General features: G+C 64.2%; 11 protein-coding genes across 28 annotated transcripts; 6 read left to right on the forward strand and 5 right to left on the reverse strand.

Moving 5' to 3' along the window:
- Positions 1–11359: 11359 nt before the first annotated feature.
- On the forward strand, positions 11360–15804 carry MXRA8 (matrix remodeling associated 8). Its single transcript, XM_046025916.1, has 10 exons — positions 11360–11496; positions 12771–12794; positions 12910–13215; positions 13309–13410; positions 13495–13965; positions 14145–14303; positions 14446–14485; positions 14572–14645; positions 14757–14837; positions 14998–15804. The coding sequence occupies exons 1-10, from the start codon at positions 11448–11450 to the stop codon at positions 15021–15023; spliced, it is 1332 nt and encodes a 443-aa protein (XP_045881872.1). The 5' UTR covers positions 11360–11447; the 3' UTR covers positions 15024–15804.
- A 2800-nt stretch (positions 15805–18604) lies between these two features.
- Positions 18605–29912, forward strand: DVL1 (dishevelled segment polarity protein 1). Of its 3 annotated transcripts, XM_046002123.1 has the most exons (16): positions 18608–18894; positions 23381–23450; positions 23578–23699; positions 23928–24031; positions 24261–24399; positions 24986–25079; positions 25164–25233; positions 25326–25465; positions 25542–25618; positions 25694–25761; positions 25909–26061; positions 26676–26807; positions 26887–27054; positions 27132–27338; positions 28025–28064; positions 28584–28711. In XM_046002123.1, exons 1-15 carry the CDS (start codon positions 18725–18727, stop codon positions 28033–28035), a joined length of 1725 nt encoding a protein of 574 aa, XP_045858079.1. In that variant the 5' UTR covers positions 18608–18724; the 3' UTR covers positions 28036–28064; positions 28584–28711. The 3 variants fall into 3 exon arrangements, with proteins under 3 accessions (XP_045858069.1, XP_045858060.1, XP_045858079.1); XM_046002113.1 differs by lacking the exon at positions 28025–28064 and having other exon boundaries at positions 18605–18894; positions 25909–25986; positions 28584–29912; XM_046002104.1 differs by lacking the exon at positions 28025–28064 and having other exon boundaries at positions 18606–18894; positions 28584–29912.
- Positions 29913–30030: 118 nt separating this feature from the next.
- On the reverse strand, positions 30031–35441 carry TAS1R3 (taste 1 receptor member 3). The gene is made up of 6 exons (XM_046002090.1): positions 33793–35441; positions 33382–33682; positions 32507–33289; positions 32183–32386; positions 31941–32061; positions 30031–31775 (listed from the first exon to the last, which is right to left on the reverse strand). Exons 1-6 carry the CDS (start codon positions 33975–33977, stop codon positions 30775–30777), a joined length of 2595 nt encoding a protein of 864 aa, XP_045858046.1. The 5' UTR covers positions 33978–35441; the 3' UTR covers positions 30031–30774.
- Positions 35442–35563: 122 nt separating this feature from the next.
- On the reverse strand, positions 35564–39306 carry LOC123939958 (ceramide-1-phosphate transfer protein). Of its 3 annotated transcripts, none has more exons than XM_046002154.1 (3): positions 39243–39306; positions 37341–37540; positions 35564–37136 (listed from the first exon to the last, which is right to left on the reverse strand). In XM_046002154.1, exons 2-3 carry the CDS (start codon positions 37460–37462, stop codon positions 36614–36616), a joined length of 645 nt encoding a protein of 214 aa, XP_045858110.1. In that variant the 5' UTR covers positions 37463–37540; positions 39243–39306; the 3' UTR covers positions 35564–36613. The 3 variants fall into 3 exon arrangements, with proteins under 3 accessions (XP_045858110.1, XP_045858101.1, XP_045858091.1); XM_046002145.1 differs by having other exon boundaries at positions 39180–39292; XM_046002135.1 differs by lacking the exon at positions 39243–39306 and adding an exon at positions 37818–39236.
- Positions 39307–39421: 115 nt separating this feature from the next.
- On the forward strand, positions 39422–50558 carry INTS11 (integrator complex subunit 11). 3 transcript variants are annotated; one of them, XM_045997550.1, is made up of 17 exons: positions 39422–39578; positions 42306–42403; positions 42872–42945; positions 43737–43965; positions 46431–46529; positions 46613–46647; positions 46903–47086; positions 47531–47595; positions 47992–48181; positions 48503–48586; positions 48952–49041; positions 49148–49310; positions 49440–49547; positions 49632–49693; positions 49766–49908; positions 49989–50118; positions 50209–50558. In XM_045997550.1, exons 1-17 carry the CDS (start codon positions 39551–39553, stop codon positions 50272–50274), a joined length of 1848 nt encoding a protein of 615 aa, XP_045853506.1. In that variant the 5' UTR covers positions 39422–39550; the 3' UTR covers positions 50275–50558. The 3 variants fall into 3 exon arrangements, 2 of the variants coding, with proteins under 2 accessions (XP_045853506.1, XP_045853513.1); XM_045997557.1 differs by having other exon boundaries at positions 46948–47086; XR_006817407.1 differs by lacking the exon at positions 50209–50558 and having other exon boundaries at positions 49655–49693.
- Positions 50559–50696: 138 nt separating this feature from the next.
- PUSL1 (pseudouridine synthase like 1) lies at positions 50697–53782 on the reverse strand. Of its 4 annotated transcripts, XM_045997582.1 has the most exons (8): positions 53280–53781; positions 53117–53174; positions 52821–53008; positions 52525–52674; positions 52266–52436; positions 51425–51476; positions 51180–51342; positions 50925–51067 (listed from the first exon to the last, which is right to left on the reverse strand). In XM_045997582.1, the coding sequence occupies exons 1-8, from the start codon at positions 53579–53581 to the stop codon at positions 51057–51059; spliced, it is 1095 nt and encodes a 364-aa protein (XP_045853538.1). In that variant the 5' UTR covers positions 53582–53781; the 3' UTR covers positions 50925–51056. The 4 variants fall into 4 exon arrangements, with proteins under 4 accessions (XP_045853547.1, XP_045853538.1, XP_045853530.1 ...); XM_045997591.1 differs by lacking the exon at positions 51180–51342 and having other exon boundaries at positions 50697–51067; positions 53280–53782; XM_045997574.1 differs by having other exon boundaries at positions 50928–51342; positions 53280–53780.
- Positions 53783–54144: 362 nt separating this feature from the next.
- Positions 54145–68812, forward strand: ACAP3 (ArfGAP with coiled-coil, ankyrin repeat and PH domains 3). 3 transcript variants are annotated; one of them, XM_045997521.1, is made up of 24 exons: positions 54145–54345; positions 57769–57826; positions 58450–58569; positions 58758–58811; positions 59977–60035; positions 60901–61084; positions 61551–61595; positions 61720–61815; positions 61900–61974; positions 62394–62405; positions 63090–63202; positions 63290–63341; positions 63536–63636; positions 63715–63826; positions 64081–64289; positions 64367–64436; positions 64542–64636; positions 64715–64917; positions 65109–65213; positions 66360–66458; positions 66564–66784; positions 66945–67054; positions 67156–67266; positions 67378–68812. In XM_045997521.1, exons 1-24 carry the CDS (start codon positions 54299–54301, stop codon positions 67523–67525), a joined length of 2499 nt encoding a protein of 832 aa, XP_045853477.1. In that variant the 5' UTR covers positions 54145–54298; the 3' UTR covers positions 67526–68812. The 3 variants fall into 3 exon arrangements, with proteins under 3 accessions (XP_045853477.1, XP_045853485.1, XP_045853494.1); XM_045997529.1 differs by having other exon boundaries at positions 58770–58811; XM_045997538.1 differs by lacking the exon at positions 54145–54345 and adding an exon at positions 54371–55234.
- A 432-nt stretch (positions 68813–69244) lies between these two features.
- Positions 69245–80239, reverse strand: SCNN1D (sodium channel epithelial 1 subunit delta). Of its 2 annotated transcripts, none has more exons than XM_046006204.1 (15): positions 80133–80239; positions 77719–78451; positions 75286–75361; positions 73108–73484; positions 72401–72608; positions 72098–72288; positions 71851–71939; positions 71613–71776; positions 71484–71489; positions 70917–71034; positions 70707–70785; positions 70564–70621; positions 70332–70396; positions 70138–70213; positions 69245–70047 (listed from the first exon to the last, which is right to left on the reverse strand). In XM_046006204.1, exons 3-15 carry the CDS (start codon positions 75319–75321, stop codon positions 69745–69747), a joined length of 1770 nt encoding a protein of 589 aa, XP_045862160.1. In that variant the 5' UTR covers positions 75322–75361; positions 77719–78451; positions 80133–80239; the 3' UTR covers positions 69245–69744. The 2 variants fall into 2 exon arrangements, with proteins under 2 accessions (XP_045862160.1, XP_045862083.1); XM_046006127.1 differs by having other exon boundaries at positions 71391–71489.
- A 266-nt stretch (positions 80240–80505) lies between these two features.
- UBE2J2 (ubiquitin conjugating enzyme E2 J2) lies at positions 80506–95198 on the forward strand. Of its 3 annotated transcripts, XM_046006731.1 has the most exons (8): positions 80506–80671; positions 81787–82476; positions 85013–85143; positions 87836–87876; positions 92672–92774; positions 92854–92992; positions 93848–93928; positions 94540–95198. In XM_046006731.1, the coding sequence occupies exons 3-8, from the start codon at positions 85013–85015 to the stop codon at positions 94822–94824; spliced, it is 780 nt and encodes a 259-aa protein (XP_045862687.1). In that variant the 5' UTR covers positions 80506–80671; positions 81787–82476; the 3' UTR covers positions 94825–95198. The 3 variants fall into 3 exon arrangements, with proteins under 3 accessions (XP_045862687.1, XP_045862615.1, XP_045862764.1); XM_046006659.1 differs by lacking the exon at positions 81787–82476 and having other exon boundaries at positions 80512–80671; XM_046006808.1 differs by lacking the exons at positions 80506–80671; positions 81787–82476 and adding an exon at positions 85654–85724 and having other exon boundaries at positions 85011–85143.
- On the reverse strand, positions 80684–81779 carry LOC123942748 (translation initiation factor IF-2-like). The gene is made up of 2 exons (XM_046006933.1): positions 81544–81779; positions 80684–81513 (listed from the first exon to the last, which is right to left on the reverse strand). Exon 2 carries the CDS (start codon positions 81425–81427, stop codon positions 80834–80836), a length of 594 nt encoding a protein of 197 aa, XP_045862889.1. The 5' UTR covers positions 81428–81513; positions 81544–81779; the 3' UTR covers positions 80684–80833.
- A 2672-nt stretch (positions 95199–97870) lies between the features above and the next one.
- C1QTNF12 (C1q and TNF related 12) lies at positions 97871–103844 on the forward strand. 4 transcript variants are annotated; one of them, XM_046006539.1, is made up of 8 exons: positions 97871–99561; positions 101733–101849; positions 101930–102041; positions 102129–102277; positions 102782–102890; positions 103103–103199; positions 103389–103467; positions 103661–103844. In XM_046006539.1, the coding sequence occupies exons 1-8, from the start codon at positions 99394–99396 to the stop codon at positions 103757–103759; spliced, it is 930 nt and encodes a 309-aa protein (XP_045862495.1). In that variant the 5' UTR covers positions 97871–99393; the 3' UTR covers positions 103760–103844. The 4 variants fall into 4 exon arrangements, with proteins under 4 accessions (XP_045862495.1, XP_045862275.1, XP_045862421.1 ...); XM_046006319.1 differs by having other exon boundaries at positions 103389–103844; XM_046006465.1 differs by having other exon boundaries at positions 99422–101020; positions 103389–103844.
- The last annotated feature ends 3346 nt before the right edge of the window (positions 103845–107190 follow it).

The raw sequence follows: 107190 nt of genomic DNA on the forward strand, positions 1-107190 counted from the left end.
GCACCCAAGAAGGGGCCAGGCAGGGGAGGGTGCTGAGGCCGGATGCTGGGTCCTGAGGGGGGCTGACCGTGGCCTGCTTAAGGCAGATCACCTGCAGGCGCCCTGGGCACGAGCGGCAGCGCTCCCTGCTGTCCAGGGAGCATGCGGCTGGGGCGGGTGACAGCCTCAGAGGGGGACAGAGGCTGCAGAAGGAAGCCACTCGCTGGGCCTGGCCACGGCCAGCTGAGCTCATGGAGAAAGGTTGCTGGAACCTGGGTGGGCAGGGGCGAGAGGGAACCATCCTGTCTAGGGCTGAGTTGTGGGAAAAGCCCTTGAAGGGTTCTCGAGCTGTGGTGTCTGGGATGGGGCTGAGGAGTCCAGAGCTGGGTCTGGAGTTCGTCTCACGGTGGGGGCCGGCAGGTGACAGGTGCCACCTGGCTGGGCACCTAGAGGCCAGCCCATGCTCCTGTCAAATTCTGTCTCCTGATGACCTCAGCTTCATAGGGCCATTTGGAGGAGAAAACCGATCCAGGGCGTTGGGTCACACGACAGCTGAGTGTTAAGGCAGGGACTAGAGTCCAGGCCCAGACTTGGAGGCTTCCAGCGGGGTTGGGGGGTGTCGGAACAGCGTCTGGAGGCTGGGGATTCTCTGTAGGACGTGGGATGGCCTGTGTGTGTCCGCTTATGCTGAGGGACACTCCTGGTTGCACGGGAGCAGGAAGCACTGAACATTCCCAGGTGACCCGTGGGGGGGTGGGGGGCGGGGTGGGCAACAGCAAGGCCGGCAGGACTCCCTGAGGCCAAGGTGCAGGGAGACCTCGGGCCAGGCACAAGCTTGGGCCAACTCCTGGAGAACCTCCAAAACGTGGCTGACGCCAGGGCTGAGCTGGGTCACCAGGTGGCACGGATAGCATCTTGCAGAGTGTGACATTGTGGGGCACACTTGTCCCAGCGATTCGGGAACGCAGGGCAGCTCCAACGGCACACGGGAGCGCCCTGTGTGCCCGACGTGGCCTGCCCTGAGTTGGCCTCACGCTGGTGTGGACAGTCTGGTCCAGGAGGAGACTGATCCTGCCCAGAGTCCTCCTGAGCAGAGCTGGGGTTTCCTGTCCCTCCCACACCTGTTCTCCCGGAGGTGGGTCAGGTAAGCACAGGGTCCTCTGGGCTCAGATGGTTGTGAGGGGTGGTGCTGGGTACTCTGGGCCTCCGAGAGGCACCCATTCATTTGGTCCTGTTGGTTTCATTACTTTGTACTTACAGTTAAGTCTTTATTTTCTAACGTTCTAGCCAGGTAAGACCGTAGCTCCCCGTGAAGGTCTGCAAAGCTCATAAAAAAGCAGCAGCTTGTGCTGCGGTGTCCGGGGTCCGTCACAGGGCGGTTCCCTGCGGCCTTCCTTTCTTGGACACTGTTGCTTTTCCTGTTTCCTTCTGCGCGTTTGTTTATTGATGTATCAAAATTCAGCCCCAGACTTGCTGACAGAATTTAGAAAGTCACGGTTTGGTCCAATTTCTCAAATGATTCTCCCGGTGCCTCCTGTCTGGGCTGCCCCGGGCCCCACCCACCGGGTCCTGTTTCTGGGTCACCACGTTCCCCTCTTGCGCGTCTTCTCCCTTCGTTCCATGGAGTATAGTTTTCTTTTCTTTTTTTTTTAAAGATGTATTTATTGCAGAGCCGGGGGGGGGGCAGAAGGAGAGGATCTCAAGGAGACTCGAGCCCATGATCCAGTGGTCAGGACCTAAGCGGAAACCAAGAGTCAGATGCTCAACTGACTGAGCCATCCAGCGGCCCCCAGGGAATATGTTTTCCGGAGGAGGGATGCTCGGGATCGAAAGAGGACTGGCCCACGCCAGTGAGTGGATTCCAGGCACGAAAGGTATGCTGGGCTCCTGCAGGAGGGCGTCGTTGCCCAGCCAGTCTGTGGTCAGCCCACAGAGGGGACTTTGCCTGCCGTCACGTGGCTAAAAGGCATTCATGATTCAGCTACAAGTCTGGCTGGTTTCAGAACTTGATTTAAAAAATTATTTTAATAGAAGATATGCCTGTGTGTGCCTAACTAGGTCAGTAGTTCAGTGGTGCTTGGGAAAGAGAACCACCCCACTTATCCCACAGGCAGTTTAAGGTCTCTTAGACGATTCTTCCGGTATTTAGTTAGTTAGTTTTTATTTATTTATTTGACAGACAGAGATCACAAGTAGGCAGAGAGACAGGCAGAGAGAGAGGAGGAAGCAGGCTCCCCGCCAAGTGGAAAGCCCAATGTGGGATGCGATCCCAGGACCCTGAGATCATGATCTGAGCCGAAGGCAGAGGCTTTAACCCACTGAGCCACCCAGGCACCCCCATTTAATGAAGTAAAAAAAAAAAAAAAATCTGTTCTGCTGTTTTTAATTCCTAGGAGACTTTTTGTTTGGAGGTATGCGGGGTATTTTAACAGCACTCGCCCTGTGTCCCCGGCTGCGACGTCCCTCCTCTGTGAATGATGCTCTCCCAGGCTCGCTGCTTCCTTGCCCCCGTCTAGTGTCTGCTTCCGAGGTGGTTCTTCCCACTTGTTGACTTTGGTCTCTGGTCTCCATGTTACTGGCTTTGCCGTGGTAGAACGTGGTTGTCTACTTACGAGAAATGGCCGAGGCCCAGAAGGGGTCTCGTAGCTTCTTTCCACTTCTCATGGGAGCCAGGACGCTTCAGAGACAGGGCTGGTTCCAGGCACAGCTGGCGGCTTGAGGAATAAAAATACGGGCCCCTCGTTCAACTGGAATTTCGGATGTGCAATAAGTGATTTTCATTATAAGTATGTCCTGTGCACTATTTAATCTGGATCCGCAAGGCCGGGTCCGTGGCGGGAAGCGGGGGGGGCTCGTGTATCGTTCCGTAGCCGCCAGCGCGGCAGCTGCTGTGCTCGGGGCCAGGGGCCGGGCCCCGTGGGAAAGGCTCTCCGCGGCGGTCAAGAGGTCTCAAGGCACCAAGCGCTCCTGACACCGATTAGGTTATTGATTGTATGACCAGAAACATTTTATGAGCATACTAGTATAATTTTCCATCTTAGTGGGAACCAAATATGTACACGATCATGAAGTCTCTGAAGTTTGATGCTTAAGTGGGCTAATACAGGCTTGCTGGATTTAAAACAGAGAACATGACAGTTCCAGAGGAGAAAAAAAAAGAAAGAAATCGAGCTTCTAATCCTTTAGGAAAGTTCACCCTTTAAGAAAGGTCATTTTCTTGCGGAATCCACAGCTTAAAAATAAAAACAAACAAACAACACAACCGCATCCCCCTCACCAAAAAAAAAAATGGGAGATAATGGTTGGTTGTTGCATAGGAAGCAAAGAGGTAAATTCATACAGGGAGCAAGTAACACAAATAACGCCAAGGAGACTTGACTTCATGGAAACATTAATTCAATGTTGTTTTAATGTTAGGCTGAAAATGTGGGTTTAACTTTCTATTAGGAAAAAGTTCAGATCAAACTTATTTTTTCTTAAGATTTCGTCAGAGAGAGCATAAGCAGGGGGAGCAGCAGGCAGAGGGAGGAGCAGACCCCCCACTGAGCAGGCATTCCCTCAGGTCATATTTTTAATCAAGGTGAACCCTTGGACAAATTAGACGGGTTTTATAATTTTGATTTAAAACAACTATGTGGAGGGACGCCTGGGTGGCTCAGTGGGTTAAACCTCTGCCTTCTGCTCATGTCGCGATCCCAGGGTCCTGGGATCCAGCCCCGCATCGGGCTCTCTGCTCAGTGGGGAGCCTGCTTCCTCCTCTCTCTGCCTGCCTCTGTGTCCACTTGTGATCTCTGTCTGTCAAATAAATAAATAAAATCTTTAAAAAAAAAACAACTATGTGGGTATAAGATAATAGGAAGTTATAGCTTCTGGAAAAATTAAGTTATTTACTAATGATGCAAAGTTCATTTAAACTTTACTAGATTTCTTAGTCTGGTTTTACAGATCAGGTAAGTCATTTTTCTTGCACTCTTTTTTTTTCTTTTTTTTTTTTTTTTAAGTAGTCTGTGTAGCCAGCATGGGGACTGACGTGGGACTTGAACTCACGACCCTGGGATCCTGACCTGAGCTGAAATCAAGAGTCAGATGCTTAACTGAATGAACCACCCAGGTGCCCCAGGTAAGTTATTTTTCCAAAAAATATTTAAGGTCGTGTAAATGCACACACGTATGCTTAACTCTATTAAGTCGGGGCTCTCTCTCGTAAACCGCAGTGCCCGAGTTACCGCATTTCATCACATCACTTACTTCTCACCTCCATCTCTGAAGGCGCCGTCATTGCCTCCCCTTCCCTGGGCACATGCTGCTTGGCAGTGTGACTTTGCTGCTGCTCCTGGTGAAAGCTGGGGTCGCCCTCCCCTCCGCTTGAGGGCTGGGTCTGCTCTGACCCACTGAGTGTGGTGGAAGCCAAGCCCTGCCAAGCCGAGGGCTGAGGGGCCTCGCGGCTCCCACCAGTGGAAGGGAGCTTGGGCTAGACTCCTGCATACCAGCGGTTGTGCAGAGAGAAGAGGCCCATGGACGGAGAGGGAGTGGGTCACGTGGACAGAGGTGCCAGTGGAGAGAGAAAGGGCCGTGTGGACTGGGGGGGGCCAGTGGCCAGAGAGGGAGGGCCCCGGGGAGACAGGACCCACCTGATAGCTGCGCTGAGGCCCAGGTGCCAGAGCGAAGCTGGCTGGGTCCCAGCCCCAGCTGAGCCGTCCCGGCCCCCACCACTGCGTGGGACACAGACGAGCGGTCCTGGCAGAATTCCTGACCCCCAGAGTCCCGAGTGGAAGGTCATGGACACAGGTGCGCTCTGCACTGCAGTGGGGGTTGGGGCGCTGCCCGCAGCGATTCTGCTCTCTCTGACCCTGATCGGGGACTCTGCTGCGGTCATTAATCAGTTGGAACCATGATGCTCACTTCTGTCGGGTCATGATCCAAAGCCCCTGTGCTGACTCTGTCCCCGGAGGCCGCTGGCTGGCCCCTTCGCTCTCCGGCTCGTCCCATCACTCTCCTGTCAGTCATTTCTCAGCACCGCGGGTTCGCCAGGCGGGTGGTGCCGGGCTCTTCAGCCGGTCCTAAGATTGGCCACTTCTCCAAGGAGCCCCGGTCCTTTTGTCGGAAACTGGCCTTAGAAACCAGGATCCGGTGCTGGTGAGCCTGTTGCTTCCCGGACGACAGAGCTAGAAAATGCTCGTGCGGGCTCTCCCGCGGGTGTGTGCGCCGGTGTCTACCCCACCCGAACACAAGCTGGTGCTGGTGTGTCCCGCTGTCACCCCTGACACACAGGTCATTCTAGCCGCCTCTCCTTGCTTTACTCCAAGTCGTGAGACACGTGGCTGTCACCGGCGGCCACCCACTTGCTGAGCTGGTTGATGCCGGCAAACACGGCAGAATCGATAAACCAGAGCCTGTGGGACGCGGCGCTCCCGGCCAGCGAGGAGGGCTGCGCACAGTTCCTCGACCCCCGTCCTTGCAGACGCTTCTCACCCCTGAAGTGACCTGGGTCAGCACTGCGCCACCCTCTTCACTAAGGTCATCTCATTCGCATTCTGATTCACTCTGATTCTCCCAACTTCCTAAAATAGCTTCTAAGACTCTGTGTGCATTGAGGTTCACACCGAGCTGCGCTCTTCCTTGAATCTTGACACGCACACGGGGCCACTCACCCACCAGCACAGCTCCGTACAGAATGGCTTCTGTGCTCACGCCTCACCCCAGTTTGTACTTGTAAAGCCAGTTCCTTTCAAGGTGGTTTGTCTGGATCAAAGGCTACAGGAAATAGTGGGTAATTTTTAGAGATACTGAAATTCCCGAAGACGGACTACAGAGCTAGTGAACTATATAAAAACGTTGGTTCTTTTTTCAGATCCTCTTTCGTTTGGCTGGTCAAGGCGCTGTGACATGCATGTTGTGTCCTGTCCAGGTGCATGTAGATGAACTAAAGTGTCCGGAACACGGACGCCGGTGCGCGGAGAGGCAGACGGCTGCTGTTAAACTGAGCAGGAGTATCGGCAATAATAGAGAGAGGGAAACCAGTTGCTTCCTGCTTGGATCAGGAAGAGCATCTCCCTCACCCAGCCTCAGCCTCCTTGGGGTCTCCCTGTGGGTCTCGGGCTGATCCCATCATAGCTCGAAGCGGGCGGCCTGGGAGCATTCAGCTCAGCCTGAGATCCACATGATGAGGCAGAGTGAGTGAGGGTCCAGGGAGGAGCACTGGGCACGTGAGGTGATGGGAACTCTCCAGGCTGCACCACCCGGGGCTCACTGCAGGGGGGCAGGGTGCTGGTTTCCCTGTTGAGAGCCCTGGGGGAAGGTTACGGTGGCCGGGTCAGGCCTTTGAGATGGGCCAGGGGCAGTGTGTTGTGGCACGACACCAATGACCCACCTGGTCCAGCCGGTCACAGAGGAGAACTCCGTCTTCATGCAGCTCTCCTCCTGGGAGAGCTCAGCTCCACACTCTGTAAAGCCGGGATGCTCGAGAGAATCACATGCACGGGGCGCTGGGGGGTCAGGCGGTGAAGCCTCAGCCTTCAGCCCAGGTCATGATCCCAGGATCCTAGGATCGAGCCCCGCATCAGGCTCCCTGCTCAGTGGGGAGCCTGCTTCTCCTTCTCCCTCTGCTGCTCCCCCTGCTTATGCTCTCTCACTCTCTCTGTCAAACAAATAAATAAAATCTTTAGAAAAGGGGGGAGGGCGCCTGGGTGGCTCAGTGGGTTAAAGCCTCTGCCTTCGTCTCAGGTCATGATCTCAGGGTCCTGGGACCGAGCCCCGCATCGGGCTCTCTGCTCAGCAGGGAGCCTGCTTCCTCCTCTCTCTCTGCCTGCCTCTCTGCCTGCTTGTGATCTCTGTCAAATAAAATCTAGAAATTTTTTTAAAAATTAAAAAAAAAAAAAGGAAAGATTGTCTGGTTCATGATACAATGTCTCCATATTTTCATTTTCTTGTCTATTTTTTTTAAAGATTGTATTTATTTATTTACTTGTCAGAGAGAGAGCGTGCACGCACACAAGCCTGAGCAGGGGGAGGGGCAGAAGAAGAGGCAGGCTCCCCGCTGAGCAGGGAGCTCCATCAGGGACTCGACCCCAGCATCCTGGGATCAGGAACCCAGCCGAAGGCAGACACTTAACTGACTGAGCCCCCAGGTGTCCCTTTCGTTTGTTTGTTTTTTTAAGGTTTTTTTTTTTTTTTTTGGCAGAGAGAGATCACAAGTAGAGCAGCAGGCAGAGAGAGAGGAGGAAGCAGGCTCCCCGCGGAGCAGAGAGCCCGATGCGGGGCTTGATCCCAGGACCCCGGGATCATGACCTGAGCCGAAGGCAGAGGCTTAACCCAGTGAGCCACCCAGGCGCCCCAAGATTTCTTTTTTTTAGAGAGATCAAGAACACGAGCTTGGGGGGGGGGGGCAGAAGGAGAGAGAATCTCAAGCAGACTCGCCAGTGAGCACGGAGCCCTCCACCCTGAGACCATGACCTGAGCCGAAACCTAGAGTTGGACATGAAACCAACTGAGTCACCCAGGTGCCTTGTTTTTGTTTTTAAGATTTATTTATTTATTTGACAGACAGAGATCACAAGCAGGCAGAGAGGCAGGCAGAGACAGAGGAGGAAGCAGGCTCCCCGCTGAGCAGAGAGCCCGATGTGGGGCTCGATCCCAGGACCCTGAGACCATGACCCGAGCCGAAGGCAGAGGCTTTAACCCACTGAGCCCCACAGGCGCCCCCCAGGTGCTCTGTTTTATGTTGTCTTCCCTACAGCAAACTCAAGGCTCAAACTTACAACCCTAACATGGAGAGCCACGCTCTCCATCGACCGAGTCAGCCGGGGTGCCGTCCTCTCTGTCTTCTCGAATCACAGTACCTGGATACCACGACCGTATCTCAGGTCATCGACCCTTCTGGTTCTCACCAGAAGGTGGCCAGAGCTCTCACAGTCAACGGCTCTCCTGAGGGACACTGGGCTCTGCAGACCCAGGATGTGCGGGATATCCCTGCCTCATGGTGCGAGAGGCCAGCGGGTGGCAAGCCACGGGGGCCCCAGAAGCAGGGCCAATGCATACGCAAGAGGCCCTTCCCAGAACTGGCCACACGTGGCAGGAAGTCTGCTCGCGACCTTGGGAGCGCCTGTGGTCTGTGACGCGGCTCTCCCCGTGGCCTCGACCTCGGCTGCTGACGGGCCAGTGTCCCTCAGGAGCCTCCGCAGCCGTCGGGGCGCGCCCCACCACGAGCGCTGCCCGCGGCCAGCCCCACCCTGGAAACCAGCCCCTTCTCCTTGCGGTGTAAGCCCTGGCCTCGCTCTGTTCCGGAGGCAGTTCGGTTTGTCTTCTGTTGCTGTGCCGCAGACTGCCACAAACTAAGCGGCTCAATGCAACACATTCGCGGGGACGCGGCTTCCCTGGTCGCACACGTGGCTGCGAGTTTTCTGGGCCCTCCGCCGAGGTCCCAGGTGAAACCGGCGTCTGCTGGGGCTGCGTCCGGACCCGGGCACACGCCGTCCCCCGCGCTCAGACCTCGGTCCTTGTCCTTGCAGGCCTGAGGTCCGTTCGCGTCTCGGCTGGTGGCCCGGGGCTGCCCCCAGGGTCCCCTCCAGGGGCCGTCTCACGGAGTGGCCGGCGGGAGAAGCCGCAGTCAGCACGACCAGGGTCTGTTGGAGAGGGACGTCCGGCACCTGGTCATGAGGGTGCCCAGGCTCTTCCGGCATTGTTCTGGCTCCTGCCCACACTGAAGGGGACGACACGGGGTGTGCCCCCGTGTGCCCGGATGGCACGCCACCTGGGCCCTTGGAGGACTGTGTTCCCTTTTGTTCACAGAAACCCTTGGTGCTCTAAGCCACCGCACGTTCCCGCATCCCCAGACCACGTCCTCCTCACTGAGACCCTCTGAGCCCTGACTGGCTCAGCACATTAGCCAGACGGCGGCCGCACAACGCTCTCCGCGCACCCAGCTCTGCTCTCCCATCCTGGAGGCAGCTCCCCCCGCACCGGCCTGGACATTCGCCTGGGAGGCCGTCCTGGCCCGTCCTGTGGAGGGAGAGCTGCCCTGTTCTCATCTGGTGACAACACTCCTCCCAGGCATGAGAACCACCTTAGCCGTCCGTGGGCTGGCCTGCTGTCTGTCTGCCTCCCTGCAGCAGCTTCTGCCCCCCCGGCACACAGTAGGTGCTCAGCACATATCTGCCGAGTGACAGGACAGTGGGCATGAGCACGCGTCTCCGGCTGGTGGTGACGTGGCGGCTCGGAATGCCTGTGGTTTCTCCTCCCAGTGAGCTTGGCTGCCTGGACCATCTGAGTCCCCGGGAGCGGGAGCCAGTACCTGATTCTCAGCGGGGCTGGCCGACCCCTGCCTCGTGCAGTCACGCCTCCTGGAAGAGGGGAGGTGGGTACAGGGCTCTGGTCTGGCAGGGGGCTTGGCCCGAGCTCCGGGCGGCCCTGCTGATGTCAGTGGTTTTGTCCTGGTGTGCGCGACTCCGACTAGTGGAGGTGCCGGCGAGACTGGAAATGAGCCACCCACGGGCACCTGGGAAGGGGCAGGAGGCCCGCCGGACGCCACTCTCATCCGTGGCTGATAACTGCGGCCAGTGGGGGTTTTGCTGGCCTCGGGTAGAGCGGGCCAGGAAAGAGGGGGTCGGAGCCCTCTACTGCCTCCGTCCTTTCTCTCCCAGAGGTGCCGGGGGGTCAGCTTCCCCACAGTGGTGGTCCCCTCAGATTTACGCATTTGGGCCCAGGTGAGGGCTGAGTTTCTGCTGGGAAGGCCCCACAGGGCTCGAGGCCAGGGACCCTGCTGGGAGAGGGAGGACGCCCAAAGGCTCCTGGCTCAGGGCTGGGAGCTGACCTGGGGCCCCTTCCAGACAGAGGGGCCGGCGCTGGGCCATTTCTGCCTCCCTCCAGCATGGCCTGGACATTTTCCCTCCATGGGGGAGAGACAGCCCAGCAGATAGAGGCGGGAACAGAGGACAGAGATGGAGAGACATGGGCGGGCGCAGAGAAGGGAGGTCACCCGCTAATATAAACCAGTTAAACAAACAGGAGGAGAGGCCAGGCCTCAAGGCCAGGCGGGGCTTGTTTTTCCAGAATGAAAGGCCCAGGGAGGTGCTGGGACCAGGACGAGCTCTCATTCCAGTTTGAAGAGGGGCTCCAACCCCCAGGGCCCGAGTCTTGCTGAGGAAATGGGTCCCTTGTCGGGGGGGCTCCTCACACCCTCAAAATCTCATTCCCTCTGCTGTAGCCCTGAGTCCCCCCACCTTGCCTGAAGCTGGACAGTCCAGCTGAACTGGAGTCGCTGCTTGTCTGAGGAAATGGGGACCAGAACAAGGTTCCAGGGTGAGACCCCTGCCCACCAGGGACTGGGGCCTGTGACCACAGTTCTGTGCAAATGGATAGTCTAAAACATGCACTGTGGGTTTTAGTGGTTGTTTGGATTTTTTTTCTTTTTCTTTTTTTTTCCTTTTGAGGTTTGCTTAACTACAAAGAGTGGGTTTGGAACAGTGTGTGATCTGCTATTTTGCATTTGTTTATGTGACTCTGTAAATTTTCCCAGAGCTCAAATTTGTACCTTCCATGGGGGAGGCTCCCATACCCGCCGTTCCCCTCCACCCTGGAAGGGGAGCATCCTAGCCAGGGTTTGGTTTCAGGGACACCAAGCTCCCTCCTTAATGGTGGGCAGATGGAGGTCCAGGCCAGGGGGCAGGGGCTGGTCAAACGCTGCCCCTCGGTGCTCAGCGTCCCCACCCTCATGCCCTGGCAGGCTCCTCCGGGTGGTAAAGAGTGCTGATGGACAGCAGAGCCCATCACACTGTCCTAGGGGACCCCCCCCGCCCCCCACCCAGGGTGGGTGTGACTGTTCTTTTCCTTTCAGAGATGAAGAAATGCGCCCCCGGAGGAGGCTGAGGAGAAGAGGGGAAGAGGGTAGGTCTGGCACCCTGGGCTCCTTGGCGGTACCAGTCCCAGGATGCCTTTTTGCTAGGAGGGACATCTCGGGCTCCACAGTGTGCACAGAAGGGAGTACCTGCCTGCGCTGTCCATACAGGGGAGCACCCTGGGCCGGTTCCCCTGACAGAGGCGCACGTGAGATGATGTGCACCCCGGAGCCCCGCTCTGCAGCAGCCCCAAAGGGCCTCATAAGCCACAGCCACGCCCACAGCATCTGAGACCGAGTACTCAACCCTCCTGCCCCTTCCAGGGCTGGACAACTGTCCCCTTCTCCGGGACCTGGGCCAGAGGAGGGACAGGGTCTCCACTCCGATTTCCCCTCACTTTGTTGGACGCAGGCCGCAGGCCTCTGTGTCCCCCCGCCCCTTCACCAGGCCAGCCAAAGATTCGGGGAGGACTAGGGACCAGCAGGAGCCAAAGGGGGCGGTCTGCAGACTGTCGACCCCGCCCAGGGCTCCGTGATGTCATGGTGGGTGCTAAGGAGGGGGAGGGGGCCGGGCTGTTTTTCTGGAGAGTTGGAACAGAAGTGAGACAAAGCGAGGCAGTCGGGCCAGGCAGGCGCCATGGAGCTGCGGCCCCCCGTTATGATCTGGGAACTCGTGCTTCTACAGAGTGAGTGCGGGGTGGGTGGGGGTCCGGAGTCTTGGGGAGTCTGTGTTCTGGGCAAAGCTGCCCGTCTGAGCTTGAGTGCAGAGGAGTGGGACGCTCCCACTGCCGGGAAGGGGCTGGGTCTCGGGCGGGGGTCAAGGTGGCAGCTCACCAGGATAAGGGCCCCCAGGACCCAGGAGGGGGTGAGGTTTTATGTGAGATCTCCAGCAGAACTTCCTCTCACACGGATTCCATGGATTCGGGAGCCAGAGGGCCAAGAAGGGCAGGGAGGTGCCTCTCACTGGGGTCCCTCCCCCACCCCAGTCTTCCTGAAAGCCCCTCAGGTCTGCACTTCTTCCTGTGGTCAGAGAGGAGTGGGTTGGGGGATAGAGAGGGCCTGGGAATGGTGGGGCTCGCAGGGTCTGTTCTGGTCCCCCCTTGGCTCCCAGGCCTCCTGAGCCCGCCTGCTGGCCCAGCCTGCTGACCCGGCACATTCCTCCTGGTCCTGGGCGCTCAGCCCATCTCTGGAGCAGGAACTTGCCTGTGGGGTGTGGACGTCCAGCGCTCCTGCTTCAGACTTCTGCCCTTCAGGACGGCTGGGGGGCTCCGACCCTGAGCACTGGGTGTGGGGCAGGCTGCCCAGCCGTCGGAGGAGTCTGGAGGGCTTGTGTGGCAGCGTCCTTGGCAGGTGCATATACCTCACTGGACACGAATGTGCAGGAGCCCCCGAAACAGCCTTGAGCACCATGCTTTGGTCCTCTGGGGGCCTCGCTGCAGCGGTGGGGACAAGCACACTCCAGAGCTGGCTCCACCATTCACCCCCAAAAGGGCAAGAGCTGCCCCACAGTCCAGGCCGGTGGCTGTGAGGGTCAGGTGGGGCCGTGGGGATCGTGCCTGCGCCATGGGGGGCTAAAGGAGCCCCCTCCCCGCTCTTACCTGCCTGGCTTCTCTGACTTTGTCCCCACTTGTTAAAATGGTGTCATTCTGGGGGGCTCAGATGGTTAAGCATCTGCCTTTGGCTCTGGTCAGGATCTCAGATTCCTGGGGTCAAACCCTGCCTTGGGCTCTCTGCTCAAGGGGAAGACTGCTTCTCCCTCTCCCTCTCCCCTTCCCCCATTTGTATGCTCTCTAAGAAATAAAACCTACTTAAAAAAAAAAAAGAGTATCATTAACACCCACCTCAGCAAGGGCTGTAATGGAACCCGGGCAGCCAAGTGGGGGGCCTGGGGCTGGGTGGGTGACCTGGGTGCAAAGGGTCAGGTCATCCCCTCCCCAGTGCGACTCTCTGCTTTTTCCAGGCTCTGCTGTCCTTCTGTCCTCAGGTTAGTGACTCCCCTCCCCTGGAAACCACAGCACTAACCCCCCTGTCTTGCCAGACCCACCCGACCCCTTCCCCTCGGGTCCTGCCCTCCCCCAGTGACCCCTCCTCCCCACCAGTGCCCCCAGGGCCCGCGCAGGCCGCCAGCTCCGTGGTGTCCGAGTCCACAGTGAGCTGGGCGGCCGGCGCCCTGGCGGTGCTGCGCTGCCAGAGCCCGAGAATGGTGTGGACCCAGGACCGGCTGCACGACCGCCAGCGCGTGGTCCACTGGGACCTCAGCGGCCGCGCGGACGGCGGCCCGGCCCGCAGGCTCGTGGACATGTACTCGGCGGGCGAGCAGCGCGTGTACGAGCCGCGCGACCGCGGCCGCCTCCTGCTGCCGCCCTCCGCCTTCCAGGACGGCAACTTCTCGCTGCTCATCCGCGGTAAGGGGCCGGGGCGCCGTGGCGGGGGCGGGCGGGGGCGCGGGGCGCGGGCCGCTCGCGCTCCTCACCGCGGGCCTTTCTGCCGGCCCGTAGCGGTGGACGAGGCCGACGCGGGGCTGTACACCTGCAGCCTGCATCACCATTACTGCCACCTGTACGAGAGCCTGGCCGTCCGCCTGGAGGTCACGGACGACCGTGAGTGCGCCCCGCCCCCCCGCCCGGGACGCGCCCCCGCGGGCCCCTCCCCGCCCGCCCGCGCTGACCCGCCCGCACCCGCAGCCCGGGAGGCCGGCGCGCACTGGGACGGCGAGAAGGAGGTGCGGGTGGTGCGGCGCGGCGCGCCCGCCCTGCTCACCTGCGTGAACCGCGCGCACGTGTGGACCGACCGGCACCTGGAGGAGGCGCAGCAGGTGGTGCACTGGGACCGCCAGCCGCCCGGGGTGCCGCACGACCGCGCCGACCGCCTGCTGGACCTGTACGCGTCGGGGGAGCGCCGGGCCTACGGGCCGCCCTTCCTGCGCGACCGCGTGGCGGTGGGGGCGGACGCCTTCGCGCGCGGCGACTTCTCGCTGCGCATCGACCCGCTGGAGCGCGCCGACGAGGGCACGTACTCCTGCCACCTGCACCATCACTACTGCGGCCTGCACGAGCGCCGCACCTTCCACCTGACCGTCACCGAGCCCGTCGCCGAGCCGCCCCCGCGAGACTCGCCGGGCAACGGCTCCAGCCACAGCGGCGCCCCCGGCCCAGGTGCCGCGGCCTCCCCCCCCCGCCCCGTCCCCCACGGGGACCTGGGTGTTCTTCGAGGGGAGGGCCCCTCGGGCCGCGGCCGTGCATCCCTTCCCGAGCCCCCGCGCAGCAGCGGGGCCGGTGCACGCTCCGCGGGGCCGCGGCGCACTCCCTGACACCGCCCCGCACGACCCGTGCAGATCCCACCCTGGCGCGCGGCCACAGTGTCATCAACGTCATCGTCCCCGAGGGCCGGGCGCACTTCTTCCAGCAGCTGGGCTACGTGCTGGCCACCCTGCTTCTGTTCATCCTGCTGCTCATCACCGTCGTCCTGGCCGCCCGCCAGCGCCGCCGCGGAGGTGAGCTGGGGCCCCCCGCAGTTGGGGGTGGGGCGTGGGGCGAGTGCTCTGCGCACAGGGCAAGCTGGGATGGGAGGGTTCCTGTGGGCCAGGGAGCTGGGGAGGGGCCGACGCTGCCCCCAACACGAGTCTTCCTCCCCAGGGTACGAGTACTCCGACAAGAAATCGGGGAAGTCCAAGGGGTGAGTGTCCGCTCCAAGCTCTCCCGGGGACCAGACGCCCCCACCATCCCGCCCTGATCTAACCCTGCCACCCTCTCCGCCACCAGGAAGGATGTGAACCAGGCAGTGGCTGTGGCCACCGGAGACCAGGCTCTTTACAGGAGTGAGGACACCCAGCTAGGTGAGGGAGGGCCCCAGAACCCAGCTGCAGACTGTGGCTCCCAGGCCTGAGCTAGGTAGGGGAGGCACATCTCTGGGGCCGGGGCCTCACCCCACCCTCCTCCTGCACCAGATTACAAGAACAACATCCTGAAGGAGAGGGCCGAGCTGGGCCGCGGCGCACTTCCCACAAAGAACGTTGACTTGGACAGAGGTGAGCAACCAGGAGGGCTGGGCCCATGCCTCACCCCATCCACACTCACTAGCCCCCAGGGGGAGGAGTCCCTGGGCAGTCCTGCCAGAGGTCTGCCTTGTGTTTACCCCTGCGACAGAGGAGCAGAGGGCAGACACCCACCTGTTCCCTTGGCTTCCAGAGTTCAGAAAGGAGTACTGCAAGTGAGGGGCTCCTGAGCTCCTGGCTGGGCCAGCAGCCCTGCCAGCTCCTGTCTGTCCGTCCTGGAGGATGGCCTCCTGACCCTCATGTGGCTCACCCGACCCCCTTCCAGCGGCTGGTCCCGCTGGCCTGGAACTTGGCCTGGACTGGCACAGAGCAAGGCTGCCTCCAGCCCCTCTCCCAGGAGCCGTCCCAATCCTTACCAGCAACAGCGGGCTCTCTGGGATTCTGCTGAGCTGCAGCGGCCCCTTCGTCAGCCCTCAGCAGGGGCCCGCTGGCTCCCACACTCCCTGGTGGTCCTGCCCCACCCCCCCCACCCCAGGCACAGCCCCCACCCCACTGATGTTCACCAATCCTTCCGGCTCTCCTGGCTCCTGCCACTATGGGCTGGAGCTCGGGTCAACCTCAGGGTAGCACCCTGACCCCTTTCTAGGGGGAGCCTGCAGCTGGGACCTGAGGATTGCATACTCCAGCCCCGGGCCAGTTCCCCTCTGCTCCGTGTTGGGCTACCTGGGGCTGCCCTGGGGCTTCTCTGCCTTCTGCCCTATTCCAGCTTTGCTTCCAGCAAGCGCCTTGACAGTCACTGGGCTCCATGTGACTTTGACTCTGACTCCCCCCACCCCAGCAGCCCCTCCTTGGGCTGGGACCTCATTTGGGTTCTCTTTTGGCTGAGGACGGGAGAGGAGTAAAGATGGTTCTAGAGCGGTTTGTGCTGCACCCCGACACCCCACATTTGCTCCTCCTGGGAAACGGCCACCATCACAATAAAGACCACGTGATTTTTAGACTTGGCCCCGGGTAGGCCTCTGTGGCTCCCACTTCATGTCCTGGGGGGTGGAGTCTGGGCCTTGGGAACTTCAAGACGCTTTCCTTCCCCACCCACTTCTTTGAATGGGAGGCCTGAGTCCAGGTATCCTGAGAAGAGCGATATCGGGTCCAAGCCTGTGTCACTGTGTCACTGTTCCTGGTTGGGTTGTAAAGGAGTTCCAGATCCTCTTCTGAGGGCTTATTCTGAGGGCAAGGAGGAGGGGAGCCTGGGCATGATCAGAGGACAGCCCTCTAGGCAGCAGGATGGGATTAGATGTGTGAGGACAAAAACGGGGAAGCAGGACACTGGTGAGGGCAACAGGAGGGGGCTGCAGGAGGAAGAAGCCGGTTGTGTTTCCCCAGCCCTGACCTCAACCCCCAAAACTCTCCCAGGGCAGCGGGAAGTGGGAAAGGATGTCTGTCACCCCATGCTGGAACCTGGAGGTGGTGTGTTGAGACTGCAGGCAATGTCTGGCTGAACTGTCTGGCTGAATTAGGGGCACAAGTCAGCCACACAGGGTCAGCAGGTAACCTGGCATCTAAGCTCCCACTCTGGGGAAGTGAAAACCCCAGGGCCGCTGTGAGGAAGGCACAGTTTCAGGACACGAAGGAAGGAACGTCAAAAGATTAGTTACAGATCCCAGAACGGGGGTGTGCTGAACAAGGCTTGGGAAGGGCAGTCCTGCATTCCAGATCAGGAGAGAGACGGCAGGGGGGCACACACCTATTACGTATAAGGTGATCACCGATTTTTTTGGTAGGCTCAGTTCTGAGTGGTCAGTCTTAAAAGGTACCGAGGGAGACACAAGGCGGGAGTGTGCGGCCCGAGTCCTAGGCTCAGGCTCTTGCCCGAACGTGCGGACTCGATGTGAGCAGGGTTGTCTGCGGTGCGGTGCTAGGACAGCACCTCAGAGTGGCTGTCCTCTCACCACACACCTGCGAGGATCCCACAGTGGCAAAGGCTGGGAGGGAGGCTGGTCCGGGGAGCTGTGGCTTGCTTGCCTGCCTCCCAGCCTGGTGACCTCTGGGCCCATAGTGGCTGCACTGCTCTGACCACAGACTCACTCCTCCTTGCACTGGACCAGCCTGACCACATCAGAGAGCGCTGGTACTGGTCTCTAGCCTCTGGCTACCAGCCTCTCTCATATGACTTGTGCAGCAACGTGAGAGAGGTTTGGGGGGCGGGCAGCAGAGCGCAGAGGGGGCGTCAGACCCTGCATCTGTGAGACCAGCAGTCGCTGGCGTCCGGCCTGGGGGGTGCTGATCCCCTGGGAGCTCTCAGAGTGGGGACTGTCTCCCCTAAACACCCAGCAGAAGGCCACGGCAGACCTTCCTCCAAGGCCATGCTACCCGGCTTCCTCCGATTACCTCTGTGGAAACCGAGACCCGAGGGGAGACGCTGCATGCTTTGCTGATTGAGTGTCCACCACACAGAGCCCTGTCCTCGCTCCCCACCAGAGCCTAGGGGGATGGAGGTCAGTGCCCTTGGCCTAGGCTGACCTGGGGGTGGTCTCTAGCCCCAGCTCAGGGGCTCTCCTTCAAAGTCTGGCTCCTCCCATCAGTGGGGGACGGATGGGCTATTTCCTGTGCTGATCCACTGCCCAGGGATGGTCATGACGAGGCATCTGGGACAGCTCCAGGCTCCAGCCAGCTTCAGGGGGGTGCGGGGGACGGGCTGCAAGGGGCGTCAGTCATCCTCCACCATGATCACTCTTGGGTCCTATCGGCCTTCACCCTCACCGTGTGGGACTTACTGGCCTCAAGTCTTCCTCGTGGGTGGGGGAGACCCTCTACCTCCAGCGGGGTCCGCGTGTGGTTGGAGCCTGCTCTGGGTCTCCCGTGGTCCCCCGAGGACCCCAGATGGCTGGGTCGGCAGAGGCGGTGATGGGGGGCATCCCGGCGCGCGTCTGGCGGAGCCTCTGTGGGGCCGGCAGTGGGCGTCCGGGCGCGGGACCGGGCCGTGTCTGGCTCCCGCCCGCACACAAGTGACCTCGGCTTCCCGTGCTGCCCCCGCTGCCCGCCGACGCGACCGGGACGGCCCCGACTCTGAGCACCCACGGGCCCCGGGGCGCTCGCGAAGGGGGTGGAGAACAGGAAGCCTCCTCCGGGGTGGTGCGGTCGACCCCCGGGGGCCCCGGCGGGGGACCTGCCGTCGCCTCGGGCGGGGTCTCCCTTCTGACCGCAGGGCTGCTTCCGGGGGGTCCCCAGCGCTCTCCCTCCGGGGGACGCGCGCCCGCCCGCCCGCGGGCCGACACCGGAGGCCGAGCAGGGCTCACGGCCCGAACGCACTGCGGGCGTCCCGCGTGCCGGGCCGGGGACCCGGGTGGGAGAAGGGGGGCGGGGGCGGGCACGGGAGCGCGGCGGGAGCTCTGCGCAGGCGCCGCCGCCGCCTACGCGCCCCCACCCCCACCCCGGCCCTTCCGCGCGTGCGCAGCTCCGCCCCGCGCCGCGCCGCCAGCGGCCCAGTGACGTCAGGCCCCGCCCGCTCTCGGGCGCCCCCCGGCGGGCGCGCTCAGCCCGGGGCCGGCGGTCCCTTTAACTGCGCGGCCCGAGGGGGCGGCGGCGGCGGCGGCGGCGGCGGCGGCGGCGGCGGCGGCGGCGGCGGCGGCGGGGCGCGCGCGGACGCGGCCGGGCCTCGCGCGCCCTCCCTGCCTGCGTCCCCGGGCCGGGGCGGATGGGCGGCCGCGGGCCGCGGGGCAGCAGCCGGGGCGCGAGCGGAGCCGGGGCCGGCGGGGCGGGTGGGGCCGGGGCGGCCGGGCGGGGCGCCGGGGGCCTGGGAGCGGCCGGGCCGGGAGCGGCGGGCGGGCGGGCGGGGCGCAGGCCGGCAGCGGGGAGGCGCCGGCGTTCGAGCCCCGGGCCGGGCCGGGAGCGCCGCGCGGGCCCCGCGCCGCCGCCGCGCCATGGCGGAGACCAAGATCATCTACCACATGGACGAGGAGGAGACGCCGTACCTGGTCAAGCTGCCCGTGGCGCCCGAGCGCGTCACGCTGGCCGACTTCAAGAATGTGCTCAGCAACCGGCCGGTGCACGCTTACAAATTCTTCTTCAAGTCCATGGACCAGGACTTCGGGTCAGTGGGCCGGGCCGTGCGCGGGGACGGGTGTCCGCACCTGTCCGCGCCGGGCGGGGCCTCGGGGCGTCTTGGGCCTGTGACCGGCGCAGTGCCTCCGCGCCCCGGGGGTGCCGCGCGCCCAGCCTGGCTGTGCCCCGAGCTGGGGACGCCTGGGGCCCTGGCTGCCTGCCCGGGAGCCTGCGAGCGCTGGGCGGTGGGGAGGCGAGGGTCCTCGTTTCTCCACCCACTCTGGGCGGGGGCCTGTGTGGCTGAGTGTGTTGACTTGCTGGTGGTCGAGGTCCGTGGCCCAGGGTGAGCTTGGCGCTTGTCAGAGTCAGGGTCCCCCTGCCCCACTTCTGTGGAGGGCAGGTGCTTATAGGGCTGACCTGAAGGGCGTGTGATTCATGGGGCCTGGGGTCAGAGGAATGTCGGGGGGAGGGAAGGGATGAGGGCAGGTCCTAGCTGCCCAGTGGGTCCGCTGTAATTAGCATGGGGGAAAAGAGGGGATCTCCAGCCGGCACAGATTTGTCTGTAGTGGTCTGCGGAAGTTTCCAGAGGCTCAAGAGACCCTCCCTCTGGATCCCTCCTCAGGGTCCTGAGGGTGGAGCAAGGTCGAGGATCACTAGGGGCCACGGTTCTCGTCCCCCCCCCCCCCACGCTCCTGCCTGAAGGGCGCTCTCTGTCGGGTCTGTGCTTGTTGAACCACATAGTACTTGGGTTCCCGGGAGCAGCCTGGACCATCTGCTGCGGCTGGGCCAGTGTCCCCATGTCCAGCCTTAGTGGTGGCTGTCTTGGCGGAGGGGACTTCCCGCTTGCACTGGGCAGGGCCTCTGGGACCGTGAGCAGGAGGCCGGCTGTACGCCTGAAGCTCTGTCTGAGGCCTGACCCGGCACAGCCGTGGGTAACTTGAGTCCCCAGCTCAGCAGTGCTGGGGGGGTGGGGTACTTAGAGGCCTCATGGGCTGAGCAGGTGTGCCTGGCCGCCCTCAGGCAGCCTGTGTCCTTGTGTGTGACTGTGTCTCAGGACTTTGACATTGAGGCCATTTCCTGGATTCTCTGGTTTGCGTGGACCCTGGGCAGCCCCAGGTCAGGTCAATCAGGGGCCATTCAGCAGTTCCCTGGGGGGCCTGAGGGAAGTTTGGACAATTAGACTTTCTTGTTATCCACCACTACTAGGGAGGGGCAGAGAGGAAGCGTGCATTCTCGGCAACCCTGGGTGGGCTGGGCAGTGACCCCTCTGTGAGAGGGGTAGCCTCAGATCAGGGGCTGTGAGGACCACCCTGGCGAGCCTGGGCCTCCTGCCCCAGCCCGCCATCCCACTGTAGGCCAGGCCTTGAGTTCCCCCGTTCCCAGCCATGGTTGGCCACTTAGTAAGGGAAAGGGGAGTCTGAGGTGTGGCCCCGGTCACCCGCTCTGCGCCGGGTCCCACTCCCGTCTTTGGCCGAGTCGGGGGGGTCCTGTGCCTCCCTCCCACTTTTCCCGTGCAGGTCACAGCAAAGCTGGGGAAGGTCCCTGGGGCTGTGGTGGGCTGGCCCAGAGGTGCCAAGCTTTGGCTCTGCTGATCGGTGGCATGGGGAGGAGTCTGGGGCCGGCTTTTAGACTGTGAGGCAGGGGTTGGAGTCCCTTGCTACCGGGGCTGCCTTGCTGACTGCAGGCCTGGATGGACTTGGTACTTAGCTCATCTGCCCGGCAGCGGCCCGGGTACCTCCATCTCTGGGCCAGGAGCTCTGGTCTCTGAAGTCCTCTGCCTGTGGGCCAGTGAGGGCGGCGGGGCAGGGGGGTGGGGGCTGGGCGAGTGCCCACTCTGCCCTCCACAGCCGGTCCATCTGGGCTCAGGGCCCCCAGTGGTGTTGGGAGGGTCCAGAGAGGTACCCTCGGCACGTATGGCAGGGTGTAGAGGACCGTAACCTCCTTGTCCTGGAGCTGGCAGGGCCACGGCCTGGGGGAGCTCTAGGGTCAGGAGGCGGGGGGCTTTGGGGGGAAGGGGCAGCCAGAGGCACGGTGGGAGCTGAGGATCCCTGACTTGGGGCATGGGGGGCTGTCTGCGAGTCTCTGTCACATCCGAGCTGGTTCTGCCATCTTCCTGCTCTGTGCCAGGAGTCTCGTGGGGGGACCCTGCGTCTCTGAAAATAGGCAGGGTTGGCCTGTGGCATGCTGTGGCCTCTGGGAGCCCTGGGGGTCCCCCTGTGGCTGTGCTTGGCTCTAAGGGCCCTGCTCTGGGCAGATTCCTTGCCAGGGCGAGTCTGCGGGGGCGGCGGGCGGGGCCGGACAGCCGCAGTTTGAGGCTAACTGGGATCTTGCCAGGAATTTTGAGGTTGGGGGCAAGGTGCCGGGGGGCGGGGATGCCCTGGGCGGGCACCCTTCAGGGTCTGCAGAGACTGTTTCTGAGGTCTGCTTTTCCCCCTGGTGAGGCCTGGCCTGGGAGGGAGCCCCAGAGCTCTGCAGAGGCATTTCCCCCAGGCTCCACTGAGGCCTCCCCAGCCCTTGGCTCTGCCTGGAGCTCCCAGAGATTCTGCTGGGCAGTGGTGGGCAGCATCGTGCATCCTGAGGAAGGCACCTGTGCCCTTGTCCTGGAGGCTCTGGCACCCCCCCCACCTGCTGGCTGTTTTGGCCTGACTGGGTGGGGGCCTTGGTGCCCGGCGCTGCTCCAGGCCTCGGGTGGAAGGCGGGATGTCCTATCACGCTGGGCTGGGGGACTCGGGCTCCTCCGGCAGGGGAGCAGGGACTCTGGGCCCTGGGGGCTCGTTGATGCAGGGGTAGGGGGCACAGAGGCTCGGGCAGCCCTGGGTGATTGGTCACCTGGAGGCCCTGGCCAGGCGGGAGCCAGGCAGGCTCTGTGCAGCGAGGGCTGGGAGCTCGTCTGCCGGCCGGGGTGAGTCAGAAAGGGCGGGGGCTTGGCAGTGGCGGGGAAGTGGGGCCACCTGGGCCGTGGAACAGGAACCAGGTCCTTCCCGAGTCTGGGCTGCTGCTTTCCCTCGCAGCCCGTGCTCTCAGCCCACCAGGCCCCCAGGAAGGCCGGCTGCACGGCTCTCTGTTGGCGGCAGCTGGCAGAGGCCCCGGGGGTGCTGGGTCCCCTTAGGTCGTCTTCTGGTGGCCCCTCTTGGGGAACCTCAGCTGAGTCACGCGCTGGGTCCCAGGCTCCTCGGGGAGCTTGTTCTGTTCAGCTGTGGTGTCTGCACTGGTTGGAGCACCAGGTACAGGGTCTTCTCTTCCTGTTCGTTGCCCACCTCTCTGCTCCCTGCGTGGCTGGCACACAGAGCGCTGCTGCGGGATGCTGGCAGGGTGCCCCCTCCAGTCCTGGCCGGCTCTGTCTCTCCTGTCTTCGGAGGCCTGAGCAGTGGGTGGTGGACCTGGGCCTTGCTCCCTTGGAGGAGTGCGGCGTGCTCGCCCCGTGGAGGCCTCCTGCCACCTGGTGTTGCCCAGGGCTGCCGGAGTCCCGGTGTCCAGGCTCAACAGGTCACAAGGCTGCTTCCTGCCCGTTCTCCCGGCTCCTGTTTTTCTGCTGGGCCCGAGTTGCCAGTGTGGAAGTCCCACGGTGTTGGGCTCAAGGAGGGTAGGGCGTCGGTTGCCTCCTGCTGCAGGCCTGGCCCTGCCTGCCCTGATCTCTGGGCCTCAAGGAGGCCACAGTGTGGGGTGCAACTGGGCCATACCCCTTGCCTGTCCCTCTGCACGGCCCTTGTGAACCATGCTGGCTGCTTCTTCCTCGGCCCTTTGGACCTGACAGCTGACCCTGTGGCCAGACCCAGCTGTGTCTGGCCACACTGTCGCTGGCTGACCACCCCGTTAGCATTGCTTTGGCTTTCTGTGTCCTGCCTGGGCACCGTTCCCACCGCCCACCACCAGGCCGGGGCTGGTTGCTGGCCTCTGAGGCTGGGACTTCTCAGGGGGCCCAGCAGCCTGTGCCTGGCTGTCCTTTCAGGCCTTGAGTTGGGCTGTTGCAGAGAGTGGGGTCTGCTGCTGTCTCCACGGCCAGGTGGACAGGCCAGGCGGGCAGTGGCCTGCCCTCCGTGTGCGCCTACAGGTCTGCGTGCCCTCCCATCGCAGCCTGCGTGTGCTCGTGTGGTCTGCTTATCCTCACATCTGTATTGAGGCCTGTTGTGAGTCAGGCCCTGTTCTGGGTTGGGGCTGGGTCTGGGGGCGGGGGGAGGTGCAGAGAAGAAGCCAGACAGAGCCCCGCTGTCGTGGAGCCACACTCCGTGGGGCACAGAGACACAGAGCGGGGCAGACGCTTGCATTATAGGGGTGACGAGGTGACCCTCGAGGGTCGGGAGTTTGGACCTCCTCCTGACCTGGGCCCTGGGAGGTGTCTGCAGAAGGATGACAAGGGTCCCCAGACGGGATTGCTGCAGGCAGGGGCATCCACACAGACTGATGTCTGGGCACGTGGCTGGACAGCCTGGGCTGGCGTGCACCCTGGATGAGAGTGTGGGGGCATCTTCCCTCCAGAGCCCGCTGCTGGGAGTCAGCCCTCCTGCAGGTGGTCTCACGGCACTGTCTGCCCACAGGGTGGTGAAGGAGGAGATCTCCGATGATAACGCCAAGCTGCCCTGCTTCAACGGCCGTGTGGTCTCCTGGGTGAGTCCATGGGATGTTGGCCGAAGGGTACTTGGCTAGGGAAGGGGCTGGGCTCGGCTGAACTCGTGTGGGTGGGGGTAGGCCTGCAGGCCGGCGGGTGGCCCTGAGCCATTGCTGTCCTCCGCAGCTGGTCCTGGCCGAGGGCGTACACTCAGATGCCGGGTCTCAGAGCACCGATGGTCACACAGACCTGCCCCCACCTCTTGAGAGAACGGGCGGCATCGGGGACTCCCGGCCACCCTCTTTCCAGTAAGCATGGTGGGGGGTGGGGCGAGCCTGGTGCTCCGGAGGGGCCTGCTGCCGGCCAGGCCTGTCAGGGGCAGGGGCAGCTAACCCGGGACCCACGGCCAGTGGAGGTGGGCTGGGCAAGGAGGCCCAGGCGGGGCAGGCGTGTGGTGGGGGAGGAGGGCAGGAGCCGGGCGGTGGGGCAGCGTAGGCGGCGCAGACTGCCCAGCCCACCCTCTCCCATGGGCACAGCCCCAACGTAGCCAGCAGCCGCGACGGGATGGACAATGAGACTGGCACGGAGTCTCTGGTCAGCCACCGGCGCGAGCGAGCCCGACGGCGGAACCGTGAAGAAGGTAATGAAGCCGCACCCTAGACATGCCCAGGACCCCGTGGTGCACTCTACGACCTGCCTCCTCCCAGTAGTGCCCCCACACCGACGGGAGTCCAAGAGTGCAGGGCCTAGGCCTGTCTGCCAAGGACCCCAGGGACACTCCCCCCACCCACAGTGGGCTCCCAGGTCGTTGGTGCTTGAGGCCACACGGGGAACTCCACGGCCAGCTCCCCTACCTGCTGTCCCCACAGTTGCCCGGACCAATGGGCACCCAAGGGGGGACCGGCGGCGAGACCTGGGGCTGCCCCCCGACAGTGCCTCTGCGGTTCTGAGCAGCGAACTCGAGTCCAGTAGCTTCATCGACTCCGATGAGGATGACAACACAAGCCGGTGCGTGGGGGTGTGCATGCGGGTGTGTGTGGGGGGTGTTGCAGGTGTGCGCGGGTGTTACGGGCGTGCGTGGGTGTGTGAGCACATGGACGCTGTGTGGGTGTGTGTGCATGCAGGTGTGTGCGCGGGTGTTACAGGTGTGTGGGGGTGGGCACGTCCAGATGTGTGCGAGCATATACCAAGTGTGCCCGCAGGGCATGTGTGTGCACATGGGGGTGTGAGCAGGTGTGTGCACAGTCCTGTCCCACATGGGATGCAGATATGTGCACACGCGTGGGGGTGTGTGATTCCAGGAACGTGTATATACATGGGTGGGTGTGTGCACGCGCAGGCTGGTTTCCACATGTTTGTGTGTCTGTCTTGCCTGAGTGGTGCTGCACGGAGGTGCGGCGCTGGTACGTGTCGTGTGGGTCAGGCCGTGTCCGCGCCAGAGCTGAGCCTAATCCTGGGCAGACTCTACCCCAGCTCGTCCCAGGCGGACCCGGTTAGGGGTGTCCTGGGAGCCGGCGCGTGGGTGCCCTGTCCTCCGCCCTGCCCCTGCCTTGCAGCCCTGGGCCAGGCTCCTAACCTCGCCGCCCTCCCCCAGCCTGAGCAGCTCCACGGAGCAGAGCACGTCCTCGCGGCTCATCCGGAAGCACAGGCGGAGGCGACGGAAGCAGCGCCTGCGGCAGGCGGACCGGGTAGGTGGCGGCGGGGCAGGCGGTGGGGCGGGGGCGCCCCGTGAAGCCCCTGCCCCCCGGCCCTCACTGGGGTTTGCTCTGCAGGCTTCTTCCTTCAGTAGTATCACGGACTCCACCATGTCCCTGAACATCATCACCGTCACTCTCAACATGGGTGAGGCCTCCTTGGGGTCCCCCGCGGGGTGCCGGGTCACCTGGCTGGGCCGCACCCCTCGGCGGGCGCCTGCTCACCCCTCACCCCCGCAGAGAGGCACCACTTCCTGGGTATCAGCATCGTGGGCCAGAGCAACGAGCGGGGTGACGGCGGCATCTACATCGGCTCCATCATGAAGGGTGGGGCCGTGGCGGCCGACGGGCGCATCGAGCCGGGGGACATGCTGCTGCAGGTGTGGGGCCGCGGGGGGGGCCGGGTGCCCTGAGGCCAGCTCCCCGAGCCGCCGCGCTGAACCCCTCTCCCCCCAGGTAAACGACATCAACTTCGAGAACATGAGCAACGACGACGCTGTGCGGGTGCTGCGGGAGATCGTGTCCCAGACGGGGTGAGGTGTGGGGGCGGGCGGGGGCGTGTCGGGGGCCCCTGCGGCTTCGCCCGTGTGACCTGCTGCGCCCCACAGGCCCATCAGCCTCACGGTGGCCAAGTGCTGGGACCCGACCCCCCGGAGCTACTTCACCATTCCGAGGGGTGAGTGACCCTGCAGGGCTGCCACGGGAGGGGGGGTGAGGGCGCCTGCCCAGCCTGAAGGTCCTTTCCTCTGTGCCTCTGTGCTCCACCGTGCGGTGCCGCCCGCCCGTCCGTCCGTCCGTCCGTTACCACACGGCGGCCACCCAGCTGACCCGGTACGGCCCATCGACCCCGCCGCCTGGCTGTCCCACACGGCGGCGCTGACCGGAGCCCTGCCCCGCTACGGTACGAGCCCCTGCTCCAGTGCCGTCACGCGCACCAGCTCCTCCTCACTAACCAGCTCTGTGCCCGGCGCCCCACGTAAGTGGCAGCTCAGGGGAGCAGGGACCTGGGGCCCCAGGCCGCCCACCCAGCTCTGTTGCAGCAGACGGCCTGCACGTGGACGGATGTGGCCGACGCGTGTGTCTGCCCTCACGCACGCCCTCCTTCCAGCCGGCCGAATGGTGGGGTTGAGAGATGCCTGGAGGGGCCGGGCCAGCCCGGGGGTCCCTCTCCCCCAGAGCGGAGAGGCAGGGCTTGCGCCTGGCCCGCACCCGGCTTCGCTGCAGCTAACCCGACTAACAGCCCTGAGCGAGCGGAGTGGGGCAGGGGAGGAGGCCTCTCCCTGTGGGGCTCTGGTCTGCGGGGCTGGGGGTGCAGTGGGGGGGTGGCCTCACCTGGGTCTGGGCCCGAGATCCTGACGGAGCATCTGCAGGGGTAGGGGACAAAGACCCGACCCACCTTGCTCCCCGCCGCCGTGAGGGTCTGGGCTGTGGTGGGATCGGAGCCCACAGTCACTGGAGAGCCTCCTGGCCTGGGCTCTGTGACCGCAGACCGGACTCGGAGCGGGGTCCCCACGGTGGCCCCGCGGCCCATCCCAGCCCTCCCTGCCCTTGGCTGCTCAGGGCTGAGGCGGGGCGGCCCGTGCCTTGCAGAACTGGAGGAGACGCCTCTGACGGTGAAGAGTGACATGGGCGCGGTGGTGCGTGTCATGCAGCTGCCGGACTCGGGCCTGGAGATCCGAGACCGGATGTGGCTCAAGATCACCATCGCTAACGCCGTCATCGGTGAGGGGGGCCGCGGGGCTGGCTCCCGGCGGGCGGGCTGGGGCCCAGGCTCTGGGCGCTGACGCGCGCTCCGGGGCAGGGGCGGACGTGGTGGACTGGCTGTACGCGCACGTGGAGGGCTTCAAGGAGCGGCGCGAGGCTCGAAAGTACGCCAGCAGCATGCTGAAGCGGGGCTTCCTGCGGCACACGGTCAACAAGATCACCTTCTCCGAGCAGTGCTACTACGTCTTCGGGGACTTATGCAGCAGTGAGTGGGGCGCTGCGGGGCGGGGGGCCCCCGAGGGCTGACCCACACCACCCTCACCCGCCCGCCCCGCCCGCCAGATCTCGCAGCCCTGAACCTCAACAGCGGCTCCAGCGGGGCCTCGGATCAGGACACGCTGGCCCCCCTGCCCCATCCGGCCGCCCCGTGGCCCCTGGGTCAGGGCTACCCCTACCAGTACCCGGGCCCCCCGCCCTGCTTCCCACCTGCGTACCAGGACCCTGGCTTCAGCTACGGTAGCGGCAGCGCAGGGAGTCAGCAGAGCGAAGGTGAGAGCCTGCTGGGTGCCCAGCTCCGCACTGTCCCTGCCGCCTGGCTCTGCCGTGTGTGCCGCCCCCCCCCGCCCCATGTGCTCCTCCCTGCTCTGTGCTGAGGCCCTGGGTGAGCTCCTTCTGGAAGGGGTGAGTGGTTCAGGGGGACGGGGAGAACTCTGCAGACTTGAGGCTGTGTGTCGTCGGGGTGCTGACGTTCCAGGTGCAGCAGAAGCAAAAGGCCAGGAGATGGGCTGGGGAAGGACGCTGAGAGGTCCCAGGACACGGTGGAGGACAGACACCTGCCCCCAGCACCTGCAGCCTGGCCTGGAGCCAGAGGTGGACAGTCCCACAGACAACCGGGGACCCACCCTAGGATGCACGGAGAGCAGGAACCCTCAAGGGTGTCCCCGAGGAGGGACTTGTTGGAGGAGGGGCCTGAGGCTGTTGGTGTCACTGAGGCCAGGGGACAGAGGTCAGGCAGCCAGCCTGGTAGAGGCAGACAGGGATGGGGGAGAGAGGAGAGCAGGTCAGAGGGCAGCGGTGGCCCAGAGGAAGCTGGTGCTGGGCTCCTGCAGAACCTGGGCAGGCCCGGCTGGCGGCGGCGTGTGCCGCAGGCGGGAGCGGGTGCCGCAGGCGGGAGCGGGTGCCCGGGCCGGGCCTGCTGTGTAATTTGTGCTATTCCTTGCTTTGTGCTGAGCAAGCCTTAGACTGAAGGACTAGCGGAGCGGACCCTCCGGGCCGGTAAGCCAGGGTCCCGCCCGGCGTCCCTCTCGGCATGTTCCCGGCCAGCTGGCCTTCTCAGGGTCCCCGCTCTTCCTGGGAGCCCAGGACGGGGGCTGAGCTGAGTAGCTGGCCAGGGCCTTGGGGCTGGACGGAAGGTGGGTCTTGGGGGTGGGGGGCCCAGAGATGGCCGACGGGAGCACCGGGCACACGGGGCCTCACTTGGGCCTCAGGCTCTCAGCTGCAAGGTCAGGCATCGGGGTGAGAGGGGGGCACCGAGCTGGCCCCAGAGTGTCCCTGCCTGCCTGCCTGCCTCTGCTCGTCCTGCCTCCCTCCTCCCCCCAGCCTGCTGCTGCTGCTCTTGCTTCTCTGAGTGGGGCCAGCCCTGCTCTCCTGTCTGCATGGCTGCCCCCTCCCACAGCCACCCTGCTTGAGACCACCAGGTTCTGTCCCTGGTGTCCCTGGCAGTGGCCGGTCATCCTGGCAGTGACATGGCGTGACACTGAGCATCTCATTCCTGTCCCCTGTCCTCGACTCCAGGAAGCAAAAGCAGCGGGTCCACCCGGAGCACCGGCGGGAGCAGCCGGCGGGCACTGGGCCGTGAGAAGGAGCGCCGGGCGGCTGGAGCCGGGGGCAGTGGCAGCGAGTCGGACCACACGGCGCCTAGCGGGGTGGGTGGCGGCAGCTGGCGGGAGCGTCCGGCTAGCCAGCTCAGCCGGGGCAGCAGCCCACACAGCCAGGCCTCGGCTGCTGCCCCGGGGCTACCCCCGCTGTATCCCTTAACAAAGGCTTACTCAGTGGTGGGGGGGCCGCCGGGGGGGCCGCCTGTCCGGGAGCTGGCTGCTGTTCCCCCAGAGCTGACGGGCAGCCGCCAGTCCTTCCAGAAGGCGATGGGAAACCCCTGTGAGTTTTTTGTTGACATCATGTGACTGAGGGGAGAGTGCCTTCCGCTCGGCCCCGAGGTGGGGGAGCTGGTAGTCCTGCCCGCTCCTGCAGGAGGGCATCGTCTCTGGGGCTCGTGTGAGCTTGCCTTACTGGTGGCTGTCCTGGGTCAGGCCAGCCTGCGCTTCCATGCACGCAAGGGGCCATGTCAGGGGGCCCAGGCCTGGACAGAGTGGGCGCAGGCTGGGCAAGGGCCTAAGGGCAGCCCAGACCACCATGATCTGAGTTCAGCAGTCCGTCCATTCCTGTTTGGAGCAGCTTGTGTCTGTGCAGACCCTGTGCCCTTGGGGTGTGCCTCAGGGACCCCCCCACTTGCCTAAAGAGCGGCGCACAGAGCCCCAGACTAAGCTGAGGAGTGGCTAGTGGGCCTGCACCGCCCCCCCCTTTGCTCGAATCACAGGCCCCACCACTCTTGCCTGGGCTGGGTTGGCCTTTCTTGAAGGTGGAATCAGAGCCCCCAGGCCCCTCTGTGGATGCCCAGGGTAGGGATCTAATTTATTTATTTATTGCCTGGCCTGTGTGCTCTGGGGGAGGTGGTGGCCAGCACCCCCCACACACACCGGGTCTCAGACTGAACGCAGGGACACACGTCCCATCTGAAAGTGGGAGGGATGGCGAGGGGTCGATGGGAGGGGGACGTGTTTCAGCTGGTGGTGGTGGGATGTGACCCTGAGGGGCAAGGGGCCCAGATGCACACAGCTGCTGCAGGGGCAGGGTGCGGGGAGGAGGGCGTAGCCAGCCTCCTCCTCCTTGCTGCCCTTGGGTGGCTGCCCACCCTCTCACGCCGCTTCCTTCCTGGCGTTTCTGGCCTGCACACATCTGCGCTGTAGATACCGTATCAAGTCAGAGTGTCTGTCCAGATAGTTAATAGAGCTGCTTCTGTGTAAATGCTATTTTAAAGACTAAAAAGCATTTAATTTTATGGGACTGATGTGTGGTCTGTGTCTCTTCTCTTCTCCGGGGTACCTTAGAAGGCTGGAGTGTCGGGGCTTGTCCAGCCTCCCCAGGGCCTGTCTGAGAGCTGACCGAGGACTGGCCAGGTGCTGTCCTCTGGGTCCCTGGTCCGCACCAGGGCTCCATCCCCGGTCCTGGCTTCTGACAGGGTCCTGGTGGCTGGTCTTCTGTCCGTGGTGCTAGCGCCTGGCTCCAGGGGTCTTGGCTGTGGGTACTGGCCTTGGTGCTGACCCCGGGCTCTGTCCACGGTGCTGGTGGCCACCTGACCCCCTTTTACCAACTCGGGCCGGGCCACGGAGAAAAGAGGAGGTGGGGTGTGCTCCCCATCCTCCCCCAAGTGGGGCCCCAACCTGCTTACCATTCCTGTCCCACTCTGGGGGCCCATGGTCAATCGAATGCCCCTGCAGAGGGGTCAGAGCGGCTCCAGCCCACCCACTAGCCTCCCATCCCCGGTAATGCTTGGACGGGGTGCTGGCTGGAGGCTCCAGGCTGAGCCTGGCCCGGCAGGTAATGCCCAGCTTGGACTTCAGGGGATCTGGTTGGGGCCTCTCCTGAGCTCTTGGCATGAGCTACAGGAGCCCTGAGGAATCTTTCTGTGGGCCTCTTTTTTGGACCAGTGGGACTGGGTCCCATGGGTAGACCCTGGCCAGGGCTTGTCTAAAACATGCAGACCTGCTCTGGGGCCCCAAGCGGGTGCGTCAGGTCCGAGGATCGCTGGGGCGTCAAGGTCAGCAGTCAGCCTGCAGTCAGGATCTAGGGCTGCGGGTGGTCGGTCTCAGCAGCGGGGGTACAGCCTGGGGTTGCCTCATGGGAACTTGGTTTGGGGGCATCGCAACTAAGTCTGGGTTCGCTGGGGTGAGGTCCCTGGGTCGGGCGTCACTTGTGTTTGCCCCGAGTCTCCTGCCCCCCCAGGGCCACTGCTGCACTGCCCTCCTGCAGCGTCTCCCAGGAAGAATGCAGGGGTGTTGAGCTCCGGCCGCCACAGCAGCAGGTAGCACTTGGGCAGGTGGAAGGTGGCCAGGACGCCCAGGGCACAGAGGAGGACGGCACCCATCTGCACCGTGGGCTGGTAGGCCACGTGCACATTGGCAAAGAGGGGCACGAAGGAGATCCAGGTGATGAAGTAGGTCAGCATGGCAAAAGTGAGGCCGCGGGCGCCGTTGTAGCGGCCCGGCCGGCTCTGCACCAGGAAGGTGCCCAGGAAACAGAGGAAGGCCAGCACAGCATTGGCGGCGTGCACCAGGCCGAAGCTGACCCAGGAGCGCACGCGGCAGTGCACCAGCGCCTCCGTGGGCAGCACCCCCCAGTCCGTCACCACCTCCGGCGGGAAAGCCAGCAGGTACCAGGCGCACAGCGCCGCTTCTGCCAGCAGAGCCGGCAGCACCACCAGCCAGGCCCAGGGCCCCTGCAGGCGGCCACACAGCTGCTCTGCCCAGCTGGGGGGCAGCTCCGAGCGCACAAATATCTGGGCCGCTTGCAGGAAAAGTGTGCTCAGGCAGCCAGTAAGTGGAACGTGGAGCAGTGGCTGCTGGGCCAGGCAGCTGGCAGGGCCCGGCCGGCCAGGGAACAGGAGGACGCTGAGGCAGACGAGGCCCAGGCAGGCCAGGCCAAAGCAGGCCCATGGCCCACCTGAGGCCTGAACCAGTGGGCTGTCCCAGTGCCGGAGGAAGAGCCCCAGGGCTGCCAGCACCAGGCCGAGCACCAGGCCCAGCAGGATAAGCAAACCCAGCACGGCTGGCTCCCCCCATGCCAGGAATGTGGGCCTGCGGGGGAAGCAGCGTGTGCTCCGGTCCGGGGACCACTGGTCCTGCTCACACCGGGTGCAGAGGAGGGCATCTGTGGGAGGAAAGAAGGGGCACTGGGGGGGGGGCACTGGGCCCTCAGCCTCACTCCCACCCACTGGCTCTGGCCTCAGAGTTGGCCTTGGAGCCAGGACCCAGACCGCACGTGTCCTGCTCCCCGCTTGTCCTCAGCTCATGCAGGCCTGGGGGAGCCGCTCACCTGGGCTGCGCTGGTAGCTGCCGGCCTTGCAGTCTATGCAGTCGTAACAGCAGGAGTGGAAGCCTTTCACTCGGCGCACCTGGCCCTCCGTGCACTGCCGGGAGCACTGGGACACAGGCAGCTGGCACGGGGCCTTGGGGCTCAGGTTGTGTTTGGCTGGGTGTGCCCCCAGACTACGGATGGTCCCCCCAACCCGTCCGCCCGACAGAGCTCGAGCTTGATCCGGGGTGAGGGGGGCTCACCTGGTTCCCTGGGGTGTGCCAGGACAGCTGGGAGCGCCAGAGCTTCAGGCGGCCGTCAAAGACTCCGACAGTGCGCAACTCGGGCCTCGGGTCCTGCCACACCCACAATTTTAGGTCATAATCCATGTTCACGTTCCCGTTGGCATCGAACTGCAGCGCCAGGCCACGTGCGTGGAAGGTCATGTTGTACATGTTCTCGAGGAGCTGGTGGGCGGGTTGGAGCAGGTGGACGGAGAGCTGGGCCGGCCGCCGGCTCCAGCCCTAACTCCACACGGAAACTCCTCCTCGGGAGCATGGGCCGGGGGGAGGGGCTCCCGCCCTTACCTGCCAGGGCCGCACAGGCTCCCGCGGGGGGCAGCCTGAGGCCGTGCAGAGCAGTGTGTTGTGGAGGGCCTGGGCCACGCCGTACACGGCCGCGTAGGCGGCGAAGGTCTGGTGGTGCAGCAGCCCCGCAGACACGTCCTCCAGCGTGATGTGGTCGCACTGTGGGCAGCGCGGCCCCACGACGTGCTCCTCTAGGCCTGGCTGCTCGGCGTCCAGCGAGGCACAGTAGGCGGGGTTGGCCGCCAGGGCCAGGCGGGTGCGCACGTAGGACGGAAACTCGGGCATCGGGGCGCCCTGCTGGAGGAAGCCGAGCACGGTGCCCACCGTGGCCAAGCCGGGCAGCGTCATGACCAGGTCCGAGGTCAGCCAGGCCTCGCTGGCCACCCACACCTTGGGCGAGAGCCTGCAGCGGATGCTGTAGCCGAGGAGGGTGTGGGCCGCGCGGGCGGAGGAGAAGAGCACCAGCACCTGCACGAGGCTCTGGTTCACCTGGCGCAGCAGGTCCGGCACGGAGCCCAGCTGCAGGCTGCCCGCGTGCGGCAGCGGCACCAGGCCCTCGTGCGCGACGCAGATGCCCCTCGCGTTGGCCAAGCTGGAGAAGAGGCTCAGGCCCTGCCGGCCGTACTCGTCGTCGCTGCCCACTGCAGCCACCCAGTTCCAGCCGAGCTCCTGCAGCAGCTGCACCATGGCCTCGGCCTGCACGCGGTCACTGGGCACCGTGCGGAAGAAGGACGGGAAGGTTTCCCGGTTGCTCAGCCGGTCGGTGCTGGCCCCGTAGCTGACCTGTGGGGACGCGAGGCAGCTCCTGAGGTGGGGGCTCCTGCGGGCAGGGCTGGCGGGGGGGGGCGGGGGCTCCCGGGGGTGGGGGGCCGCACCTGAGGCATGAGGAAGAAGCTGAAGAACTTGCCGGTGACGAGGGCGAGCTCGGACGAGTGGGGGCCGATGACAGCCAGCACGCGCGGCTGGTACTGCGTGTAGTTACAGTAGGCAGCGATGTCGCGGCTGCCCGCCTTGGCCATGAACACGAGGCTGGGCTTCATGGCCACCACAGGCTCTGAACACGTGTCGAAGAGGTCGCAGCCCAGACGCAGCCCCGGCAGCAGGGCGGACCCGTTGTTGATCTCCTCCACGGCCATCTTCACGGCCAGCGCCCAGAGCAGCCCGAGGGACGAGAACCTGGGACCACACAGGGCTGTGGGTGGCCAACACCCTGTCCCCACTCAGGAGCACCCCAGACCTGAGCCAGCCCCACCCTCGTCACCCTTGCTCCCCACCCCGCCCCCTACCTGGTGCACACGGTGGCATTGGGTTGTGTCCTGCCGCCCAGACCTGCATCCTCGGCTGTGCCCAGGGGGAAGAGCCCGCCCAGCACGTAGTCCCCCTGCATCCTGAGCTGCTGGGATAAGCACAGTGGGGCGCCTGCCCCGAGGCCTGAGAGAGCCACGAGGCCCAGGAGAGTCCAGCCTAGCATGGCAGGCAGCAGCTTCCAGCAGGGACCGTGAATGAGAGAGCAGGATGGGGAGTCCCCCCTGTGATGACTTGGGGCGGGGAGAGCAGAGGATTTGCTTAGCAAAATCCTCACTGGTCCTCACCTGCCAAGCCTAGGGGCCCCTGGGGACACCCTTGCTTTCCTGGGCCCGGTAGGTTTGTGCTCCTGCTGCCACCCACCAGGCTCTCTGGCTGATAGTGACCTGGGCAGGCAGGCTTTGAGCAACCACGGACCATGATCTTGTTACCTGGCTGTGTCCAAGCCCCTCTGCACCCTCCCCTTTCCTGGAAAAGAGGGACACTCAGGGCTTCTCTGCCAGAGGATCCTGGGGTCTTCAGCTGCCTGGAGGTGGGATCGGTGTCCCTAGTAGTAGGGACAGAGACACATCTTCCAGCCCTGGGCAGGACTGTTAGCCAGGGGGACTGCGGGGGAGGGGGAGGATGCAGCAGGACTCCACCTGCAGGCTCGGGCAGACCAGCCAGGAGGGCAGCCGCTGACTCTCCATCCTGTGGCTGGGCTGGGGCGGGGGAGGGGGCTTTCCCAGGATGGGGACTGTGGGAGGACAGTGCAACTTGAAGGTCTGGGCTGTCGCTCTGTTCAGGATCTGAGGACAGAAACTTCAGGGATCCTGAGCCTGGACCTGCCCACACCCTGCCTGGGCTCTTGACACAGCAGGTGCGGGGGGGACAGAGGGCACCGCAGGGACCGCAGGGCTGCGCATGCAAACAAGGCAGGAAAGGCTGTAGCCAAATGGGCCTTTGCAGCTGGGTCAGCACCAGGTGTGTGCAGGTGAGCCCAGCAGTTCCTCCCTAGCCTCTGGGTGCCCCACGGATGTGACACGAGGCTCAGGTGTGGGGGTGCCCATGAGGAACCCAGAACGGGGGGAGGCTACGACACCCCTGCAGTGGAGTGGGAGCTCTGGGTGGTCTCAACCCTGCGGACGTTTCCTGGAGATGGTCTGGGATGGGATCTTTGCTGCCCGTGGGGAGGAACCAAGCTACGTGGCGCGCTCGGGGCACGCACGTACGTGTGCAGAAGCCAGGCTCGCACCGCACCTGCGCACACAGCACACACATGCAGCACACACACGCTGTGCGCGGCTCCTGCACGCCTGTATGCACATGGAGCACACAGCAGCCCTCAGTCACCTGCCTTTGTGGGCAGCTCACGGCGCTGGGGTCCGTGCGGGACAGGCCCGAACAGCAGGCCTGGAGGTGGCGGAGGGGGCCCAGCCCTGGACACCGTTGGGTCTGACGCTGGGGGTCCAAGAGCTGCCCAATATGTATCTCCTTCTGTCGCAACCACTGCTGAGGCTCAGGACAGCTCCCCTGCACGGGCCGCAGGCTGGGAAGGTCTTTCTTCTCCCTACAGGCTGTGCAACTGGCCTCAGACCTGCCCTTCCAGCCCAGCCCCAAATTGTGGATAATGACATGGACCTTGGTGGGGGCTCGGGGGACACAAGCACAGACAGGTGGCATCCCCCTGCCCCATGGTGGCCAGGATAGGCCTCACGTCCCCGTGGCTGACGCATGCGGTCACATCCCCCCTCCCAGCCGCACGACACTGCCTGCTCTGTAGGGGCATTTATTGATGTTGGAAAAACCTGATTACACTCTCCCAGGGTCTCCGCCAGACGTGCGCGTGTCTGCTGCGTGGTGGATACGTTCCCTTGGCTTCGAGGGGCCTGAGCTCAGTGAAGAGCCCGTAGAAGAGACCAGGTCCCCAAGTGCTGGGTGACGGCTGGCCTGTTGGCAAGGCTTCTAGTCCAGGCTCCCTCCGCACCATCTCTGTCTGTCTCTCCTGAGCTCTGAGGGGCAGGGAGGAGGGAACACAGCCTCTTGCCGGATGACGGGGAGGGAGAGGCTAGCCCCTGACCAGCAGAGCTGTGGGCTGTGCTGTGCAGACTCACAGGCAGCTGCCTGGGGGAGGACCTGACGGACTGGATGGCCGCAGGGGGCGGCTGATGAGAGTGCAGAGAGAGAGGCAGGGCAGGCCTCCACTCAGGGCTTCAGCTCCTGGCTCTTGCTGCCAATGACACGTGGGTCCCTGGCTAATGAGATGGGCGACTGGGAGAGAGCCTGCGTTGCCAATGGCTGCCCAGGGGTTCTATTCCTGTCCTGGGGACGGCCAGACCCTCGTGGAGGGGCCCAGGAGTACCTGGGTGTGGACACTGAGGGGGGCCAGGGGTGGACAAGCACCTGCTGAGTGTGTTTGCCGGCAAGCAGGATGAAGTCTCTGTGCCACGGGGCCCTGGGACTTTGCCCCATTCCACGACTCGGCTCACGGGCAGGGGCAGCTTCTCTGGGTTTCCCATGAATGCTGATCCTGCCCCTTACATGCCCTGCCTTCTGCACCTCGCCATCTGGGTGAGGCCCGACTGGACACATGTGTATCTCAGCAGAGGGTCAAGCAGAGATGCTCCTGGCAGAGCAAGGTGACAAGGAGGAGCAGCCTGCCAGGGCCCGCGGCCTCTGGGTGGGCCACGCTGGGCCCGGGGTTCCAATCAAGCTCAGCGAGCAGAGGACAGTGTTCTTCCCATTCCTGGGGCACCCACACATCTCTGTGGGGGCACTGATGGGTGCCGGCTGCCCCCCTCCCCCGCCCCGGCCCGCTGGCCCTCAGGGCAGATCCAGCAGGGAATGCTTGGCATAAAGCTCCTGGGAGACGCTGTAGACTCGCTCAATGAATGGCAGGGCCTCGCCCAGCATCTCCACAGCCTGCTGTGGGGACCCCACGTTCATGGCCTCCAGGAAGACCTTGCGTGTGGGCAACGTACAGAAGGCCACGGTGACAGCCCGGCGGATGATCCAGGGGTGGTAGGCCGCCAGCGAGGCGTTGTAGGAGTCGGTGCAGAGCGCGGCCGTGCGGGCGTCCTCGGGGCTGGTGCGCAGGCCTTCCAGGAAGAGCTGCAGCCAGCGCAGGGCACGGTGCAGCCGAAGCACTGTCCGGCAGCCCGAGTCCGGGTGGCGGGAGCGCCGCGCCAGGTCCACCAGCTGGTTGCCCACCTCGTAGGCTACCATGGCCTGCAGGCTGCTGTAGTGCTCCCGCTGGGGGCCGCCGCACAGACGCTCCATGATCTGCAGCTTTGCTGTGACATCCTTTGAGATGAAGGAGAAGATGGCACCCAGACTGTTCAGGAACCTGCTCAAGGGGAAGCAGGAGTTCAGCCTGGGTGTGGGGGAGACCCCCCCCCGCCTCCTGGAGCACACGCGCCCCTGCAGGAGCTGCCGGCCAAGGGGTGAGTGAGAACGGCTGACCGGCCCCAGGCAGGTGGGAGCCGGCTGTGCCCAGCGCCCAGCACAACACATGGGGGGGTGGGCCCCCCAAGGCAGGGCCCCCCAGCACCTGACGAGCCCCCTCCAGCCGGCGAGGTAGTGGTCCAGCAGCACTTCCTCCTGCTCGTTGAGACACTGCTTGAAACTGACCAACACGACCCTCAGGTTGAAGTCCGAGTCCACGCCGTCCATTTCTCGATCCGCGCCGAAACACGTGGGAGGTCAGGCTGCTGGGCTGTCTCCCTGCGAGTCAGCTCACGCCTTGGGTCACTGTTTTTCGGGGGAGGGGGCGAGAGCAGTCAGAAAACAACTGCTGGGATCCAGCTGCCCCCCACTGAAAGCCCACACTGGGCCCCGTGCCTGGTCAGTGCCCTTCTCCCCAGAAGCCTACTTCCCTCTGCCTGGGCCACAAGATTGGACACAAGGATCCGATGCTGCCCTGGGCCTGGAACACGAGCCCACAGACCTTAGCACTTGTCACTCCTTGTCACTCAGCCTTGTCAAACCACTCTGCTATATCTTATCGATGGCAAACATCTTCACTCACGGTTTTTGGTTCGTTTGTTGGTTGTTTCTGTCACCAGAGTCACACACCAGAGCCGCATCTCTGCCCAGAGCCAAGCACCCTTCCGGGGTGGGTGGCCCATGAGATAAACAGCCAGCCCTGCCTGTCAGGGCGATATTCTTGGAGAAAGCCGGTAAAGTCCAACATGGTAGGTAAAAACGAGGTAAGGACTATGGAAGGTGGAGGGCCGGGAAGGGTGGCCAGGTGGGCTGGGCCCTTCCTGGCTTTTCTGCTGCACCCTGGGCCGGAGCAGAGGTTGCAAAGTCAGCATGGCCTGACAGACACCGATCTTTCACTCCTGCTGGAGTGGTGCAGGTGCCACACAGAAGGGCAGCTGGGCCAAAGGTCTGAAGACAGCCACAAGGCCCTCCCCCAGCCCCAAGGAACCTTCCGGAAGTGCCCGGGGCCAGAGTCCCATCCTGGATTCTGCTCACATTCATACAGTCGCTCCATAAACATGCAAGTGCCCACAAACTGAATGGGTGCCGTTGGGCAACCCAGCCTTGTCCTCCTGGGCGCCTAGGGCTAGCACTGGGGTTGGGCTCTGACAGTCCCTGAGGACTCAGCTGCGTCTCGCCCCCCAGGATGCCAGGGGCATCTGATGGGGCCTAGTGGCTGCTGAGGCCCTGGAGGCTCCTGGCTTTGGGCGGAGCCCCCAGAGGTGAGCTCACCCTGTCGTCAGGTGTGGGGGACAGTCGTGCCTGGGCCTCAGGAAGACCGGGAGCTCCAGAGACTTCCGGCACGCCCCTCCCCTGTCTCAGGGCCTGTCTTCGGTCCCTGAGGCCTTCAGGGCTACCTTCCTGGACACCAGACATCCTGTGCGCCTGGCCTTCCTGTCTAGAACCTGAGCCAGCAGCGCAGAGGAGCTGCTGGGAGCTTTTCTGAACTTGCAAACAACAGGAAGGACACGGGCTGTGTAGCCGGGGCCAGGCAGCCCGCCAACTCTGGGGAGGTGATGCAGGGCACCACCAAGGCTCCCCCAGGGTCAGCCCACAACCCCAAGGTCAAGTCTGGGCAGGAGGGCTGCCTGAGCGCCCCGCCTCCGTGGCTGTCAGCAGGCTGAAGGCCCCCGGAGAAGGGGGCACCCACCCTGCCCCACACCCTCCAGGCCCAGCGGGTTGGACTGAGGCCCTGCCCAGGAAGCCCTGCAAGTCCTGCTCCGGAAGGGAGCTCCGGGTGGCGCCGGGCTCGGACCCCGCGCTCGGGTAGAGCCTAGTCCTGGGCAGGTCCCGCTCCAGCCGAGGCCCAGGGATTAAGCAGGGGTCCGGCGACCGGGGCGGCGTGGAAGCCAGGCCTTCGGCCGCCCCCTCCCACGCCTGGCCCCTTGGCGATGCCCAGGCCCACCTGCCGAGTTCGGTTGAGCTCTGCTCCCCGCCCCGGGCCCGAGCCCGCCGCCCTCCAGCTCACCTGCTCCGCCGCCGCCGCCGCAGCCTCCCCCCGCCGCGGCTGCCGCTGGACCCGCTGCCCCGCCCCCGGCCGCCTCCCTGACGCCCGGATTGGTTACCGGCTGCCCAATCCGGAGGCTCGACGCTGGGGCCGGCGTTTCCGGCGGGCGCACCGGAAGCTGGCGCCGTTGGGGCTGCGCCTGCGCGATACGTCGCGGCGGTCGGGGTACGGCGCGCCGGAGTCTCGGGTCTGGGGTGTCGTGCGGCCGCGGTGGTTCTGCCGGCTCGGTGGGGGCGGAGACGACGGGGCGTGGGAGCGCGCCCGGCAGCATGCCCGAGATCAGGGTCACTCCCCTGGGTGAGTGAGGCGCGCTCGGCCGGCGTCGCGGGCGCGGGGCGGGCGGTGGTCCGGGGACGAGCCGCGCGGGCGCCGAGGGCTGGCCGGGGTCGCGGACCCGCGGCTGCCGTCCGCGGAGGTCTCGGGCCGGCTCCGCCTCCCGAGGGTCGGCGCGGGGTCGGCCGCTGCGGTGCTGCTGCGTCCCCCGCTCTTCTCGCCGTGAGAGGAGGGTGGGTCCGCGCTCCGGACGCCGACCCCGAGAGCCCCGGCCTGCGTCCTCGCCGCGCCGGCGTCTGTCCACGTGCATGGATGCCTGAGGTGGCCCTCGCTGCCCTCCTGCATCGGCCTCGCGCCCGGTACCTGCGGCTTCCCGTTACCCAGTGCAGCCGTCCACGCGCCGCTCAGCCTTGTCTCCCTGGGGCTCTGCGGCGGCCTTCGTTCTGTTTTGTTTCCGAGGAAGGGGGTCAAAGCCCAGAGAGTGCAGAGCCCCGCAGGGGGGAAGGCCCCTGAGAGCCCAGGGCCCCAGGAACAACGGGGTTATCAGGTTGCATTCGGGAGGCCGTCTGGAGCTCTCGGGCATTCTTCCTGGGCTCGCGCTCGGTGCTGCCCCGGACCCTGCCTCCTACACTGGGCCGGCGGGGGGGCATTTTCCTGTGCAGATGCTCGCACCGCTCTGCGTGCTTCCTGCTGTGAGCTCCTCCTCACGCCGCTCCCGGGCCGTGGGACACTGACTGTTGAACATCCCTGCTCCACGGTGCCGGACAGATCCCTCCCTCAACAGCCTCTCGTGGCTTTTGGCACGGGTTCCCCTCTGGCTGCTGTGACCCCACACTCGCCTGCCTTTGGCCCCGTCCAGGGGCCTCCTGCGATCACGCTTTCCAGCAGTTCTTTCTGCTGCTTCTCTTACCCCAGTGCGCGCCTGGGTGTGCTCCCCAGGCCGTAGCACCGTCAAAGCAGAACTCCTTCTCTTGCCTTCCTCTGCCAGCTTCTGCCTCCTGGCTCGCTGCTCCTGTGGGCCAGGTGCAGAGCGGCCTGGGTCACTGCTGCCCGCAGGCTTTGCACGGCCGCCCCTCCCATCTCCTGGCTGTCCCTCTCCACCCTGCTCAGAAGTCATTTTACAGAGGACGTCCCCTGGTGTGGATCTGGAAGTTTCTGTGTCCCTCCCCTGCCCTAATCTTCTCCAGGGCCTAAACTCTACCTGATGGGCTCAGTGTGTGTCTCATCTACGTGGTCATTGTCTCCTTTCCCTGAGACACCGACTCCGCAGAGGTGAAGTCATCTTTGTTTTCTTCTGAGTTCTGCCTGTTTGTGTGTGCTCTAGACTCTGTTCCCCACATCTGCGGCCCTGTTTGGACCACTCTCCTTGCTCCCTGGGATGGTTGTGATTCCTGTTGGGAGTAGAGGCCAGTGCCTAAGAACTGAGCTCTGGAGTCCAGAAAACCATTCCTGGCCCCATGCTTAGGATCCACGTGTCCATGGGGTGATCCCATGACTTCTGTGCCTTCACATCCTCTGTAAAGAGGGGCAGCCCTCCCCTTACCCCATCACAAACGTCTGGAGGGCCTCTGCGCTGGGCACAGCTCTAGGGCTAAAGGTGCAGCAGGGAGCAGACAGCTGAGACCCTGACGTTGTCCTGCTGGGGTAGGAGCAGGCTTATGAGAGATCTCCAGGCCTTTGGCTGGGCGGCCTGAAGCATGCAGACGAAGCTCTTGGCTGGGGTCACCTGCTGTTGTCACGGGTGACTGAAGCTTCTCAAGGACCAGTCTGGGTCCTGCTCTGGGCCACCTTGATGTGTGTGGCGCTAACAGAAGGCGCTGATTCTGGCTGGCAGACGGAAGGTTGTAGGATCAAGATGGAAAGCGGGTCATTTGCTATTATCAGGCCCTGCAAGGCCTGATGCCTTTCTTCTTGGGCCTGCAGACCCCAGAGGAGGTGGCAAATGGCTACCGGAGGTGGCTGGAGTGTGGCCTGCGGGGGCTGGAGCAGATGGGTAGGGCTTGAAGTCAGGAATGTGGATAGGACTCAGGCTAAGTTCTGGGCTCAGGGTGCCCTGCGGGGGTGTGGTGGTGAGCCATCTGCGTTGTGGCCCCTGTAACGTCATTGCCGGACAGCTCGGGCCAGGTCTCCCCATGGCGAGGCTAAAGCCACACAGGTGTCCCTCTGCAGGGACACCACCTGGAGGTGCTTGGTGCCTTCTGCGAGTAGGTCCTGGGGGAGAGGTCTCCATGGCCCAGGTGTGACCCCAGTTGAGTTGTCAAGAGGGGCAGCGACGCCCTCTGGGGCGCCGGCCTACCCCTGTGAAGTGCCGGGACCTCAGTCCAGCGGCGCCTGCTGCCCAGCCGCAGCCTTTGAAGGTTGCTGTCGGCCGCAGCGGGTGGGCTGCCCCCCCAAGAAGTGGGGGTCTTGTTCCATCCGACCTGGGCGGTGGCGGCAGGGCCTGAGGCGGGAGGTGTGGGGGGGGAGGGCATGTGGTCTGGAACTCCCCTGGCACGTTGCCCCAACCTGCACGTTTCCGTGGCCTGCGTGTAGAGACGGTGGTGCTGCTGCTCGCCTCCCACGTCATCAGAACAACAGCCATGGGCTTTCCCAGGCCACGGAGCGTTCTGCAGGGTCAGGGACCCAGAGTTCCCAGTGGGGTTGTGAGGCAGGTGGCTGGACCTTGTTCGTGGGGTGGGGGGGGGACGTTGCTTACAGCGGCAGGCAGAGGGCTGTGGGCGTGGCAGCAGCCCATCCCATCTTGCTTCTCAGGGGCTGGCCAGGATGTGGGCCGGAGCTGCATCCTGGTCTCCATCGCGGGCAAGAACGTCATGCTGGACTGCGGAATGCACATGGGCTTCAATGACGACGTGAGTCCTGAGGGAAGGCAGCCTGGAGGGGCCTCGTTCAGCTGCTCCTTGTTGCTGTTCTCAGCAGGGTCGCAGGCTTCTGAGCCTCGGGGTCGGGACTCTGGGAAAGGGGGCAGTGGCAGGAGGCGGTGGGCCTGGGATCCCTGCAGTCCCCGGCAGGCTCCCCACCGTCACTTGACAGATGCGGTGCCCTGCGTGGAAGGCTCGATTTGTGCCAGAGCAGGGTCTCTCGGGCTCCCGTGGAGTTACGGGGCAGCCCAGTGGTCCCCAGGCAGGCCTTCTGGCTGGGTGATGGGTTCTGGCAGTTTGTTCCCTCCCTGTGTTCTTGGAGGCTGCGAGCGGTCAGTGGTCATGCTGTGGCTGGCCAGGCTCAGCCTCTGCCCTCGCTCCCCACTCCTGGGAGCCACTCTCTAGAGTGCTGGCAGACCCAGGGCAACCGTGTTCTGATCCTCTCTCTTGGTTTGCCAGAGGCGCTTCCCTGACTTCTCCTACATCACCCGCAACGGCCGGCTGACTGACTTCCTGGACTGTGTGATCATCAGGTGAGCACCGCTCCGCTGTCAGTGTTGTGCGGGTTTGCATCTGGCCCCGCCTTGAGGACTCGGGAGCCCAGGATAGCCACTCGGGGCCTGGGAAGGCGGCAGGCTGTGGGGTGTCACAGGCCCGGGTTCTGCTCTAGGTTGTCTATGTGGCACGCCCCCGGGGCTGCCCCTCTCTGACTCTGGATGGTTTGCCTGAGACCTAAGTGCCACAGTTGCTCCTTGGTGGGCTTTGGTCGGCATGGTGGAGCAAGGGGCACACTGGGCCGTGTGTGCCTGTTGGCTCTGGCTCGAGTGTCACGGATGAGAGCCCCGAGCCCTAGCTGCCCCAGGAAGATGGGGCTGTGCTTGGGCAACCGGCCCTCCGCAGGGAGACCATCCCCACCCCGCTCTGCTCCATTCGTGGACTCGCAGCTTTCCCTTCCCCCGGTGTCTTCTTGCTGCGGTTCACATGCCGTGGCGTCGTCCTGCCCATCCGCCAGAGATGCTAACTGTCCGATGCCCTGTCCCCTTCTTAGCTATTTGTCATTACTGTATAGAACATGTGTCTGTCCGGCGTGAGCATTATCTCGTCAGTGCCCACGGATTTATTGGACATTTAGACTCCAAGTTCCAGGAAGGTAGTAGTTTCTGTCACCAGTACTGAGGACGGCATCTGATCGCACTAGGGAGTCAGTGTGCAAATGAATGAGTGGGCGGAATGGCCACGAGGCTGTGCTGGTGTGGAGGCCTGTGGAGGGGGGCGGGCTCGGTTCGGAGCAGTGGCCCTGGGCTGACCTGTGTTGCACCCGCAGCCATTTCCACCTGGACCACTGCGGGGCACTGCCCTACTTCAGCGAGATGGTGGGCTACGACGGGCCCATCTACATGACTCACCCCACCCAGGCCATCTGCCCCATCCTGCTGGAGGACTACCGCAAGATTGCCGTGGACAAGAAGGGCGAGGCCAACTTCTTCACCTCCCAGATGATCAAAGACTGTATGAAGAAGGTGGTGGCTGTTCACCTGCACCAGACGGTCCAGGTCAGGGTCCTCACAGGGTCCTCACTCTGTGTCGGGTACTGTCCACTGGGAGGCAGCAGTGGGCAAGCGCATGCCGTCCTGCCCGAGATTCGGGTACACACAGGGCAGCGCGCCAAGCACCCGTCAAGCTTGTGGGACCTCTGCTGCCCTCCCGGCTCTGTGCCTGACTGCGTCCGAGAGGGTGTGCCGGCTGGGGCAGTGGGGGGCAGAGACTGGACATTGAGTGGGCAAAGGCCCTGAAGGGCAGCCGGTACTGGGCTGTGGGGTTTGGGTTTTGCCTCAGTAACTGTTGTGTGTGGGTCAGCAAGGAAGTGAAGGGTTTAAGCAGGCAAACACAATCAAGTTGGGTGAAATGTATCACAGAGATGGTGGGTTTGTTTCTCCTTAGAGTCAGTAGGTTTTGGGTTTGTTTCTCCTTAGAGTCAGTAGGTTTTGCTTGTTAGTAGGTATCTATGTATTTTCAGGTATTTCTGGTTGGACTTCTTGTCAGCACGATGTGTATTTATCTTTAATAATACTTTAACCTCAAAGTCTGTGTTCTGGTTATACCACACCCCCCTCACCTTCCCATCTTCGACTGTTGGCGTAGTCTTTTTCCATTGCTTTACTTTCAATTTGACTGCATTGCGGTGTTTTTTTTTTTTTTAAGATTTCATTGATTTATTTGACAGAGATCACAAGTAGGCAGGCAGAGAGAGAGAGGAGGAAGCAGGCTCCCTGCCAAGCAGAGAGCCCGATGCGGGGCTCAATCCCAGGACCCTGGGATCATGACCTGAGCTGAAGGCAGAGGCTTCACCCACTGAGCCGCGCAGGTGCCCCCTGCGTCGTGTTCTAAATGTAGCTCTTTTAAGTGGCACCTAATTTGTTTGCTTGTTTTTGTGGGCGTCTTGGCGTATGAAGATTTCTTACTGTCGCGCTATCACGTTGTCACCATCAAACTCAGGATCTGGGTTTTCCCTTCTGCCTTTGTATAAGGCCGAAGAGAGACATTGGGTATTTTGACAATTTTCAGTGTCACTGATGGGCGCCTGAGTGGCTCAGTGGGTGAAGCCTCTGCCTTCGGCTCAGGTCATGATCTCAGGGTCCTGGGATCAGGCCCTGCATCGTGCTCTCTGCTCGGTTGGGAGCCTGCTTCCCCCTCTCTGCCTGCCTTTCTCTCTGTCGAATATGTAATAAAATAAATAAAATCTTTAAAACAATGTCACTAACAGCATGACCTTTGTGACCAAATCCAGCACCTACATCCTTTTCCGTGACAAAACTCAGACAGCCGTCCTTGGCTTTGTTTTTGCCGTTCTGGGTCAGCTGGACCCTGTCGCACTTCTGACGGCAGAATTCGACTGTTTGGCTTCAACTCCTGCGTCTTCCAGCGCGATTCCCTGTGCATGGGAAGTGTCTCCACAAGGGCCGGCCCTAGGGCTGTTCCCGGGTTTTCTCCTACTGTTGATCATGTCGCTTCTGAGCTCATCGGTGGCCGCGGAACTTCCTGGCCGTATGGAGTCGGGCCCGTGCCCATCCCGCTGGTGCCGTGGGCCAGTGCGGAAGACGGTTTGTTGGTGTTAATCTTTTCCTGATAACTTCTCCAGATGGAGCATTTGGACCCTGCATTTAATAAGAAAACTTTGAGTTTAGCTCTGCTCTTACCATTTGCTTCCTATTTGTCTTGCCTGGCCTGTGTTTTTTCTTTCTCTTACTGCTTTCTTTGGATTGGTTTTTAAAAATTTCTATTTTTCTTCTTTTTAAGAGTTTATTTAGAGGGAGTGAGCAAACAAGCGAGAGCAAACACAAACGGGGGGAGGGGCAGAGGGAGAGGGCGCAGCAGACTCCACTCCTGATCGGGGCTCCATCTCAGGACCTCAGAATCCTGACCAGATCCGGAGGCAGATGTTTTTTTGTTTGTTTGTTTTTAATTTTCAGAATTGCAACTTTGCAAGAACATTTTTTTTCTTTTAAAGATTTTATTTATTTATTTGACAGAGAGATCACAAGTAGTCAGAGAGGCAGGCAGAGAGAGAGGAGGAAGCAGACTCCCTGCTGAGCAGAGAGCCCGATGCGGGGCTCGATCCCAGGACCCTGGGATCATGACCTGAGCTGAAGGCAGAGGCTTTAACCCACTGAGCCACCCAGGCGCCCCTTTGGTCAACATTCTTAATTTTATCTTTTATTTTCCTGAATATGTTAATCATAGCCCTCAAACTCGGGTCTGAAGACTCCGGGGGTCCTGAGTCTGCTTCTCTAGACGTCGTTTCTCTTGTTCTCTGCGGCATCAGCTCCTCCCTGGTGTCTTGTTGCTGTTGGTTGAGACCTGGACACTGTGTGAGAACAGGAGATGATGAAAGGCTTGGAACCACGTTCTCCTCTTCCACCCCACCAGTGTCCCCCTCCTTGGTCCCTCTGCCATCCTCTTCAGCTGACCACCTGCCCAGCGTATCCTGAAGACCTGACTTGAGTCCTCTCCTCTGTAGGTGGACGACGAACTTGAAATCAAGGCCTACTATGCAGGTCACGTGCTGGGGGCAGCCATGTTCCAGATCAAAGTGGGCTCAGAGTCTGTGGTCTACACGGTCAGTGGAAGCACGTGGGGGACAGGGGCGACCGCTTGCCTGGGGAGAGGGGACACCCGTTTCACTGCCACATTCTTTGCCAGGGTGATTATAATATGACCCCGGACCGGCATTTGGGGTGAGTAAGCTGATGTGCTTGTTCCGTCCTGTGGGGACTGTCAGGAGTGCGGTGAGGCTTGTGGGGTGCCGGGGGCTTGGGCAGTCCGTGCGTTGGTTTCTGCCGCGTGTCCTCTGTGCTCGGCAGAGTCTCTTCCTCCTGTCTCCCCCAGTGTGCTGCTTGCCCCGGGGTCCAGGGAAGCCGTGGGTGGGGTCCACTGTGTTGCTCCTAGCCATGTGGGTTGTCCACCTCTGGCCACACCCACCCCTATGATAGAGCTGCCTGGATTGACAGGTGCCGCCCCACCCACCTCTGTTACAGAGCTGCCTGGATTGACAGGTGCCGCCCCAACCTGCTCATCACAGAATCAACGTATGCCACCACGATCCGGGACTCCAAACGCTGCCGGGAGCGAGACTTTCTGAAGAAAGTCCACGAAGCTGTGGAACGTGGCGGGAAGGTAGCTGGTGCAGGCCAGGTGCCCACCCTGACCATGCTGCACAGTCCTTAGGCCACGTCTGGCATGTCAGGAGACGAGTGCTGTGCGTTCTGGGCATGCGGGGAGGGAGACTTGCTCCGAGGAAAACTTCTCTGAAGACTAGTGGGCTGTTTATTCACCTGTCATCTCAGATCCCAGACCGGGACTGGCTAGACTCTCTGGCAGAGTGTGGGGGCCTTGCCTATAGTTCACAAAGGGCCTCTGGCTCTCGGGGGTGCCTGTCTATGAGCTCTCAGTGGACGGAGCCTCTGACCATCCGGGCTCCCAGCGGGGCCGGTCTGTAGCGCAGCTGCTCCCTGAGAAGGCAGCCATGGGGCACGGCCGACTGTGGTCAGGTGTGGCTGAACTTGGGTGGGCAGTGCGGCCAGGGACTCCTGCCTGAGCCCTCCCGCCCTCCCCCTGCAGGTGCTCATCCCTGTGTTTGCCCTGGGCCGCGCTCAGGAGCTGTGCATCCTGCTGGAGACCTTCTGGTAGGTGCGGCCGGACTGGGTTCTGGGACCCCTGGCCTAAGTGGGCATTTGTAGGATGCCTGTGTCCATTCTGGGAGGGTCCTCAGTCCGGCTCTCGGCAGAACACAGCCTGTATCCCCGGCAGCTATCAGGTCGGGATGTCTGATCCCTGCGGGGGCGCCCGCCCAAGCCAGGAGGCCTGTGTTGTGCTTTTCCACACCAGGCACCCCCACTGAACCATGTGCTCTGGGCCCCCTTCATCAGAACCAGCGTTTTCTAGAAGGAAGTGGGCCGAGGTGAGGGACGTCAGGGAGTTGTTCCTCCGCCAGACACAGCCCAAGCTGCAGGTGTGATGGGTGACGTGGGCTGCTCCTTCCCTGGCAGCCTCCTCCACTGTGGTCCCTGCCCTGTCCACAGGGAGCGCATGAACCTAAAGGCCCCCATTTACTTCTCCACGGGCTTGACGGAGAAGGCCAACCACTACTACAAGCTCTTCATAACCTGGACCAACCAGAAGATCCGTAAGACCTTTGTCCAGAGGAACATGTTTGAATTTAAGCACATCAAAGCCTTCGACCGAGCATTTGCTGACAACCCGGGTCCGATGGTGAGGCCCTGGCCAGGAGGGGCTGGGGATGTCCGGCTGGTGCCTGTGGTAGCCGAGGCCTGCTTGCCCCGGGCTGGGGCAAGTGCTGACTGTCCACACACGGTCCCTCCTCCATGCCTGGGACATGGGAAGGGACTCTGCCTGCAGGTCTCCCTCAGGAAGTGGGGTGCACGGTGCTGGGAGGAAGACGAGGTGGGGGTCAGAAGGTAGGGCCTGTGGCAGGTGCAGGGTCAGAAGGCTCTGGGTCAGAGGAGCTGGCCCGTGGCCAGTGCTGGTTCTTTGACAGGCGGCTACTGTCCTGCCGCTGCCCGCACCCCACAGGTGGTGTTCGCCACACCAGGCATGCTGCATGCTGGCCAGTCGCTGCAGATCTTCCGGAAGTGGGCAGGGAACGAGAAGAACATGGTAAGAGGTCCACCTCCCAGGAGGGCCGGCCAGTGAGGTCGGGCAGAGAGGTGGGGGAACGGGCTGTGTTTGGCTTGGGGACACTTGGTTGTCAGGACAGGGCTCAGTAACCTGGGGCCCAGTGTCTTCACCCGGCGGCTCAGACCCTTGCTTTGGGTCAGCCTGTTGCATCAGGCAGTGATGCGTCCTGAGCCGCTGTGGTGCTCGGGCCTGGGTGGGCTTGTGCGGAGACCCCGAGCCCCCCACCCCGGGTGCAGTGGGGTCTGGGATAGGGAGCCCTGGCAAAGGAAAGTGGCCCTTAAGGGTACAGGTTCAGATAGGCAGGGAGGAAGCCCCGAGGCAGGACTTGGCCGCCCTCCCCGCAGGTCATCATGCCTGGCTACTGCGTGCAAGGCACCGTGGGCCATAAGATCCTCAGCGGGCAGCGCAAGCTGGAGATGGAGGGGCGGCAGGTGGTGAGTCCCCGCTTCCCCGGCAGCTGCACGGGCCCCCTCGGGGGTTGGTGGGGAGCCCCTGGCACCCGCTGCTCGTGCTCATGGCCCGTGTGTCCTGACGCCACAGCTGGAGGTCAAGATGCAGGTGGAGTACATGTCCTTCAGCGCCCACGCGGATGCCAAGGGCATCATGCAGCTGGTGGGCCAGGCAGAGCCCGAGAGCGTGCTGCTCGTGCACGGGGAAGCCAAGAAGATGGAGTTCCTGAAGCAGAAGATTGAGCAGGAATTCCGTAGGCAGCCCAGGCACGGGGGGGCTTGGGCCGATACAGGGGATGTGGGCAGGGTCCACCCCTGAGGTCAGCACAGGCAGCGCCGGACGGTCTGGACTGAGGCTCTCTGCCGCTCCCTCTCTTGCCCAGGGGTCAACTGCTACATGCCGGCCAACGGTGAGACGGTGACGCTGCCCACGAGCCCCAGCATCCCCGTGGGCATCTCGCTGGGGCTGCTGAAGCGGGAGATGGCGCAGGGTACGCAAGGCAGGGCGCACCGGGCAGGGGCAGGGCCGTGGCGCGGCGGGTGGCCAGCTCCCATCCCTGCCCCTTTCTCCACAGGGCTGCTTCCTGACCCCAAAAAGCCCCGGCTCCTGCATGGCACCCTGATCATGAAGGACGGCGTGAGTGTGCACGTGCTGGGGGGGGGGGCTGAGGCGTGCCCCCGTGCCCCCTGACCTGCCCTTGCCCCGCAGAACTTCCGGCTCGTGTCCTCGGAGCAGGCCCTCAAGGAGCTGGGCCTGGCTGAGCACCAGCTGCGCTTCACCTGCCGCGTGCACCTGCACGACCCTCGGAAGGAGCAGGAGACGGCCCTGCGGGTCTACAGCCACCTGAAGAGGTGGGCGCCCCGCTCCTTCTGGCTCGGAGGCTGGGAGGGAGTGGGGCACGAGGTGCGGGTCTCACTGTGCCTCCTGGCAGCATCCTCAAGGACCACTGCGTGCAGCACCTTCCCGACGGGTCCGTGACTGTGGAGTCCATCCTCATCCAGGCCGCTGCCCACTCAGAGGACCCAGGCACCAAGGTGCTGCTGGTGTCCTGGACCTACCAGGTGAGGGCTGCGCCCCGGGGAGCCCCACTGCGAGCCGCAGGTGTGCTCAGGGAGGGTGTGCTGACGGTGTCCTCTTGCATCCGGCTCTAGGATGAAGAGCTGGGCAGTTACCTCACGTCGCTGCTCAAGAAGGGCCTCCCCCAGGCCCCCAGCTGAAGTCAGCGGGTCACCGACGGGACCTAGGCTTTTGTCCTGGGCTGTGTCTGTGCCTCAGCTCTTCCCTCTTAGTCCCTGGACGCGGAGCCCCCGGCTGCTCACGGCCCTTGTCTGTGAGGGCAAGACCACAGTGTCCTGTGCCTGCCCAACCGGCCGCTCTTGGCTGAGGAAAGAAACGGACCTGGGGACTTGATTTCTATTCTTTATTTCTATTCCCAAGCCCCCAGCGGGCGGAGGGACGCTCCTGAGGTGTTCATTTCCAGTAAAAACGGAACCAGCGGCTGCGTGGCTGTGCCCTTCTTGATGCGCAGACCTTTTGCCCGCAGTTCACCCGTAGCAGCCCGGGGTGCCCAGGAAGGTGGGAATGCCGGGCAGGGACTGGCCAGGGGAGGCAAGAGGCCCATGTGGCATCCAGAGCTGGGCAGGGTCTGGCAGCAGGGCTGTGTGTCCTGGCCGCCCTGACCTCAGCCGCGGAATCTGCAGGTTGTCTGAGGCTTCTGTGCAGCAAGCCCTGCAGGGCACAGGGGGTTTTCTGCAGAGGCTGGGCCTGGCCCGAAGTCCGCAGCTTCATCCGGGCTGCAGAGTTCCTGCCTTTCAGGCCCCTCCCTCCTCGCTGAGGAAACTTGCTTTTCCTCTACTGGAAACTTGGTCCTAGGGCCCCGGTCAGGGCTCCAGGGGAAGGAGGCACCTTACTCCAAGCCTCTTGCTTTTGGGCTGCCGGTCTCCAGGTGGGGATTCTTTGGCCAACCTGGGGCTTCCTCGCTTTCCTGCTGAACGGAGGCTCAATGCCCACCTGCCAGCAGGACGGATGCGGGCTGCAGCCGTGCTGACACCAAGAGCCCCGCCCGCACCAAGCACCCAACGTCAGGAGGGGTCCGGCAGTGGGACGCGTGCAGGCACCTTACCAAGGCTCCCGTATAGCACAGACTTGAGGAATAAGCCATGGGCCGGGGCCACACGTGCCTGGTGCCTGCCCAGGGGGTCCCGGCTTTCCAGGATCACCTTCACCTGAGCAGGCATCAAAGTCCCCAGCCCCACAGCCACCAACACAGCTGTCATTCTCCGCACCTGCAACCCAAAGCCAAGATTGCCACGGGTGCCCAGCCCCTCAGGCCACCCCTGCCCCCAGGAGGCCCAGGGCAGAGCCTACCTGCTTGTACAGGAAGGACTGGCTCTCAAACTCCAGGTTCCAGAACTGCAACCTAGAAATACAGGCAGCCCAAGTCCACACTGTGGCCCCAGACGAGGAGGTGGCCAGGGGGAGGGATCTGGGGGAGATTGGCTCTGACTCTCTTCCACCCCAGGGGCTTCCACTGACCACCCCACCCTCAAGTGAAGCTGGTGGGAGGGACGGTGTGAGTGGGAGGGGCAGCAGAGCCTTCTGGGGGCCTTGGCAGTGGGAACAGGACCCTCAGGCGGAGGTGCTGCTGGGGCGGGGGTCCTGGGGCAGGCTCGGGGGCATCTGAGGGAGGCGAGCACGGCCAGCTTATCTAGCAGAGGCCCGAGCCCCGGGCTAGGTTCCTCCTCCCTTCGGTGTTGGCTCACACTGGGAAGGTTCTGGAAGTCAATAGCTGACAACTGGCCAGAAGCCCCAGGGACAGTGCTGGGGGCGGTGGAAACAACTCCCTGCCAGGTAGGGCTAGAACCACTGGCCTGGTGCTTCTCCTTCAGCAAAGCCTTTTCAGTAGCTGCCAAGATCCATCTACTAGACAACGAACACTGAGCTGGGCAGGGCAGGGCAGGGAGCCCTTGGAGAAAGAGCATTTTCTGTTCTCTGCCCCCCCCGCATGGCAGGAACCCACCCCGGGGGGCGGGCAGGGGCGGGCACGGCTGTTGGGGCCATGTCACTCAGCTGACTAGTATCCCTCCATGAGGACGAGCAGGGGGTCCCCAGCCCCCACTGTGTCCTGCCTCTATACCACCCTTGCCAGGGAAAGCGCTAAGCCCAGCTCCCTCAGCCTCTGACCTGTGTGCGGGGTGTCCTTCCTTACCTGTTCTCCTGGGGCAGGATGAAGGGGCTGCCTGGGTCAGGGGCCACGGAGGCTCGGCGCAGTGTGCGCACTGAGCTCGTGGCGGGGCTGCCGGCTGACTGGAAGGCACTGAAGTCATGTGTCCCCAGGAGGTGCTGGGCAGCCTCCTGCATGGCGTCCACGTCCAAGCGGCTGCAGGGAGCCAGGGGACTGGTCGGGAGGGAGTAGCCAGCCAGGTGGGTCTGACACCCCCTCCCCCCCGCCTCCCATCCACACTCACTCTGCCTGCAGTGCCCAGCACCGGTTTCGCTCAAACACTGACAAGTGGTCATGCCGGTGGCAGCCAGTGACCAGACGGTACAGGTAGGTCCTGGATGTGGCTGCATGGCGGGCATGGAAGTCACTGGGTACTCGGAAAGCTTGCAGTACCCTGTGGGGGCAAGAGTAGCTACACCAGAAGGCGCCTGCCACCCACCCAAGGGACCCCTTGGTGCTCTCTCACTCCCAGAGAGTCCTTCCTGACTCGCGGCCTCCACCCACCGTGGACCAGGCTGGAGGCAGCAGACGGGTGCTCACCGTATGGCCGGGTGCCTCAGGTGGGCGTTGAGAGCCTCTGCCAGGACCTCTGGGGAGAAGGGGGGTTGGCCTGAGCGGCGCTGCACATCCAGGTGAGCCGCGTTGCACAGGGCGTGGACCCCGGCATCCGTGCGGCTGGAGATGGTGAACTTGACCGGCACCACCGAATTCAGCCGCTTTGCAGCCTCCTGCGGGGACAGAGCAGCCTGGGGCGGGTGGGCAGCGCGGGGGCTCCCATCTGCCTCTCCCTCAGCTCTCCCTCTTTCCCCTCCGGGCGGCCGGCCGGCCGAGCTCACCTCCAGGTAGTTCTGGACCCCGACGGCGCGCTGGGCGCCCCTGACGGCCGCGACCCCGCTGCGGGCGGAGGCGGGCTCGGGTCAGAGGCCGGAGTTCGGGCCGCGCCCCGCCCTCTGCGGCCCTCCACGCCTGTTCCCTCCCCGGGGCGTCCCGCCGGCTGACCCGAGGCGCGGCTCCTCGTTTAGCTCCCCCCAACCACCACGTCGGGGCCGCGGGCACGGGTGGGAGGTCCGGCAGACGTACTTAAAGTCCGTGCCCAAGTACTGGAAGTACACGAGGTAGCGCGCCATCCCGGAGCCCGCTGCAGGGCCCATGGCGGGAGCCGGCGCAGCGCGGCCAGACTCAGCGGGTCCGGGCTCCGCGGGGCCGCGCGTGCGCCCTGAGCTCGCGCGTGCGCGCGCGGGGAAGCAGTGTGGCCACGCCCCCGGCTGCGTCCGCGCCCGCGCCTGCGCCTTAGCGTTCATCCGCCTCTGCCGGCCGGCCCTCACCCGCCCTCTGGCCTCTCGGGGCGGGGGCAGGGGCGGGGCCGAACTAAGGGAGTGGGTGCAAAGTGCGGAGTCGCGGAAGAGCGCGTGGGCCGGGTTCTGAGCGCGGCGCCCAGGAGGGGCTCCCGTGGGCGCGCGCTCATTCGTCCGCCCGCTCCCCCGCTCCCCCACGCCCTCCTGCCCCGCAGGGGTCCGACCCCACGTTCCGCGCAGGCGGGTTTTGGCCAATGCCCCGAGTTGCGCAACGGCCGCAGCGCTGGCGCGAGCGGTCCCGCCCTCCCCGCGCCCCGCGGACGGTCCTGCTGTAGCTGGGTCCGACTCCCGTCCCAGCCCGCGGTGGCCTGGGAACTAAAGGGCGGGACGACGAGGCGTCCGGGTCGGAGCCAGGCGTGGCCGAGCCGCAGGAAGAGGCGTTTGGCGACGCTCCCCGGCCGTGACAGCGGGAGGCGCGCGCGGGCGGTGAACATGGGCGACGCTCCCCGGCCGTGACAGCCGGCGGCGCGCGCGGGCGGCGGACTTTGGCGACATTCCCCGGCGGTGACAGGCGGGGCGGGGCGGCGGCGCCGCGGCCTCAATCCGGGGCGGGCGGGCGCCGAGCGCGGCGCGGGCGGGCCGGCGGCCGGACGAGCGGGCCGGCCGGGGATGCTGCTCGGAGCGCCGCGGTCCTCGTGCCAGTGAGCGCCGCGCGCCGCAGCCATGACGGTGGAGTTCGAGGAGTGCATCAAGGACTCGCCGCGCTTCAGGTGCGCCCCCGCCGGCGGCGCGGCCCTTTGTGGTCGGCGGGGGTCGCCACCCCCTCGGGGCGCCCGGGGCCGCCGTGGGTGGGCGCAGAGAGGGGGGTGTCGCTGCTGCCTTTGCGGCGGGCGCGGGAGCCGGTGACGGGAGCTGGCGGACCCCGCCTCGGACAAAGCCCGCAGCCCGGGGCCCCAAGGCCTTGAACAAAAGATGCCCCTTGTGCTGGTCACCTCGCGCGGAGGTTGTTCGCGGGGGGGCGGGGTGTCCGCCGGCATAGACACGTCTCCGTGGGAGTGTCCGCCCAGCTTTGTGTCTGCACCTTCGCGCTGGCCACCTGCACGGGGCTGAGAGCCTCCTGGCCCTGCAGTCCAGCTCTGGCCGGGCTGTGTGGGTGCGAGGGTGTCCCGGGGAGAAGTGCGCGGGGGTCAGGCAAGCGGAGCCACGTTTTCAGCCTGGGGCCAGCTGCTTGGCGGGGGTGACCTAGGGGCCTGGAGGGGTGGGGGTTTTGGGTAGGGGTTCTGCACTGTGCCCAGCACCGGGCTGGAGTCTTTGGTCCTTCCCGGGAGTGCAGGCATGTTCCCCCCTGGGCCCCGGGAGCCCTTTCTGTGTGGCAGGTGCGTGTGTGGGAGCTCCGCTCCTCCGGACCCCCCGCGGTGCAGACCCTGGACGTGAGCGTGTGGGTGGGCTGCGCCCCGGCTGCGTGCACGTGCGCCTGCCCTCCCTGGTGCTCGCGGGGCACCCCACTGGTGTGTTTCTCCTGCACACGCGGGCTTTGGCGCACGACACACGTTAGTCTGGTCCCGTGTATTCCAGCACTAGGCCTGCGTGTGCTGGCACCTGTGTGTGTCCTGCCCGTGGGCACACATGTCAGTGAGTACCCTCTGTCACTGCGTCCAGGTACGTGTGCTTGCACGTGAGCACTTGCTCATCCGTGTGTGTGCCTGCTGAGTCCTGGGTGTGCCAGCAGGAGGACCTGTGTGTGCGTGCACTGCTGAGCCTCAGCACTGGTGCCCTCAGCCCTGCGCCCCGTGCCTTGCACAGCCATCACGCAGGGGAGCAAAGGCTTGGGGAGGCTAGGGCGGAGGGGCCAGAGGTTGGCCCAGGGAGGGGCCCCAGCGCAGAGGGCTTGGGGGTGATTCTCTGCATTGTCCCATCTGCTGACTGACTGACTGAGGAGGGGGTGAGCAACCCCGGCACCCACAATCCTGCGCTGGCGCCACTGCCCACTGTCCTCCAGGACCGGGCTGGGGGGAGGGTGTAGCCGGGGCCTCAGCTGTGGCCTTGGTCCTGACTGACGCACCCCGGTCTCACCTTGACCCGTTGCTCAGACACCCCGTGGTCCTTCTTCCCGAGTGGTCAGACTGGGGGCCCTGGCACCCTACTTGCCTCCAGGCCTTCTCTGCTATACTAGCCTGGTCTGTCTGTGGCCCACGGGGCGCAGTGCCTGCCTGTGGTTTGCCTCGCTCCCTGTGGCGGGAGGTGCTGCCCCAGGAAAGTGCCCGTCTGGGCCCGGGACAGGGGCCGAGGAGATCCGTCTGAATGACTCTTGGGCCACAGAAGCCGCACTGTGTGGGTTTCGGGGTTGGGCTGAGATTCAGCAGGGGTTTGAGGTTCTCCTGGGGTCCCACTGGTCTCCTCACCCTCACCCTGACACTGCAGGGTAACCTGGGACTTCCTGGGGGCAGGCCTGGAGAGAGCCACCGTGGGGCTGGGGGGGAGGCTGTGCTCAGTGATCTGGAGCCAGGTGGCCCCAGCTCTGGGAAGAGGGACCATGCCCGCATGCCTGTGGCCTAGGGAGAGCCCCACAGCCCTGGGGTGCATGGAGGAGAGTCCAGACCCTTCCAGACAGGCCTGGAGGTGCCCCCTCCCCTGGGTGGGGCTTCAGGCGCTGAGTCATGGCTTTGGTGGGGAAGCCTGCCTCACCCTCCTCCTCGTCATCCAAGCTGCTGGAGAAATCCTGGAGGGAGGGCGGGAGAGGAGGCCTTGGGTCCTCGGAGGCTGGGGCTCCCCCGACGGGGTGCGGGTTCTTGGCTCTCTGCAGAGCACCCTCCTTGCCCCTGTGAGCACATTCATCAGCATCCGGTGCGGCCCCACCCTCGTCGGTGGGGGGGGCCCTCCTTGCCCGAGTGCAGCAGCTCTCTGCAGCTGCTGGGTGGGGGGGGCTGGGGTGGCCCGGGGTCAGGCAGCGTCTGCTCCCAGGGGGTGGTCTATCCCTTCTCTGGAGCTCAGAGCTCCCTTACCCCCGCTGCAAGGACCCTGTGTCCTGTCGGGGAGAGTGGTAGGAACGTCCAGTCCCTGGCTGGAGCGCCTGCTCTCCTCCCAACAGCTCGCAGAACGATATGCCCTCCGCGAGGGACAGTCCCAGACCAGAACCCTGACCGGGTTCCCAGCCTGGAACGCAGCGCCCCCCTGCGGGCCATGGGGGCAGTGAGGGCCGCTGTACCTGGATGGCCTTGCCTCTGCCCTGCCCCCACCCAAGACCTGTCCCTCGAGGCCTGACTCTAACTCCTGGGCCCCCATTGTCTCCCCTGGCCCTGGTGCCCTGTTGTCCTTCATCCCCAGGAAGCCAGATGGGCTCAGTTCACCAGCTGATCGGGTTGGGGGGGGCGGTGGGGTGGGTGGTGCTGGGATCCTGGCCCTCTTTCCCTGTTTCCTGTTCCCAGAGCAGGGGAGGAGGGTCACGTGCCTGATCCCTCTGCCTCGCCTTCCGGGGATTCTCCCGTCTGTGGCTTCTCTGGTGACGTCATACGTTAACTCTTCCTTCCCTGCGGCAGCCCCATTATCCGGCTGCTGCCCGGGGGAGGGGGCTCCCCTGAAGCTTGTCCCTCTGCTCCCTTTGGGCAAACCGTGCTGTTTGGTGTTCTCAGGCGGAGGAGCCAGGGGGCACCCGTTCTGCGGCTGCCGGAACTGGCGAGAGCAGCTGGCTGCTGCGTATGGGCCCTGAGACTGGTCTGCCCCAGGGTCCGCGGGCCCAAGGTGGGGCTGAGGTGCCCGCGGAGAAGGGCAGTGGCCAGGCTAGGAGACTGGCCAGCGGGTGGCATCCCCTCCCTCTATCCCCGGGGACTTGTCTGACTTCTCCCTGGGGCCGCAGCAGCCAGACCCCAGATGGGGGCATCACAGCTGGCCAGGCCCCATCCTGCCTGGGGTGGTGGTGGGCGCTGGGTGGCTTTGGAGTCAGTTGGGCCTGGGTCCAGACTCACCCTCTGCCCAGGGACGCATCTGCCTTTCCCAGCTTCTGTTTCCTCCACGTCTGGGGAGCATGGGACAGCGGGCGGGTGGACGGGAGCGGGTAGCGGAAGCTAAGCAGTCCCTTCCTACCGCACGTTGTCACAAGGAGGTGAGGGGCATAGGGCACAGAAGCGCCCGCCTGACCTGAGCCTTGGGCCCTGCGTCGGTGGCCGGGCCTGCAGCCACGCTCGTTCCCGTTGCAGGGCTACCGTTGACGAGGTGGAGACGGATGTGGCGGAGATGGAGGGCAAACTGGACAAGGTGAAGGTCCCGGGCTGCCTCTCCGCCCCCGCGCCGGGCCCCGACTCGTTCCTGCACAGACATGCATGTGTGCGAGAGTGTGTGTGCGTGTGTGCGCGGGGCGTGCCCCCTCTGTGTGCGGTGTGCAGGGCCTGGGGCTGTCCCTGTTTCTCCCATGTGGCCTCCCGTACCTTTCCCAGGGCACCCATGCTGCTTGCCTGTGTGAGTCTCCCACGACGTGGGGGTAGGCCTTGGTGCGCCCCTCCCACCATCTGTGGGGCGAGGGGGTGCTGAGGGTGCTTCCCAGGGACGGGGCTGGGGGAGGAGAAGCGGGAGAATGGCGGGGGGGGGCAGCATCTCTGAGCTCCTTCGCTGGCTGACCCTGCCAGCCCCCAACTCCCGCCCTGGGTTCCCCTGTTCTGGTCTTCTGCTCTGGAGCCCCTCACTGTCCGCCCAGCTACAGTGGGTCAGAGGGAGGGCTGGCTCCTCAGGCACAGCTGTGTCCCAGGCACGGACGGGCCCTGAGCAGAATTCTGGCCGCCCCGGGCGGTTCCCACCTCTGTGCCTGGCATCTTAGAGGAGGAGAGCGTTGCCCCGGGAGGCAGCGCGAACGTGGTCCCTTCCGTCCCCCCCGTGCCCCGTAGCTGGTCAAACTGTGCAGCGGCATGATCGAGGCCGGCAAGGCCTACGTCACCACCAACAGGCTCTTCCTGAGTGGCGTTCGGGACCTGTCCCAGCAGTGCCAGGGCGACGCCGTCATCTCGGTGAGGGGCAGCTGAGCTCTGACCCCTGGACGGGTGGGCACAAGCTGGCAGCTGCTTGCCTGGGAGCCCTGGGTGTCAGCACGGGGCCGCGGGGGCGCGCAGCTCCGAGACCCGGGGGCGAGGGTGCCGGCCGCCCCGGGAACACTGTCTCATCTGAGCTGGGGCCTCCCCTCCCCCATTGCCCCCAGGAATGCCTGCAGAGGTTTGGAGACAGCCTCCAGGAGATGGTCAACTACCACATGGTAAGCCAGCAGGAGGGGGGGCTGCCCAAGGCAGGTCCCTCTGGCTCCTGACGCAGGCAGCCCCCCCACCGGCTCCCCGCAGGCCCCGCCCAGCCTGGAACAGCTCTCAGCTGGCTCACGGGGAGCTGAGCTGGCCACTGCTGGGAAGCCACATTCCTGTTCCTGCAGTCTCCGGGGGTGGGGGGTGTCCCCGAGGGGCTCTGCTGTGTCCCAGGTTAGGGCCAGACAAAGGGGAGGTACTTGGATTCTGGGGGTGGAAGCAGGGAGCGACAGAGCCCGGGTCTGAGGCCAGTGGGGTCTTCGGGTGGGGGATGCTCAGAGGCTCATCCCGGACCCCCCAGTTGTTCTGGCCGTACAAGTGCCTCCCTGGCTGACCCCAGGGCCCCTGGATGACTGCCAGCCTCACTGTGGCCCAGGCTGGGGCTGGGTGACCTCGAGCCCCTCAGGGCCCCTAGCAGGGACACACAGAGTAGGGCCTGAGGCCCATGTGGGTGGTCAGACCCTGGCTTGGGAAGCAGAACCTCAGACTAAACAAGGAGCCCCACCCCCGCAGGGGAAGTTTAGAAATAAACCAGCTCGGGATAGCTCATTCTCTCCAGTCCGTCTGTCTGTCTGCTCCTAGTTAGGGCCCAGCCCTCCTCCCGTAATGGGGCCATCTGATTCCGGGCCCAATCTGTGCTTAGGAATGCCCTTCCGGCTCCTGACAGACATTGCCCTCCCCTGTTCCCTGGGTCAAGTCCGGTTGAGAGCGCCGGGCTCTGACCCGATCCTTTCTCCTGTGGGCCTGGCTATGCTTGAGGTGGCCTCCAGGGCTGGGAGGCGGTGGGTGTCACCCAGCAGCCTGTGTGTGCTTGCCGTGTCCAAGTCGGCATGGGGTGGTGCCATAGGAGGGCCCCGTCTGGGAGAGCTTCGGTCTCTAGCCTGGCTGCGAGCCAGGAGGGGAGATGGGCAGGTGGTCACGGCTGTGGCCTCCGGGCACCAACCCAGGCCTGGGGCCACAGCCACTCCCCTGGACCCTGGGAGGCTGGCTCCATGGGGGCAACCAGCTGGGGCCCAGGCAGGGCCGGTTGTCTTTCCCTGGTCCTCACTCGGAGGGACCGGGGATTGGCCCCTGGAGCTGTGGAGGAGCAGACCCCTAATGCCGCCTTCCTCCCTCGGCCCCCAGATCCTGTTCGACCAGGCCCAGAGGTCTGTGCGGCAGCAGCTTCACAACTTTGTCAAAGAGTGAGTGGCCCTCAGATCCCCGAGCCAGGCCTGGCCTCTACGGGCCCCGGGAGGGCTTGGTGGTGACGCCTGTGACGCAGCGGCGAGCAGACACAGCTATCCTTGATTTGGGGGGGGTCTTGGGGCCTGCCTAGGAGAGGCCTTGGCCCAGGGCCTCAAGACTCTAGGTGGAGGACGCGGCAGGAACAGAGGCTTGGAGGTGGGACCAGGCTGTGGGCAAGGAAACGGCCCGGAGCACACAGGGTCACCAGGGGGGCCTCGGGCAAAGGGGGAGGGTCGGGGTGGGCTGTAGACGGAACTCGGGTGGCGGTGGAGGGGGTGTGGGCTGGGTGGACGTCTGAGCTCGTGCGTGGCTGGGGTGTTTGTGGTGCCCTGAGTGATGCCGAGTTGAATCTGAGTGTGAGGTCCAGGGTGGGGCAGGGGGGGTCTCTCTCGTCTGGATCGATCCTGGGAGTAAGGGGGTGAAGGGCAGGGGGAAGGGGGACTGGGGGAAGAGGAGGAGGGGGAGGGGGAAAGGAAGGGGGAGACGCAGGAGGAAGAAAAGTTGGGGGGCGGGAGAAGGAGGGGGGAGGAAGAGGGAGGAGGGGGAGCGGAGGAGAAGGGAAGGGGTGGGGAGGACAGAGGAGGAGGAGGGAGGAGGAGGAAGAGGGATGGGGGATGAGGAAGAAGAGAAGAGGAGGGGAAGAGGGAGGAGGAGGAAGAAGAGGAGGAGGAAGAAAGGAGTGAGAAAGGGGGAGGGGGAGGAAGAGGGAAGAGGAGGAGGGGGAGGACAAGGAAAAGGGGCGAGCCCTGGCTGGGACAGAGCTGGAGGGAACGCAACACGCACCCCTCCCAAGACCCCGCCCTGACACCTGCTGGTCCCCAGGGACGTGCGGAAGTTCAAGGAGACCAAGAAGCAGTTTGACAAAGTTCGAGAGGACATGGAACTGTCCCTTGTGAGGAATGCCCAGGCCCCACGGCACCGTCCCCATGAGGTTGAAGAGGCCACAGGTGCCTTGACCCTCACCCGGAAGTGCTTCCGTCACCTGGCCCTGGATTACGTGCTCCAGGTCAGCCACTGGGCAAGGAGTAGTCAGGCCTGGAGGGGGTGGGAAGCTGCTCCTGTGTTTCTGCAGACAGAGCTGGCGTTCAGAGCGGCCCGCTGGCTCCAGAAAACCTCAGCTGCCAGCTCTCGGGAGGGAACATGGTCGTGGGGGGTGCCCGGGCAGGGGCACAGCAGTGGGGGTGCAGGCCACAGGGGTAGGCGGAGCCTTAAAGATCTTGCTGACGGGGGCTTGGGCAGCCTAGGAACAGGTGTGAGAATTTTTGTCTTCGCTCATGGGAGGAACCGATGTCCTGACTGGGGGAAGGACGCCACCACCTTGGGAGGGTGAGGCTAGCCCAAGGGCAGGGAGCTGGAGATGAGCTGCAGGTCTCAGGGGACCACATGCAGCCTGGGAGGACACTGTGCTAAGGGACAGGTCACGAGCTACCTCAGCGCCAACACCCTTTACCTGTCCACCCGTCCCTTTGCAGATCAACGTCCTCCAGGCCAAGAAGAAGTTTGAAATCTTGGATTCTGTAAGTGATTGGTGAGGGGGCAGGGTGGGGGCCTTGGCCATGAGGTCAGGCCTGTGAGGTGAATGACAGCAGCCCGGCCCTCCGGTCGTGGCTGCTGAGGGCTGCCCCCCCCGTGCCCCCCCAGATGCTGTCCTTCATGCACGCCCAGTACAGCTTCTTCCAGCAAGGCTACAGCCTGCTGCACCAGCTGGACCCCTACATGAAGAAGCTGGCGGCCGAGGTGAGCCTGCAGGCCGTGGTGTGGCCCGAGCCTGGGGTCTTGGCGGCAGAGTGCTCACCCTGCTCCCTGGTCCCTCCCCCACAGCTAGACCAGCTGGTGATCGACTCGGCCGTGGAGAAGCGGGACATGGAGCGGAAGCACGCCGCCATCCAGCAGCGGGTAAGGCCCTGCAGCCCCTGACCTCCCTGCACGAACGGGGGGTGGGGGGTGGGCAGAGACCACTACCCCCTTATTCCCTCTCTAGGCCTGCCCACTCGGTGGGGGCTGACACGGCTTCTCTTTGCGATGTGCACCCAGAGGGAGAGCTCTCCATCCTTAGGAGCCTCAACATAGTCTAGCGGGAGGGACAGCCCTGGGACACTCCCTGAGCGGTCCGCCCTGGGGGACAGAGGGAGACTAGGAGTGGCCTGGAGGCCTCGGTTGCTGACTCCTACCCAGACAGCTCCAGGGTGGAGGTGGGCTGCCGTTGGGGGTGGCTGTTTCCAGAGCCCTGGGAGGCTGGCGGCGGGCTGGGCGGCGGCAGTGACTCACGGGCTCTCTCTCCCTCTTCACACCCCTCCTGCTCCCTGCCCTCTCAGACGCTGCTGCAGGTGAGTGGGCTCCTGCCCTGGGTGGGGAGTGAGGGAAGAGGACGCCCCGGCCGGGCGGGCCTCTGCCCTCCCCCACCCGTGGGAGCTTCAGCACCAAGGACACCTCCCGGCCTCGGGCGTCCCCGGGCACCCGCGGGCTCTGTGCTGTCCGGCACCCGCGGGCTCTGGGCTCTGTGCTGTCCCCCGTGGCTGGCACCAGCAGGACTCGGGCTGAGCTGGACCGCATCCCCCGCGGGAACGGGAAGGGCAGCAGCTGTCCCTTTCTGCCCCCGTTCAGCCGGGGGAGCAGGTGGCTGAGGCTCCTCTCCTACCGCCGGACACACAGGACAACACTCAGTGTCTCCTCAGGCGCTGTGAATAGAGCTCTGTGGGGCCGGCGGGAACAGGCCCAGCTGGCCGCGTGAATGGGGACGAAGGGTGGGGCAGGCAGCGTCCTTCCTGATCCCAGAGCCCGCTGTCCTGACAGGGCCGGCGGTGCGGGGGGTGGATGGAGCTCTGGGGGCCCCCAGCTGTGGGGTGACGTGTCTGCCCCCCACCCCCGCCGTGGGGTCTGCTGGGGTCAGGAAGAGGCTGTGGAGAGCAGTGCCTCACCTCAGCGCTGGCTCAGGGGAGCCTGGCAGGGCCACAGTGTCCTCACAAGCAGGGGTGGATACTCACCGGAGCCTGGGCCCCGACCGCCCCCAGGACTTCTCCTATGACGAACCCAAAGTGGAGTTTGATGTGGACGCGCCCAGTGGTGTGGTGATGGAGGGTTACCTCTTCAAGAGGGCCAGCAATGCCTTCAAGACATGGAACCGGTGAGGGAGGGGCCTTCTCAGGGGGTCTGTGGGGCAGACATGGGGTCGGCCCTGCCTGACCCACTCCTGGCCCATCCACCCACCCAGGCGCTGGTTCTCCATCCAGAACAGCCAGCTGGTCTACCAGAAGAAGGTCAAGGTGCGCTGCAGGGCTGCTGGGCCTGGGTGGGTGGCGGCCGTCCCCTCCCCTCCGGGACCCTGGGGTAGGCGGGGGACACAGAGCTCAGCAGTCAGGGCACAGAGACCGCTTGGGTGTCAGCCTGTGTCTGTAGAGCGGAGCGCTAAGTGCGCGGCGGGGGCGGGGCACGAGGGCCAAGGTGCGGCTGCCCGCAGGACGCGCTGACCGTGGTGGTGGATGACCTGCGTCTCTGCTCCGTGAAGCCATGCGAGGACATCGAGCGGCGGTTCTGCTTTGAGGTCGTGTCACCCACCAAGTGAGGAGACGGAGGCGCGCCGGGGCAGGAGGGGGAGGGAGCCCGTGCATGCCGGGCCTGACGGTCGCCTGCCGCCAGGAGCTGCATGCTGCAGGCCGACTCAGAGAAGCTGCGGCAGGCCTGGGTCCGGGCCGTGCAGGCCAGCATTGCGTCCGCCTACCGGGAGAGCCCCGACAGCTGCTACAGTGAGGTGGGGGCCCCCGCGCGCCCTCCCCGTGTGTGAGCGCGGCTGCGTGCGGCAGGGAGCCGGCCCCCTCGTGGGGGATGGGGGTGGGGCTCTGCGTGTGGGCGGGTGTGTGCGTCGTCGTGTGAGTGTGAGTGTGCCCGCGCCCGCGCACATAGGCTGAGGCTTCCTCTGCCCTCCCCCGAGCTGGCACCTCTGGCTGGGGAGGGGGAGGGAGGCCGGAGCTTCTGAGGGCTGAGCGGCCCCTCACGTACCCCCAGAGGCTGGACCGCACGGCGTCTCCCTCCACGAGCAGCATCGACTCTGCTACGGACTCTCGGGAGCGCAGCGTCAAGGGTGAGAGCCTGCTGCAGCGTGTGCAGAACGTCGCGGGCAACGGCCAGTGTGGGGACTGCGGCCAGCCCGACCCCCGCTGGGCCAGCATCAACCTGGGTGTGCTGCTCTGCATCGAGTGCTCAGGCATCCACAGGTGGGCCTGCTGGGGGGCAGGGCACAGGTGCGGGGTAGAGCCGCACCCTGCCTCACCCCTGCCTCCTCCCTGTCCAGGAGCCTGGGTGTCCACTGCTCCAAGGTGCGGTCCCTGACTCTGGACTCGTGGGAGCCGGAGCTGCTGAAGGTGCGTAGGAGGCCATCCAGGCTGCCAGAGCCAGGTCTGCAAGCTGGTGGGGCGGGGGCTGGCCTGGGAGCCAGGCTGACGCCTGCGCGCCGTGTCTCCTGCCAGCTGATGTGTGAGCTTGGAAACAGCACCGTGAATCGGATCTACGAGGCTCAGTGCGAGGGGCCGGGCAGCAGGAAGCCCACGGCCAGCAGCTCCCGGTGAGGTGGGGGGGCGGTCAGCCCGGGCCAGGGGAGCCCCCGCGCATGAGCGCAGCCTCATGTGCACCCCTGGTCCAGGCAGGACAAGGAGGCCTGGATCAAGGACAAGTACGTCGAAAAGAAGTTCCTGCGGAAGGTGCCCTCGGCGCCGGCCCGGGAGGCCCCTCGGCCCTGGCGGGCGCAGAACTGCCGCCGCCGCCACAGCTCACCCCGAGCCCCCGCTGCGCGCCGCAAGGTCCGCCTGGAGCCTGTCCCGCCCTCCGTGGCTGCCCTGTCCTCAGGTACCGCAGGCTGAAGCCTCAGCTCGCGCGGCCGTGCAGGGGTGGGAAGCAGGCTCTGGCGGAGGCATGAGCCTGCTTCGGGCCCCAGGAGAATTGAGGTGGAGTAGGCCCGGGGCGAGGCAGGGGCTCCCAGCAGCACCTGGGCACCCTACTTTGCCTCGTGTCTCGGTTTACCCACCTCTCTGCCTCAGGTGCTGCGGAGCGCAAGTTTCGGAGGGACTCTCTCTTCTGCCCAGATGAGCTGGACTCCCTCTTCTCCTACTTCGATGCAGGGGCTGCTGCAGCGGGTCCACGCAGTAAGTGCTGTGAGGGTCTTTGTCCCCTGCGGCACAGTCCCCTTGGCTCGGTGGGGGCAGCAGAGCAGGGACCGGGCGTGGCTCCCCGTAAGGTGGGTGAATGGGGACAGCCACAGCCACTCGCTTGGAGACTGGAGGGACAGGTGTCCCTTGCAGGAAGGACTGGGTTGGTGCTGGGGCGGACTTGGGGGTCAGGCAGGGCTAAGGCTGAGAGAGCACCTGGAGGGGTGTAGTTCGGCCGGAACCGGAGGCTGAGGCCGCGACCTGCGACAGTGTATGTGCGGTTTGCTCACCGGCGTGCGGGTGTGTGTGTGAGTGCACGCGGGTGTCACGGGGGTCTGTGGCTGAATGTGCACACAGGCATGTATGCAGGTGGACGTGTGTGTGTGCACTGAGGGCCCGTGCGCGCGTGTGTGTGCGTGTGCGCGCGCGCCTGCGTGCTGGGAGCCAACAGCTGGTGGTGCAGACCGAATGTGGGACACAATTGTGCATCTCTCCCAGCTCCTCTTGGAGTTGGGGGCCAAATGCTACAAGCAGGGCTCCCGACCGAGGGGTTCCTGCTTGTGATTTACGGGTACCCAGTGGTCCAGGGTACCCCTAGAGCCTTTCTGGGCAACGTGGGCAGAAAGCATGGACCCAGGCCGAGAACTGACAGGGCTGGGGGCGGTGACTGGGATGGGCTCTGGCAGCAGAGGGCGCTGCCTCACCATTCCTGCTTCTGGGGCTGCCCCGGGTAACCACCAGAGATTTCACTGGGTGTCGTGGGGGAGGGGTGGGCCGGAGGTGTCCCCGGGGCCTCCCGGTGAAGACCTCACAGCCGCTCAGCGGGCTGGCCACACGCACTTGCCACAGACTTCCGTGGCAAGCCCCCACGGCTCAGGGTTGTTTCACCCCGACCGTCCCGCCGGGGCTGGCCTCCCACAGTGGGGGCTTCCCCTGGGGCTGTGCTCTGGTGTGAGCTACTCTGGCTCCTTTGAGCTATTTCTCCCCCTACCCCCATCCTAGGCAGGGCTCCCCTGCGCTCCTGGGGCTGATCGTGTCCCTGGGGCCATCCCAGGAGGACGGATGGGAGCTCCAGCCTTCCCACAGGGCTCTGGGTGGAGTCCGGGACTCTGAGGCCCCCCCATCTGTCCCTGGACCCCGCAGGTCTGAGCAGCGACAGTGGCCTAGGAGGCAGCTCTGATGGCAGCTCGGACGTGCTGGCCTTCGGCGCAGGCTCGGTGGTGGACAGCGTCACGGAGGAGGGTGGGTGCGCACCTCCCTGCCTCCCCGGCCGCCGAGCCCCGCCCTCCCACAACCCCGCCCCCGGCTCTGTCCGGAGGCAGCTCCTGACCTCACCCCTCCCTGTAGAGGCTGCAGAGTCGGAGGAGTCCAGCGGTGAGGCGGACGGAGAGGCTGAGGCCTGGGGCCTGGCAGACGTGCGTGAGCTGCACCCTGGGCTTCTGGCGCACCGCGCTGCGCGCACTCGAGACCTCCCCGGACTGGCCACGGCGCTGGCGCACGGGGCGGAGGTCAACTGGGCCGACGCGGAGGATGAGGGCAAGACGCCATTGGTGCAGGCTGTGTTGGGGGTGAGCGGGCGTGGGGGTGGCGGGGGGCTGCATGGGACACAGGCGCATCTCCAGAGCTCTCTTTCGAATGGCGCCAGCACGGGGACCCCTAGTACCCTCCCAGCCGGAAACCAGCAAGGGGCCATTTCCCAGGTGAGTCTGAACTGTCCTCGGTCCCCAGGGCTCCTTGATTGTCTGTGAATTCCTTCTGCAAAACGGAGCAGACGTGAACCAAAGAGACAGCCGGGGCCGGGCGCCCCTGCACCACGCCACACTCCTGGGACGCACGGGGTGAGTCTCCGTCGCCCCTCCTGCCCGCGGTGGGGGCCGGGGCCAGGGGGTCGCCTTGGCCTGCCCCGGGCCAGCCCCGACTTGTCCCCTCCCCCCTCCAGTCAGGTCTGCCTGTTCTTGAAGCGGGGAGCTGACCAGCACGCCTTGGACCACGAGCAGCAGGACCCGCTGAGCATCGCCATCCAGGAGGCCAACGCGGACATCGTCACGCTGTGAGCGCGGGCGGGGCCTGGGGGCGGGGCCTGGGGCGGGGCCGGAGGGGAGCCCCGTAGGGCGGGAGGGGGTGGGGGGCAGGGGCGCGGCTCATCCTGCGCCTCCCCCAGGCTCCGTCTGGCGCGCATGGCGGAGGAGATGCGGGAGGCCGAGGCGCCCCCGGGCCAGCCGGGCGCCCTGGCGGGGAGCAGCCCCACGGAGCTCCAGTACCGCAGGTGCATCCAGGAGTTCATCGGCCTCCACCTGGAGGACAGCTAGGGCGGGGCCGGCTCGGGGCCGGCTCTGGACCGCCCCGCCCGCCCCGCAGGTGCTCTGCCCTCCTCGGAGCTGCCCGGCCCCTCGGGCTGGGAGAGGCCCCAACACTGAGTCTTAAGAAGCCACGTTTCCCCCGGGAGGTGCTGCGTCACCGGTGCCCATCACCACCCCTGCGGACCTGCGTCTTCAGGTGACCCCTTTCTTGGCCACCTGGGTTGCTCCTGTCACAAACCACTCTGAAGGCCCGGTGTCACCTTCTGCCCCTCAGACGCCCCTCCCCCCGGGGGCCTGTGTCACTTTGTGCCCCTCCGTCAGTCCTAGGACCTGTGTTGCTTCCTCTCTGCCTTCAGGGCCCGTGTCCCCTCGTGTCCCCACCTTTACTGCCGTAGAACACGGACCTGCTAGTTGGGTCCCTCCTACACCCCAGAGCCCCTCCGCGAGGCCCTACAGCTGGTGGCTGGCTGCCAGCGCCTTGTGAGGGCCGAAGGGGCAGCCCATCCAGGGAACCAACCCGTGTACCTCACTTAGTGACCGGCGTCCAGGCTGGGCTTCTCGGGTGCTGGGGGGTGGGCTGTGGCCTGGGGCCTCAGCCCTGGCTGGACGCAGGCGTCCCAAGGCCATGTGGCTGGCCACGCGGGCCACAGTGCTGGGTGGCCAGAGACCTGTCCCTTGGCCCCGAGCCGGTGCATAAAGGACTTTGGCACTTTCCACCCCCGCATCCGACATTCTTTACCACAGACCGGGTGGGTTTTCTACAACGACCTCTTTCTCACTTTGTCTTGCGTCTTTTCTCCGTGGACTCTTGAGGATGACTTTGACGCACCTGGCCCTGCGCCTGGCCCTGCCGGCTGCAGGGGGAGGCTCCTGCCGCTCTGCCCAGCCCCTCGCCGGCCTCAGCCCTCTAGCTGGGCCCTGGGGTGGCTCCAGGGGTCCTCAGCTCCCTCCCCAGGGCCACCCACTCGTTCATCCTGCAGTTCCCCTCCTGGAGCCCTGGGGCAGTGGCTGGGCCTCTCCCCCAACTTGCGGCCTTGGTCTGGCCAAGGCCAGTCGTCTGGTCACTATGCAAATCTGTCCAGGGAGGCTCCGTGGGCGGCAGGGTGGGAGCTGACCCAGCCCCCCCAACTCTCTGGCCTGTTGGCCGTGGCCCCTGAAGAGCAGAATTAGCTTCCTCTTTCTCCCTGCTTGCGCTCTCCCCCCTCCTCCCCGCTAGGACCCGCATCAGGGCCTCGGGCTGGCAGGACCCGCCCCCTGCTCCAGATCACAGTTAATAATAAACTGCTGTCGTTGGCACACCTGCCTTACTCCACTCTCTCAGCTGGGGAGGGGGTGTCTCTGGGCCCTTTGCCTCCCCTGAGGGGTGGCCCTGAGTGCCCCAAAAGGATGCGGTAAGGCTGGGGGCCCTGCGGGCGGCCCTGGGGCTTCTTTGGTGGAAACTGACTCCCTACACCCCCAGCCCTCATTCCCTGCCTTTCTCTGGCCAGGACCCCAGGACCGTGCCCCCTGGAGGGAGCAGCAGCAAGGGACGAGAACCAGGGAGTGTGGTCCAGGGCTGGTCCTCTCTCCGGGGCAAGCCCTGACCCCACAAGCTGGCCACGGGCACCGTGTCCTCCTCTCCCCCAGCCCCCACAGTGTGTCTGTGTCTCCCAGAGGTGGAGCAGCGGCCTGGGGCTTTCAGGGCACTCAGGAAGGGTCTCTGGGGAGGAGCGCACAAGGCGGCCACCAGGCTGAACGGCTAGTTTATTGCAAAGCAGCCTGGGCCAGCAGCCCTTCCCCCACCTGCCCCGAGCTGAGGAAGGCTCCTGCCCTACGCCTGTGGCTGCTGCACACAGGCACAGACAGATGCGTGGACACACTCGGAAACGCATATGCATTCACACGACCCCAACCCCACCCGGGCGCACTCCCCTGTAGAGGCCCCTCCCCCCTTGCATGCACCCACCCTCCCAGCTGCGCACAGACTAGACATGGGAATCCAGAGAGGTAGGGACGCTCCCCTCCCCGCTGCCCTGGGCGTCCCTGAGGCCGCTGCTGGGCAGGTGGCTGGCTGGTGAGAGTGCCCGGCGGGCTTGGAGGCCCCGGCTTTGGCTTGGCTGGTGGTGGCTCTGGGGGGAGGTCTGGCTCCGCGTGGGCAGCCTGGGAAGCTTGCTGCAGCCTCAGGATAAGCTCCCGCTGGTTCAGGTGTGGGGCAGGGGTGGGGAGGGCGGCTCGTGTGGCCTGACTCTTCAGCAAAGACTCCGGCCAGAGCTCCCGGACGTATTGCGGGGCACGAGGCCAGTAGGGCCCCCCGGATGGTTGATGTCATTCCTACGGCCAGTGGGCATCTGGTCGGCTCCTGGGCTCGTGGGGGGCGCCCCTGTGGCTGCCCCTAGCGGGGACCCCCGAGCCACACGGAGCCAGCGGCAGCCCCGAAGCAGTGCGAGAGCCGCGGCGTCCAGCAGCAGCTCCAGCAGCTCCAGCGCCGAGAGGACCGAGGAGCCGAACCACAGGCTCCAGAGGCTGCCCATGGCTGACAGCAGCCGGGGCACCTGCAGGCGTCAGGGGGCGGTGAGGCCCTGGGGGGGTCTGGCCCACCACGGCTCCAGCCCCCCAAGGCCTCGGGTCCCTGGCCGGCTCACCGGGTAAACGGGCGTCTCGTCCACCGTGCGGTAGTTGAGCGCCTGGTAGAAGACGTTCACCTTGGCCACGCGGCTCCTGCGGCAAGGCAGAGGCGGGAGGGGCTGGGCCCGGGACCCTACGGCAGGGGTTACTGAGGACGGGGTTGGCAGAGGGAGGGGCCTGGACGTGCCCTCTGGAGGGGGAGTGCACCCACCTGAGGCTAGGGGTCTGGCCCGGGCTCCTGTGGCCTCGCTTGCCCAGCACGGCCAGGATCCAGTCCTGCACAGAAGGTTCCCTGGGGCTGCGGTTCCTCGCAGCCTCAGGGCGCTGTGGGGCAGGTGTTCAGAGCGGGGACCACAGGGCACAGGCTGGTCTAGGGTGAGCCCTCGGGACCTGGGAGACCCCCCTGCTGGCCCGCCCCCTACCCACCCCTTTAGGGCACTCACAGCTGACTTGGAGGAAGGCCACCGGGAAGTCCCGGCAGAGAGCTTGTAGGAAGACTCCCTGGGAGAGACAGACGCCCCGTTACGCTCCCGCTGGGTGCTGTGGCAGTAGCCCCTGACCCCCAGCCCCCACACCAGCCACCCACCTGCAGGGCCTGGGGCAGCGTGAGCTACAGGGAAGCCGGTGGGTCCCCAGGTCCCTGGAGAGCCGGTAGAAGCAGTGACCTGTGGGGGGGCAGGGCAGGGGGAGTTGTCACAGATGAACGCGCTAGCATCGACCCGGGGTGGTAGAGAGGTTTGCAGGTTGGCGAGGCTTGAGCGTCGGCCCCCGCAGGGGCCGGGTGGGGGGCTCTCACCCCAGGCCGGGTGCCTCGCGGAGCTGCAGTACTCAGCCCCCGACGGCAGGGGGTAGAACAAGTAGCCGCAGGAGCAGGTCTCTACCATCAGCTGCTGAAAGCAGGACACCAGGCAGGCCTGGGGGGACAGCAGGGGATGTGAGCTACAGGTCCTGGAGGCGGTCATCCCTCCCCCAGGGGGATGGGGGAGGGCCTGCTCACCTCCCTCTGCACCTGCCTCTCTCCCCCCCCCCCGCCCCCTCCTCCACGCCCCTCCCCCTTGGCCACCCCTTCCCCTGGGCGCTTCCCTTCCTGCCCCCCAACTCCCCATCTCTGCCCTCTACCGCCCTTGGGCCTTCCCCTAAGCCTCCCCTCTGGCCTCCCTCTCCCAGGGCCAACCCAGGCTCCGGGTCTCCCTCCTCTGACCACCGTCTCTCCCGGCCTCCCTGTCCACCCTAAGAAGCTCCTGTCCCCTCCCCCACGGCCCAGACTGGCCTGCAGGGTGTATGAGGCGTTGTAGAGCAGGTGCACATCCACACCCTCTGCCCCCTCGCTGCAGTGGCTGTAGGGGTTCCCCAGCCGGCGTACCTCGTCCTGAGGGTAGGGGGCACGCTTCAGTGCAGCTGTTCTTGCCCCCATCCCCCAGGGTTGGGGAGGGAGGTGGGGAGGGGGAGGTTGGGGCCCCTCCTCTGCCCCGGCTCCCATGGGCCCACCCACCTCTCGGATGCCGATGGTGGTTTCGGTCCCCGGCCGGATGCTGAAGCCCTGGTGCTCCAGGAAGGGCGTGTGGTCATGCCCATGAATCATGACCCTAACGCCAGCCTCCGTGGACAGCAGAGGGAGGTGGTGCTCCTGCTCAGCCCTGAGGACCAGGCTGATCCCTGGGAGAGGAAGGGGGTGAGGCCAGGCTGGCCCGGATGTCCCCTGCCCCACTCGGCTGTGGGCTGGCACTCACCGTGGGTGATGCCTGGGTGCTGTGCCGCTGAGACGCCATCGAAGGTGTAGCAGCTGCCGTAGGTGGGGTGGTGGAACGTCTGGAAGTGCCTGGAACCGGGAACCACACTCAAACCAGCAAACTCCTTTGGCCCAGGACCCCATTGCGTGGGGCCCGAGGGACTATGGCCTGTCCTACCTCTGGGGCCAGCTGTTTGCCGCCAGCCGGACCCCAGGGGTGGTACCCAGCTACACCGCCCACCACTCACCGGGCCTGGCAGTCCTGGCCATCGAATCGGCAGGAGAGGACAAAGTGGCCTCTGTCGCTGTGGTGGCCGTCCTCGCGGGTGGTGGGCGTCAGGGCCAAGATGTTCACGTAATGGAAGCAGTACCATTCACGCGCGGCCGTCACCGCCGACCCGTAGGCGCGGTACAAGCAGTCTCCGCCTGTGCTGTTGCACTGCGGGCCGGGGGCGGGGGCGGTCAGCACGGCCCTCTCGCCTGCCTACACCCCACTCCGAGATCTGCAGAGCGGCAGCGTGCCGGGACCGCGCAGGGCTAGGGACACTCACCAGTCTGAAACCCACTCTGTTCTGGCCACCGGGTCGGCTCAGCCTCTGCAGGCGGACCCCGCGGTCCAGGTAGAAGGCGGGCTGCGGGAACCGGCCCGCTGCAGAGAGGATATCCCTGCTCTCGCTGACGTTGAACTTGGGGAGAGACCGGATGCTCTCCTGAGCGAACTCATCCAGCACCCGCAGCTGGTGGAGTGCTGAGCGTGGCCTGCGCGGGGGCGGGGGGAGCGAGTTGAGTCAGAGCCCCCACGTCAGTCCCAAGGTGTCGCTGGGCAGAGTAGGGTCTGCCCCCACGGCGCTGATCCCAGAGACCAGCCTAGAGACCCCGAAGCACCCCCACCCGGTGTGGACTCCGCCAGCCCCCGGCTCGGCCGCCATCTGCTCCTCTGTGTCCTCCCCTGCCACGGCGCCCTGCTCCCCGCCCCAAGCCCTCCCACCTGCCCTCGCCCTCCCTGGGCTGCCCCGGCCCTGGTGTCTGGGTGGCTCTGATGGCTCCAAGCTCCAGCTCTTCTTTGTCCCTGAACACCCACCCCCGCCCCCCCTGCCGCTGCTGCCCGGAGCAGAGGTCTCAGGGTTCCCGACTGGGCACAAGGGTGCAGCGAGGTGGGGTCCTCAGCGGCCGGGCCTTGTGACCCGGTTGGCCTTCCGCTGTGACCGCCGCCGGGGAGAAGCCACAGGCCACAGAGGTGGGAGCTTGTCCCCCTCACCTGCGCGGGTTCATGTCGCACAGAGTGACGGCCGGGAAGAGCTTGGGCTCCGAGTGCACCGACGCCGTGGCGACGACCGGGTAGCGCCAGTATTCGGCAAAGAGGAGCCCGAACTGCCAGCAGAGCACGCCCAGGGCGCCCGCCACCAGCAGCCCCCACGAGGCCGTCCTGACGCGGCTCCGGCTGGAGCAGAGCAGGCGGACGGCGCCGTGGATGGTGGCGTTGGCGCAGAAGAAGGCGAGCAGCTCCCGGAAGGAGTCGTGCAGCTCCAGCAGCCCCTCCCTCCGCCTGTCCTCCTGCGGGGCCGGCGGCGGCCGCTGGGCCTCGTGGACGGTCGGGGAACCACCGGCTGTGGCTGTGCGGGCCGTGGCTCCTCCCTGTGTCCGAGAAGCGGCCTTCGTGTGGCTCCAGTCTGTTGCCCGGCCCAACTCCCGGCTCGGGCCTCCTCACCCTGGGCTGGTAGGACCTTCCATCCTCTGTCCCTCGGTCACCAAGGGCACCACCCAGCCCTCTGATGCTCCAAAGAGGTCCTATTGGGGGGCCTGGGACTGGCCCTGCAGCCCCCCACCCCAACCCCCTCCCCGGGGCAGGGCACCAGGGAGCCTCCGCAGGCCTGTCTTGTTGCAGCCGGGGTGGGGTCTGCTGGTGGGGACAGGGACAGCAGAGAACATGGGGTCCAAGCCCTCACTGGTCCTGTTTGCATGCAGTCTTGAGGCTGAAGCGGGGTCCCTGTCACTGTCCACTCACACGGGGCAGGGGCCTCTAGAGAGGGGCAGGCCAGGTGCTTTGCTTGGGGTGGGGACTGTATTGTGTCCTTGGGCCTTGAGCCAATGTTGAAGGTCTGGGGCCCCTACACAGATGAGACTCTGCACCTCAGTGACCTCTACACACCCTTAGTGGCCAGCATGGCCATGCCTGATTGGGACTGATGGAACCGAGCTGCTCTGGCCACGACTGGGCCGCAGGTTGGGCCTGAGGACCGTTCAGGGCTCTGGACCCCAGTGAGGGGGCATCTGCTTCTGCCAGGGAAACCCTGGTTGTGGAACGTGGGCTTCAGGAAGAGTGGGCGGGGGCCAGTGGGCTGGCCGGTGGTGGGGACCTCAGGGCCCTGGAGAAGTAGGGCCACAGACCCAGGACCCCCAGACCCCCAGCACACAGGGACGTGGGATGCTGATGTGGCCAGGCCTGCTCTTCCCGGAAACCTGTGGAGTCGTCGCACCAGCCTCCGGGGGACTTCCCACGCCGTCCGCCTCTTGGTCTGAATCACTAGGCCTCCCCACACCCAGGGCAGAGCCTCCGGAGCTCTGGCCCCCTCCTGAGTCACCTGGGCAGGGGGCTGAGCGGGGAAGCCCCGCTGCGTCTCGGCCAGCAGGTGCCCCGCCTGGCAGGCCTGAGCGGGCTGCTCCCCTGCGCTCCCGGAAACTGCGTCGGAGCGGGCCGGCCGGCGGCATGGGGCCACAGGCACGCGGGAGGGTGGGTGGCCGTCCTTCCCCGCTTCAGGTCTGTGGGCTTCCCCCACGTCTGGCCAGGAGTGGGTGCCAGCATGGGGTCCTCACGCTGGCTCTCACGTTGCACAGAGCTCTGCCCATGTGTGTCTGTCCCCCAGGATCACACTGGGCCTTCAGGGTGGGCCAGGATCCTTAGCTGCGTGTTGTAGCTTAGGCAGAGGGAACTCCAGAAGGTTCTTTCTGACTCCAGCAACCATGTTTACCCTCCTCTAGACGTGTAGCCCGAAGTAGCACCCTCCTGGCTCAGCTGGGGCTGGCAGGGTCGGAAAAGGGGACACCCTGGAGATGGGGACCTCGAGGACCCCTGAGAGCCTCCAGGGCTTCCTGAGGCGGGGCAGGGTCCAGACACCTGGGATCGAGGGCCCCAGCTGCACTGAGGGATCCGAGGTGCCCCAAGTCTGATGCAGCAGCAGCAGGGGGGCGCGGCCTCCTTGTACACACACGGGCACACGTGTGTACACACAGACACATACACCCGTCACGTGTACCAAGCCCTCGGTTGGTGGGGACCGCGCGACCCTCTTCTCTTGCCCTCGGTGCCTGCATGTGCTCAGGGGACATGTGAGACACAGCCCCCTCCGCTTCAGGTTTCAGAGACCCCGAGGGATGACCTTTCTTCCTTGCCCCCCACCACGGGAAAGGAAGCCCACGTCAGGGGCCCCGCTGGTACCTGGAAGCCGGGGTCTCCTCCCGCAGGTGCCTCCATGCTCCGTGGCGGGTGGCGGGTGGCCCCAGTGGCGGCCGCTCTAGGAGGTGACAAGACAGAGTGGGATGTGGCCCGACACTGGCCCGGCAGGCTCGTGTTTATGAGGCTGGTAGGCGTGGGATGGGGCTGGGAGGGGCCCCTCTGCCGGGGCCAGGCACACCCACTCCGGCCCTGGAAGGGGAAGCCATGAGGGCAGGGACGGGGGTCCTTCCCCCGGTGAGCTTTTCTTGCGCAGGGCCCTGGAGGTGAGGCCCGGGGGTGAGGGGCTCCTGGTTTCTGGAGGGAGAGGCGAGGTCTGTGTTGGCTGAGAACCCCCTGCACGGCTCACCGGCCTCTCACGGAGCAGACCCTCCCCTCCCCCAGCTCCCAAAGCTCAGATCTCTCAGGGGTCAGACACCTGCTCCCTGAGCTCATGACCCGAGCCGAAGGCAGCGGCTTAATCCACTGAGCCACCCGGGCGCCCCAGACACCTGCTCTTCTGCTCGCAGCAGCCAACCCCCGCCCCGCCCCTCGCGTCTCTGTTTCCGGACAGGCCAGCAAGGGATGCCTGCCCTCCACGGCCCGCCCGGCTCACATTGCCAGCACAGGTGTCCGTGACCGAGGGACGCCGGGTGGGGGCCTGCGCTCCCAGAACCCCGGTGTCTAGGGCTGGTCACCCAGCCACTGGGGCAGGCTCGAACTGCGGGAACAACCCAGGCCCTGGGTGTGGAGACGACACCTGGCACCGTGCAGCACATGGTTCCCCTGCCCAGCAGACGCGAAGGCCACCACTGACCACGCCACGCACTGAGACAACACACCACCCGTCTTGACACGCCACACGTCTTGGCCGCAGAGACACTAAGACCGCACCCCGGACGCTAAGAGCGTGCAGCACAGTCAGGGGCCAGAGCGCACTGTCTTGGGGGTTGACGTCCTGGGCCTCGGTGTGACGCGTAAGACTGGACGCCATGCTGAGGGCAGGACGCCCAGTGCCCCCAGGTCCCAGGGTGCCCTGCCACCTCTGGCCCCAGTGGGGGGTCCAGCATGTCCCCAGGATGACGCAGAAACCTCGCATCCCAATAACCAGACCCTCAGCCTGGTCCCAGGTTTGAGGGTGTGGCTCAGGCCCTTCTGCCTGCCCCCCCCCAACAGAGGCAAGCTTCAGGTTCCGGACACCCCACCCCAAATCAGTGCGGAGGGCCTGGGCTGGGATGAGGGAGGGAGCCTCGCCTCCGATAGGCCCTGCTGGAGAGGCCTTGGCTCTGAGGAGGGGTGAGGCCGTCAGCCCTGTGGCTTTGGAAGGAGGTAGATGGCCCCTGCTGAGTCCGGGAGAAGGAAGTCATGCCTGCCTGGGGAAGAGCGGGCGAGTCACGGCTTTGACACTGACCATTGAACTTGCCCAAATTAATCAACCTCTCGGCGCCCATTTCCTCAAGTGCAACACGGCCTCAGTTTCCTCTTCCTGCTCAAGGCTCAGGGGTGGGACCAGCCAACACCACTGGTGTGGATACCCCCTCCCCAAGCCCCCATCAGGCTCTACAGACTCAGCACAGGCCTGGGGTGTCACAGGCCCTCTTCTTCGAGCAGTTTTCCTTTGTGGGCTGGGCGATGTTACCGAGGGGGGGCACCCTGTCCTGAGGGAGGCCTCTAGGCAGAGAGGAGGGTTCCAGGGGCTCTGGGTAATCAGAACGGGAGTGACCTGTGGCTCAGGAGACTGAAGCAGGGAGTTTCCAGGAAGGAGGGGCCTGGAGACCCCGGTCTTGGGGGGCTCAAGTCTAGCCAGAGTCTCTGCCAGCCAAGGGCATCTTACAGGGAACAGGAGCCCCTAATTTCCTGTGGGAGAGGGAGCCCTGGCCAGGGACAGAGGCAAGCCTGTGTTGATGACCTGTACCAGAGGGACTCAAGGCAGAAGGCACAAACCCTCCTTCCCTCATCCTGGGGAAACAGCTTGAGAACGGCCCACGCATGAGGCGCCCAGGGCAAGGATCTGTGACGGGGGGAGGGGAGGAGGTCACCCCAGAGCCCACCTCTCCGGGGGCAGAGAGCACTCTGGCTGTCTCACCAGGACCAAGAGACTATCCTCCCCTCCTGGTACTTCCCTCCTCCTGCCTCCCCAGGCCCAGGAGGAGAAGGAGAGCAGGCTGGGACAGGACCGGGTGAGCTGGGGTCACCTGTGGCAGGAGCGGCCCGTGTAGTCACTCTCCAGAACTGTTCTGAAGGAATGTGAGGACACCTCAGAGAAGGGGCAGGTCGGCTGGCCCCCACGTCCTGAGTATCACCCCCTTTTGGGACTTTGAGGGTGGGCTTCACTGAGGCCGAGCCTGGGGCGCCCAGCATCCCCTCCCCGGCCGGGGCTGTCCCAGAGACTGTTGGCACCTGCTGTCTCCTGGGGCTCCCCAGGCTCAGCTTACTCACCCGCGGGTACCCCCTCCCTCGGGGGCAGCTTAGAGATGGTCCTGGGGCTTCTGGTGCGACCGAGGTGAAGTCTGAGCCCATGGGCTCTGCACGTGTGGCGGGTTCCTGGCAGATGTGGGCTGGTGGGGGTCTGTGGTCTGGCCCACCCGCTTCTGGGAGGGGAGGGGCCTTCTTGGTGCAAATGGGGAACCTCCCACCCCTTCAAACACTGACCACAGGGTTAAGCAGCGGCTCCAGTGAGCCCAGAGGCTCCCTGAGGTGCCTCCAGCCAGGTGGGGGGGACGCTCAGGGTCTGGACAGGTGTCTCCCCCTGGAAGCGGTGGGGTGTGTGAACACTTCCTGCCTGGCCACCTCCAGGCAGGCTCTTCGGGAACCCCCTCTTGAGCCCTGGCCTGGGGAGGGGGTAGCAGCCCACAGGCAGGGGATGTTCTCTTCACTCTAACCTTCTTGGTTTCCTGGGAGCTCTTCCCACACAGAGCCACGGGCCCCCCACCCAAGGTGCTCAGGAGTGAGCACAGCCATCCTCCTCCCGTAGCGGGGTCATTGGCACAAGAGGCAGGGGCTGAAGTCTGGCAGAAAGGGCTAGCTCTTCCTTGTGCTCCAAAAGGGTGGCTTTGGAGTTTGAGAGGGTCTCAGTTGCCATTTGCCACCAGCCGAGCCGCTCACGCGTGTCTCAGCTGCTGGGGCCATCAGCTCTATGGCCAGAGGGCTGGGCAGCTCGGGCCTTGCGAACCTGGAAGACAGCATATGCGGGTGGAGTGAGGTCTTGGCACGACCTGCTGGCCACTTCTGTCTTCGGGAACTTCTCCCGTAGGAGTGACTCAGGGTGCTTGGTGATCAGGAGGGTGGGGGCTGATGCCGAGGGGTTCCGAGCCGAGTTTTCCCAACGAGGTGCTCCCACACAAGTCAGCACCCCCATTTTACACAGGCAAACGGAGGCAAGAGAGGGCCTCTACCGGCCTGGGGCCCCAACGCCACGCTGTCACAGCCTGCGTTCTGCAGGTGTGTGTGGGTGTGTGCCAGACCCACCTGCGCTCGAGCCCCAGCTGCCCCGGAGAGGCCTCCCTTACATAACTTCCCGTGTGCTAAAAACAGCCGGCCCGCCGCCTGGGGGGATGGCGGACCCTGGGGGAGGCGCAGGAGTGAAGTCAGTGTGGCAGCAGGAGGCTGAGCTCTGGAACCTGCCAGCCTCCCCAGAAGGTAGGCAGGCCGGGGACGGGTGATGTGGTTGGAGACAGAGGCAGGCCGGATTCCCAGGGGTTGACTTGTCTGGCTGTGGATGGACCGAGGGGCCATGAGCACTCCTTCCGGGTTCCACTCAAGGCCTGGGGCCAGATCTGCTGCAGCTGCTCAGACCCTGCCTGAGATTTCCTGGGTGGGCCAGACTCGAGGGTCAGCATGGTGTCGGTCCTCTGCCAGTTGCCACGGCTGGACCTGTTGGTGCCCAGTGTCCACCGTCATGGGCATGTGATCAGTTACCACGCTGACTCTTGGCCCAAGCCATGAGGCAGTCAGGGGCACGGTGCAGGGCCGGAGCCCCAGCTATGGCCAACAGAGCCATACAGCCCAACATGGCAATGACCTCTCCAGATCTGTCCGGGCTGATGACCACCACCTCCCTCCCAGTTGATATGCAGCATTTTCCCTGACACAACCTATGGGGGGACACCTGAGGCCCCCGCTTGGGGCCGTCCTGGATTTTCTCTGTAGGGAGGGCGGGAGGCAGCTCATGCTGGTTTGCTCCGCCACCCCGCCCACCCACATTCAGACACCAACTTCCCTACCTCCTGTGTGTCATCCTCATGTCCCCCCAGAACTTCCCTCGCGGCCGACTGGAGGAGGTGGAGAGGGCCAGCTCCAGGCCTCTGCCGTCGGGGGCCTTTCCACGGACACCGGCCCTTGGAACCGCCCCCACCCGCCTGTTTCGGGCGCACTCCCACGTGCGGGTGGCCAGCTCCTCCCCACCTCCCCTAGGCCAGGGAGGGACCGTGGGAGCAGAAAGCAAGCCTCAGGGCAGTGTCCACCGTGGCATAATGACCCTGTTCAGGGCCGGGCGGGAAATTCAGCCGGGAGACAGCGCAACTATTGTTAGGAGGCCGGCTCGCGCCACGGGCAGGGGCTGGACAGCCCTGCCCACGGCAGACCCCACCCGACACAGGTTCTCGCGGGGCTCCCCGTGCCCGACCTCAGGTGCCGGAGCGGCTCAGCCACTGCCGGGGCCGGCGGACCCGAGCGCCTCGTTGCCCTCCCGTTACACGCGGCGCGAGGCCGGGCTGGCCCCACCCTTCGGAAGACCGACGGAGGGTCGGGGTCGCCGCGAGCTCCAGGCGGAGCGCACGCCGGCCCCTCGGGGGTCGCCCTTTGCCCGGGCTTGTCTGTCTCCCCAGAACGGCGCGCCCCGCTCTGGCACGGACCCGTCGGCCGGGCTTCCCGGGGAGGAAGAAAGCGTGCAGGGCGAGCGGTCCGGCATCCCTGCGGCCGCCCGCCGGACAGCATCACGGCGGGAGAGCCGCGAGCGCCCGGCCAGACCGCCCACCGGACCGCGCGTCCACGCCCGCACCGCGCCCGCCGCGGCGCGGCCCGCCCGTGCGCACGCGCCGACCCTCCGCCCTCGGGCTCCGCCCCGCGCAGCCGCTCGCCAGTGCGCACGCGCGGAAGTTCCCGGCCGCGCGAGGCGGGAGGAGGCAGCGAGACGCAGGCGACGTCCGCCGGGCCGGCTAGAGCGGCCGCCCCAGAGCGCGGCGCACCGGAATCGGAAGCGGGGCCGAGCCTCCCCCGCCCCGCGAACGGCCATCTTGCGGGCTGAGGCGGCGGCGGCGCTGCGGCGGTTCGGCGGCCTCCGTACCGGCGCGGTGAGGCTCTCCGGCGCGGGCCACGCTCTTCCTTCCCTGCTCCGGCCTCGACTACGGCGAGCCTGAGCGCGGCGGCGGCCCACGCGCGGCGACGGGGAGAGGTGAGAGCGCGGCGCGGGCCCGAGCCGGGGCTTCGGCCGCGCGTCCGCCCCGCCGGCGCCGGCCCGCGCGGAGGGCACGGGGCCGTCGCAAGGCTTGTCCCCGCCCGGCTGCCGCTCGAGGGGCCCCGGCCCGGAGCCTCCGTGCGCGGAGCCGGAGGTCGGTTACGGCGGGGCGCCCGGGGCTCCGGGCCGGCTGCTCTCCGGCCAGCTCGGGGGTGTGGGTGGCCCCACGGCCGCGCCGCTGCGGAAAGGCCTCCTGTTCGTGGCGCTCGCGGGCACCTCCAGGACTGGCCGGCACGGGTCTTGGTGTGTGAATGTCCGCGGGAATCGGGGTCGGGGCTGCCCTCGAGCCCGCCGCCGCTCCCCCCCACGGCCCCCAGGCGGTTTCGTGAGCCCCGGCAGGAACGAGCGTGCTGGGGTCGCGGCTGTCGGGGCAGTGACCGAGGGAGCCCGAGGCGGTGAGAGCCGGGCGGCCGCGCTTGGGCCCCGGGCCGGTTCTTCCGTGTGCGCCCCCTCGGCGCGCCCGCCGGTTCCCCGCAGCCGCCCCGGGCCGCCCCGTTGCAGCCGACGGCACTGCCCGGCCTCTCTCGGGGCCCAGGCGTGGAGCAGCGAGAGCGTGAGGCCCCAGCCTCGTGGGCGTAGCGCTGGCAAGTGCGGAAGAACCCGGGCCGCGGCGGGAGGGCTCCGGATGAGGGCAGCTTGGGTAGAAGGAGGCGGAATTGGAAAACCCGCTGTGCCCCGCAGGCACGGCCGCATCTCGCTGCCTGGGCCTTGCAGTTCGGCCTCTGCCCGGTCCTGAAGGGTGGAGCTGGGCGCAGCTCCCCGCGCAGGCCGGTGCAGGAGTGGCCGCTCCAGCCCGCGAAGCCGTCCGGGTGGAGAGAGCGGAACCGTCCGTGGAAGCCCTGGGCTTGGGTGCGTCACGTGCCCAGCGGGTCGTTCCGGCCAAGGTCTCTGGCCACGCTGTCACCTGAGTGAGGCTTACACGGAGCGGAAGAGAGGAGGTCGGGGAGCGGGTGCCGGGCGGGGGCTGCAAGGACGCACCCCTGTGACCCTGTTTTCCAGCCTCTGGGGGTGAAACTTTTATTCGTGCCACTTTTTCTTAAACTGTCTTTCAGCATAATGCACTTTTACGTGCCCCGTGTGTGGGGTTTGCACGGAACTTGAGACATGCTTCCGGGTGTGTGTGCCGGAGACTGCCGGGGCTGTGAGGCCACGGACCGAGGCCCAGGAGGGTCCGTCGGGAGCCCTTCCTCTCCGTGAGCTGAGTAGTTGAGTCATAAAGCTGACTGTGAAGATACGTGTTTGGGAGCAAGAATGAGAGACGTTGTACTGGCCAGGCCGGACCCGTCTATTTTGCGTGGCTGCTCGGTGGCCTTCGTCAAGCATCCAGCCTGGCCACGTGATTAAGTCCAAACACAGTGGCGTTTGACCAACCCAGAGAATTGTTTCACGTGTGGCCGAGTGCCGACTTCACGTGAACATTCGAAAGAACCCGGACAAGTGCCGAGCGGTGGCTTGTGCCGTTTGTTACGAGGTGTTGGTCCCGAGTGAGCCACCGGGCCTGCGTGGCTGGGCCGGAGCTTGGGGGCAGTGCTGTGCGGGAACGCAGCCCTTCCCACGCTGTTCTGCGGCTTTGTCCTGCTGTGGGTTCACCAGCGTCTCTGCTGGGGCCTGGCGGGGACCTGTGTGGTGCGGAGCTGGGCTGCGGGAGCTGCGGGAGCCGTTTGGGGGAATCCGGGAGGCTTTCGAGGGACTGGACTTCTGAGCTAGGCCAGGGAGGGCCTGAGTGAGCTTTCTGCCAACAGGTCTGGCTAGGGCGAGGGAGGGATTTGGGACTGGGGACTAGGAGGGATGCTGGGGCTGCTTTGTCAAGGGCTTGGCAGGCAGGGGGAGGGGTTCGGGCTTCCTTGCTCGGCTCTGGGGGAGTCTTGAAGTGCTGTGGTCAGAACTGCGGGTGGAAAAAAGTTAATCTGACTTAAGTCTACAGCCAGACTGAAATGGGGTGAGACTGGAGGGCGGGAGGCCAGTTGGGAGGCTGTTGTGGCAGTTAATGGGAACAGTAATGAGACCCTGCATTAGGGCGGGTGGAGTGGGGCCAGGAGGAGGAGGGGACCAGAGACCCTGAAGCTTAGGGGCCCCAGAGAAGTGCGGTGGGCAGTGGTGTGTGGAGGACTGCTCTGCAGTCCTTGGGGTACAGAGTGAGCGCACTGAGCCCTGGCTGTCGTTGAGGGGTTGAGTGCTCCGAGGGGAATTCGGCCTGCAGAGGGGCCGGAGTCTGCGGACCTCTGACCTGATGGAGCTGTCGCTAGGGAAATGAGCGACAGAGGCCCTGAGGTGAGGATGAGGAGGGCAGGCACCGTGGTGGGAGGTGGGGGTGGAGTGACTTCAGGTTTGTACAGTCCGGAGGTCAGGGTGACGATCCTAGCCACTGATGTCCAGTGCTGTGGCAGGACGGCCCGAGATTGCCGACTGGCGCGTCGGTGTTGCGGAGGAGAGCAGGGCAGGTGCGGCTCCAATTTCCACCACTGTCGCCTGGAAGCTCCTTCTCCTTTCCATTCCTGCGCACCCTGCGTGTCCTCTGTCTCTGTCGCATTTTGTTTTTACTTATCTGTTTATTTTAAAGAAGATTTTATTTATTTGACAGAGATCACAAGTAGACAGAGAGGCAGGCAGAGAGAGAGGAGGAAGCAGGCTCCCCGCAGAGCAGAGAGCCCGACGCGGGGCCCGATCCCAGGACCCTGAGATCACGACCCGAGCCGAAGGCAGGGGCTTTAACCCACTGAGCCACCCAGGCGCCCCTCTGTCACATTTTAGACCGGCAGCTTTCACGCTTTATTTTTAGCAGAACTTTTTTGCCGTCTTATGGGGAACTTCAGCGTTGATAGCAGTTCAAGTTGGAGCTGCTCTGATGTCTGTGAGGGTGGGGGGCTCTGTGTCTTCTCTTGCCGCCCCTCCCTCCTGTCTCTGCGCATAGCTGAAGTGTCCCAGGGCCCCCGAAGGCAGGTCATGCCTCTTCTCTTGAATGATGGCTGTGACTTCGCTCCTGGTCCTTGGCCGTCAGTGCTGTCCTGTCCCTGCCATCCCATCTCAGCTGCTCCATTTGACCTTCACTGAACAGTTCAAGTAATTTTTTTTTTTTTTAAGATTTTATTTATTTGAGGGGCACCTGGGTGGCTCAGTGGGTTAAGCCGCTGCCTTCGGCACAGGTCATGATCTCGGGGTCCTGGGATCGAGTCCCGCATTGGGCTCTCTGCTCGGCAGGGAGCCTGCTTCCCTCTCTCTCTCTCTGCCTGCCTTTCTGTCTACTTGTGATCTCTCTCTGTCAAATAAATAAATAAAAATCTTTAAAAAAAAAAAGATTTTATTTATTTGAGAAGCGTGCGCGAGCGGTGGTGGGGGCTTGCAGAGAGGGAGAAGCTGACTCCCTGCTGAGCAGGCAGCCTGATGCAGGACTCAATCCTAGGACCCTGGGATAATGCATGACTTGAGCTGAAGGCAGATGATTCACCGACTGAGCCACCCAGGCGCCCCATGTCCAAGTGATCAAACAGAAAATTTGATCTTCCTTCAGGCTTGGACCTAAACATTGGCGATGTGCTGCCTAGCCGCCTGGCCTTGCCTCCCGCCCAACCTTGTCAGTCGTCAGTTACTGCCCCGTGGCTCCTTACAGAGTGGCCCAGTGCTCTTCCCTGGACCCACGATGCTGCCCGTGTCCCTGTAGCTCCTTCTCTCTGGAGCGAGCTCCTTTTCCCTCTTCCGGGCATGTGTGTCAGACTTTGAAGGGTCCCCGTCTCTCTCCCGTCTCAGAGGTCCTTTCTCTGCTGCCCTATTCCTCCCATGCACTTTGGACCAGTGGTAGGTGTGTTGGAAAATGCCTGACAGCAGGCTCAGTGAGGGCTGGTTGGGGTGCGTCCTGATTCCCACAGTGTAAACGTTTGACGAGGACAGAGCTGGCGAGTACTGCTCAGTCACTCAGGAGCCCAGGCCGGCTTCAGCACACCTCTACTGAGGACCCTTTAAATTGGGTATTTTTCTAACCCTTTGTCCTTTTGAGGCTTTGGGTTTTCCTTTTTTTCCCTTAATCTTTGCATCTGATGTTACATAAAGGAAGGTTGTGGCAGGGCAGACGGAAAAGGAGACTCTGCCAGTCCTGCAGGCGTCTGAGTGGGTGGGCGAGTCAGGACAGCCCACAGGCCTGGCTTCTGGGCGGCTGGGACGAACTTTGCTTGCTGCGGGGCTGTGGAGACGGAAGCAACGTGGGGGACAGCTGAAGCTGTCTGCGGGTGAGGGAAGCAGTGGTGTGCCCTTCCCTGTGAGAGCAGAAGTGCTTGTTTTCCACAGATGAGCAGCAACAGCAATAAAAGAGCTCCAACAACAGCGACCCAGCGGCTGAAACAGGACTATCTTCGAATTAAGAAGGACCCGGTGCCTTATATCTGCGCTGAGCCCCTCCCTTCCAATATTCTTGAATGGTAAGGCTCTGGATTGCCACTCCCCTCGCACTGACTGTCACCCGGGTTCTCTGCTGGCGTGGCTGGGTGGCCTTCGTGCTCCTGCCGTGGCATTGGAAAGGAGCATCTGCACCTTTTTTGGCTGTGAGTAGACAGAGGCCCGCGGCGGTGTCCTGGTTGTCTTCGTAATAGGTGGCAGCTGGGCCCGCGATGGGGTCTTCCTTCACCCCTGCACACTGGGGCTAGAGAGAGTTCTGGAGAGCACCGGTTGGCGGGGGCGGGGGGGTGCTGGTTTGTGGGATCCACAGCGGAGGCTTTGGAGTGTATCGGTCTCACGTTGTTGGCGGAGAAGCTGCATTTCTGGACCCTCTTTCTCTGCTCTTTGCTTGTTGGTGCTGTGAAGTAGCCAGTCCTGCCTTGGAGAGTTTGTGACAAAGGGTCAGGGGTCCTGAGACCAGCACCTGGCACTGGCCTGGGAAGCCGTTGGGCTGATGAGACAGGCTCCGTACCTCATGGACACTTGTTTCGTAGAGACTCTGTGGCTGTGTTCAAGTGTGGCCTTGGGAACCTGCCTGCTTCTGCAGACGCCCTGCCCTTACCAGGTGCGTTGCTGATTTTGTGGGAAGTAAAGCGTAGGGCCCAAGTAGTGAGCATTTTCTGTTTGAAGAATACTTCTTTTTTAAAATCTTCTTTATTTGAGAGAGAGTGCGCGCACGTGCCAGTGGGAAGAGGGGGGGAAGGAGTCCTGAGTAGGCTCCTCATTGAGCCCGGAGCCTGATGGCGGCACGAGGTCCCACAACCCCGAGATCATGACCTGAGGTGAGACCAAGAGTCTGATGGTCGGCTGAGCCGCCGAGGCACCCCTGCTTGAAAGGTATTTTGTGTTTTGATCTTGGAAAGTGTCTCCGAGTGTCTCTTGTTTGAATGACTCGGTTAAGCCGGTTAGTCTCAGCTCGGGTCTGGATCTCAGGGTTAAGAGTTCGTTGCAGCGTGGAACCCATTTAAAAAAAAAGTATTTCTTAAGTTTTTTGAATCCAGAGGAGACAATTAAACAGAATTAAAAAGAAATCCTTTTCCGACTGGGCAGGGAGTTTCAGGGTTCTGGATCTGCCTTCCTCAGCTTAGAAGGGCTCTGACAGGTGAGGGGAAGGTTCTCAGGGTGAGGGGGCTCGTGTGGGTGAGGCTTCAGGCTCACAGCAGAGCTCTCCCTGCCCCCAGGCCACAGAAGCCACGTGGCGCCGCTTACAGAGTCTGCGGACGGAGGGACAGTTTCCATGGCCATTGCAGGGATGTCCGCTTTGTTTGGGCAGCCTCTGCCTGCCTGTGAGTTCGGGTCCCCGGGCTCAGTCACTCAGGAGGAGGAGCTGCTGCTGAGGGTCTTACAGTGAAAGAAATGAGCAAAGTCGGCGCATGGAAAAGGCCCCGGAGGCAGAATCCGTAGGAGGCCAAGGACAAGCTTGCCATCCCCGTGGGCTCTCATAGGACTTGCTCTGGCAGCACATTTGAGGTTCTGTCACCAGGGAAGCCTATAGAGATCCAGGGCTTGGAATTTCCAGGGGGAGTAGGTCATGTAGGCACCTGCCAGCGCTCCGGACCCCCAGCCGGAAGGCAGGCTTCCTTTTGGCATGGGTCCTATTTTTAGCCCAGATAATTTAGTTGGGGCGGTGAGACCTTCTCCCCACTCTGGAATCCAGTTCCCAGAGCTGGCCGAGGATAGTCACGTCAGGCCCACTGGATGGGCTCTCCTGCCCAACCCTGGGCATCCCCTGCTCTGCTGCTCAGGGTGCTGGGTTCCCCACACTTGCTCGTTGCCCCTACCCAGTGTTCTTGAACTGGGCACCGGGCTTGGGAGCAGTGACAGAGTAAGGCCGTGTTCCTGGGTGGCTCACGTGTGCTTAGCTGTCAGGGTTGTTCCTGGTCGGCCAACACTGGATGACTGTCCCGGGAGTAAAACATACCAGTGAGCAGATAGCAGGTGTTGTACAGTCCACGACGTTAACTTGGTGTTTGTGGGAAGAGGGGGTCCGTGAAGGGATGGTGATTGACGTGTTAACAGTCGGGTGTGGTCATGCACTTCTGGTTGGTTCTACTTTCTCTGTGGTTTTCTGTTTTGTTTGAAAACCCTTAGGTCCAAACACCTCTTGACATACCGCTGAAGCCCTGTGTTTGTGTGGGAGAGTGGAGTCTGTGGGTGCTGCTGCTTTTGGTCTGAGGCATGTGGGCCCAGCCTGGGCTTGGGCTCTGTGTGGGGACTTCAGTGATGGTTGTGGGCTGTGCCTGTTACTCCCGCTACAGAACAGCTGCTCCGAGGTCATACGTGGTTCTCCCAGAACAGGAACAGCAACACTGGGAGACACACAGCCAACTCATATCACCAGCTGTCCCCTGCTTGGCCTACTTCGTAGTATTTGGGCACACTGAGAAATGCCAGGTTCCAGGTACACCTCAAGAAACCTTTTCATTTGGCTGTAACTGTTAGAGAGGATTTCTTTCTTGCGTATTGTAGACACAAAAATGTGTTGTGGAAAACTCACAAGATACAGTTTTCAAGTTCCTGTTACAAAGTGACTAAAGTGTCTACAATACACGTTCATCTACTGAATGTTTGTGAGTATCAACTTTCTCAGGACCCTACAAAGCCCGGCCTTGGCATGACTCCAGGTTTGGAGAAGTTGCCATCCCCAGAGCCCGCTGATTTTCTTCTCTCCCTCAGGCACTATGTGGTCCGAGGCCCGGAGATGACTCCGTATGAAGGTAAGTCTGATCTGATTGAGAGGAACAAGAGGCTGTTTTACCTTTTTTGTTTCTTAAGGTTTTATTTACTTATTTGACAGAGAGAGAGACAGTGAGAGAGAGAACACAAGCGGGGGAGTGGGAGAGGGAGAAACAGGCTCTCTGCTGAGCAGGGACCCCAGTGTGGGGCTCAGTCGCAGGACCCAGGGATCATGACATGAGCCGAAGGCAGAGGCTTAATGACTGAGCCCCCCAGGCACCCCACTGTTTACCATCTGAGTAGACTTCACCTGTCAAACACTTGGTACTTGTGAATCACGCCCTGTTTTGAATGTGCATGAGTGAGATTGGACTTTCTTGGCATCCATCCCCGTGTTTCTCCAGGTCCAAGAAGTGTTTGGTTTTTTACCATTGTGTTCAGTCTTTGGAAGCTGTCTGTAAGCCTCGGGGTTTACCCAGCCTCTCACATCGGTGGGATCAGAGCTGGAAGACAGTCCTGGTGAGCAGGACAGCATGGCCAGCTTCTCCTGGGGTTTGTTCAGACCAACGTGAATATTGTCTGAGGACGGAGAGGTGTAATAATGGAGCTCTCACTCTGCTGAGCTCTCTGAGCCAGGTTTTGGGCCCCTTTGTGGATGGGACACTGAGGCTTTTTTTTTTTTTTTTTAAAGATTTTATTTATTTGACAGGCAGAGATCACAAGTAGGCAGACAGGAAGGCAGAGAGCAAGCAGGCTCCCCACTGAGCAGAGAGCCTGATGCGGGGCTCAATCCCAGGACCCTGAGATCATGACCTGAGCCAAAGGCAGAGGCTTTAACCCACTGAGCCACCCAGGCACCCCGGGATACTGAGGCTTACGATCTGCTCTGGGTCATCTGGGCACCTCTGCTCTCCTAATTGCTGCTGAGGCTGATCCGCTGACGCTGCCCGGGGTCTTCTGGTGTCATTTACAAAGTAGACCCGGGATTAGTCAGCACGTTGGGGGCTGCAGGGAGCCTGGCACCAGCCTTGGTTTGGGCCGGGAGAGAGATGGGCCATGGCAGGGCAAGCCCAGGGCAGAGCTGTGACTGGGTGTTCAGCGCCTTCAGCTCTGCAGCCACGGGGTCCTCGCTTCGGGCGACATCCGCATCCACATGGGGCTTTGCATAAGATCTCAGTAGAAGAGAGTCTGGCCACGGGAGAACGTTGGGCGCATGTGTCCCCAGCCTTAGGAAGACTCTCCTTTGGTGTGGGAGTCCCTGGCACGGGCAGGTGTGTCCTGGGGAGACATGTGCAGAAGCCCTCTGCAGGGCGGGGATGTTCATAGTGTCATGCAGGGGACTGCCCGAGTGACCGGCAGCAGCCTGTGGCCTTGGTGGGCTTGCAGGGGGGTTTCTCGAAATGCAGCGAAAGATGGGCTTCAGGCCGTCCGGACAGATCGTGTTAGAGTGGTTGTTAGACATGTGTTTCTAACACATTAGGAGTGAGTGTGTTTTCTCTCTGCCAAGGGGCATTATGCCTGGTTTTTAAGTTTATTTTTTTGTAGTTTTATTATTTTCCAAATATATAGTAAACGTTTATTAGTTTTGTGTCCAGGCCTGTTGCTGCTGGATGTGAGCCTGGCGGGGGTTGGAGGCAGCAGAGATGGAGAGGGCAGGCCCCCCCCGCGTGGAGGCGTGCGGGGCCGAGACTCCCGGAGATCCGCGGAGCCCTGACCCTGGCTAGCCTGGGGTCTCCTGTCTCTGTGCAGAAGAGGCGCCTCTTTCCAGACCCAGGCCTGTCACCAGCGCTCTCTTGTGCCTGGCACTCCCCGGTGTGCTCACCTGCTGGTTCTGGCCCTCAGGCTGCCCGCGAGATTCCCTTCAGATGCAGAGCCTTTCCTGCTGCTTCTCCCCCTTCCTTCTTCCTCCTCCTTCCTCTCCTCCGCCTCCTCTCCCTTCACCGCCCTCCTCAGCGTCTGCCCCGTCCCCTCAGCTCAGGGCTACGCTCCGCAGCCTAAGGCCTTCCTTGTGCTCGCCGCTCTCTTGGTTAACAAGGGACCCCTGTGAACTGCCAGTCCAGGGGACGGATCTCAGGCCTCAGTGTCTGGGGTTCTTTGGACTCCGATGGTGTTGACTCTGGCTTCCTCCTCACTTGCTTCTCCTCCGACTTCTGGATGTCCTGACCCTTCCTTCCCAGCCTCTCCTGGCTCCTCTCCCTGTCCGGGTCTGCTTGGCTTGGCACTGGCTGGCCTCTGGGCTCCACAACTGTGCTGGCCCTGGCGAGCCCCAGGCCCACCGGCGCTCCCAGCTCGGAAGCCGCCTCCCGCTAGTGCGGGTGCCGCCGAGGGTTCTCCCCGGAGCCGTCTGTAGCTCTCACACGGTCCTGTCCGAGCCGTGACGGAAGTGTTTTGGCGGCGCACGCAGATTTGTCCTGCGAGTTTCATTCTACAGCGTACACGGAAGGGCCGAGGATCCGGAGTGGCTGGAGCGAGAATGAGCAGGAGGAGTCCCTCTGCTCCATTTTCAGACTCCGCAGCCTCAGTGAGCGGACTGGAGCCAAGGGTCGGGGTGCGGGTCCGGGGGACAGAGCCGGGAGCCCAGGAGCCGGCCGGCACATTTGTGGCCAGTGGGTTTTGTCTTTTTTTCCACTTAGTTGCAAAAGCGGTTCGGTGGAGGAAGGGCGGCGGCGTGCTGGCCGCTTTCCCCGGCCGCCTCCCAGGGCCGCAGCGCTCGGCCGAGGCTGTGCTCCTCACGCCGTCCCCTGCGGACGCTGGGAGTGAAGGATGTGGGAGCTGCTGGCCTGGCACTGCTTCCCTGCGCTTCCTGAGGGCTTGACCTCTGGGCCGGGCTCTGTCCTCCTGCGGGCCCTGCTTTGCCTCTTCCCCTCACGCTGAGCCCTCCGGGCCCCCTCAGCACAGACGCTCCCGGAGTTCATCTCCTGCGCCGAGATGCGGAGGCCGGAGGGCTTCGGCGGCCCCTCCCGCGCCGCCTGCCGTTTGCTCCCTGCGTGGTTGCCTCTCTGCCCGGCTCCTGCCTGGAGCTCTCCCCTCGGTGGAAGGTCTTCACCTGGCTTTCCTCCAGTCCACGGCGGAGGTCCAGGCGCCGCGCTGGCGCAGGTATGGAGAATTCCGTTTTCCCGGCAGCCGAGCGCTCGTGCTGCGAGGCAGTGCCTGTCTTCCCACCGCCTTCCGCTGAGCTGCCCCGGGCAGCTGCTTCCCGGGGAGCTGAGCCTCAGACGTGCCTGACTTTTCCTGCTTCCTCTTAGGGAAGGCTCCTGTGTGTATCCCTTGGCTGTTTTCCAGTTTGGCTTTTAGTAATTTTGAGAGAGCGTGCTCTGAGTGTCGTTTATGGTGTTCGTTTCTCAGTAGTGGACTTGTCTGCTTGCTGGGTTGGCCTGACAAGGGACACTTGCTGATGCCATCCCTCCACCACTGGCAGAGGTTGGAGTAGAAGACAGCACTCACGCGAGGGCGCCAGGGCCCTGGTGGGGAGGGCCCACCCAGGAGTGGCCTTGGAGCAGAGGTGTGTGGCTCTTTGGGACTAGTGTGCCCCAGTCCTTGAGTGGGACTGCACCCGGGGTGCTGGGGACAGCGGGGATCCCAGGTGGAGGTCAGGGCTGCTCGCGAAGCCTCAGCGTGCGTCGTCACGTCGCCTGCCTGCACTGGGCCCAAGGCTCTGCGTTTCCAGCAGGCTCCCAGGTGCGGCCCTGAGAGGAGGGTGTGAGGCCTCCGGTAGGCCTGGGGCAGTGGGTCTGGGAGCTGAGGGGGCAGGGTGAAGGCCGTGAGGCTAGCGGGGTCCCCGAGAGTGTTGGTCTGGATCAGCTTGAAGGTGTGGCCAACAGGATTTGCTGCTGGAGTCGGTGTGAAGTGGCTGGGGGTGAGGGGCAGGGGACCGGTACGGCTGTGGGTCCTCCCAGATTTTAAGAGGTTGGAACTGCTCTTTGGGGAAAATAGCCAGAATTCTCTCTCGGACTCCTCTGAACAGTGTTGTCTGGATGTTCAGGTCGTGGGTCTGGAGTGAGGGGAGGAGCCCCAGAGGCCCATGCGGAGGTGCTGATTGGAGACTAAGGATCGTCTCCTCCCGTCACACGAGACTGTGAGACACCGGAAGTGTGGGTGGTCAGGGAGGGCACCAAGGATCCGGTGGGTAGGGCTTCGGGGTGGAGTGAGAACGGGGAACCAGGCCGGGGCGGGACTTGAGGCAGGATCGGGAGTGGTTTTGAGGTGGGAGGGAAGGTCTGGGGGTCTCGAGGTTTGGGGGATCCTGGTGGGAGCAGGGGCCTCGTCAGGGCGTAGCTGTCTGGGGGTTTTCCAGAAAGGAGAGTGAGCGATTGGCCGGAGTTGGAGGGGGATGGCGGCCAGACTTTTGTGTCTTTACGGTGGGAGAAAGGGTGGCAGTTTTGTTTACTGCTGGGTGTGGTTTAGTGGAGAAGGAGAAATGAGGAGTGCAGGAGGAAGGGGATCTGAACAGGGGTGACTTGGCTGTCATGCTGGGAGAGGCAGCAGGAGGGACCAGTGAGGAGCCCGGTGCAGCTTCTGTTCTGGTGCCCTGCTCGGGGGGGGGGGGGGCGCGGCACAGGGAGGTTGAGCAGGGTTTGTGTGGTTGTAGTATGGGGCCAGGGCTGCTCCGAAGTTCTGGTCATGGGCCCCCCGTGAGACCTCCTGCAAGACTCTTGTGTTCCAGGGGCGTTCAGCTGGTGGGCGCAGAGATGGGGGAGAGCAGGTGGGGTGGGGCGGTGTGGGAGGCCGAGGGCAGTGATGTCAGCCTGCGGGCTGGAGTGGGGCTGCGTGTGAGCGGTTTGTCCCCACAGGAGTTGCACTGTGAACCGTGACGAGGCTCTTTCTGTTTTGATATAGGTGGCTATTATCATGGAAAACTAGTTTTTCCCAGAGAATTTCCTTTTAAACCTCCTAGTATTTATATGATTACGCCCAATGGACGATTTAAGTGCAATACGAGGTAAGGCATTTCTGCTTCTCCAGTATCGAGTGAGGTCAGGATTGGGGTGAGCTCTGTTGAGTGGGTCCCTGTTTTGCAGGCTGTGTCTTTCCATCACGGATTTCCACCCAGACACGTGGAACCCGGCCTGGTCCGTCTCCACCATCCTGACGGGGCTCCTTAGCTTCATGGTGGAGAAGGGCCCCACACTGGGCAGCATAGAGACATCGGACTTCACGGTGAGGGGTGGAGAACGTGGTCACGTGTTGGGGGGCTCCCCAGACACTGTGTGGAGACTCCCTGCTCTGGGGCTTGTTCTCCTCAGCAGTGGGAAGAACAGGCCGAGCTTCTTCAGGGGCCTGGGGGCGGGGGGCAGAACCGGCAGCTGTACATCCCCGTCCATGGAGAGCAAGTATCTAGTCCTTGGTACCTGGTTTTTTGTTTTTTGTTTTTTTCATTTTTTTTTTTTAAAGATTTTACTTATTTTGGGACGCCTGGGTGGCTCAGTGGGTTAAGCAGCTGCCTTCAGCTCAGGTCATGATCCCAATGTCCTGGGATTGAGTCCCACATCGGGCTCCTTGCTCTGCAGGGAGCCTGCTTCTCCCTCTGCCTCTGCCTGCAACTCCATCTGCCTGTACTCTCTCTCTCTCTCTCTCTAATAAATAAAATCTTTTAAAAAAAAGAAAGATTTTACTTATTTATTTGACAGAGAGAGATCACAAGTAGGCAGGGGGGAGGGGGAAGCAGGCTCCCTGCTGAGCAGAGAGCCCAGTGCGGGGGCTCGATCCCAGGACCCTGAGATCATGACCTGAGCCGAAGGCAGAGGCTTCACCCACTGAGCCACCCAGGCGCCCCTATTTTTCTCTCATTTAAGTAGGAATTAAAGTTATTAGTTGATGATAATGGGAAGATACATACGTTTTCATAAGACTGAGTTAGTTTGTTCTGAAGACTGAGTTTATTGGGTGCTTTCAACCACGTGAAGACCATAGCTTTTGAGGATGAATAGAATTTGAAAAAATGGAAATTAATTTAGAATTTGAAAGAATTGAAATTAGTCTTCGGGCTCATATTTCCATTCTCTTTTTTCTTAGAAAAGACAACTGGCTGCACAGAGTTTAGCGTTTAATTTGAAAGACAAAGTCTTTTGTGAATTATTCCCTGAAGTCGTGGAGGTAAGGGACAGGCCGGCTCCCTTTCGCTGCCCCTTGTCAGGAGCACTTTCATGTCCGAGTCTTGGCCCAGAGAAGACGGTGCCGCTCTGGGTCCCTGGGCTGCACATAGACTGCACGGAGAGCACCATTCCCACGTGCGCCTGTAGGAGCTAATGGGCGGGTACAGCCCTGCCCCTCTCCTCAGGGTGCCCAGGGAACTGGGGGCTTGGATGTGGTGGGGTTGGAGTGGGGAGGCCAGGGAAAGGGAAGGATGTCAGGACGTGGAGCTCCTCAGGTGGGCTGCTGAGCCACAGGGAGGGCCCTTGGCCAGGAGGGGCAGGGTGAGCTGTCCTACAGTCGAGGTCCCGTTGATGCTGTGTCGCTCGGACCAACTCAGGCTAGGCCCTGCGAGGGGCAGACTTGGTGATTTTGACAAGTCCCTGGACCCCCCTCCTCTGTAAACAGGTTAGCACAGCCCCCACCTCTGGGGGTGGGTGTCAGGGTTGAGCACATGGGGCTGGCGACTGTGGGCCCCCGGGGTCTTCCACCCACGGGTGGATCCTAGAACGATCCCTAGTTCTAAAGGAATTTGTTTGTTTGGACCAACCCTTGTTTTTTTGTTTTTATCTTAGGAAATTAAACAAAAACAGAAAGCCCAAGATGAACTCAGTAACCGACCCCAGGCTCTCCCCTTACCAGATGTGGTTCCAGATGGGGAAACACACCATGGTCAGAACGGGCTTCAGCTCCTCAATGGGCACGCGCCAGGGGCTGGGCCACACCTCGCGGGGCTCCAGCAGGCCAACCGGCACCATGGACTCCTGGGCGGTGCCCTGGCGAACTTGTTTGTTATAGTTGGGTTTGCGGCTTTTGCCTACACGGTCAAGTATGTGCTGAGAAGCATAGCGCAGGAGTGAGCCACATGCCACGGCTGGCAGAAGTGGTCAGAAACGAGGGACACTGGGCCCGAGCTTGCCATGGGCTGGCTGGATGTGCCGCCGAGCGCAGGGTGGACCTGCCTGACTCCTGGGGTTAGCTTTTTAAAAACCTTGAAAAGGAAAACAAAAACCAAAGTGTGTAATTTGGATTTAGCGGAGATGCAAGACTCTCAGCTCCCTGTCCTCACTCTGGGGTTTGTTGGGGACCATGGAGCTTGGGTGTTGAGGAGGAGGGGCCTCACGCTTTGGTTTTACAGCTTATCTCCTGTATCGTCTTTTGGACCTGTTTTAGTAAACCTGTTTTTCATTTTATTAGATTTGGTCACTTACAAATACAAAAGTCGATTATCAAATACTCTGCGTGCATTCTTGGTCCAGTGGAACCCTGGCTCACCAGGCAGGAGCAGTTCCCACAGCTGCGCCCGGCTGGCAGGGGCAGGGGGCCTGGCCGTGGGGCCGAGGGGCTGGCCAAGGACAGCCACAGATCGGGGGCCAGGAGATGTGGGGCTTTGGGCCTCAGCATTTGAAATGTGTCTGTGTTCGCTTGGAAAGAAGCAGTCCCTCCTCGCAAAGTGGGCTCTTTGTTCTGGTTTGGACTTCGGCGTCCGCTTGCTTTCTGACCACAAGGTGGCAGCGCTTCCCTGAAGAGCCACCACGTCCCCCGTGGTCCCCGGGGCGGACTTCCCTTCACCCTCCTCACGTCCTCACCTCCACACCCATGCCGGGCCGGGCCTCCCGCGGCCACCTCCAGGCTCTCAGTGCCCTCAGGACATTTCCTCTGACCCCAGCAGCCCCCTGGGGTCCACACCCGACTGGCAGGTTCTGTGTACGTCGGGGCTCCCCTCACACTTGGTCCAGATTTGTGCTTCACCCTAAAGGTAGGCTCCCGTGTTCTTCCCGCAGCTGACCCGTGTCCGGTGTGGGCTCTGCCCTGGAAGGCCACACATGGACCGGGCATCCCGGGAAGGACAGGGCCGGCGGGGTGAACACGGCTCCTCGGCTGCTGACGTCTTCGTCAGGCGCCCGTGCGAGGACTCGCGCTCGGCGTCGGTTGAGAGCGCTGTGTCTGCGGCTCCGGGCCGAGGGGCTCCGCTCTCGCCCCCGTGGCCTCGAGTGCAGCCATGGCTGTGCAGCCTCCGCGTTCTTTGCTCCTTGGTCTGTTTATTTACAGTCGCTCTGTAGTTCACCACTCGTGTGTATTTAACCCACTCTTGTGAAGACCTTTCATTATATCTTTGTTCCTAAATGTTGTGCTGTTTGAGTCTCTGTTGGTGGAAACGCAAGTCCATCTCAGCCCAGTGCCAGGCTCGCCCACGGGCCGCCCGGCGGCGTGGCCTCTGGGGCTGGAGCTACCGTGGCTGCGGCGCAGCGGCGCCCCGTGAGCAGCGGTGGGGCCCGGCGGCCGTGCTGCTCAGCGGGGGACCCTGCGTGTGTCAGCTGGCGTGCGCTCTGCCGCGCCGTGCCCTCTGCCCGCGGCCGCATCCGCTCCAAGCTCTTGGTGTTTCCTGAGGTGTTGGGGCAAGTTCCACAGCAAATGCTTTACGTAACGTGGGTTATTTCCTTGCCGAATGTGAAATGTCAACTCTTAAAGACCCTGAGTCAGCGGTGCAAACCGGTCCGTGCCGAGCCTTCCCCCAGTGTCCAAGGCAGCAAAGCTGTCTGCAGGGACCCGAGGTAAAGGATGACCTTGGGGTGCCTGGCGGCCCCGTCGGAAGAGCCGATGACCCTTGGTCTTGTAGTTGTGAGTTTGAGCCCTACATCGGGTGTAGAGGTTGCTTAGAATAAATAAATAAACACTTCAACGAAAAACAAAAAGAGGGCTTGTCCTGTGGGTCCACCCATCTGACCCCGCGTCCATGTTGTTCTCCCTCAGAGGCGTCACCGGCCCCTCGCGCTCGTGTGGAGCCCTTGGTGGAGGGCACTTGGGTGTCCCCAGTAGTTGGCCCATCTGAACCGCTGAGGGCAAGCCGTGTTTGGAGTCCCTTAATCCAGGGAGGAAGCCCTGACCAAAGTCAGGCTGCATGGACAGAGGGGAAGGGGTCTTGGGGTGGTCTTGCGAAGACCATTCCCAGCATCTCTGCCCCCAAGAAACTTCCCCAGGCCCGAGTTTGAGCCTGGAAGCTTGTGAATGCAGCCCAGTGGCCTGGGTCTGAGGCTGGGGTGGCCATCGGCATGTCGAGGGCATCACGGGGGCAGGCTGCGGTGGGGATGAGGCCCAGTGTCTGGGTTGTGGCTTTATGGGTAGAGAGGTGTGTGGCTGTGGGCCTGGGCCTCCCCTCCAGGGGCAGTGGGTGTCTGGGGCAGCAGGATGTGGAGGTCTGGAGAGCAGGGGCCCTTTGGTGGATTTCCAGGTGGCTCCCGTGCTCACTGGGGGAGCTGGGCCCCTGAGAGGACCCATGGATGCAGGGGAGAGGGAGAGGAGGCACTGGAAAGCAGGGAGCTGCTTCCCTGATGCTGGACCTGAGCCCAAGGGGGCCGCGTCCCCCTGCAGAGCACAGCCCGGCAGAAGCTTACCAACCAGTGGGCCAGGGAAGTGGTCCTTCCTGTTCATCATCGAGGTGCCTCGGGATGGGAGCTGGCACGGTTGGACCCGTTTGAGGACCGTTGCTGTGTGGCTGCCCCGTCCAGCTTCGGAGGCCGTCCGCTGTAGGTCCACCTGCCTGTCGGACTGTGCTGGAGGCTGGCCAGTTGGCAGTGCCCACGCAGCAGCCAGTCAGGGATGGTCCACTGCCCCCGGCACTCTGTGGACACTTTGAAGCCTCTGAGGATTGGGCTGTCAGGATGCAGTTGCTAGAAAAAGAGGTGCCTAGCCTGTCGGAGGTGTCTCTGGCAGCTCGGTGGGCGTCTCCTGGGCCACCTTCCTTACCTGGTGTTGGGTGCAGGTCCCATTTAGGGTTCCAGCCGGGCAGGGCACAAGGGGATCTTCTGCAGCACGGCCCTCTTCACCACCCATGGAGCTGGTCTCTGACCGTGACCTCAGAGTTCGCCGTCACCGCCCGCTGTTGTCCCTGGAGCTGACCGGCTCACCCTGGGCAGGCACGCCTCACATCTTCCCCACCAGGCTTGTCTCGGGATGGCTCTGCCTGTAGCTGCCAACCGTGGACGTGGTCTGGGTCTAGGGTCTGCCTTTGTCATTCCTGGTGGACTTCTGGAAATTGAGGAGTTCCTGGAGGAGGACTCATGCTGCCTACCAGGACCAGTGTGCCCCCACCTTCCTCTCGGCTCGGGGCTAGCCATGGCTCTGACCGTTCGTAGGCTTGGGCCACCAAGGGGCAGCTGTCAGCCCACCTGGGCCTCCGCCATGTGGTGACTGACTCTGCAAGGCTTGGATGGCTTCAGCTGGCCCCGGTCACCCTGTTGCCTGTAGTGTGCTGGTGGTTAAGGAAGGACCCTAACTCTCCCTGGGGACCCACGCACTGGTTTTCAGGTCGCGCTGGGGGGACGTCTTGTGCTCCCTCTCCTCGGGGTGGACCGTGTGGCCAGGCTCACCGTGGTGCTGACCTCCAGATTGCGAAGACCTGGGGACTCCGGTCCCTTTCCCCCGCTGGCTGGAGACAGCAGGAAGCCAAGAGGCCTGGTTGGGTGAGGGCACCCCTTCGGGCAGTAAGGTTTGGCCTTGTGCCCCAAGAAGAGGAGGGGACCGAAGGACTCTGGGAAAGCCTCAGCCGGGCCACCCACCGTGACCTTCTCTGAGGTCACTCGGTACCTCCTCTCACTAGACATGCTCACCCCAGTAGAGGGCCAGTGCCCACAGTCACCTAGGCCTGGATGTGGCCGGGAGCCTGGTTGAACACCTGTCTTTGCCAGGTCCTGCCTTTCTCGGGAGCAGGGTCTGAACCAGGCTTCCGGGCATCACCAGGACTCTTGGGTCCGGGGACCTCTGTCAGAGGGCCTGGGGGGCCCTGGGGCAGGGCTGGAGGCATCCGGAGGGCCTGACTGAGGCGGGTCATACACAGGAAGAGCAGATGGGGCTGTCTGTCCTGATGGGGTTTGTCCCTGCCCTTGGGCCTCCGGGGGCCCCCGCCCTGAGGAAGGGGCTGGATACGAGGTGCTAGGAGCTTTTCCGGGAGCAGGGTGGGGTGAGTTCGCGTCAACAGTTTGCAGGGCCAGTGGGCCCTCCTGGAGAAGGGCGGGGGCTGTTTCCCAGGGCAGGGAGCAGCCCCTTGCCGCAGCCCAACGCCCCCGTCTCCGCCCCCGGGCTGGCAGGGGAGCCCCTGTTGGCTGGCAGAGCCTGCACAGTGTGAGCCCTCCCCCTTGGAGCTTCGGGGCGGAGGGGAGGGTTTATCTGGCTGCGAGCGCGGGGCGAGCATGTGAGGGAGGCGGGCGCCGGTCCCAGCGGGGGCTCAGGAGGGAGTGGAGTGGTCTGCCCCAGCCGCGTGTCTGTGCTCACCCTGCCTGCACGTGCAGGGAGGTGGCGAGGCGCCCCCTGGGGCTGTGTCTCCGCAGGGGGGCCCTGCGTGCCCGCTGCACCACTGCCCCCATGAGCACACCTGGGGGTACCCGCTCACCGGGCTGAGCCGCCACCGGGGTCTGGAGCTGCTGGGCGCCATGCACTGGGCTTGGGTGACCGCTGCCGTGGCCTTCGGGCTGCAGCTCTTGCTCCTGGGGGGCGCTGGGGCACGGCGGGAGCCCAAGAGTCCTCAGCAGCCCAGCCAGCACACTGAACCCCCCACCGCCACCACATTCCACAGCGAGGAGCTGATGGGCTCCCCCAAGGTACGCTCGGGCTGGTTGCACGTGGGGCGGGTTGCGCGTACTTGTAGGCTTCGGGCGGCCCCCTGGCTCTTGGCGGGCCACCTTCTCTCTGGCTCTGCCCTGCCTGGTTCTCTGGGCCTCCCTGGCCTGTCTGGGTGGAGTGGGGCTTTGGGCCGGACTCGCAGCAGCTGCTCTTGGGGCAGCCACTGGGGCCCCGGGCCCAGGGGAAGGGTGGGGGAGGGGAGGGGCTGTGTTGGACCCTTTGAAGCCCCAGGTCCCACATGCCTCTAGCAGCCTGCTGCGGAGTGGGGCGGGGGGAGCCCCCTTGTTGGGAATCCGAGTAACCCACAACTTGTGCCTGGAGAGGCGAAGACTAGCTTGGACTCTGCTTCCTGGAGGTCCTTGCCCTTCCCTCCACTGTTGTGCCCTGCCCCCCCACCCATGGCCTCTGACATAGCCAGTGTTCTGGTCCTTGGAGTCTCTCTGGCCTCAGTCTGCCCCTGGGGTCCCCTCTGAGACCCGCCTCAGCCTTGGCCCTCCACCGTCTTGGGCCAGGTACCTCCGGCAGGGCTGGGAGCTGACCCGAGCAGCATGGGTCTGCCCCGTGGGGGGCACAGGCCTGAAAAGAGAGGCAGTTGCTGGGGCAGGCCTCCCACCGCCCAAGCCTTCATGCCTTTGATCCTGGCCTCCCGCCTTCAAGGGCGTCTCCGCTGCAGCCAGCCCGGCTGCTCTCAGCCCACGCGGCCCGTTGGAGCCTGAGGCCCCATTTTCCAGATGGGCAGGCTGAGGGGTGTGAGTCCTCGGGCCCTGCCAGCCAGAGAAGGGTGGGCTACTGGCAGCTTCTGGGGGTAGGCACGGGTCCGTCTGGGGACAAACAGGCCAATCTCTATTCCAGGAGCATCTCCATTGTGGGGGGCTGCCATGTGACATGTACCCCAGGAGAGCCCTCCCCAGACCTTGGGACCCCTGCTCCTCCTGCTGGGGGTGGGCTCATCTTCCACCTGCCCCAACTCCTGTAGCCCTTGGCACCTAGACCCCACTGACGGACTTGTCTCAAGGCCCCTGAGTCCCTCAGGCATGGCTCGGGAGGACGGCAGCCAGGCCACCAGGCAGAGAGCAGATGCACCAGGAACCAGGATATTCAAATATTCCTGGCTTCTCCCTCTTCTCTGGGTGGGCCCCCTCCCTGCCCCTCCTGTCCTGTCTGGTCTCCTGAGAAGCCCTCCTGGGTTGGGAGGCAGCACCTGGCCTCGGAACCTGGCTCTTGCCATGTCTTGGACTGAGGGCTGCCCGCTGGACTGGACCCTGCAGTTGGGGCCTCTCAGCCTGCGCTGCCGGAAAGAGCCCTCTGAGAGCGGCCAGGGCTCTGCTCTAGCCCTGTGGTGGTGGCTGTCCCCCAGCCGGTCCGGCATCTGCTATGTTCCTGCCCATGTGACGAGCTCCCTGCCCCAGCCTGGCCTGCAGACGGCCTCCGAGACAGGTGGACTCTCTCCCCAGCCAACACCCCCTCAGTGGGATGTGCTCTTTGACTTTGGGGCTTGGGGGGCTGCTGCCTGTCGGGCTTGTCCCGGTGCCGAAACCGGGCTGGGGGCAGTGGGTGGAGGGGAGGGGGGCGTGGTCTCGGGCAGCTCTGCCCCTCCCAGTCAGTCCCAACAGTCAGGTGGGCTGGGCCGCTGTGGCCCGGGTCCTAGCCCAGGGAGCCCGGCCAGGGCTATCCGCGCACCCACCTGACGCCCAGCGCAGAGCAGGGCCTGTGCCTCTGCTCTCCTCAGTTCTGGGGGGCTCTGAAGCTCTCGGGGAGCACCCCCCGCCCCCAAGAGAACTTGCTCTTGCTCTTTATTGCCCACATGCTGGGATGTGTGGGGCAGGCCCCTGTCTATGTGGGTGTGCCCATCGGCTTGGGGACCCGGCGCAATGGGAGCGGACACGGTCGCTCCAATACACAACCAAAACCAAGGTGCCTGGACATCAGGTCCTGGCTTCCACAAAGGCCCCAAGCCCTTGCCCTGTGTGTCCTGGTCTGGGTCCCCAGGGGTGGCCTGCAGTGACCCATTGCCATGTTTCTCATGTGTGCGGAGTCCTGCCCCAGGTGGCCTGGGCCCCGAGTCTCTCCACTCTCCCCTGGGGGCAGTAGGGGAGGCCTCGTGGGGGCCTGGTGGCCAGCACACTAGCTCTGTCCCCTGGCCCTGCAGCCACCTGAGGGCTTGGGGTCTGAGTTCTCAGATGCCCACATGACCTGGCTGAACTTCATCCGGCGTCCACATGACGGGGCCTCCAAGAAACGGTGCCGGGGCCGGGACAAGAAGTCGGTGAGCCCTGGGGTCTGAACCCAGGGGAGGGGTGGCTGTGGTTCCCACTGGGACCCTGACTCTCTCCTGCCATGCCTCAGCGAGGCCTCTCTGGCCCCCCTGGGCCGCCTGGGCCGCCCGGACCCCCCGGACCCCCCGGTGCCACAGTCACCCAGGAAGCTCTGCTGCGAGAGTTTCAGGAGATGCTGAAAGGTGAGACCCTGTCTGGGATCTTTCCGCCTGGGCCCTGGGGGTGACCACACCCTGACCCAAGACGCTGCTCTCACCCTTTCCCCACAGAGGCCACTGAGCGCCGGTTCTCGGGGCTGCTGGGCCCATCGCTGCCCGAGGGGACAGGGCCGCTGGTGGCCGAGGCCTTCCACTGCGCCCTGAAGGGCCCCCTGGTGGTGGACGAGAGGACGCTGGTCGAGCTGCATGGCTTCCAGGCTGTGAGTGCAAGTCGGGGCGGGCCTGGTCCTCTGGGGCAACGGCGGGGGTTGGGAAGTTGTGGGGGGCCTCCTCATGTCCCAGTAGGGGCCAGCAGGGGGGCGGGGCAGGTGCTGGGTCGGCTCCCCACTGCTGGGCAAGGCTCATAGCCAGCCTGGGACAGTCGCCAAGCACACACACACACACACACAAACGCAGAGGGTGCCTGGGGGAGCCAGGCACAGGGGGGTGGGGTGACCTGAGTCAGGATTAGTGAGTCCCGTGTGCCACAACTTTGGGTGGGGTGCAAGAAGGCCAGGAGCCAGGGATGCTTCCCTGGTGGGGGCTCTTGAGGGTTCTTCCATCTCTTGGGTCCTGGAGTCCGGGTTGGCCCGGAAGCGCGGGTCCCCCGCGGCCGATCCTGCCCACTGGGGGCCTATGGCGGTGGCTGTCGGTCACAGGCGCCTCCCCCAGGCTGGATGAGGGCCCGGGCGCTGCAGCTGGCTGTTCACCTGCTGTCCCTCCAGCCCACGGCCCAGGGCGCCTTCCTGCGGGGGTCTGGCTTGAGCCTGGCCTCAGGCCGGTTCACAGCCCCAGTGACCGCCATCTTCCAGTTCTCCGCCAGCCTGCACGTGGGTGAGTGGGGGGGCAGCCCCCCCCAGGCCTGGGTCCCCTTGAAGACATGCCTCCATCCCCACCTCCCGTGGGGGGTCTCGCTGAGGGCCCGCTCTCCTCCAGCTTGGCCGCTCCTGGGCCTGCACCTGGCTGTCTAGCCCCTGCCCCTCTCTGCCCCGTCCTCCGGGGCGGGGAGGAGGGGGGAGCTGCTGCAGGTGTGCCTGTCTCCACAGACCGCAGGGAGCCGCAGGGCAGGGCGCGGGCGCGGGTGCGGGCTCGCGACACCGTGCGGGTGCTTGTCTGCATTGAGTCCCTGTGTCACCGACACACGTGAGTGGGCCTTCCTCGGGGGCACCGTTGATGCTGCAGGGGCCGCAGGGGGTGGTGGCCAGGCCTGGACTGTCCTGCTTGCGGAAGGGGAGGGGCTGCTGCAGACACAGCGCTGCCCCGTGTTCCCGGGTGGGGTCCCGGCCCCACAGCCAGCGGCGCCCTCACCCCACCCTGCGACACTGCGTCCAGGTCCCTGGAGGCCATCTGGGGCCTGGAGAGCCGCGGCAGAGTCTTCACCGTGCACGTGGGGGGGCTGCTGGAGCTGCAGGTGAGCCGGGGGCCAGACGGGAGGGGGGGCGGGGGTGGGCCCCAGGCCTGGAGCCTTTGCCTGGCATCCTCAGCCCTGCGCGTGCACGGACACCGGCCACTTGACCCCCCGGGGTGGGTGCTGCCCGGTGGGGCTCGCGCTTCATTCCTCTGCGCGCTGCCACGGCTGGTGATGCCCTGTGGGGTGTCCCCAGGCTGGACAGTATGCCTCTGTCTTCGTGGACAACGGCTCTGGGACAACCCTTACCATCCAGAGTGGCTCCAGCTTCTCCGGCCTGCTCCTGGGCACGTGAGGGCCAGACCGGGGCCACAGGGCCCACCCACCCCCACCGTCCACTGTTGAACCCGTGGTCCCAGCAATAAAGAGCTCTCAGCCTCCCTGCCGCGTGGTTACTGTGTCCTCACGCGGGTGGGGTGGGTGCGGCTCTGGAAGGACACGGGGCTGGTGTCCAGTCTTGGAAGCAGGAGCCTATGGACACCTGCGGGGCCGGGGGCCCGGATCCATTCAGCCTCGGGCACCACAAGTCCCAGAGGCTGGTGAGTTCGATGGCGGCCGGATGCCACTTGCTGTCACTGTCTGGGGTGCAGAGGGCAAGGCGGGGAGTCCCTGGGAGGGCCTTGTCCTGCGGGGTCAGGCGCGGGGAGTACACAGGGGAGGCGCGCGCCGGGTTGCGCCCGCGAACCTGCGCGCCGCCGTGTGCTAGTGCGCATGCGTCCGCGGGGCGGGGCCAAGGGCACCCTCCGCGCCCCGGGCCGCCCCGGCGGCGGGACGCAAACCTCGGGCGCGGCGCGGCGGCCCTGCGGGCGGGTGGATTTGGGCTGTGCACCCGCACCCGACTCGGCTCCGGGAAACGCAGACCAAAGAATGTGCACTGGTCTCGGGGTGGCCGGGCCTCTGCGGCGCGGCTGCGATACCATCTGTCTGGCACCGGGCCCCGGCCCCTCCCCGGGTGCCTGGGGGCTGGGGGCAGGGCCTGAAGTCCCCCTGCCGAGGCGGAGCAGGGAAGGGCCTCCCTGGCCCTGTGAGTGGGCGGGGGAGGGGGCAAGTGCCCCGGGGTCTCGGCAGCCTCGGGGGCGGGATGGGAGGCAGGGCGGGAGGAGACCCGAGCCCAGGGCCGTTCTCCAGCCCCTCCCCTTGGGGACCCTCCCTGCAGCTGAGTAATGAGGCAGGAGAGGCTGGTGCCGGGCTGGCGGCGGCCCCTGCAACCACGGGCTTGGCCGATGACCCGTCCTCACCTCTCTCCCTGGTCGTCCCAGGGTGGCGTCAGGGGCCGGGGAGGGGGCGAGCTGGGGGTGTCTGCTTTGCAGTGGCTGCAGGCGCCAGCCGTGTCTGAGTGGGGGTGCTCTGGCAGCTTGCGGGGTGTGGCGGGACCGGGGCCTCTCCGGGAGGCTGGGGGAGGTGGGGCACACTGGGGAGACAGAAACTCAGGAGGGGCACTGTCTCCCACTTCCCATGACTGAGGTCCTGCTCCAGGCTCCGCATGGGCACTGTCCATGTCTGACCCCCATTTACAGAGCGGGAAGGGGGGATGCGGAGAGACAATGGCCAGCACCGAGCGTCCAGGGGGCTCCCCACTTCCCTACAGGTCCTTCCATGCCGGCCAGTCCCTTCCATGCCGGGTCCTCCCGGACCTGGTTGGGTCCAGGAGGGAACTGGTCTCATGGTATCCAGACATGCTTTGGGGACTGTGATGACAGAGATGGAGACCCAGACCCAGAGATGGGGCCCAGGGTCCACAGACAGTGACAGATAGGCGATGACAGATGAGAGGCGAGGACAAGAAGGATGAATCAGGCCAGCCCGGTGGAGCCTGCGGTGGGCAGATGGCCAGGGCCTGCCGCTCGACAGCACCTGCCTCCAGGTCTGTCTGGTCTTCCTGTCTCTGTCACCCCTAATCAGAGGTCATTAGCCACTTAGCTGTAATTCCCGTGGAATGTGCTGTCCCTGCTTGGGCCTCCATGGCTGAGGGACTGGGAGCAAAGGCACGTGGGCGGGGGCGGGCCGTGGTGGTTACCGTATGTCATCCAGTGTTGTGAGCTGAGGGGGCCCAGCGGTCAGGCCCCCGCGGACACAGGGTGGACTCCCAGGGTGAGCAAGGGGCGGGTGCAGAGTGAGGCTCCCAAAGGCGGAGCCTGCCTTCCAGAGCCCAGGTACCCCGCCCGCAGAGAAAGGGGAGGGCGGTCTTCTGTGAAAGGGAGATGAAGATTCTTACGGAGCAGACCCTGGGACGCCCTTCGGTGGAAAGAAGCTTGCTGCCGTGTTGCCCTCCACCCAGATCGTGGTGTTCAAAGAGCTCCCTGGGGTCTGGGCAGCGGTCTGGAGCCCCCTAAGGGGCCCTGGGCCCTTGCAGTGATGCCCAGCCTGAGCAGGGGTTCCAGGGAATGGGAGAGCCTGGGAGATGGGGTTCTTTTCCTGGCCTGGTCTCTGGCTTTGTAGCTGGGTTTTGGGGTGTCCTGAGCGTCTAGATGGGGCCAGAGTCAGAGTGGCCGCACAGCTCTGTATGGCTTTGGGTTGACCCTTGACCCTGAGCCCTGCCCTGAAGCAGCAGGAAGTAATGGGCTGACTTCACTGACCTCCTTTAGGGCTCACTTCCCAGAACCTCCATCTGACCCTCGAGCTTGCCAGACAGGGTTCGGTGCCCTGCTGTGCTACGGAGGGTCTCCGGGGAGGGGGCAGCCTTCCTCCGGTATCCCCCAGCCCTGCACAGCCAGAGCCCCGGTCTTTGGGCAATGGCCTGACTGCCACGGACGGACCCCACGGTAGCCTTGGGACGCTGAGAGTCGGGGTGTCTCAGTGTTGGGCTCCAGGCTGGCCTTCCAGCACCCTGGGCGTGCTGTCTGGTTTGAGAGCAGACAGGAATGTGGGTGTCTGGCTTGGGACAGCTGGAAAGTGCTCTTGGGGGCCAGGAGCCCCCGCCAGCTGCGTGGCCAGGGCCTACCCGAGGTCTGTGGCGGAGTTGGAGGGGTCCAGGCTGTGAGCGAGAAGGCTACCTGTTCCCTCTCCCTTCTCTGTGGGGGCTGAGGCACGGGATGGGGTAGGGGTGAGGCCGGCAGAAGGAGCCCCCCAGCCTGGGCCCTGGGCCCCGCAAGAAGTGTGGGCGTCAGCATACGGCCCGGCCAGGCCGGCTTTGGGTCTGGGGTCGCCCTTTCAGGTCGGGCCTGCGGCTGGTGAGGAGCCGTTCCAAGGGCGACCAGCTCTCCCCAGCCGCGTTCCTCCCGGCACACCTGGGAGTTTCTCGCTCCCAGACCAGACGTGCTGACTCCCGTGACCTGGGCCAGGGACCGAGATTTTGCCGGGGGGTGCGGGGATCTGGGTGGCAGTTTCTCAACTCATGTCTTTGGGTGTGCCTGTCCCCGGGCTGACCTGGCGGTGGCCGGGATGGGATCTCTGACTTGGCGGGGGGGCTGCAGAGTGCTGCCGAGGGTCTCTGGGGGGGCTATGTGTGGGGTCGGTCTCCCGTGTCTCCTCTCTCTCTGCCTGGGACCGGGACAGTCTGTGCGAACCTGGGACACGTGGGAACACACACAGGGCAGGTGTCCAGGACCTCGTGGCTGGAGCCCGGGGCCCACCAGTTGCTGAGCTTGTGAGTGGCTGGGCTGGGCGTCCTTGGTGTCAGGGAAGCCGGCTGGACCGTGCTGGGGTCACAAGACAGCGGGACCCGAGGCGGAGAAGTGCTGCTGCGAGTCCTCGGGCTGGGCTCGCTGTGGCGGCTGGGGACACAGG

Source organism: Meles meles, chromosome 1, assembly GCF_922984935.1.
Source record: "Meles meles chromosome 1, mMelMel3.1 paternal haplotype, whole genome shotgun sequence".
Lineage (NCBI taxonomy): Eukaryota > Metazoa > Chordata > Mammalia > Carnivora > Mustelidae > Meles > Meles meles.

Coding starts and splice junctions, on each gene's coding strand:
- MXRA8 (XM_046025916.1), top strand. CDS start 11,448: ATGGAGCTGCGGCCCCCCGTTATGATCTGGGAACTCGTGCTTCTACAG. Junction 12,795..12,909: donor TGCTGTCCTTCTGTCCTCAG/GTTAGTGACTCC, acceptor CCTCCCCACCAG/TGCCCCCAGGGCCCGCGCAG. Junction 14,304..14,445: donor CCGCCAGCGCCGCCGCGGAG/GTGAGCTGGGGC, acceptor CTTCCTCCCCAG/GGTACGAGTACTCCGACAAG.
- DVL1 (XM_046002104.1), top strand. CDS start 18,725: ATGGCGGAGACCAAGATCATCTACCACATGGACGAGGAGGAGACGCCG. Junction 25,762..25,908: donor CTACTTCACCATTCCGAGGG/GTGAGTGACCCT, acceptor GCGGCCACCCAG/CTGACCCGGTACGGCCCATC. Junction 26,062..26,675: donor CTCTGTGCCCGGCGCCCCAC/GTAAGTGGCAGC, acceptor CGTGCCTTGCAG/AACTGGAGGAGACGCCTCTG.
- TAS1R3 (XM_046002090.1), bottom strand. CDS start 33,977: ATGCTAGGCTGGACTCTCCTGGGCCTCGTGGCTCTCTCAGGCCTCGGG. Junction 33,683..33,792: donor AATGCCACCGTGTGCACCAG/GTAGGGGGCGGG, acceptor GTGTGGTCCCAG/GTTCTCGTCCCTCGGGCTGC. Junction 33,290..33,381: donor GCTTCTTCCTCATGCCTCAG/GTGCGGCCCCCC, acceptor GCGTCCCCACAG/GTCAGCTACGGGGCCAGCAC.
- LOC123939958 (XM_046002154.1), bottom strand. CDS start 37,462: ATGGACGGCGTGGACTCGGACTTCAACCTGAGGGTCGTGTTGGTCAGT. Junction 37,137..37,340: donor GGCTGGAGGGGGCTCGTCAG/GTGCTGGGGGGC, acceptor CCCCTTGAGCAG/GTTCCTGAACAGTCTGGGTG.
- INTS11 (XM_045997550.1), top strand. CDS start 39,551: ATGCCCGAGATCAGGGTCACTCCCCTGG. Junction 49,311..49,439: donor GAAGATTGAGCAGGAATTCC/GTAGGCAGCCCA, acceptor TCTCTTGCCCAG/GGGTCAACTGCTACATGCCG. Junction 49,548..49,631: donor GAAGCGGGAGATGGCGCAGG/GTACGCAAGGCA, acceptor CTTTCTCCACAG/GGCTGCTTCCTGACCCCAAA.
- PUSL1 (XM_045997574.1), bottom strand. CDS start 53,581: ATGAACGCTAAGGCGCAGGCGCGGGCGCGGACGCAGCCGGGGGCGTGG. Junction 53,009..53,116: donor GGGTCCAGAACTACCTGGAG/GTGAGCTCGGCC, acceptor CTGTCCCCGCAG/GAGGCTGCAAAGCGGCTGAA. Junction 52,437..52,524: donor TGCTGGGCACTGCAGGCAGA/GTGAGTGTGGAT, acceptor GGCTCCCTGCAG/CCGCTTGGACGTGGACGCCA.
- ACAP3 (XM_045997521.1), top strand. CDS start 54,299: ATGACGGTGGAGTTCGAGGAGTGCATCAAGGACTCGCCGCGCTTCAG. Junction 63,637..63,714: donor GAGGTCGTGTCACCCACCAA/GTGAGGAGACGG, acceptor GCCTGCCGCCAG/GAGCTGCATGCTGCAGGCCG. Junction 65,214..66,359: donor TGCTGCAGCGGGTCCACGCA/GTAAGTGCTGTG, acceptor TGGACCCCGCAG/GTCTGAGCAGCGACAGTGGC.
- SCNN1D (XM_046006127.1), bottom strand. CDS start 75,321: ATGGAGGCACCTGCGGGAGGAGACCCCGGCTTCCAG. Junction 70,397..70,563: donor GGCCTTCCTCCAAGTCAGCT/GTGAGTGCCCTA, acceptor CCTTCTGTGCAG/GACTGGATCCTGGCCGTGCT. Junction 70,214..70,331: donor GGCCAGACCCCTAGCCTCAG/GTGGGTGCACTC, acceptor GCCTTGCCGCAG/GAGCCGCGTGGCCAAGGTGA.
- LOC123942748 (XM_046006933.1), bottom strand. CDS start 81,427: ATGCGGCCGTGCCTGCGGGGCACAGCGGGTTTTCCAATTCCGCCTCCT.
- UBE2J2 (XM_046006731.1), top strand. CDS start 85,013: ATGAGCAGCAACAGCAATAAAAGAGCTCCAACAACAGCGACCCAGCGG. Junction 85,144..87,835: donor CCTTCCAATATTCTTGAATG/GTAAGGCTCTGG, acceptor TCTCTCCCTCAG/GCACTATGTGGTCCGAGGCC. Junction 92,775..92,853: donor CGATTTAAGTGCAATACGAG/GTAAGGCATTTC, acceptor CCTGTTTTGCAG/GCTGTGTCTTTCCATCACGG.
- C1QTNF12 (XM_046006319.1), top strand. CDS start 99,394: ATGCACTGGGCTTGGGTGACCGCTGCCGTGGCCTTCGGGCTGCAGCTC. Junction 102,891..103,102: donor CTCCGCCAGCCTGCACGTGG/GTGAGTGGGGGG, acceptor CTGTCTCCACAG/ACCGCAGGGAGCCGCAGGGC. Junction 103,200..103,388: donor TCCCTGTGTCACCGACACAC/GTGAGTGGGCCT, acceptor CACTGCGTCCAG/GTCCCTGGAGGCCATCTGGG.